Here is a 141,912-nt window from a genome sequence, read left to right as displayed (position 1 = left end):
GGACACTAGGAAGCCTCAGACCCAGAGCCGGCCCTCCCTGAGCCCTCCGGCAGCCAGGAGGTCACACCGAAACCACCAGCTGAACGGGGGAGCAAGAGGGCACTCGTGGCTTCAGAGCGAGGGCCGGCCCGTGTGGCTGGGGGTGGGGGGGGCGCTGTGATGCGCTCAGCCAGGCGTTTGTCCCGGAGGGCAGGACCCCGACCCTGCTGTGGCATCGTCCAGAATGAGCTATGTCACATAAACCCATCAGCTAGGTGAAGCACATGTCGTTGAGGACTTGTAAGCCACCTGTTATTATACACTCTGCTAAGCTGTCATTTTCATGATCTTTACCTTGGCCGCGTTTTTGTTCATGGATCTTGCTTCCAGTGTCGCGTCTCAACACCCGTCACCGGGGCGCCTGGGTGGCTTAGTCAGTTGAGCATCCGACTCCGGCTCAGGCCACGATCTCAAGTTCTTGAGTTGGAGCCCCACGTCAGGCTGTGTGCTGACAGCTCAGAGCCCGCTTCGGATCCTCTGTCTCCCTCTCTCTCTGCCCCTCCCCCACTTGTGCATGCTTCCCCCAATAAATAAATCTTTAAAAAAGAAAGAAAGAAAAATAAACACCCATCTCCGAACCCAAGATCATGAAGATTTCCCCCTGCATTTTCCTCCGGGAGTTTTATAGGTTAACATTGTGGTCTGTGATCCATTTTGAGTTAATTTTTGTGTGAGGCATATGGGTCTGACTTCCTATTTTGCATATGGACGTCCAAATGTCCCAGCACCATTTACGGAAAAGAATATCCTTTCTCTGTGCGATTACCTTCATCAAAAGTGAGTTTATATTTGCGTGGGTCTATTTCTGGGCTCTCTATTGTGTTCCACTGATCTGTGTGTCTGTCCTTTGTCAAAACCACACTGCCTTGATTGGTGTAGCTTTACAGTGAGTCCCGAAATGGGATAACGGGAGGCCTCGGACTTTGTTCTCTTTCAGAATAATTCTGGCTATTCTAGTTCCTCTGAAGAACTTTAGAACGAGCTTGTTGACGGCTACGAAAAGGCTTGTCAGCCTTTTGACTTGATTGCATGGGATCTGTAGATCACGTTGGAAAGACTTAAGCTCTCGTTTTGAAAATCCGTGTTTTTCTTTTTTCTTTTTAAAACTGTTCTCCTTAGGGGCGCCTGGGTGGCGCAGTCGGTTAAGCGTCCGACTTCAGCCAGGTCACGATCTCGCGGTCCGTGAGTTCGAGCCCCGCGTCGGGCTCTGGGCTGATGGCTCAGAGCCTGGAGCCTGTTTCCAATTCTGTGTCTCCCTCTCTCTCTCTGCCCCTCCCCGTTCATGCTCTGTCTCTCTCTGTCCCAAAAATAAATAAACGTTGAAAAAAAAAAAATTAAAAAAAAAAACAAAAACTGTTCTCCTTTAAAAAAAAAAAAAACAAAAAAAAACAACCTTTTCTTTGCCTTCCAGTTAGTTAACATAGTGCTAGATGAACCTCCGTTTATAAATTGGGCCCTAATCCTCAGGAGAGGCGTGCCCTGAGGGCACAGTAGGTTGGAGAAACCTCAGTGAACAGAGAAAAGGGGGAGGGTGGGTGCTGGAGAGGAGAAAGAGAGATGGAGGGGGGAGCCAAGGGTTTGGGGGTACATTGGAGACAGCGGAGAGAGGGAGGCTGACCTAGGGTCGGTGACTGGGGCCTGGGCCACACACACGCAGGTGCAGGTGTACTTGGGTCCCGTGTGGGGACGCGGGCCCCGGGGAGGGGGCGACGTCTAGGCATCTCTGAGAGGCAGGAGGCCACGCCAGCCCTGCGGGGACATGGTTGGGAGGCAGAGCAGATGGCCCCAGCATCGTTTGCAGCCGCCTCCTTCTCCCTTCCAGAAGGGAGAAGGCAGGAGCGCTTGGGCCGCCTTCCAGAGCCAGGCTTAGCCCGGGCCGGCGCCTGGCTCCATCCTGGTCTTGGGACAAGTTCTAACTCTCCCAGCCTCCCTGACCTTCCTTCCCTGGGGGCCTCGAAGATCGGCCTGAGCCATGAGGAAGGAAGGAACCTGTGCCGGTGGGAAGTAGGGCATCGTTTTAATGCTCTCCGGTGAAGTTATTTATTAAGGTGCAGAGCCCTTTCCAAGAATTCATTCTGAGCCAGAGAAATCTTCATTTGTCCCCCTCGGATCGAGAGCCCCATCTTTTGGAGACTTGATACATGGTGGCGTGAAACTCAAATCGTTTCTTTGGCCGGCCTCTTAGAACTTTCTGGATTGGTGTGTGTTTTTATGACCTGTCCGGTGTTGCTGTCTGCTCTGCTGGCGTCCCTCAGCGAAGACGCAGGGGACTGGGACGTCTGTAGGAAAGACAGCCTGCGAGGCAAGGTGCCCCGAGGTCATCGCTGTCAGCCCCCAGCCAAGTCTCAGGGCCATCTGAGCATTCCCGCGGCCTCTCAGCCTCTCCCCCGCCCCCATTCGATCCCTGACAGTCAGAAACGCAGAAATCAACCTGGCAAGGGCGTCATGGCATTTCTTCATTTCGTCCTTCCCTCCAGGAGGAAGGGGGGGGAGGCGGTGCTCCATGGCAGGATTGGAGGGAGGGCTTAAGCTTTATCATTAATTTTTAAGATCAGAGTCTAATTGCGACTTAATGACAAGAGGGAGGATGTTTATTATACCGTGGCACAATAAATATTTTCTACTGAGTTTTGAGGCCATTCGAGGGACTTGCTTTAAGGAAATTGAAAACCACGCAAGCCGCTCCGAGGGAGGCAAATCATTGCAGGCAGACACTGTTGCTAAGAGCGGCCCAGCTTTATCCTCCCCCTCCTCCTCCTCTCTCCCCTGGCTTTAAAAAACAGAAGCTTAAAAGCCTCCATTGTGTGCAGGGGAGAAATATGCTAATTTGAGGCCCGTTTCTCCTCCAGAGTCTTCTCTGGGCCTGTCATCGCTGCGATATGAATGATGATCAGGGGACAAAGGAGATGAATAGGACGGCAGCTCTGTTCCCCCCTCACCACCCCCCCCCACCGGACGCCCACCTCCACCCCGGGGCCGTGGGCTGCCCAGAGTTGAGTGGGTTCTCATGGCTTTGCTCTATCCTCCCCCAGGCGCTGCCTCCTGTCGTTGCTAGACAGCCCCCTTGTATAGGGCACTCAGGCCGCCCCCTTGCAGGAAGGCCGCGTGCTCCTTATTCAGTGCAGAGGGGTGGGGTTGTTATGCAAGGCACCCGCGCCCTGCCACCTCCTAGACAGGGCACAGGCGAGAAAAGAAGAAATCCGTGATCTGAAATGGCAAAAACTTTATTGAGCCAAGGCCATGACTAAACGGTGATCTAGATTCTTGTGCTTTCCACGCCAGCCTTATCAGGGTTTAATAGCAGTCAAGTCTTCAGCTTATGCCTTTGGCGCTCTCCTTGGATGCATCGCTGGATTTTTACGTGTTTAACTTTTACTTTCTGTGTGGCAAATCGAGCCAGGATTTCCGTACAGTGAGATGACAGTGTTGGATGTGGACTCCCACGCTCAACAATAGGAGAAATATGTTTTCCTTCCTGCTCTGGCTGGCTGGTTTTTATGCAGGGAAGCGCATTGATTTAATTCCTGTGGGCACGTTTGAGCTCGGTTAGTTTTTTAAATGCGCAAATTTTATAACTGAAGAATAACGTGTGCATTGCCAAAGAGCCATTAAGACCAGGAAAAGTGCTTCCAAATTGAAATTCCCCATGACTCATTGGAGTCAATTTGTAAATTTGTCAGGTATACTTGGAGTGTAGTCTATATAGCCCACGAAAGTGACTTTTATACCACCGTTTGAAGCTGGAAAATGAACGTTAATTGAAGTCTAGGTTTGTGTGGAGTGCTTAGTAGAGACTGATGGCGGTAGGTTTTAGGTGGGAAACAATAATAGGTCTTTATCGTACTGGTCTCTCATGTGCTTTTAAGAAACAATTAGACATTGCATCTTGGTTCGTCTTGATGACAAATTCCGAAAAAATAAAACTTGGTAAATCTTTGCCCTGTAAACATGAGACGTCCTTTTACACCCACAGAACTTGACTGGATAGAAACTCGAGTTAGAGCTCATTCATCTGCCTCTACAAAGTAGCTCACGTGCTGGACACACACAGGTTTTAAATGACAGGCTGTGTGGATTTGTTTCCTCCTTATTAAGGTCTGGGTCTTGTCCATTGGTGTGGTAAGCATGATTTCGGCTTTAAAGTCACAGCCTGCAAGCGGCGACCATTAATCTAGTTTTCTGATTGACATCAGCAGGCCGAGGATGTCACAGTGAAGAAGGGGACCCGCCACTTTTAGTGACGTAAAGTGCCAACTGGTAAGCGTAGCGAGCCCAAGACTCGTCTCGTGGAAACCCGGATCACAAAGCAGTGGTCCACCACGTGTTTTGTTCGTTCGTTGGTTTAACCTCGACAGGTGGCCCGAGATCAGCACTCAAGAGCCGCCTTACTCCGACTGGCATGTCACGTGTGTTTGAATTCACTTCGGTGTGCTTGTCCGCTGCCACTCTGTCCCTAGCTCCCCAAGCTGGAAGTGAATACGTAATCTTGTTGAGCATTTTTCACATCTAGCAGCGATCATCTCCTTACACGTTTCACCATAAAAAATGTAAAAGCTGAACGCAACTGGGAGTTAAGCAAACCCCAGCGAGCGAGTGGGACGTCTTGCCCCTGTTCTGAAAGCCGGTGATGCGCAAAACCCTCGTAGGGTTCTTGATGGTTCCGGCCGCCACTGATAATGGTGCCAACTTGGAGAAAGCCTTGTGTGTTATAATGGCTTTGAGAAACGCATGTGTGGACGACTAGCTTTTGTCGACATTCACGTAGCGTTAATACGTGATGTAGTAGCCGGGCACTGTTCTCACCGTGTTGCTATCTTCTCATTTCATCTTTCCGGTCACTTGAGGGTGTGTGGACTGAATATTATCGGGCTCTACAGGTGAGGATTGGAGACTTAGAGGAATCAAGGAACTCGCTTCCCAGGTGGACTTGGGCAAATGGTAAACTCCTAAGGGTCTGGGACTCATGAAGACACTGAAATTCCTTAAGACATCATTGGGTGCGAACTGCTGTTCCATGTCCATCAGGTACCTGTCCAGGTGGTGTTTCCGCCACGAAGACTTCCTTTCCACTCGCACCCTCCCCCCCTGCCCAGCCTTGATCTGCCATTTGCCTGTGAGTTCAACTTTCTCCATCCGTACCCCATACCCATCCGACCCCCCTCCCAATCCTCCCGTGGGGGTCGTGTGTGTTTCGAGGGGTGCTGAGCCCCAGGTCCCTCCTGCTGTCCGGTCAGCAACACTCCTAGCAGTTGCCCTGGGCCGGATGCTACACGGGCGCTGGGGGACAAATCGGACGTGGAACCTGTCGTGGACCGTCCATTCCGGTGAGGGAGATACCGTGTGATGGCAGCCGCCGTGACGGTGCCCCGACACCAGTGGGTGGGTCGGTATTCGCTAATCATGAGTGAGTGTGTCCTTCCCCAGATCCCCGCGGCTGCTTGCACACGGACCACCTCTGCCCTCGTGGCTTCGCTGTGCCCGGCCCAACCCTTGTTCCGGGGCTGGAGCCTGATCAATGTGTGTCAAGTGAACAAATGAGCTGTGAAGAGTTAAAAGGTTTAGCGCTGGTTTTCGGTGTTGCCGGCAGTGAATTACGAGTATTTAGAAAAGAAGGAATTGGCTTTGGTCACCTTCTGCATGCGTCCGACTGCAAGCCCTAGCATGACTTTAATGGAGAATTAATGAGGTATCTGGATTTTTTCTGAGGACGCGGCGAAGGAAATGCAGATGTTCTGGCTGAGGAGTCCAAACACTAAGATTTCAGGCAGAGCTTTCGATTCGAAGATTCGACTGCTTTTGATTCACGATAATAAAAATACTCATTTTTCGTGGCAAGAGTTGACACAGCGGACTAATTTCTGTCTTGACCCTGCTGAATGTATTACGACAGGTATAGCTTTGAAATGTGTCTCATTTCTTGTGAATATTGGCAAAAGAAATTACCAGCCATTAGTAGAAAATAATCCAGTAACTTTTAAAAAAGGAGTCAATATCCCACATAACTAATCTGACTGATCAGCTGTTGGGTGGGAATGTGACAAATTGCCTGTCCCTTTCACCCATGAAACTGTTCTGTGAGCCCCAGGAAAGGTTACACAGCAAATCCCTCCAGTAGGATTTTTGACATTTTAAACAAGCTAATGATCAGGGTGGCCAATTAGACATAAAAACGTTTAAATTTTCTAGATCCACATGAGGATCAGAGTGCTGTGTTCAACTGGTCCTTTCTCTGCCAACCCTCAGAAACAGGTGCTTCAAAAAGCAAAAAGGCTACAAACTCCCGTTTCGTTTTAGGATTTGAAGAATTGGCCTAAATCAAGAATTTGCTGGTTTTTCTCTGTTAGTGCAAAAATTAGGGAGCCTTTCTTCTTTGGTGATACAACCACAGCAGCGGCAGCTTGGATTCTTTTAATACTTTATCATTTTAAGTGCTTAGAGGCATTTCGCGTTCCCCCAAAGCAGCCGTTCTCAGCTGTGGAACGCATCGCCCTCACGCGCTAGGATTCCTGGTGCAAAGTTCCAGTTTGTCGCCAATAACAAAGCACGGAGGCGTGAGTAATTTCCTTTTTATTTTGATGAATGGATGCATCTCTTATCATACACTGCCTTGCCCTTTGATCTGCTTTCCCCAGTGGGCAGGAATGGGTGAGATCTCAGTTTGGGAGCCGGGAATTTCCCACAATCCCAGGTTCTCTCCTGAGAGCGGGTAGAGCAGGTGACCATTATCCATCCATTATCCTGTGGCCGCGGCTGGTTGACAAGCTCCATCCTGGAGCTTTATTGCCTTCTTGGTGGGGAGGGGGGGGTGGGGGAAGCGTTTTAAACCCCGCTCTGGTCTTGCTTATTAATCATAACAGCTACTTTTTATCGAGTGTCCCGGCTCTTGTGCAAAGCCCATGGCGTGCATTAGCTCGCTTAATCCAATGGCATGGTTTATCAGTGGCTTTTCATTAAAAAGATAAATTGATGTTAACAAGCATCGATTTCCAGAGATTTATGTTGTCGTTTCTGTTACACTGTCTTGGCCCAATACGATTTTGCTTTTAAAAGGTATTTTGTAAAATACATGACTCTCTTTGTGCAAAGATGTAATGTATATTTCAGGAAGAATTATCTCTGTCTAGGGCGTGCATTGCAGATCGGGCAGTTAGGCCTTATCCTAACAGAGTGTTTGCTTTGATAGCTGTGCATCAGGCAAAAACAGGAGCCTGTTTGGCTGTGAGTCAAGAGACCTGAATCTTGAGTCCTGTCTTTCCCAATTACAGACTAGAAAAGGAGAAAAGAGCTAGCCGGTTTTAAGATTTTCCTCCTGCTTTAGGATTCGGTGCGTGCGTGACATTTATTTTAAGCTGGACCAGAAAATCAGGGAAGCACTGAACAAAATTCTTCTCGTTGTGGCTTCTGTGAAGAACTTCTAGGTGGACTCCCGTGACGTCGTGTTAAATGCCCAGGTGGTAAAACGGAGGTAAAGGGGTTGCCCTCTGAGGGCGCTGGGTGACATTGCCACCTCTGTGGCATGGGGGGCCTAGTACTTGGTACCTTCCTCTCTGTATCGACACCCATCATTTGGTGCCCCCTTTGAAGTCACCTGAGCCCATTCTGATCCCACTCGAGTACATGATTAAGTGACCTCAAGTCGTTGGCTGATGGAGAACCTAGAAGGAACGCATTTTAATGAGCACCCGCATGTTGCCGACATCGCGACGCCATCTGAATCCCCCAAACGGGGGAAGGGTTTTATCACACGGCCTGCGGGGTCAGTGCAGACGATGGCACTCACTGATCCGGTGATCTTTAAAAAAAAAAAAAAAAGATTTGTTTTTAGCAATACGTCATGCCACTGCTGTAGAAATTATTCGCATAGAATGTAGGAGAAACCGTGCCTGCCTGCCTGCCCCGTGTAAAGTCACGGGTCCTGTGAGCGGGCACTTGTCCACCAGTGCGTGTCTCCACGGCTTCTGTGGAGTGTTGGAAGTGCTGGGTGTCCGCTCACAAGATAACGGGCTCTGGCAAACTGGTAGGTGACACAGGCAGGGCTGGCCGAACAGGCGGTGTTGAAGATGGAGAAGAGCTAGAATAAAATGGCTTCATAAAACGTTCATGCTCTCGGCATCTCTCTGGCTTCATTCACAGTGATTATCTCTGGCTTTCACGGTCCTGCCATACACTGTTGGGACCCAGAGACGCAATTTGACATTCTTGAACAAAATCGTCAGCTTTCGTATTTACCTAGTAGCTCGTTGGCCTCGTGACCTGTGTCCCGTGTCCATTCCTGAGGTCAAGAAACTATCCAGGGGCACCCGGGTGGCTCAGCCGGTTGGTCGAGCATCCGACTCTTGATTTAGGCTCAGGTCATGATCCCAGAGTCATGGCATCGAGTCCCGAGTCGGGCTCCTTGCTGAGCACGGAGCCTGCTTTAAGATTCTCTCTCTCCCCCTCTGTCCCTCTCCCAGGCTCGTGTGCGCGCGTGCTCTCCAAAGAAAAAAAAAACAAGACAGCTATACAGAGGTCATTTCTCAGATTTTGCCCTGTCTCTGGAGACGTACTGAATCTGTATATTCTCCAATATGAAGACACTGCGTGCGATTTAATGATGTCAACTATTAGTAGATTTCAATGCGATTGCTAAGATTCACTCTTCATTGGTGGCCCTCCTTACACACAAGGTTCTTTTACGTGTGGCCTGCTGGGGATGGTTATTTCCCGCCTCTTGTCCTGCCTCTGACAGATGAGGCGGCAGAGGCTCAGATGTGAGCGGACCGAGTCCCCATGATGGCAAGTGACGGGGCCAGTGCTTAGTGGTAAATGCGACACGCTTCCCTTGCACTGACTCTGAATCTCACTGAACTGAACGTGCCTTGTGGGCCTCGTGGAATTCTGTGCCTGATAAGGCCTCACGTGCAAAATACAGATTTAAAGATCACATGACTAGGAATTCGAAGACCGTGACATCAGAGCATGAAACCAAGCTTGAGGCTCTTCTCGAGGGCAGGGCTCTCTCTGCCTTTTTTCCTTTTCTCTTTCTTTTCCTTCCCTTCCCTTTTCCTTTTCCTTTTCCTTTTCCTTTTCCTTTCTTTTTCTTTCTTTCAATAAAAACCAGAGGCAAATCTAATTTGGTTCTGAGTACCCAGGTGTGGGCAACATCCTCCATCCAGATTGCAGAAATCAATTTTGACAATTCGTTAAAGAGGGCCCTTGGAGACACATCTTTTGTAATCTCATTGCCTTATTCATCTTAGCCCCAGGGAAAGATCTGGAAGGATGTAGAATCACCAGCTCTTCCTTACTCCCTCCGCCTCCTCCTTGGACCTGTCGGGTGGTGGTGGGAGCATAAGGACTTAAGAGAAATAATTGCGCTTCGCAAGTGTCACGTAGGAAGTACTGTTCTGAGGCCCTCTCTGTAGAACAGTCTGTTGGAGCCTGATGAAGGAAGTTCTCCGCGAGCCCATTTATCAGCTGGCACAGCCGAGGCTCAGGAAGGTCACGTGGCTTCACGAGGCTGGTAAATGGCAGAGCTGGGCAGCGAGGGGTGGTGGGCGAGGATACAGACATGGGCCCCCCACTCACTGGGGAGCTACGCCGCCCTGTGTTTCACCAGAGGTGCGGGAGGGGCAGGCGGGGAGCTCCGGACCACCGTGTTTGGGAGAATGTAGCTAGTCGCACAAGAGCCTTTCTGAGCAAGTCTGGATTCCCTGGGCTGAGCAGCTGATGGCCGCTGATCGCCTAGTCAGCCGGGCCCTTGTGGAACTTTGACGGTTGTCTCTGACGCCTCAGTTCCCACCTGTGGCATCCGGTGGCCTGAGTCAAGGGTCAGCCCGGCCTCCGACCGGTTGTGGGACCTCGGCCAAGTCCCTTTGGGCTGCCTCGGGTCTTGGTTTCTCCATCCACACCAGGGGGGTGGTTACGCCCACCTCTTGCCTCCGAAGGGAAGGCAGAGGTGAGAGAAGGTGGGTCGGAGTTCCCGTGGCCGTGTTGGTACGTGGGGCCCCTCGGGTCCCGAGTGCCGGCCTCTCTGCGCCCCTCCTCAGCTACCGTCCCATCTCGTGGGGATGCAGTGGGCCCTCAGGACGCCGCACCGTAGCCCGTGGAGACAGCTCCTGAAGGGACCCGGTCGTGTGTCCCCAGTAGCTGGCCCTTGGCGCTTTTTCGTCATGACCCGGTGATAGCTACGGAGGGGCTTGAACAAAGAATGGGAAAATACAACCGGCCCCCCGGATTGGTGATGCTCTCTGCTCAGACCAGTACGAAGTACGCGCTGTTGAGGATGGGCTTGGAGGGGTCCAGTTCCGCGAGGGGCCCGTGGGGAGAGTGTGTGCACCCGCCGGATCAATCGAGCGCCTTTATCAAGCGGCCTATTAGAAACCCGTCCATCTACCCGCCGACTGCATTTTAGGGGAAGGTGGTAGGGACTCTGCATCTAGGCGAGAACGAGGCCCCCTTCGCTCACCTGGACTTCTCAGAGTTGAAAAGGGTCCCATCGTCTTTATCCGCACCCTGCCAGGCTCGTCCCGTAACTCGGCCACTTCTGCGGTGAGAATTTTCCTAGCCCACGCGTCTCGTGAGTTGACCTTGCCTTTGAAAATGTCCGGCTTCCTGCTGCAAAACAGGCCGAAGAGAAGGAGACCGGCCTCCCGTGGGGTACCACACGGAGGGGTCGGGTCGGGCTGGGTCGGCACAGGCTGTCGTCTCCCAGCCGTGCGGGAGGCGGGTCGAGGCTGGGTGTGTCCCGTGTAGTGAGTTGCCGTGCGGGGACGCTTGCACTGTTGCTGAGATGGGGGCGGTTAGGTATGCGAAGCAGGGGGAAATGAGCACAGGTCAGCCAGGGAGGCCTCCCGGAGGAGGCGGCTGTGGGGCTGTGCCTGGCCAACCGAGGAGGAGCTGTCCCGAGGACCCGACGGGGATCCACCTCGCTGGGGTTTGGGAGGCCTGCCCTTGCTCATGTGAGCTGGCACGCGGGTGGGGGGTGAGATGATTGGGAGCCGTGGCGGGGGGGGGGGGGGGGAGATCACTGATGATGCGTCACTCTTAGGCAGGGATCTGAGCTCCCCGGGGAGGCGCTAATGAGTCAGGAAGCACGTCATCAGTGCATCAGCTGTGTGTGCCTTGTGTATATAGGAGGAAGGGGCAAACTGGCGTTTTTAATCAAAGCCCCCTTGTCATCTGGTCCTTGCTGCCACTCGGGCTTTAGGTGTGGCTCCATCGCGCGGGGGTCCGCTTCCCTCCAATGCGATGAGACTCACAGCAAGGGGACCGCCTCTCTGCCTCACGCCGCCTCCGCCCTCTGATCCCTCGGGGTTCCCTGGGGCCTCGGATCCCCTGAAGACTCAGCCCCGCTTGAGTCCCCAAGCAATCTGGGCTGAGGGCTAACTGCCTGAGACCGAGACGGTCCTACCTTCTGTTACGTCACCCCTAAAATGGGGCTGTTGTCACGTCCCTCTTAGGGCTGTGACTGGACTAAATCCAGTAATAAGTGTACCCTTCGCTGTTATGCACAGCTCCTTTTTTTTTTTTTTTTTAAAGAGCGAGAGAGAGAGTGAGTGGGGGAGGGACAGAGAGAGAGAGAGGGAGGGAGGGAGAGAGAATCCCAAGAAGGTTCTATGCTTTCAGAGCAGGGCCCGACACAGGTCTCAAACTCACAAACCGTGAGATCATGACCTGAGCTGAAATCGAGAGTCAGACGTTTAACCGACTGATCCGCCCCCCCATCCCCGCCACCTCTACCAAGTTGGAATTCCTTCCATCTTGGACAATCTTTTTCTTTTCCCTCCGTTTCCCGCTCCCTGACTCTCACTCCGAAGGCGAAGTGTCCCATCCTCGCGCCCACAGCTGCCCCTGCCTTTCCTGGGACCTCCAGTCCTCCGTGATCTGCCTCCGCGGACACCTGCAATCTTGTCGCCCCCCCCCCCCCCGCGGCCTTGTCTGCGCCAGACGTTTTGGGACTCGCCTCCCTACTGCGTTCCTTCCCCCTTAACCTGCCTGCATTTTTCTGCCACCTTCCCAGCACGATCAGACTCCCTTAGAAAGCAGACTGCCCTTGCTTCTCCTCTTGGCACCCCAGACCTTCGGTACCCCTCTCTAAGCTGGTTTCCGTTCTGATCGTCCTGTTGACGCTGGTAAGGAAACGGGCATTTTCCGTGTCAGCGCCCTTGGCCGCGTCTGCCCCTTCCCGCGGCCTTGACCGCGGACCACCTCTTCCGTCACAAACCTCCCTCCTTCTCTGTGACGGCGCCCTGCCCGGGATCTCCTCCAGCCTCTTCTGCGTCCCCTGGGAGTAGTGCTTCCCCCAGACCCCCACCCCCACCCCAAATTGGTAGGCCCCTCGGGACCATCTCCCAGTTATGTCCCCCCAGAAAAAGACCTTGAAGCCCTGACTTCTGGTACCTGAGAGTCGGCCCCGATTTGGAAAGAGGGTCTTTGTACATGGAATCGTGTCAAGATGCGGCCATGCTCGGTGAGGGTGGGCCCTAGTCCGGTGGGACAGGTGGCCTTACAAGAAGAGACGCACGCACACGGGGAAGGCCACATGACGACCAAGGCGGAGGTCCGAACGATGTGTCTGCCAAGAACCAGCAGCGGCAAGAAGAGGCCGGGACGCGTGCTCCCCTAAGAGGCTTCGGAGAGAGCGTGGCCCTACTGACGCTTTGATTTTGGCCTTCTAGCCTCCCGGGACCGTGAGGGAGTAATTCCTGTGGTCGAAAGCCCGCCACGTTGAGGCACTTGGACATAGCAGCCGTAGGAACCCAATACGGACCCTGACCTCCCCGTGCGTTCCCTTCCGCACTCACCGTCCTTCGAGGGGTCAGAGCTGAGCCTCGGGGTCAACGCTGAACCCCCTCTCCCCCGCCGTGATGCCCGCTTTCTCATTTCTGCCTCACCGGTTCCCCGGTCCGGCGTGGCCGCCCTGACCACATCCTGGGCATCCATCAAACGGATGGCATCCTTTTGTAGAATTTTCCTCAGCTGCCTCTGCTCGGTCGCCATCACCGTGGCGCACGTCGTGTGTGGCCCCGTGACCTACGGCGGCTGGCCCCGCGTCGGGATTACCCGGGGGGATTTTCAGGCTCTCGTGCCCACCGCACACGTGCTCTGACGGTCAGACCCGGGTCTGTGGGGGTGGGGCCCCCGCGCGGGTGTTTGCAGAGTTCCCCACGTGGTTCTGGTACGAAGCCCCTGGCCGACGGGACGTCACAACAGCCCAAGCAAGCGTAGGGAAGAAAAGGTGGACTCAAGGCGCCGGTTCTCAAGCGGGGGTGACTTTGCCCGCCAGCAGGTGGTTGGCGGCGTTGGCCAAACTCCCCGATCACTGCAATGGAGGCTCTGGCGGCTTTGCGAGGACACTGCCGGTCGTCACACAGCTGACGAGACGACACCGGGAAGGGATCGGGCTCACAGGGGCTCCTGGGTGCTCCCCCGGCGTCCCCGGTGTCCGCGTGCAAGAGAAACCCCAGTGAGGACGGCCTGTACTCATCGGAGCTTTGTCAGAGTATTGGGTGTGAGTCATCCAGTCTGACTTGTCACTGTAGCTCTTAGCTTTCCGGGGTGTCATGTCCTGTAAAGGAAAGGATGACGAGTATAGAGGAGGGACCGAGGAAATCAGGAAAGAGAAAAAGAATAAGAAATCCAAAGGCATTAAAAACCCACGCCGGATGTGAAATGAGAAATTTCATTCCGGTAAAGGCAGGCAGGAGCTTTGCCAAATGGATAAAGCTTAGGGAAGGTCCAGTTATGGAAAAGATCCAATTCTAAACCATCGAATTCTCCATTTCTGGCTGTCTCTTTCTAGTCGTTGTGGTGTTTAATTTATGCTACATTTTGAACCCAGCACAGAAGTACGATTGCTTCTTTACGTAAAAAGTATCTTGGGGCACCTGGCTGGCTCAGTTGGCTGAGCGTCTGACTCTTGATTTTAGCTCAGGTCGTGATCCCAGGGTCGTGAGATCAAGCTTCGTGTCGGGCTCCGCATTGAGCGTGTAGCCCGGTTAAGATTTTCTCTCTCTTCCTCTGTCTCTCTCCTTCCGTCTCGCTCCCCGGCTTGTGCTGTTTCTCTCTTAAACAAAGTATCTTTTCTGCTTTAAATGTAAGCTTTAAGAATTCTTGCAGTACTGGTAATCTTTTCCCTCCAGGCCTCTGATATCTGCTTCTAGGACACATCTTTAATTATATCATGGGGAATATAATGCGAAAATAGGGGTCACTTGACAAAAATTTCTTTAAAAACACAGTTTATTTCAAATTCATTCAGGCACACTAGAACGTCAAGTGGGGCTGTCTGTGGTTCTGGGGGTGCCACTCCGGGGACCGATTTCCTTTGCGGGGCACAGCAAGGATTATGCCTGGGCATGTGAAGGCCTTCTAGGCCCCGGAAACTGTAGAAAGTACAGGTCTCGGGGAAACTCACTGGCTGTGAGTTGCTTGCCTTGGTTGGAGGGGGTCAGCAGGAGGGCTTCCACAAGTGCTGTCTTAGTGACAAGAAGGGGCTGGGGGAGTCGGGGAGGCATGCCGGCTCATTGGAAAGGAGGGAGCATCCGTCACCGGGAGAAGAGAGATGATCTATAAAGAAACCCGTCAGTGACGAGAATGGAAAAAGAGGTAAGTGGAAAGGAAATGAAGGAGGTTCTGTCTTGGGTACTGAGAGGCTGGGCTTGGAAGGGGAAAAAACTGTGGGTTGAGATGTAAAAATTTCAGAGGAATTAGTAGCTGGAATAAATATGGAAACCTCCTTCTCGATGATTGAATGACTCCCAGCGAGGAGTCCTTCTGAAGAGAAGAAATCTGTAATGTGGTTTCAGAAAAGTGGAAAGAGTAGGCATGTGACACTTGTGACTTGATTGATAGCCTTGTGACTAGGGTGAGTGTCATTCCCGTGGGTTCATCCCATTCTTGATGAGTTCCCAGTTGACTGAACAGTCACGGTCACGTAACGTGGAACAGAGACTCGACGTCTGGCGTGCGATAGGTGCTTAATGGACCTTGGTTGAATGGACGAAGGAGTGAATGAACCCACGAGCCAGTCAGGTGACCAGGATGATGTCCATAGTGGCCTGTACAAGTCTCTCTCACTGTGGTCTTGTCACATTCATCTCTTTCATCAGTTATGTGGATCACGGGCATGTGAGACACGTAAGGCAAATTTAGCAGGAGACTGGGTAATTGTGATTTACTGGAAGACATACATATTCGGTCTTCATTTCTGGCACAGAGCTTCCAAAACCCTTGGAATTTCCTGTAACGGAGAGCCGTATAGGTGACTTTTTTGTTTTAGGTGAATGCGGTGACTTTTTGGAAGCTAAGGTTGGGGGCTGGTCACCAGCGGAGCCAACCAAGTGAGGAGAGGGTTGGAACTTTCAGTTCCAGCCTCGTCCCCACCCCCACCCCCATCCGTACCCCTGGCCAGTGATGTAATCATTGTGCCTCTGTAACGAAGCCTCCATAAAACCCCAGAAGGACTGGGTTCAGAGAGCTTCTGGGTGGGTGAGCACCTGCAGATTTGGGGACAGTCACGTGCTGGGAGAGGGCTCAGAAGCTGCGGTCCTTTCCCCATACCTTGTCCTGTGCGTCTTTTCATCCAGCTGTTGATTCATATCCTTTAATATCACTTACAGTAAACCTGTAATCTAATAGGCAAAACGTTCTTCTGCGTTCCGTAAGCTGGTCTAGGAAATTCGTCGAACCCGAGAAGGAAAGGGGGTCATTGGAACCTCTGGTCTATAGCTGGTCAGTCAGAGGCACAGGTGACCTGATGCCACGCCCTGGGCACACAGTGTCAGAAATGAGCTGACTCGTAAGACCTCCTGTTGGTGTCGGGGAGCTGCTTGCTGGTGTGAGGAACCCCACACGTACACACACGCAGCGGAACTGGCGGCCAGAGTCGTCAGTAACAAAATAAAGGCCGGGAAGATATTCCTGGAACGGATCGCAGACGAACAGTCAAAATTCTCTTGACGAGTGGGAAGCTGCCCCAAGACAGAGAGGCAGAGGGGGGTCCTATTCTGAGTGACGATGGTGGAGGCGCCCGAGGTGTCTTGCTCCCACACCATCCTTCACCCAGAACTCTTCTTGAGGGAGTTCCAGCGACGACTTGGTAGTAAAGGTTACTTTCCGCTTGTCAGCCCTCCCCCTCTTTGTTCCTTCTACCGTGTTGGACGACCCGCGACGCTCACGTTAGGCCCCCGTGGAGCGTCTTCTGCTCGAATTCTGCTTTGGCCTGGTTCCCCAGCTTTTCTCATTTTTCCTCCTTAGCCTTTTTCACCCTCCCCTTAAAGTTTTCCCTGTCCCTTTATTTTTAAGAGACTGCGCCCCTTAAAGTCTGATCTCAGAGTACGTCTGGTCTGTGTCCTCCCTGGCCCCTTGTTCACCATTCATTTACAGGTTGAGGGCCTCCTGCGTGCCGGGGACCGTTCTAGGAGCTGGTAGTACACAGCAGAGAGCAAAACAGACAACACTTGTCCGTGCGGGGCTTCTATGGTAGGGGGAAGACAGACAGTCCGCAGGGAAATGCCTGGATGGATTGGTGTTGGGTCATGAACATCTAACCCAGGTAAGGGGACTGGGCCCGTCAGGGTTACTCTCACAAGAAAGTCAGGGACAGTCCCCGAGAAGGTGGCATTTGAGCAGAGCTGTGGCCTTGTACTCCCAAGTCTCTGGTCAGCCCCTCTCCTTTGGAGCCATGTTTCCGGACAGCTCCCCCAGGGTGTCCCCGCGTACCCCAAACCATCCGGGCTCGTCTCCTTGCCAGACGTGTTCCTCCTCCTCGTTGGGTCCCCATTTTGGCTCATCCCGCGACCATCTCTTCGTTCACCCAGGCTGGAGACTGCACACTCCTCTTCTCCTTTTCCATCCCCGGGAGGCGTTAAGTATCCAGGGAGATGTCCTCAGGGTCCTCCCCTCCTCCCCTGGCCGTAGTTTGGACCCTCCGATCTCTTGCTGGGAGATTCCTCATTAGTTTGCCGGCCCCACCCTGCCCCTCTGTCTTTTACGTCATGGACCCCATGACCTTTGTAAAGCACGGATGACCTCTGTTTGCAAGCCTTCCCTCCCCACCTGCTGCCTCCAGGATTAGCAAGGTGGTCTGTTCAACCCCCCTGATCCCCAGCCCCGTCCCTTCCTCTCCCTCCCGCCCCTCACCACCCCCAACACACACACACACACACACACACACACACACACACACACACACATACACACACACACACACCCTGTGCTCTGGACCCTCAGTCAAAAAAATCAGCTCCCCCCCCCCCACATGGGCCATCCCTTTTCCTTTTTGTGTGCTTTCCAGGTTTTCCTGGGATGCCCTCCCCTTCCCTGTTCTACCTTCCCTTTCTCTACCCTGCCCTGCCCTTTCCCACTCTCCTTCCCTTCTCCACGCTTCCCTACCCTCCCCTACCTGGCACTTGCCATCCAAAGGGCAGGAGTAGCTCAGCTCCGCGCACAGCTTTCCCCAACTTCTCTTTCCCGCCTCTCATCTTCCGTGTTGTGATCCTGGAGGGCTTGCGGGGGATCGCCCGGTTACGAGGGTTCACTGTGGCCCCTTAGTCTGCGGGTTACCTGGAGACCGGCACCGTCTCCTGCAAAGTCTGTGCTCCCCGCAGGGGTGAGCGCGCAGAAGGTGCTCGCCGAACCGGCCACAATTGCCTCAGAAATGTTAGAAATGTATGCTCTTCTCTCTTGCTGTTGATCATTTTTCTATCCCGCTTTTTTCCAATTCAAATGGTTTTTCATAGACCTCAGTGAGATTTTGAGGCTTCATATAAAGTTACAAAGGTAACTTCTAGAATCGTCCTACGTCATCAGCCTGACGAAAAGGAAGCGGTGAAGTTGTGAATAAGGCAGAAATGGTGAATTTCTCATTTGCATATAGTTTTTCAAGGTGAAAGTAGATGGAGGTGTCAGCTGGAGAATTTGGGACTATTTTGTCCGATGGTTTTGTTTTCTAGGACTATGATACAGAACCAGAGTTGTACTTAAATTTAAAAAGTCTTCCGTATTTAATGCAGAGCATCTTCCATATTCTGCCTTCCTACTTTAACAACATTTGAAAATAATATTCTTTTTTTTTTATGTTTATTTTTGAGAGAGAGAGCACGTGCGAGTAGGGGAGGGCAGAGAGAGAGAGGAAGACACAGAATCCGAGGCAGGCTCCAGGCCCTGAGCTGTCAGCGCAGAGCCCGACGCGGGGCTCGAACCCACGAACCGCGCGATCACGACCTGAGCTGAAGTCAGACGCTCAACTGACTGAGCCACCCAGGTGTCCCTAAAAATAATATTCTTAAGTAATAGTCAAAAAAGTATTGTATTCTGCCAGTTCTCTAATTGAATGGTTTCACTAGATAATTTTTAAATAAAACCAATACCAGAGCTAATTACGATCGTCCGCTCTGGTGCTGAATTGAAATTTGTTCTGGTTTTCGTTCTCAAACTGCCAAGGGAGAACAGGCCTGTCACAAAAGTTTCCATCGTTTGGTCTGAGTGCACACAAGTAGTCTTTGCAAAAATGTTTAAGACTGTCCTGTTTGGACGTATCATCACGTTTTCCCACGGAGGCAGTTGCATCGCAAATGAATCTCTTTTTGAAGGTCGGAAATTGTAGGCTGCCTGCTTCTCACTTCTCTCGCCATGAGACAATAAAATTGTCTGGGGCCATAATTTAAAGGCATTGTTGATTGTGGGTGTGGACTTCTAGGAGGATGGTTAACAGTGAAAAATGAGAAGTAAAATTAAAAGAAAATGTTGGAACAGGCCAAACTGGTTTTCCACATCTTTTCTGGCTCACGGGGGGGGGGGGGGGGGGGGGGGGGGGGGGGCCAGGGGTATTGAATGTAGAAGGCTTTGGGGATTATCTAAAACTAAGGCATTGAAAGATCAGGGTGTGGGAGGATTTCCATTCAGGATCTTACACGTTTTTTTCTTACGTATTGAGCGACAAAGCATCAAACCTGGGAAGAGATTTATTTTTTTTCCGGAGACAATGGCCTCTGACTTGGCTTTAAGTTTGCTTCTAAGGCGGGTGCTCAACCCAACCAACTGGCAGGCTCTTCTCGGTCAGGGAAGCCTTCACCCTGTGGTTTTCAGTATTCATCCCTCTAGTTGACTTGAGCTTCTAGAAAGATCTTTAATAGAGACGGTGAACGTAAGTGGGTCAATCAAATGTTTAAATCATGGTACAGAAACCAGCGATGCTTGGAAACATACGGCTTATGACCGTGATAAAGGCTTTTATATGCTTGGATGGGCTGAGAACTGTGGTCCCATAGTATCTGGGTACGTAAGAAGGCTTGTGAAACCGGCAGTCAGTCATTATTGGCACAATAATAGCCTTTATGCCGAACATTTAGAATGCTCTTGAAAACACCCTTTTGACTTTGAGGGAGAGGTTCTAATGAATACAGCTCTATGTAGAAATAATCACGTCCAGTAAGAAAAACCATTGTATTTCCATTTTCATTCCAAGAAGCCACCAGAATGTCAGCCAGATAGGCTTGTAGCATGTTAGGCTTTTAAATATGGAGGGAAGGAAACCTTGTTATGAATTGGGCTTGAGCTAACGTGTCTCTTACTGCCTCGTATGTTAGTTACAGACAGAGAACAGATTAGAATTCTAATGCCAAATTGCATACAGCTATTGTCAAATCCACGTTTCTGGTTTTCTTCCCTCTGATGTATTTTTCTGTCTTTAATATATATATATATATATATATATATAAAATATATATATACTGTAATATATGTAATACGTAATTGTATCATATATTAATATTATTATATATATTTTGCAAATCTAGCTAGCTAGCTAGAGACTGCATGGAAGACAAATAGGAAAGAAAGCAAGTAAAATAGAGACCATGGGCAGTCCTCTGAGTGTATTCTGCCGGGGTCGGGGTAAATGAACTTGACTCAAACTGTGATGCCCCATAAAGGGCCCCCCCCCGCCCGCCCCCAGGAAGGACTTTGCGGTGGGAGGCCCGCGTTCTCCCAAGAGAGCACACGTCCCGACCCCGCTGAGTCACATGGTGGGAGGGGGCTCTCTCCCTTCTCCTCCGCATCTCGTCCTCTGATGTCACAAATGTGTTCTTCTGCCCTGGGAGAGCTGATTAGCATTCCGCGGGCGCAGTTGGCCGGCGGCTGGGGGGCGCGGGCGGGGGGGGGGGGGGTGGGGGGCGGGGGCGCGGCTGTCCCCCGGGAACCGCAGTGGGACGGGCCGGGGCGCGGGACGGCCGCGTTATAACTGGGATCCTCGCTGACGTGTGGCCGCCGGCTCCTTGGCAGCTGTGGCTCTGGACCAGTAGGCAGAGGGAAGCTGCCGCTGACGCGTCCGTTGCATCTTGGAAGGGACTGTAATCCACTGTAGTGAGAACAGAGCCTCTCAATCACGCGGTGTAAATAAGAGGCGGAGGGGGAGTCCAGGAGAAAAGGAAGAGGAGGGGAAGAGTGTGTGTCGGGGGAGCGGGGAAAAGCATTTTTGGTGGATGGTATGAAGCCAGCCATGGAAACTGCAGCCGAGGAAAATACTGAACAAAGCCAAGAGAGAAAAGGTACCCAGCGCTCCGACAATAGCCGGTTTCAAGCTTTTCACTGGGGGTGCTTGGAGAGGGGTAGCCCGGTTTTGGGTCTCTTGTACAATAGTTCCGAAACAATCCCTCTGGCATGGTCTTGCTTTCGGGTGGGTTTGTTTTTTGTTTTTTGGTTTTTTTTTGTCCTCCAGGCTGAGGTTAAATTCATAGAGCAGCCTTTCTTCTGCCCATTCGTGTTCCAGATCTTCCTGCCCCATATGGGATTTCCCAGAAGGATGTCCGCAGTTTGTCACCCTGGGTAGCTGGATGGGGGAAACGGTCTTTTTGTCTTTTTCATTAATCGAATGAGTCATAACTTAGGTCCCACGTTCTGCATGTAATAGTGCGGGGACACGAAACGCGTTGTTTTCTGCTCATGCCGAGGACGAACCGGAGGGGCACACGTACTAAATATGCTTGGGTTCCGCTGATGCCGTAGTGATTTGGGACATTTTCTGATGTTCTTATTGAATATGATTGTTCTTTCCTGACTGTGACACGTAATAACCCTTGACAGTTGGAGCTTCAGAGAGGAGACGTCAGCTCTGTCGCCTAGTGCTGATGGAAAGGGGCGGAGGGGAACCGGGAAAGGTCTTGTCCCCTTAAGGGGAATGTCATCACGATGTTGACACAGGGAAGGGCTTTTCGAGAGAAACAAGTGTTCTGCGGTAAGAAAATGGCAGAAAACAGGAGCTAAAATTAATCTGTCTTTTGCTAGATGGAAACTGATGTCAGGCGTGAGACCCCATGGCGTCAGCTCAGCCACCGTTAAATTACAATGCGGTGAGATGCGTTCACCTGTCTCCCTCACCCAAACTTACAGGCTCCCCTGAAGGATACCCCATTCTACACCTGCAGTGGCTCTCGTATCACCAGCCTTCACGCTCAGGTTATCTCCCGTGGCCCTGGGTCCACCGACACTCGCTAAGCAGTAGTGATTTTCCAGGGCGAGAGCACAACTCTGTTGTGCTTATGGGTATGTCGGTTGGACTCTCTGGCTGACAGCAGGCTTGGCTACAGGCTGCCTGTTTATAATTTCTATGGAACTGCTTCTATAGGTACCTTCTAAAGGGTACTTTAATAGACGACGTACCCTAAACGGAGCAGTTTCATTTTTGAAGTAAATTTCAAAGTTGGGATAAAATAGGCACCACGTGAAATGTGCCATTGCAGCCGTTCTTCACCGCGTCACTCAGTGGCATTAGGTACGGAGCATTTTGATTTTAAAATTGGTAGTGTGATTCAATCCCTGCATGAAACCTACCCGCCCTCACCAACAAAACAAACAAAAGCCGTGCCTGGTCTCGTATATATTTTTAATTTTATAGGAGGACCAAACAGCCATCAGAGAAGCTCTTGGGAGTATTTATGAAGCTTGAGGAATGGAGATAAAAGTTAAAGATTCATTTCCGTGACGACTGGAGATGAAGTTCAGGGGGGCATGATAACGTAACAGCGTTGTTGTGAGGAAGTCTCTCGGAGTTTATAGCAACGTTTCTCCGAGAATAGATGACTTCATCTAGTGCACGCTTTTTGTTCATACTGGGTTTGCCATATTGAGAAACCAGATTAACCATTGATAAGCCATTAATAAAACCATCACGGCCTCCGCAAAAACATACCTTTCTTTTTTTCTCCGCAAAAGCAAGCGAGGAGCGTACACCCAATACAAAATCCTTACTACACAACCGTGTTTCTCCCCCTCGTTGAGTCTTCATGGACTGGTGACACTTTACGTCAGTTACATACTATTTAATACCAAATCTGCAGGCTGCACTACATCGATTGACTGTATGTGAAAACTCGTTAGTTAGCTATGGTCTTAGAGACAAAACTAGAAGCAAAAGATAATTCCTGGAGGAACTCTAAAAATTGCCAAAATTGACAGACACTGGCTGCAGAGGCAGTTCACAAGTGCCAGGTTAACACGAGGTCTCGTCACACGTATAGTACGGGCTCGAGTGAGAATACCGGCCAGGTCAGGTGTTTGGCCAGCACCCCCGGGGGTTGTGATGGCTCTGTGACCCGCCATAAATGCTGATTTGGAGGATGGCTTAGCTACTGATCTTCGTGTAGACGAACAAGTTCATATGCCAGCTGCACCCAAGTCAAAACCCACACAAGTATCACCTTTGTCATTTTCCAGTTTGCTGGCCCATTGTCATTCTAGGTGCACGCGCGCGTACACACACACACACACACACACACACACACACACACACACGAAGTTGACAGAAATGTTTCTGCCCGCTTGTCACTCTAGTGTTCCTTCAGATTTAATTTGAAATTTATAAGACAAATGTTGACTTCCTTGAAATATACATGTAAAATTCTGAGATAATTGGAGAATGCATTATATAATTCTTGAGCTGGTGGATCTGGTTTTTTTGGGGGGGGGGGGTTCATTTAAGCCTTGCAGCAAGGGATTTAATTTACGAAATTTAATCCTATGTATTTTGTCACTCCCCACAGAGTTTTTCATGCACGTCTATTTCCCCCCGCACCCCCCCCCCGTTCCTTTTTTCCCGTTTGCTTTCAGTAGTTAGTGCTAGGGACCAGACCTGCCTCTTAACTTGGGGTGTTATTGCCCAATGGCTAGTACCCAGTAGCTTAGGCAGTCTTGCTTCGGAGAATTATTTGGATTATTATTAAGAATATAAATTAAACTTAGCTTTATAAATTGACCTCGCCTTTTTTAGCTGGCCTCCCTTCCTTCGGCAGGACAAAGGGAGCTGTGTCTTTAAATCAGAATGACCGTGTTCCAATTTTGAACAATAATCATCTAAATCCAAAAAAAAAAAAAAAAAGCATACATGTTTTTGAAACCGCCTTCTTGCTTTTGCCGCAGAACACTTCTGGGAGGTCAGACTTCCCAAGAGGTATTTAGTGATCTCCAGAAATTTTTCAGGAAAGCAAGCGGGTCTTGTCAGATGGACGTAAGGAATGCCAGGTTATTACGAATAACCGTTTTTACATTGGAAGCATTAAATTAAATCCAAGTATGAGGATTGAGTAAACAGAATCGCTGAAATGGAATAAGTAGAGGAAATGAATAAGACAGAATCAAAGGCACTAGATCATGGGCCTCAATAATGAAGACAGGGAGAGCTATGTTTCTATTTATTTCTGTGGAGTATTACTTGATATCAATTCATTTGTGAAGACCAGTGCATCTGGAATTGCTGGGAGCACTCAATCAAGGGGTAGAAAAACAATCGAATCAATTGCTGTATTGTGCAGAAAAAAAATCTGTGATGCAAATTCTTTTATTACATGTAGGAAATTGGAGTCTACTGAAACAATTAGAGTCGGGCTAGTTAAGCGCCGGGAATCACGGCTGAAATGATTTTGAGAGTCCCACACCTCAGACCACCTAGGAAGGAAAACGCAGCGAATCGGAAATGATGCGTAATTAACAATAAATTCTAGGACGTAAGCAGAGTGAGGCACGAATTCGAATTGCTGGCTTGTGTAGAAAATGAACACATCCATTTAAATGTTTTGATCGCATCGATGTAATGCCTTACGTGTCTCGGTTTGTTTTTTGTTGCTTTAATTTAAACGCGTACCCTTTGGGCCCTCTTCCTTTTTGTCTGGGAAGAGAAGCACTCTTATAGAATATATGGCCTGCGTGCTAAAGTCCCCGAGGGACACATTTGACACGTTACACTCTTCGTGGTGATCTATAAATGATTAGATTTTGAGGGTTTTTTTTTTCTTGACATTTAATTATATGAATATGGTACAGAGAAAGTTTTAGGTGCAGTTTTCCCCTTTTAAGAACCTGCCAAGGAGGACGTTTGAAGACAGGGTGTCTGGGGAGTAGGCTGTAGAGAAAAGCAGGCTTTATTATTATTATTATTTTTTTTTTTTTTTTAGACAACTTAAGGGCGGAGAAGATCTCAGCCATGTGGTGCATCTCCTACTTTTATATTGTCGTTTCCATGGGCATATTTTTCAAGCCTTGGCCTTGCTATTTCACCAGAAAAAGAATTCTGACCCATTTCTGGAAATTCCACATTTGCCTTCCTTGAAATTGAGTGGAAATCTTGCGGTTCAGGTTGTAATGTGACAAATTGCCCTTTCCTGTTACTTGAGACTACGAGTCAGTGTAGAGTAAATAATCCTGGTAAAGTGACTTGTTAGCAGTGATGCACCTGAGAACATCGCTGTGAGAAGGTAGCCAGCGAGCGTCCCCCACAGGAAATTTTCCCTTACTGGGACTGGTGCCGAATTAGATTGTTCCAGAGACACTCTCTTGCTTTTTTCTCCTTGGAACCAAACGTACAACCCCGTGAGATGGTTGGCCAGGAAGAGGGGTGGCTGCGGGACAGACGAAGAAGGTGACGCACACTGGCTTTTAAGCAACGGAGGCTGCAGTCTGTGCTTCACAAATGGACCTGGTGGTTCATTCATTTGTTGATTTACTCACTTAATAACATCCTCCTTTGAAACATCGGCTCGTCTTCTGTCCTCCCAGCTCACGTCATAGAAGGGTGCTAAGTCATCTTAGGGACCATTATGTGTCCTAGAGTCTTGGTTTTCATCATAATTTTGCCGATCGGTGCCAGATTAAATAGCAGGCAACAGTACCAGGGAGGAGAACTTTCATCCTTAGCCAGCCCAGTGACGTTTCTTTTCAAAAGAAAAAAAAAAGAAAGAAAAAGAAAAAGAAAGAAAGAAAACATATAAAGGGAAAATAAAGTCCTTTCCTCTTCTGGAGGCTGATTTGATTAATTGCATTAACTTCTTTCTGTATTCAAGCCTTACTGGCCATGTTCCATATCCGGGGTCAGCACGCTTCATCCATAAAGGTCCAGAGAGTAAATATTTTAGGCTCTGTAGGCCACACGGCCTCTGTGGTAGCTACTCACACCTACCACTGTAGCGTGAAACAGCCATGGATAGTAAACCAATAAATGTGGCTATGTTCCAATAAAACTTTATTTACAAAAACAGGTGGCTGTCGTTTGCTGACCTCCGCCATATTTTGTAGTGTGGTTGTAGCTTTCCTTGAATATTTTAAATAATACCTAAAAATGAAGGATGACAGAGCTTTCAAAGACCTTGCCTGGGGACTGTGGTCTTTCTAGGAAGCTCAGTCTTTGTCCCTTAGTTGCTTCCAGTGATAATTTCGTAGATGCTTAAAAAGGATACCAGTCTGCAGTTCAGTTATTCAGCCTTGTCGCATAAATCAATCACATTATCTAAGTACATTGGAAAAAAAAAAAAAAAAGAGCACAAGGCCTTGTTTTGTTTTCCTTTCCTCAATTGCCCATTGTTTGTTTCATACCCACCTTTGGTGACAACCAGCCACAGTTGTGACTATCGCCATCAGCCACAACCGCTCCCGTCAGCCCCAACTATACATTGTGTCTCAGATGTCACAGTCTTTCGTGTGCTTCTTCAACAATCTAGAGTGATCTCCTGCCCATCTCCATCTTCTACTCTCTAAGGGGAACGTTTGCAGCCTCCCCTCCGTAGGCCAGAAGCCAGGATCTCCCTGGCGTGTGGGTATATATTCCCAACTCTTGCCAATTGCCTGGCATCGACGGTGTTGTAATAGGCCATTCACGCAGAGGCTTCTCCTTGCGATCCCGTGACCCCCTTCCAAGGCCGGGGACCCTGTCCTTTTAAGCAAAAAAAAACGTATACCGTGCTCTTTGCAATTTTAGAACTAGTTTCATGTTAACTGCCGTTAAGTTTGGCTCACATGTACAAAAGAGACATGATTTTCTTTTCTTTCGTATCTAAAGATTTACTGTTGGAGAAAGGCCTTCCCAGAAGTATTGGAAAAAAGCCATCCACTTGCTGATCCTGTCTCCACATCTGCTGGAGCGGTAGTATTTTTATGCTGAATTCAGCGTGTCTGGCGTGGCCGCCATGTTTTTGCTCAGGAAACACAAACTTAGGGCACAGAGGTTCAGGGAATCGCATGGCCTGGCTTGGGTGAGGTCAGTGTGCTGGGCGGCCCGGAGGTCCATTTCTGGACCCACGGGGTCCCAGGGTGCTGCCTCGCTTTCAGCCAAATAACTCATTCATTTATTTGTAGGCGCCTACTGTGTGTTGGGCATGGAGAGAGAAATTTTTTTAGAGGACGACGAAGCATTTTTCCGGTCAAAAGTGATCCAACTACTTGGGATCGTCTTGCTTGAGGTCGATGCGAAGGGCTCACCGACACTTGACCTGCTTCTGGTTCTTTCCACCAGCCCCACTGGGTTTCTTTGCTCTTGGAGTATGTAGCACAACCCACATCTGAGCGGGAATCTCCTGAGCAGTAAGGCAAGAGTCTAAACCCAGGGAAAGGGGAGAGTTAAGTCCTTTTCAGAGCCCTGAAATCACATCAGGAGCTTGGGACCTGAGACGTTTCTCTCGGAGGCACAGAAGCACGGCTCACCTCCACGCGGACCTCAGAAAACCTCTTGTTGAGCTGACCACTGCCTCGGCAAGAGTAGAAGCTTGTAGCAAATGCAGAGGCCACGCAGCAGGGTAATCTGGCGGTTTCACACGCGTCCCCTCTCTAGTCCGATGGCCCGGGCTCATTCCCAGGCTCCTTCACCCCTGGCTGCCTGATCGTGGGCACGTGACTTCCCTTCTCCCCATTCTCGGTTTCTCCGTTTATAAAGACAGAGTAATAAGAGTACTGATTTCATAGGATGGCTGTGGCAGATAGCAGACCTTGGATTATTGAGGCAACAGGTGCAGCGTGCTTTACACGATGGCGGTGCATCACGAGCACCGCGCGTGCGAGCTGCCCTCCCCGTTATTGACAACACACACAGCGGCACGTAGTTTCATCGTGAGTTCTGATCTTGCCCTGGCACCATTTTCCCCCTAAAATGTCTTCAAATGTCTCTGAAAAGACAATTCTGCTTTACCTTGAAGCCACCTTTCTTTAAATTGTTTTTTTTTTTTTAATGTTTATTGAGAGAGCGCATAAGCAGGGGAGGGGCAGAGAGAGAGGGAGACAGAGGGTCCGAAGCAGGCTCTGTGCTGACAGCAGAGAGCCCCATGTGGGGCTCGAACTCACGAACCTTGAGATCATGACCAGAGCTGAAGTTGGACGCTCAACCGACTGAGCCACCGAGGCGCCTCCAAAAAGGCTTCCTTTAAAACACCACCTAGAAAAGCCTCCCCTTCCCAGTCGGAAAGAACCTTGAGAGTTTTCGGAGATCGTGCTGGGTGCAGCCGGGGTCTCGTCCAGGCTTTGTGAGGTGTTGAGCGCACCCGGTCGGGCTTGGTTGCCTCGTCACGTGGCCGTCTCCTCAGGCCTTACCCCCAGCGCTCGCAGGGGCCAAAGGGAGCATTATAACCTGATCTTCTGATGGAATAATTGCCCACGTCAACATCAGAATCATTTTTTATCCTTAACTATCTGTGGCACCCCACAGGGCGTAATCCCTCGAGAGGTTTTGTGGGATTCTCAGAAACCGGCCAGAGCTGTCCTCATGAGCTGTTAGGGGTTTCAAGGTTGTGATTCAACTGATAGTTGCCAGCAGCCTACTCTGTGTCAGGAATAGCGTCTGTCCAAAGTGAGCCTTTTGGGGGTGGGCGGCGGGGGGCGGGGGGGAGGGGGCAATGGCGACAGTAAGGGAGGAGAAAGGCAATTTTGCGGAGCTGTGCAAACTTCAAGAACGGAGGAGCCTCCCAACGGTCTCGATTCATCCTGCCCGGTTGATAAGACGGTACGGAAAGGTTGCATTTCAGTAGCTTTTTTTGAAAAGACGCCCCGTTTCCTTTTAACTCTATGGTGAAAGAATAAATGCTGATAAATAATCTTTGCCGGAGATAGAGACACTGACTCTTTGCCACCTGAAATTGGCAGTGAACAGCAGAGCTGAAATGGAAATTGGCAGGTACCACTGGATGTACCCAGGCTCAAAGAACCACCAGTATCATCCCGTGCCAACCCTGGGGGACAGGGCTAGCCCCTTGAGCAGTCCAGGTAAATACAGCCTCGGGGTGAATTCTAATAGCAAGTCAACTGTTACCCTTAATATTTGTGATGGCATTTTCAGTGTGGTGATATTTCATGTTGTGTTTGATGCGTTAATTTGTTCCCAGGGGCGCGGGTGGAATTGGCCCTTTAAAATTTTTGTCATCATCTTTTGTTTTTCTCTCCTCCTCTCCATTCCACCCCATCTTTTGCCTCTTTCTTCTCCCTCCTTCCCCTGTCCTTGCCCTCCCCTCCTCTTCTCAAAGGGAGCAGTGTGCAATGACATAAACTTTTGGGTTACCTCCGAAATTTCCAATGTCTGAACCCATAAGGTGCGGGGGGGGGGGGGTGGGGCGAAGTCTGTGGCACGTGTGTCCTCCGTGGCACCAAGACCGGGGCCGGGACGCTCCAGGAGCCTTGGCTCCAAGAGTACCATGAGGGTCCCCGGTGGGCCTCCTGGCCCCACTGCTTTGGAGCGCTCTGTCTGAACATCAGTCATTGTCTCTGACAAGGAAAAATCCAAGCCCGTGACACGAGGATCGGATAACTGTGTGCTCGATCCCATCAGGTAGGTCTGTTGGGTCTGGTTTCCCATTTCCTTGCTCTGAAGGAACGCTAGTCTTGCAGAACTGCAAGGTGCCAGGTTGGAGGGACACGTGGGGGTCCAGAAGCAGGGAGAGCAGTGAGCGGTGTGAACGCCCACCCTCCATGTTCCCAAAGTCTACACAGGTCTTATTAACCCAGCTCGGTCAGCTAAAACTCCAGTGACTTCAAGTTACTTAAGACGCGGATCAAAAGGGACCGTGGTGGATCAGATCAACCCGACAACAGTCCTCTTTGTCCTCCCAAGTCCTTGCACCGCATGTTTCTTCGGGAACCGGTCAGGAGCGACAGGGTGGGGTCTCCAACTGGAGAAGGAGCAGCCCTGACGTAGAGTGTAAGACACGCATTGAGTTACAGAGTCGTAACGCCTCTAGTTACTTGAATAGAACTTTTTCGTTTGAAACCTAAATTGTGGCTTCAGGTTAATTAACACAAAATCTGACGTTGGATTTAATTGTACATCTTGAATTACGCATTCCTTATTCTGACATGTGGCTGTCAGGCACCAGCTGTGTGTGTGTGTGTGTGTGTGTGTGTGTGTGTGTGTGTGTGCGCGCGCGCGCACGCATGAGCATGCGTGCACACTCGCAGTGCCAGTTAGGAAGAGCGGGCAAGAAGTCACGTCAGACGTTTGTTCTTCTAGATACTTTAAAGAATGGAGAGGGTTCTGGGATCTTGTTTTAAGAATTCCCGTTAGACGGTTTGTGAGATCGAGCCCCGTGTCTGGCTCTGCACTGACAGTGCAGAGCCTGCTTGGGATTCTCTGTCTCCCTCTCTCTCTGCGTGCCTGCCTCTCTCTCTCTCTCTCTCTCTCTCTCTCTCTCTCTCTCTCTGTCAAAATAAAGAAATATTTTAAAAAGTGCTGTCAGACATGATATATCCATAGCGGAATGCTACTCAGCAGTAAAATGGGATAAATGTTGATATACGACAACATGGATGAATCTCAGAAAACATGCTAAGTACAAGAACCCAGATGTAAGCGACCAACTCTTGTCTGATTCCATTTATGTTAAGTTTCCAGAATTGGCGAATGCAGAGAGACAGAAGGTGGGTTCGTGTTTGCCGGAGGCTGGAGGAGAGGGGGAGTGGGCAGCAGCTGAGGATTTGGGGAGTCACGGGAATGTTTTAAAGTTACGCTCTACTGATGGCTGTACAACTCTGTGAATTCACTCAGAGCCGTTGAATTGTGCACTTAAGACAGGCGACTTGTGTAGGTGAACTGTATCTATCTCAAACTCTTGTTAAAAAGCTACCCCCAACCCAGCACCATGAGATGCGCACAGGGCACGGGGCGGGGGGGGGGGGGGTGGGGGGGTATTTGGGCAGGTAACTGGGTGCACACCCCGTGTGCTGCACGCTGTTCCAGCCAGGCCTGGGCGCTCCCACAGGCCCAGCGCGCTCGTCTCCCTAGAGAGCCCAAGTCTGGCACGTGGTGCCTGTGAACAGTCGCTCGCCCGTTCAGGTCAGATTTGGTCACCAAGTTCAGATCGGAACAGGTCTTGTGGCCAGATGAGCCACACAAGAACCCCAAGTCCTTCACTTTCAGGGTTTGGGAGATTCTGGAACAGTACGATGAGACATGTCGAACTCTTGATAGTGTCCCATCGCTGGTGACACTTAACAGGTGAGAATTCCGTGAACAGGCAGGCTCTCGTCTAAGCAGGAGGAAACTGAACTCGGTGTAGAGAATCATCTTCCCAGACCCTGTGACGGCCTTTCCCCGCACGCAGTTTTCCCTTTTTGTGTACTGGCTAAAGTAATTGGAACAAATACGCCTCTGTGGCACCCACACCGGGCACCGTGCGTGGCCGGAGCCAGCCGCACAGACCTGACGCGGCAAGGTACGAAGAAGGCAGCTGGGGCCCCGGAGTGAGGGGACCGAGCCCAGCCACGTTAGCGCCTTCCCAGTTGCTTGGAGATTTCGTTGGCTCTTAAATCATCGCAGTTGCCATTCTGTACTTAGATCCCAAACCAGATGGTGTGAGGGAAAAAATAGAGAATTCCATATGGCTCTGGTGGGTTTTTTTTTTTTTTTCCAGAGTTCTCGTTTCTTTCCAGTGGGTGGGGGGGGGGGAGGTTTGAGAGAGGCTGAGCAGATCTTTGCCAAAGGAAGACGCCTCTCCCACCTACGCAGCTCTTAGAGCCGTGACCCCTCCCCCTCCTAACCCCAACTCGCTTATTCCCCTTTAGAAAAGTCCAAGTGGTTCCCCTTTGCTTTGCAAACCTTGATCCTTCGATGTTCCTCGTTTCTGGCGTAACTTCCCAGTAGAATTACATTTTGGGGACTTGGATGACTAACCTTTGCCATCGGTTTCTTTTTTCTTCTTTTTCATCTTGTAACTGCTTTGGCCAGGTGATATCCACACGTTCTCCAGGCCGATGGGAAATCCCAGGGTGGTGGCCGCGTGGACCATCCCCGGTGATGCTGCCCGGGGGCCTGGGCTGGTGGCAGTAGAAGGAATGCTCAGTGACGCGCCTGCCTTCGATGGAATGTCGTGCTTGACGTGTAGGGAATACTCGAGGCCGCCGTTGTCAGGTGTGCGATGGCAGGCTTCAGAGTGGGGTCTGAGAGGAGGGAAATCGTCTGCTAGAAAAGTGTGATCTGTGGACCCGCAGAATTGGCATCACCTGGTAGCTTATGACAAATGCAGTCACAGGCCCCAGTCTAAACCTGCCGGCTCACGATTTGCATTTCAACAAGACTTCCAGATGGTTCCAACACACATTAAGGTTGAGAAGCACTAATTTATTTTTTTTAATTGACTTCCTTTTAGATGTTTATTTTAAGAGAGAGAGAGCAAGCAAGCAAGCAGGGCAGGGGCAGAGAGAGGGGGAGAGAAAATCCCGAGCAGGCTGCACGCTGTCGGCGCAGAACCTGACGCGGGGGCTCGATCCCACGAACTACGGTTTCAGTCTACAGCGAGAGTCGGATGCTCGACCGACCGAGTCACCCGGGCGCCCCAAGAGAAGCAATAATTTAGAGGAAGGCTCAGGGTAAGAAGGGAGAACTGGGAAGGAATCGAAGTGATTTTATCCTCAAGAGATCTAGAAATCTCTCTCTGGAAAAGGCTGAGAATGGCTTCAGGGAGTCCTTCCCTCTGTGTTTATGGAGAGGTGGTCATTAAGGGACAGTGGCCTTTGATCTCTCACCCCTTTGTTGAAAATCTTGCTGAAGGAGAGTGGGGGAGGGGCAGGGAAAGCTGGAAAGGTTTGTTTCCTTGTGGCCAAGAGAGGGCGAGGAGAAGGTTACCGGGAGCTTGGGAGAAATTCTCAAATGTCCCTCCTCACCTTCTTGAATACAGTCCGGCGACTTGCAGGAGGCTGGTCCTTCACCGCTATCAGCAGGTGGACCAGGGATGACTCCTCAGCCTTCCGTCTGATAGCCGAGCAGCAGGACCGCCCCCTCTGCCCATCACCGCTTCCCTCTCTGCCTGGCTCCCTGCTCCAAACTGTTCTGATACTTGGTTTAAGACGGCCGGCCGTAGATCGTTCTGGAAGTGGAGAGAGAGAGCCCTCTCACATAGGAACTACTCACTCTGGAGGGTATGGGGAGAGCGGGGGGGGGGGGGGATGTGGGTGTTGCTCTGAGAGTCGAGCAGGAAGCCCACGTGCCGGGAAGTGCCATCGGGTGTGGGTCGCTGTGGGGTGTCGCTCTTTCCTAACCTGGGGCTGTCAGGCCGCCAAATGTGGGGTCTTCACTGAATACCCTTGAACCGTATTTCAAGGGGGGAAAAGAACCTTAATCTTTTTTGCGGACACCGTCGAGGCTCTGCAGTTGGGTGTCCCCTGTAACCCGCGGTGTGGTCGTGCTGCTTGTTGGACTCCGATGGCCGGGCCTCCCTGTTCGCGAGAGTCTGGTTGGAGAAGCCCTCTTCCTTCACATGGCCCAGTCCGAGGGCTTCCGGTAAGTCACGGTGTTTCTGCTTAAGCAGAGGCTAACAGTGGACGCAGCGTTAAGTGTATTACAGCTTAGGTTCTTGCTATAATTTTTTTTTCATGTTTATTTTTGAGAGAGCATGAGCAGGGGAGAGGCAGAGGGAGAGGGAGACACAGAATCCGAAGCAGGCTCCAGGCTCCGAGCTGTCGGCACAGAGCCCGACGCGGGGCTCGAACCCACGAACCGTGAGATCACGATCTGAGCTGAAGTCGGACGCCCAACCGACTGAGCCCCCCAGGCGCCCTTCACTTACTCCATTTTCAAACCACCTGCGTGCGTCTTCACCAAAAAAATGTGCCGTATACGGCAGTTAACGATTTTATGGCGTATTTACCAAAGACTATGATTATGTCAGCCAAATATATATAATTTCTTGTTCGTGACTGTTCGTTTTTTTGTCAGCTATGTTGTTAGCCTGTGATTAGCGCCTGATTATGTAACCGTGCTCAGGGGCGGCAAACGAACGGAGCCGAGACGCAAAGCAGATCGATCACTATTGAATGTTGGTCTGGGGCTTTCTGTCCGACACCTCTGGTTTTAGGGACACCGACGTGGATTACTCAAAGCAGTGATTCTCAGTCCTTTCGACACAGTGACATCTGGTCTCGGCTTCCTTATGACACCCCTCGTGTGCTGTGTTTTCTTTTGAGAGTTAACGAAACTGGATTGTGTCTTGAGACCCTTTGCCACCCGTAGAGCAAACGGGAGATACTGCGAAGTGGTTGGGACGGAGCTGAAGTTTGCTGCTGGAGACTCGAGGCTGCCCCCCCCCCCGCCCCCTAGGCTGTGTCCTTTCGGGCATCCCTTCTGCTCGCTCACAAATAAGCTACCCACACCCACGTGTTGCCACGTCTGTCAGAAGCTTATATAAAATGGCTTTTGTGCTAAACAGAAAGCTCTGGGTGTCAGAGAGTCATTTAGGTGGGATGAGGCTTTCTCTGAACATCATCATGCTTGCATTTTATCTGGAATCTTCTGTGGACAGTGCTTCCCTCCCACCCCCCACCCCCCAGGAATAACTCTCGTGGTAAAACGTCAGAACCAGCCACACCCGTTCACGTTCAGATTGTCCGTGGCTGCTTTTCTGCCACAACAACAGAATTGAGTGGTTGTAACCCCATGCCCCTGCACGGCCAGAAATATTTGCTGTCTGGCCCTTTACAGGGGGTGGGGAAATCCTGCCAACCCCTGACTTAAAGTACTTGCATTCTTAGCCCACGTTGCAAAGTTAATCTACTTAGGGGAGGCAGCACCCAAGTGATTTGCTAATCACTCCCTTTCCTGAGATCTTCAAACTCCCTCTCCTTCTTCTCTCCAGCCCCCAAAAGTCTTGCTCCCCGAGGGGATCCGCCGTTCACAGGCTTTAGGCTAAAGCCCAGCCCTGTTTCAGAGAGTACCATGGCTCTTTCTGGAAGCTCAGCCTCTCTGGTCTCTTTCAAGTCCTTCTCTGAGCTGTTTCCTTCTGCACCATCCCGAGATGCGTCCGTCTTGGGGTGCGTCCCGGGAAGTTGGTATGTTTTAATCATTGCCCTCTGCGGTTGGAGCGACACTGCTGTACTCACAGAGGGTCATAACCTTGGTGAGGAGAATAGCTCCTCGTTATACCACCTTTGGCAGAGGATCATTTCAGTTCAGAAAACACCTTTCTGAAGAAAATGGCAACTTGAAACCCAGAGGCAACTTGTATACGTGTTTACCATCAAGATGCCCCACACCAGATCACCACATCCTCAGCAGACGGTGCTACTGAATCTGACGTGAACGCCTCTTGACGTTTTTATGTCGTCATGGCATCTTTCTGTATTTACTAACATGTGAAAGGATTCTGCTGTAGAGCTGTGGCTGCGTCTTAGTTCTCTTCTGTTGCATGGCAAATTAGCCTTGAACTTAGCCGGTAGAAGCAACATATAGTCTCTCAGTTTCTGTAGCTCGAGAGTCTGGGCTTGGCTCAGCGGCCTCTGGGTCTCTAACGAGGCCGCCACGCAAGCGTTGGCCGGGGCCGCAGTCTCATGTGAAGGCCCGACTGTGGAAGAATCCACTTCCCAGCTTGCTGCTGTGCTCGTTGGCAGGACTCGGTCCCTCGTAGACAGTTGGCCCAACACCTCTCTTGATCCTTCGCCACGCGGGCGTTCCCGTGGCTCCTTCGTGACACGGCAGGCGGCTTCATTAGAGCAAGTGAGTGGAGGAGGGCGAAAGTGCTAGCAAGACAGAAGTTCTGGTCTTTGGAAACCTCATCAGGGAAGCAAGTCCCTAGGTCCCGCCCGCCCGCGGGGAGAGGGAATTACACAGGCGTGTGAAGATCAGGGATCTTTGGGCGTATCTTAGGAGGCCGCCTGCCACACGCCGTAAAAAGCACATCCTTCATCCCCTCTAGCTAGAGCAAGGTCTTCTCTCCTGATGGCAATTGCCCTTTCACTTGCCTGTCACCGAGTGGTGGTTGTGGCTCCTGCCTTTTGCTGCTAGTCCTTAGCTCCCCAAGAGGATTCACAGCCTTTTGAATTTTCTGGCATCTTTTGTAAAAAAATCAGACTTGAGAAGCAGGTCTTTTTACTGTTTCGAAGGTATAATTGACATGCGTAATAAAGTGCATACGTTTAAAGTGGCCTATTTGGTAAGTGTGACGTACGAATGTGCCAGTGAAACCAGCAGCACAAGGCAGATGATGACACATCCATGGATCTGCGGGGGTCCCGGGGTCCCTTCGTTAGCCCTCCACATAATGGCTGATTTGCTTTCCGTCTCTCCGGATTAGTTTGCGTTCTCGGGAATGGCCCTTATGACGATTTGTTCGCATAAATTCTTTCACTGTTTCTCACCAAGCCATTCCTGTAAAATGTGGTGTGATGTTGACTGTGTTAAGTAATAATTCAACTGAGTAAATTTTAAAGATCTAATTGGTTTTGTTAAATGATTCACGAATCCATTGGCGCATCCCATCTAGCAAGTAGAGGGGCTCTGAATATTTGTTCAAACTGGAAGGTTTCCACAGACAGAGGGTGGAGGGCAGGAAAGTTTTAGCCGAAGAGAAGCATTGTTCCAGTCAAGGCCCCTGTCCCTTAGGGGAGAAAAGCAAGGGGTCTTACCATGCGGAGGACCTCATCTTTCTTCAGGGGATGGAGAAGGCCCCTGTGGCAGGCTCTTTGGTGCGGGGCTGACTGAAAAAGTTCCAGACTGAGCGGTTAAGACTGCATTTCTGGGAGAGGTTGAAACAGCACTTAGGCTAGGTATTAAGCCCCTGGTTTGAGGACTTGGCCTAAGTGACGCCATTTGGGGCCTGGTGTTTCCTTATTAAAAGCTGCTTAATGGTTCCAATCCCTGTCCGGTTTTCATCCTTCCTGCCTCTGCTGAACACACGCTGTGCCCTCTGAATAAAGGCCTATCCTGCCCCCACCCACTGGGGGAGGGGCTGCTCTGCACCCCCTCCAGTCCTGCCTACACAGCCGGCCGGATGAATTTCTTACAAGCATCTCTTGGGCCGCGTCACTGGCCTGCTCCCAAATCTGCCTTCTGTCCCCGCTGCCTGCAAAGTGAGGCACACGAGGCCTGGGGGGCTGGCTGGGAGGCCTCCCGCAGGAGGGCCCCACCTCCCTTCCCGCCTTCTTCCCCGATGCTGCCGTGGTGTCCTCACATCCTGAGCTCTCCCACGCGCCCCTCGTCCCCTTGGGCCTGCTCTCCTCCCGACATGCTTGTCCACCTGTCCTAACCACGGGGTCTGCTTGTTCCTCAAGGCCTGTCTACACTTCTGCCGCCCCCCACCCCTCCCATTGCCCTTTCCTTATCTGTCCCTACCTCACTCCCGGTGTCCCTTCTTAAATGATTTCTCGTGTGTTTATGTCCCCCAGGCCACCCCTCCGCGGCCGCGCAGGGCTGGCCTAGTGCCTCTCACACAGCAGCGATCCGCCGGGAATGCACACATGCTCTCGCCCCGACAGTCCGGGAGGTCGACGGCTGCTATAGCTCACTGTTGTGGGGAGTTTTCCAGTTTCTTGAACGCTCTGCCGATCTCCCTGCTTTTCACATCTGTGTCATCTGAACTTAGAGCTCGCTTCCCCTACTCAGTGTCCACTTCCCCAGTGATGCCCCCCACACCTAGAAACTAGGCACAGAGCACACGCGCGATCTTTAGGAAAACCAGAGCCGGTTCCCGCGAGGGGCCAAGGAAGAGACCGGCAAGTGTCTGTTTCCTGACTTTGTTGATTCTTTTGCATCATTCAAAATAGTTTCAACATTCTTAGCATCGTACAGTCGGACTTTTATGTCGGTGACTCTAAGAAGGTCGAGAGAGAACGGGGCGGGGGGGGGGCGCAAATGGTCATTCGAGTGATTTGCCGTTTAGTGCTTTATCAGGAAGCCCCCCCTCCCGCACCCATTGACTTACACTGTTAAAAATAACAGACCCCAAAAAAGCTTTGGTGATGTGGGTTATGTCTCTAAATAGTTTCTGTATTAGAAATTATACCCCATTTATTATTAAACGGACATATTTATTTAAAATAACAATAACAAACCCAGGACGTGTTAACGTAAACAGTGTTTAGGAAAGAGACATACTTTTCAAAACAAAGTAAAATTTCAGGGAGAAGGGTCCTATTGTGTTAGATTTTTGCACATTTCCTTACTCTCTGCTCTCCGTCAGCCAGCTGCGTTTTCCTGTGTGTCGGCACTCATCCAGAGGCATCTTGGATAACTCGTTTTGGTTGAAAAACTTGGTTTCTTGCACATATAGTTGGAGAATGGAGGAATGTGTTAATGGCCTTTCCGTAATACACCAAAATCCAACCAGGGGGGCGGATTCCTAAAGAACGTTTGTAATGCGGACTCTGACGCCATACCTGTGACCTTTTTGTGTTCTGTTCCTTTAAAATCTGTGGCGCTCTCTTGCACTTCGATTGGCTCGGTATTCAGGTGATCGCGTAACGTTGCACATCGGTCCTGTGGAAAGCATTGGTTCTCTGAGTTGTGCGGGTCTTCCAACTACTGGCACGTTCCGTTGTGCCAGATCAAAAAAGTCTCATTTGTGAATACGGCCACCAAGTCCATCCAGAAGTCTTTGAAGTACTGGGAAGCTGGCACTTTGACTACGGCAGGTGCACGTTGCCCACATCGGTTGGCAACAAACGGATTCCGTCAACTGTTTCCTTTGACAGGACAGGCTAGTGCACTCGGATCTTTTTTTGAGACAATTTCTGCCAGACACCCAAGTCTTAGTAACTATGGTTTGCCAGTCACTAATTCAAGAAAAAGGGATGCTCAAAAAACAAAACAAAAAAAAAGGTGCTAGTTCAGCTCGCAACTCCATTCCACAAGAACTTTTCCTCAAGACAGCAGTCACACGTTGTGCTTTCTGCCCCTGCCCCCCAAAGTTGCATCGCACAGACCATTCAAAAGGTGTAAAAACACACCTTAGGGCTATTGATGAAAAGAGTTTTAACCTGGCAGACCCCCTGAGAGAGTCCCCGGGTCTCCCAGGGCCTTGGTCCCCGCCTACCCCCCCCCCAACCCCGGTTCCCCTTTACGCAGAATAGAATGACCTGGGGAGTGGGTGACAAATGCAGAAGGAAAGAAGGAACCGCCTCTCTCCCCAGACCTACAGGAATCTGCATTTTTAACGAGATCCCCAGGGAATTTCTAGGCACATTCAAGTTTGAGAGGCCCCGCTGTTTAACAGGGCTCTGCAAACTTTTCCCGTAAGGGGCCAGATGGTAAATATCTGTGGCAACAACTCAGCTCTGCCTTTGCAGCTTGAAAATAGCCACACACAGTCCGTCAACTGATGCATGTGGCTGTGTTCCCATCAAACTTTATTTATGCACACAGAAATTTGAATTTCATATACTTGCGTCGTGAAATAAAAAAATAATATGAGACAATGTGATTCTTTGACATCTAAAAAGTCATTTAGAAATGTGAAAAAAAAAAACATTATTAGTTCCCAGGCCACAGGAAGAGCAGTGTGGCCCATGGGCCATGGTTTGCTGCCTCTTTCCCTGTGACATTTATTCCTTAGCTTGGATGCTCATTGAAATCAGTTGAGGAGCTTTTGTGTGTGTGTCCTTAAAAAAGACAAAACCTCAGGGCCCCTGGGTGGCTCAGTCGGTTGAGGGTCCGACTTGGGCTCAGGTCATGATCTCACGGTTCGTGAGTTCGAGCCCTACGTCGGGCTCTGTGCTGACAGCTGGGAGCCTGGAGCCTGCTTCGGATTCTGTGTGTCCCTCTCTCTGCACCTCTCCTGCTTGCATTCTTTCTCTCTCCAAAAAAACAAAACAGAAAAAAAACCATAAAAAAATAAAAAGACAAAAACCTAGTTCCTGAGTCCCACCTTCAGAGATAATGATTTCATGGGTCGGTGGTGAAGTCTGGGCATCAGGGCTTTAAAATGCTCTTCAGACCATTCTAACTTGCAGCAACATTTGAGAACTTCTGCTCTATGTTTTTAAAACAAAGTTTAAGGCTTTAAAAAAAATTTTTTTTAATGATTTATTTTTGAGAGAGACAGAGCATGAGCAGGGGAGGGGGAGAAAGAGGGAGAGAAAGAATCCGAAGCAAGCTCTGAGTTGTCAGCACAGAGCCTGACGTGGGGCTCGAACCTGTGAACCGCGAGATCATGACCTGAGCCCAAGTCAGACCCCCAACCACTGGCTAAGCCACCCAGGGGCCCCCTAGACTTTTTTGTTTTTAATGGTAGAATCTGTCGTGGACCGCGACTGCTCTTGTAACCTTTGAGCCGGGTGGTCTCCCCCTTGGCGCTATTGACGTCTTAGGCCCATGCCCCGTCATCCTCTGTCGCGTGTCCGTGCGCACGTGTGCGGTGGGAGGGTGGCGCACTGCGACGTAGGGGTTCAGCATCGTTCCTGGCTCCTACCTACAACGTGTCAAAAGTGTACTCCGGGTTGCAATGACTGAAAACCTCTCCACCCCCTGCCATCAGGCCCCCGGAGGACAAAAGCGTCGCTACTGGAAAACCACCGATCTCAACAACGGATACTTTTTATTCCTGCGATCTTGATTTCCCCACCTTGGCCCTGGTGACATTTGGCACTACTGAGGACAACCAAAAATAGCTCCAGACGGTGCTGAATGTCCCCTGGGGGACACAGCCACCCCCTGTTGAGAACCGCTGCTCAGGCCATTTCAGAACGAGGGTGGCCTCTGTCTGCTGACATTCAGTGTTGTTTCTCTGAAGTAGGATTCTGTCTGCCTCCATTTTCCGGTTGCCTGTTGTTTCAAAGTTGCAAACCTTGGTTAATTCCTTCCATTTTTTGGCTCATTGGAAACCAGTAAAGTAGCAGGGAAGGCGGCGCTTAGAGGGCCTGGGGTGTGTGTGTGTGTGTGTGTGTGTGAGAGAGTCTGTGTTGCGCACGCGCTCGCTCTCGCGCGCGCTCTCTCTCTCACTCATTCCCTGGGGAAGAATCTGAGCCCTTGTTCCTGCCATCCCTCCTTCTGAGCCAGCATTAAATCTGCAGCCAGGATCACAGACGACTCGGGGCAAATCACTGGGCTCTTATGAACTCAGCCATGGCAACGGCCATCCGCAAGCCCGGGGACAAAACGTGTTTTATTCTGTTGTTCTGCACAAAAGGTTCTAGAGACGCTGGAGACAAAATGGCCATTGAGAGTCAGAGGCACTGATGCGTATTTTTTTTCCCCCTACTATGTGGTTTATATTTAAACTGTCTTAGGCTAATGCACACTGGAGTCTTTGTGTGAATCAAATTCTAAAAACCTCTTTGGCCAGAGCCTGGTTAAATGAAGGCTTCAGACGTTATTAACCTAACAGAGGTTTGGGGGGGGGGGGTTGGAGAGAGGCACCGACAATCACTAGTAAAATGTGCTAGAAACCCTAGCTTTGATTTTTTTGTTTTTGGTTTTGTTTTCTTCCCCCCCCCCCCTTTTTACATGAGCCGATCACAGTCATCACAAATGCTTTCCTTGTTTTTTCTGGTGTGCGTTGAACCCAACGTCATGGCCGGTTTGAAGCCTGGGAAAACTCAGTCCGTGCATTTACAGGAGCGTCCAAGAGAAGCAGGACGCTCCTTGGCGGCGCTCCGCGTCCTCTGATTCGGAGAAGGCGCTCCCGTTGTACTCTTTGGAAGGCCGGGCGCCGAACAACTTGGAACATTTTGTTTTGCTTCGTTGCAGACCCTGGAACTTGCGTTTGATTGGCAGGTGGCTAGAGTGTTCTGGCCGTGTCCGGTGGGCCGCCTCTTAGGGAGAAAACCCCCAACACGGACGGCGCACAAAAGCGGGACGCACCCCCCGCCCCCCCGGGATGGGGGAGATGGGACTGTTGGCAGAAGTGGGCTCCTCGGACTCGCCTGCGCACAGATCACCTGGGGGCTTGCTGATCCGGGGTGGGGGTGGGGTGAGAGACTGCGTTTCTCCCCGGCTCCCTGCTGGGGTTGACCTTGCCCATCCAAGGACCACGCTCTGCAAAGCGCAGGGTCTAAGTTGCTTTCAACCTATAAATGGGGCACTCGGGGGCTTTGGTTGGCCTCAGCAAGTTCTCGTTGCCATCCAACAGAAGCCGACGGCGTCCCTCTTTAGCTCCTTACAGACCCACGAATCCGATCGCCCACCAGAAAGCCTCTCTTGAGGTGACAGCCAGTCGTTTCAAACTCAGCATGCCTAAAACGGAACTCACGTGTGTTCGAAAAGCCTAGCCCCGTTCTGGTCACGCCTCGCTGGAGGAACAGCGAGGGTTTACGACCCCAACCTGTTCCCTGCGGATAAAAGTGCTCCGTGGCTTCCCCTGATTCGGAGCATCAAGTCCAGAGTCTTTAACGCAGCCTGGAAAGCCCCAAGGGGTCAAGCTCCGACAGACCCCTCCTGGCCTTCCTTCTGCTGCCCTCTCCGGACTCTGTTCTAGCTTCTGTCATCCCTGGGAAAGCGCCCTGCCCTTTTCCACCGTAGAGCTTTTGTTTGCCATCTGCCTGCTTCCCGGAGCCCCCCTCTGGCACCTATCCTTTCCCTTTACCAAATGAGTTCAAATCCACCCTTCGTATTTAGGCTCTGGAAGCCGTCGCTGCGCCCCACCCCAAGCCTCAGTACGTACCCCCCCCCCCCCGTCTGCTCTCGTAGGACTTCTGGGTAAACCATTGGGTGAATGTCGCTCTCCCCCCACCGCCCGTGAGCTCCGTTACAGGGTGTGTCGTGCCCATCTTAGCCCACCAGCCCCGCACTTGGGACATTGGAGACACCTGGGGAGCACTGAATATTCACTCGTGGAATGAGATGGACAAAGGAGTGGACGGGCCGCTCCCTCCTCCCAGTGCTGCCGTCCCCACCCGGAGCTCTTACTCTGCTTAACCGACAGCTTCGGTTAAACAAGGCCTTCGAGAGACCCCAGTAACGGAGATAAGAGCCAGGTTGTGGGGGAAGAGTTTCTCTTTTTGGAGCGAGCCCTGGTTCTTTGGTTCTGCTGAGCATTTATTTTACCAATTGACTCGTAAGCCTTGAAGACCATTGTTTCATATCTTTTGTCCAGTTTTTTAATTGTTTCAGGCAGGAGAATAAATCAGCTCCCCGTTAGGCCGTCTTGGCCAGAAGCCAGGAATCCTCTGGTGGAGGTGGGGAGACACAGTAAAGAGCTCGCGTGATTCTCGAGGGGTTCTCCGGTTGGAGCGTACGTGACGATACCCCCAAAAGGCTTGTTCAGCTCGGATCGCCGGGGCCACCCCCCGAGCTTCTGCTTCGGTGGCTCGGGGGTGAGTTGCAGGAGTTGGCATTTTCCAGTCTGCTGAGAGGTGATGCCGATGCCGCTGGTGCTGGGAGCACCCTCTCAGCCCCACTGCTCCCCGGGGCGGGTCGGCCGAGCCCTTCTGGAAATGGTTAGTGAATGTCGCAAGCTTTGTAAGCCGCGCGCTCCCTGTCCGGGCTCCTCAGCCGTGCCATGGTGGGGCAGCAGTAGCCGCAGTCTGTCAACGGATGGGTACGGCCGTGTTCAATAAAACTTTATTTACAAAAACACAGGCTGTCGTCTGCCGACCCCCGGTCGAGGAGAACGCTGAGCCTTGCCTCTGGGGGTTAGGACGGGGGGACTGGCACCTCCCTCCAGAGGGAAGGGAGAAGTCATTCTTTCCAGCACACCGCTAGTCCCTCGAGAGAGTCGGGTTGCTGAACTTCAAGATGGCAGCAACAGCATTAAAGCAAGCACGGGGCCCTGTGAGAGCACAGGTCGCATGCCTGTGAGGCTGGCCTGAGCACGTGTCGCCATCGTGACCGCCTCTGCCACAGCCATACCCGCCTGTGTTGCCGGTCGGAGATGCTGTTAACGTTTAGAAAACGTATTCAGGTCGGTCTTGGTTTCTCTGGGGTAAGTGTGTGGCACATGACCAGCCTGCCCGTGTTTGAAGATGCTAGCTTCTAGACTGACAGAGAAGGTACAGTGGAGGTGATCCATTTATAGAAGGTTGGATAGCCACCACACGTGCGAGTTTAGCGCGCAACTGACCAGCCAAGGGAGAATACACCCTTCGTCCAGCCGTGTTGTTTCCTGTAAATTCTTCCCGTGGCGGATTCCACAAGCTTCTACTCACATTGGCCAGCAGGGTCCCCGGGAGATTAGTCTGTGTGTGTGCAACCACGACGCCCAACGTGGTGACTGCTGTTCCAAAACTAGACCCACCGCACGGGGGTATCTGGAGTATACCTTTGGGAGTAATTGAAGAAATAAGTTGTTCAGGCAGCCTTTCTCGTCACGCTTAGCATATCAAGATGGAGCCGTAGTGCCACCGGGCCTGTCTGCAGAAAGCTGTGCCCGACCCCTCTCGGATAGGAATTCTGTCCCCTCCTGCTGTCCTCTCCCTGCTACCACCCCCCCCCCACCACCCCATGGCTCTCCAGCAGTCTCTGACTCGCCGTCGTCACGCTGCGCTATGATAATTGCGTTACTTGTGTGCCTGCAGCTTCATGTGGTCCCCTTGAAGGCAAGGGGGACGTGCTATTTTGTACCTGTACCCGGGCCTTCCCAAAGTACCGACTTCGTGAAATCCAAAGTAGAACTCAGAACCCAGCTCGCCTTACAGAGAACAGAATACGTGGCAAGGCAAAACGGGTCTTCCAAAGCCGTGCTTTGTGATGAGAGAACGTTCTGTGGCTGTTGAGCATGTGACACGTGGCTAGTACAACTGAGGAACTGGGGTTTGTTTTTTTTTCTTTTTCTTTTTTTGGCTACCGTGCTGGACAGCACAGTCCCAAGGCCACACAGCTGTGTCCGGTGAGGAGTGGACACCACTCGTTAGCCAGGGAAGCTGCCATCGATCTTGTTCATCACTCCCCGCAACGGGCTGAGGACGGGGGAGGTGGTGAGCGACAGCTATGACACACGGGTCTCCTTGCTCTTTACGTAACGGGCCACGAGGCTGAGGATCATAGTTTGTCTTGCTGGGCCGGGTCTGGAGACCGTTTGGACCTCCAGTTGCCGCCTTCTCCCCCCTCCTCCCCTCATTCCCCAGAAAGTTGTATGACCGACTAAGACGGAAGTCCGTTGCCCTTGCTTCCAAACCTCAAATGTCCAAAGCTCTCGAAGGTACCACCTTGCTAGTGAACTTGAACCGTATTGCGCGTTGGTCCCCATTGTACGTAGTCGCGCGATCCACTTCCGGGAGGTGGTTCTTCATCGCAACAGCCAGCCATCCTTTGAAATAAAAGACAGCACCCTTGCTTATGAAGCCCTGACCTTTCTTATTTTCCAGCAAACTGAGGAGAAATGTGGTAACGAGGGTTTATAGTCCCTTCTTGGGGTGGGCTTAGGCAAATGCTACTTTTTTTTTTAATGCGTATTTATCTCTTGAGAGAGAGAGCAAGGGGGGAAGGGGCAGAGAGAGGGGACAGAGGATCCCAAGTGGGCTCTGCGCTGACGGCACAGAGCCCGACGCGGGGCTGGAACTCACGAACCGCGAGATCATGACCGGAGCTGAAGTCGGACGCTTGACCGACTGAGCCACCCCGGCGCCCCAGGCAAATGCTACTCTTGAATGAGATGCCCTCCCCAATGGCAAAGTCCGTCTCCAGCGCTTTGTGCTGGGTCATTTCTTATCTACTATAAAGACCATTTCGGGGGGGCGGGAATACCTAGCTGGCTTAATGTGCTCACCTTGAAGCAGTGAACCGCTCTTGATTGCTATTAAACATCCTAATGCCGTCCGAGTTCGATCTCCCGGACAAGCCATTTACTTAAAACAGCGACGGGAGGTCAGGAGAGGTACCCCCATTACCCCGAGGCCAGCACTGCTTTAACCGAAACGTAAAGGTCTCCGAACTGAAAATGTCACCTGGCGCTGCCCCTTGGGAAGAGATTTCTGGACATCTCGAGTTGGTTTTTTTTGTTTTGTTGTTTTTTTAATGAAGAAAAATCTTCTCAAGATGAACCATGAATTGTGGCTCTTTCTCCTTCATTTCACTTCATGGATGCTCATTTTGTCTTTTCTGTTTTTCCCTCTGTTCCTTTTCCTTCAAGTACTTAAATGTCACCCACCAGTTCTGGAGCTTACTCTGCACCACCTGCACTGGGGAAGGAGGCAGGTGGAAGCCGGGGAGGGTGGGAGGAGGAATGAAGTCTTTGTATTCGAAAGCTGAGGGCATTCGAGAGTGACACAAACGAAACCTGAGCGGACCCACTCGCGTGGACGTGGGTGACTTTGTACTTGTAGGGCCCCCAAACCCCCATCGCCTTTCCACAATGACCACGTTGACCCTTTTCTGAACGCAGCAACAGTGTGATTTACTGTATCTGCTTCTTCTGGTCGCCCAGGAGGTCAAAGGCTGGGAGAAAGCCATTGGCTGCTACGGCAATAGAGGTACTCGAAACCCCCCGAGGTTGAGGTTGGGGGGGGGGTGTCACTATTGATTCTTCGTGAAACTCGAGCTTCACTGCCGTCCTCTCTTTCGACCTCCTCAGTGGAGTGCGTGCCCCTCAGCGTCCCTGGAGCAGCCGCCTGCCTGCCCTGTCTGCCCCAGGTCAACGAGGAAGGTCTAGAATCGGGAGTTACTCCAGAACGTTTGTCAGTTGGTCGCTCTGTGCTCACCCCGAGCAAATTAAGTTACGTTCCCTCTCGGAGCCCCAGGGTGCTCAGCACAGAGCGGGGCATGACCCCGCTGGCCCTTGGCCCGTTGAGCTATTAGGCACAGAGCATGCGAGGGGAGACGGGCACGGGAGCGCGTCTCTGCGGAGGTGCGGTAGCGATGAAGACCGAGGCGTCGTGCCGTAACCGCTGCGTTTTCTCTCCTTTGGGTCCAGGCTGCTTTGAATGCTGTATCAAGTGTCTGGGAGGAGTCCCCTACGCCTCTCTGGTGGCCACCATCCTCTGCTTCTCTGGGGTCGCCTTGTTCTGTGGCTGTGGGCACGTGGCCCTCGCAGGCACCGTGGCGATTCTCGAGCAACACTTCTCCACCAACACCAGCGACCATGCCTTGCTGAGTGAGGTGTAAGTACCCGCTTCCCCTTGGCGACGGATTTCAAATGCAACTACCCCGTGATGGTTTCGAAAAGACCAGGGAGCTCTCCTGGCAGGAAACGGATGCTTTCCTTCAAGCTTCCTTGCAGGCAGATGGAAAAAAAGCGCACGAGAGGAGGAAAAAAGGAAAGGGCCAAGTAGGCAGTGAGCGTTTGGCCCCAGGGGCATCTGGGGACTGCAAGGGGGACACACAGGACTCCACACACACACACACACACACACACACACACACACACACATATATATATATACAAGCCGTGCACGTGGTAGGGCTGTGGCAAGGTGGTCACGCCAGAGACCGTCTCCCTAGCTCCTAAGTAGCGATGCCGTCCGGGGTCCTTGCGGGAAAGGACCGTCCCCGAGTGCGAGGGACCCTGTTGACTTGCCCCAACTCTCAGCGTGCAGGGGCAGTGTTCTTCCTCCTCCAGGAGAACGAATCCCAGAGCATCCTCTGATGCAGAAAAGGGGACGTTTCAGGGCTTTAGCCCCAAGTCTCTGGCTGCCCATTCTGGAATTTTCAGTGGAGGCCCAGCAGCCTCCTGCAGAGACTCTCCTTTTCTCCATTTCCTTCAGTGCGGTCTTGCTCCTTCCTTGACTGCCAAAGTGTCACCGCACGTTTAGGCGTCTTGTGACCATAAGCAGCTTCTCTCCCAGCTGCAAAAGGCAGGAAGTTTTATTGAACAATAATGGAATGATGTTGGAAGAGTCCTTAGGGGATTTTCTTCTTTGTCTTTTGTTTTGTTCCGTGTTCGCAAATGACATCCACAGGAATGTGTGGGGGTGGGGGAGGTGGCAAGGACCCCCAGCCAGGACAAGGCGCTCCCTGAGTGTCAGCTGTGTGCAAGGAAGTCCAAGAAATACCTACCAAAACTGATTCCGGGAGCCGTATACCGATCTAACTAGCTAGTGATCCCAGTCGATGGCTCTTAAACTCCCAAGAAGCATCAGAAAACCCCCATGCCCACGCTTCCACGTGTGATTAGGAGATGAGTGCACAACTTCCTCCCTAAACAAGCCCCTGAGCGCTTCTCTAGGGGCTCGTGAGAGTAACGTTACGCACTAGGCCTGGTTGGGAGGTGTTTTGCTATGGCGGAAAGAACGTGCGGTCCTTAGAGCAGAGTTCAGAGACTGGCTCTGCCCCTCCCTGCGTGTCCTTGGATGAGTCACTTAACTTCGCAGTCGATGCCTGTGTGTCCTTATGCGCCCAATGAGGATTCTGATCCTCACGGCACAGGACTTGGGGCATATTAAAAGAAGACAGCTGGGTCTCTGCCCTTGACCAGGCAGACTTCTCCCTTGCCTGGAGAGGTTGTCCATCTGACCCTTGGGCCCACCTTGGGAGAGAGGCCCAGGTTGCTGTGGCGTGGGCAGGGAGGCCGGCCTGGAATGCCGCATGAGCCCACGGCAGCCATCGCTGGGATGGGAGGGCTCACGGGACCTGACCACCGTCATGGTCGCCCTCCGGTGGCGCAAACATCTTGCCCTCGCCCCGTGGTCCACTTCCCTTTTCTGGATCTCGCCTTCCTTTCCGCAGAATACAACTGGTGCAGTATGTCATCTACGGGATCGCGTCCTTCTTCTTCTTGTATGGGATCATTCTGCTGGCAGAAGGCTTCTACACCACCAGCGCCGTGAAGGAGCTGCACGGCGAATTTAAGACAACCGCCTGCGGCCGGTGCATCAGTGGGATGGTGAGTACGAGCCTCTGGTTATGTGACCCACAAGCAGGGCCACGCCCCTGTGCCTCCCTTTGTATTTGGTCAAAGCTATGAGCCGATGGCGGGTGGACGGAGCGTCCGCGACGCGGATGTTGTTCGTACATTCTAGAGTTGCAGAGATGGAACAATTTCCAACATCTCATTCTTGCTGATGATTAACGCCTGCTGCCGCAGCACCAAGCATTTCCCTTATGAATATACAGGCCGTCAGGGCCCTGATGGTTTTTTCAAATAGAAAGTTCTCGCTGTGAAAGGAGGGAACTGCCATGTTGTGTCCGCGCCCCCTTGCGTTTGTCTTGGAACACGGACTGTGGCCCTAAAGACCGTGTGCCTGGATAAACTGTCGCGATTCCTTGGAAGTCCCAGGCACTTCTCCTCCCAAGCACCTGGCGGGGTATTTGCTAGTCACAGGCTCTTGTCCTCAAGAAGCTCGCAGCAAACGCCAGCCCGTGGGGCCAATCTGGCCTGCCATCTGTTTTCGTGCAGCCCACGAGCTAAGAATGGCTATGTGTCCTTAACTTGGTGGGGAAAATTATCCATGGAAATGATGTCAGATTCACGTTTTGGTGAGCGTCGTATGATGGGCACCCGGCCACATCCACGCCGTCGGTGGCTGCTTTCACGCTCTCCCAGCAGATCTCAAGAGTTGAGACCGAGCCGGTACGTAGCCCTCGGGGCCTAAACTGTCCCCTGTCCGGCCTCTTGCCGGCGTTTGCCGACCTCTGGTCTGGAGGAGGACAGAGCTTAAGAGCTCGTTAAAAGACAGGCTTACAAAGGGCCGCGTCACCAAAGGAAACTCAGTGGTGGGCAGAGAGGCTGGGAAGGAAGAGGCACGTATGGAGTCGGATGTGGGGCACGTTGAGTTCGTAAATGGTGCGTTTACATCAAGCATCTCCCTGGAGTCTGGGCGCTGACGGAACTTTCTGGTCTCGCTGAAGAAAGGATGTACTGTCTGGCTTCAAATGCGGGGGGGGGGGCGCCCAGCAGTCAGAAAAACCCTCCTTCCTCCTCGGAGGACCACAGCTTGTAGCATATTTCCCCATGAGCAGGTGTGTGCCCCGTGGCACGGTGCAGAGGCCCCGTCTTACTCTGGGCGGCCATGGCCACTGCTCATCCCAGGAGCGACCTTGGTCCTAAGGAAACTACTGAGATGCACCGTCCCTGCTGCTTCCCTGTCTGGCCCTTGGTTCCTGGCAAGTTTCAGAGTCCTTTGCCAAACAGGCCGGGGACAGAAATCCAGACAGGAGCACAAGGCAGTGGGGCATCGATGCTGCCCGCACAGTAAGGGGGGGGGGGGCTCTGTGGCCGGCTCAGGTGGGGGGATTGGGAACCAGCAGGGGCAGGGCCGAGGCCCAGAAAAGAGCGGGGTGCTCCTGGGAGCCAGGAGTGTGCCCCGGCCGGACCAGAAGGGTCTAGTGAAGAAGGGAGGAAACGACAGCTGCAGGGGGACGGGACAGACCAGATCGGAAAGGCCCGGAGTGCCTGGCTACGAACAAAGGTGCCAAAGAGGGGCGGGGAGTGGGAGACTCCCACTCAGAAAGGAGAGCACGACGGATGGCAGGGAGGGAGAGCGAGAGGCCAGTGTGAGGCTGTGACAAGCGGCGGGGATCCCACCTAGGCTCCGGGGACGGGGGACGCATTCGGAGTGGGGGCAAGCCCAACGCTAGGGTTGGTGTGTGGGACTAAGCGTGACAGGAGGGGATGAGTGCCAGGTCTCTGGCCTGGCGGCCCGTCGAGGAGGCTGCTTGTTCTTTCGGTGTCAGACCGTTGCTGGTGTCCACGGGCAGTCACCTAACCTAGTGTGTCACCGAGGAACTTGGGCTGACGCTGACAGACTTGTGGCAGGCACGGACAAGGTGACACCGAGGTTTTAGGGGAAAAGATCCCTGGGGCACAGCCCGGTCTACTGGGAAGACCCAAGCGAAGGAGGCACCACTGCCAGGGAGGTAAGGAATGTCGTGGGGCTCAAGGAGGTGGCCAAGGAGAGCCCCCCCCCCCCCCGACAAGGGTGCAGCTTGTTAAAACCTCAGGTCCAACCTCCGAGTCACTCTCGCTATGCTCCTGTGCTCGGGGCCCATGGCCTATGGCAAGTGGCACCTGCGGCTGGTATCTCTTACCCAGTGAGCTCTGGAAGTTTCTGAGGGAGCCCCTCTGGTTCTGCCCGGGCCTGTGCTGCATCAGGACGACTGAGACCGGGCTGTCACTGTCACAGTCTCAGGGCCGGGCCGCCAGAGGCGATGCCAGTGTGGACACCGGTCCTGCGGGAGTCCGAGCCCTGTCTGTGCCCCTTGACTCTTTCCGAAGTCGGATGCTTAAGTGACTGAGCCACCCGGGCGCCCCTCAGGGTGGCTGTTTCACGTTAGGTTCACAGAACAAGGGCCTAAATGAGTTGTGGGGGTTTTATTTTATTTTTTTTAGAGAGCACAGAGCAGGAGGCCGAGGGGCGGAGGGGGAGAGAATCCCAAGCAGGCTCTACCCTCAGTGCAGAGCCCGATGGGCTCAATGTCACAACCCTGGGATCGTGACCTGAGCCACACTCAAGAGGAGGTTGCTCAACTGACTGAACCACGCCCGTGCCCTGAGAGTAAATGGATTTACAACTCACAGGGGAGGTTCTATCTCGGTAAACCTGTTATTTAAAAATAGTAATAGTAGGTGAGTGCTATACAAGTCAGGGGAATGGTTACTTTGGGGAAGGAAATGATTTTAGAAAAAAGACCGTCAGGAGCCTAGAGGAAAAAGCAACAGAAAGGTGGGGGACTTTGGTCAGCTGCCCCCTCACTTATATCCCTCAAGTTTCAGAAATAAAGGGGTGCAGTCTCTGCCGGGACCCAGGGCACATCTGGCTGATGGACACGTTGGGGACTGAGTGCTCCCAAAGTCCTTACATGGGGTGGCCCGTGGGCTCGGGGCTCGAACGCCTTGGCAGCCTATCGCAGACCAAGACCTCGGCCAGGGTCAACGGGCTGGAATCCCTGAAAGAGCTCAGATGATGGTTAGCACTCAAGTTTATTGAGGTATGTACCTTTTCCAGGCATCATGCTGCTGCACACTCCGCAGCCTACAGTGTGACTTTTATATACGCTGGGGAGCCAGAAAATTAATTTGACTCGCTTGATTGTGATGTTTGCTGGATGGTGGTGGTTGGGAGCGTAACCACAGGACCACGGGGGTCTGACTGTACATTCAAGCAGATCATGGAACGGCCCTGCCCTGGGGCATGTCAAGAAGTCGGCGGTGACAGGGAGGCCTGATGACAGCTGGGGCCAACATGGCGGGTGAGGGGTAGAAGCTCAATGTGCTCCACCCGCCTGGGCCTGCAAAGCTGCCCTTGGTTCCCTAGAAGGCCTGGGGCACTGAGAAAGCGACTCTGCCTGCTTCAGGCCGCCATGACGGGAACGGGCCGCGAGGGGGCGCTGGCCCCCGGGCCCAGGCCTACCTTTTGGAGTCCAGACCACAGCTGAAAGGTTAACCAAGCCGGGAACCCCCAGCCCTTTTACAAGTCTCTGTGGTGTTACTAGAAACAAAGTATTCTTGGGAAGGGTAAGAAAAGGAAGCCTAGTCGGGAGTAGCCCATCCGGGAGCACTGAAACTGCTGAAATCGGCTTCTTTGGATCTCTTTAGAAATGCAAATGTTCCTGACGGTAGAAACGCCCTTGAATAAGAGTGACTTATTTCTGCAGTTTCAGGGGCTTGGGACCAGCAGGAGCTGGCCCCCCAGGCTGATCGGGGCTCAGCCAGCTCTGTTCCTGCAGTATGCAAAGTCGAGGGAAGCTTCGGGTCTTCAGCATCGGCTTAAAAAAATAAAAGCCAAATTAGAATTCTAAACCGTTGCCCACGAGCTCCGTGGGTGCGCATTCTGAAAATATGAATACCGGGACATGACGTTTTTGGAACAGCCTTTCAAAGTTCTCTGAAAACTGGTAGTCAAGGCAGGTTAGGAAGGAAAGTAGAGGGAAATGAGAATTTTATCTTCTACTGTGCATGAAGTTTGTGTTCAAGGCTATTTTAAAGGTTCAAACACTTCACGCTTTTAGTGAATTCGCAGGATCTTGAACCTAGCACGCTTCCTTTTGAGAAAGGGCTTCCTGTAGCTGTAGCACTGGTGAGTGACTGCCCATATGTTGTGTGAAATAAAGGCAGTTTTTGAGAAACTGATAGCTTAGAATTCAGTGGCCTGCCCAAGCCTCCACCGCTCTCCCATGGTAAGTGTGGAACCGATACTTAGGGATGGCCTCGTACCTGGCGCTCGGATTGGCTCTGGAATCTCGGACAAGGGAGATCACCTCCTGGCGTCTCATGTCCTCGTTAGGGAAGCGAGGGCCCTGAACAGTCGTGGTGGCTTTGGGCAGTAACATTCTCCGTCCTCTAGCTCTGGAGAGCGTGCCCGCCCCAGCCCTCCTCCCCCCTCTCCCCCCCCCCCCCACTTTGCCTTGTCGTTCCGGGGGCCCAGGCGGTGCCCGGAATGCATCCACAGGTCCGGTATCCGGCCCCAACTACGTGAGCATTCCTCCCGGGGCCTGCACGCTGCCCGGGTCACTGATGATTCTTTCTCCTTCTCCTCGGTTCAGTTTGTTTTCCTCACCTACGTGCTGGGAGTGGCCTGGCTCGGCGTGTTTGGTTTCTCTGCGGTGCCCGTGTTTATGTTCTACAACATATGGTCAACTTGCGAAGTCATCAGGTCACCGCAGACCAACGGCACGGCTGGCGTGGAGCAGATCTGCGTGGATATCCGGCAATACGGTACTTCCTTCTAACGCCCAAGACGACCCTTTCTCCCCTTGGGCGTAGGCCTGGACCTTAATTGTTATAGGGCCGTCTTTTTAATCATCGTGATCGGTTTCATTTAGTCTTCTCCTCGTAGAACCTGTGCTCTGTTTTCTGGAGGGAAAGCTCACTTAGGCTCGTAGTTGTAGTTCAAATTTTGGTTATGTGGCGACAGAACCTTTTCCAACTGCTTTATAAAGGAGCTGTGTGTTATGATCAGAAAACACTCCTGGATCTCAAAAGGCTACAGACTTGTTTTTCAAGTTGTTTCCCGTTTTGTACCGCTCCCCTTTCCATCCAAAATATTGCATAGACACTGCAGTCCAATTAACTGCTGTGGCCCACTCTTCAGATCCGGTCTTCTAAAGACAACTAACCTTTATCTGTACTGGAAAACAACATAAAATCCAGACGTACTTTAAAGTCACCAGACTGAACTCTGTCAAAGCCGGTGGTTGGAAACCCCTTGAAGCCTATTTTCTAATGAATGGGATCCTCCCAGCAGGCAGCTAAGGCTGGGTCATTTTGCCAAGCCCCAGAAGGCGCCCTTGCCCCTCCTGTCAATGAAATTGAGAGGCGGCCTCCTAAGTAAGGAGTTTAATTAGTGCTTCTTAGCCGAGATGGTAGGAAATCCTGTTCTTGGCAGAAACCGCGAGATGGGGGGGAGAAAGAACTTTTCATTAAAACTGCGGTGAAGATTGCCGGGGAGAGAGGACCATTTCATTTGTGCTGCTTGTTTTTCCCATGGGGCCGGGCTTCAACATCTTTCCTTCCAACGTAACCAGAAGCTTGCCCAGCACTGCCCACTGCACTACTCTTTTCTCACAAAGACCAAGGTTCCACCACACTGGTCTTGCTGAGGGTTTGAAAACAGAGTGTAAAGAGGATTTGTAAATAGACGTCTATCATTGCCTTAGTAAATACTTTCCCTAAAACTTTTGGGCCCTCAGTGATCATATTTTTCAGTCTTCTGTATATGAAAGCACTGTGGAGACTTGTCTTTTCCCCTTCCCCTGAAGTATGAAGACTGATTCGTGGCCCATGGCAAGAAGGGAAGAAATAAGCAACTTTTTAAAAAATCCTTCCTTACTTCCTGGGAGAAGAAGAGTAACGTTCCTATTTAAAAGCATGTGCTTACTACGTGACAGCGAACAGAACAGTAACCCAAGGGGCCGTGGCATGGCGGGGAAGGGTCCAGGTTATAGTGAGAGGCACACAGTAATTGGTGTAGACTCCACGCGGTGTCCCTTTCTTAAATTTCCAATTGGATTTTCAATGCCACTGTAAAATGCAATTGTAAAAGACCTACAAAATCCAAATTACATAACAAATAACTGCCTTGAAACTCCGTGTACCGACTCTCCATTTCGGGACTTCAGTAACAAGTCCACGGACCAGGAAATGCTTCACGAGGGCGGCTGTCCTCCAGCTGTTTAACTAGAGTTCAGCCGTGGGTACTAGGGCAAACAGCTTTGGCCATCAGGTTTTACAGATACCGGCGCAACTAAACAAAGCGTAATTTGGAGGGAAAACCAATTCAGGCCTACTTGACTTTGCTCTGGTCCTCCTGTCCGAGGAGGACTTGCTATTGATTCTAAAAGGCCTGGTCTGCCGAGGGCAGACAGGGCAAGTGTCGATGAAGAACAGAGTGGATGATTGATTACCTTGTAACTGGAACCCAAGTGGTGAGGACCATCGAGAGCCCGGGGCACTGCCGTGTGTGCTGATAATGACGAATGTTGTGTTGGGATTCACTTCACAGGTATCATCCCTTGGAATGCTTTCCCAGGAAAAATCTGTGGCTCTGCCCTGGAGAACATCTGCAACACCAATGAGGTAAACCCTTCTCCGGCAGGGGGCCTAGAGCAGTCACCTGGCAAAGCAGGCTGAGGAAAGGGCTCTTGGCCGTAGACAAAGCAAGAGCCAGTGCAAATGCTAGGAAGGAGAGCTTTTTGTAGACGGCCTTGTACGTGATCACCAGCACTCGGCCATTTGTGACCTAGAAAACGCTAAGGATCCTCACCTGGCGGGCTGGACCGTGGGAAATGGACCGGGAGCTCTCTCTTTGGGCGAGAATTTGAATCCTGCACATCTGGAAATACATGCCACAGCCTTCTTTCACCTTCACTTGGTTTTTCAAAGTAGGACATTTATCACAGAACAAATGCAAATTAATTTCCACCGAAAAGATTCCCTCGAACGTGTATCTAAGCCCAATTTCTATCAATCTAGTCACAGTTCATCTCTCGTTCAGCCTTAACTGGCAGTAAATAAATCCTAACCCGCTTTGGTTTAAAAGCAGACCTCAGAATATTCTTTAGGCATCGGTTTATAACTGTCTATAAAAGAACATTCTTAAATGCACGAGTGGGAGCTTGCATATTTAAGAGACTCCTAGCATCAGCCCCTGCCTCCATCGTTAGCCAGTATGTAAGGTCCATACTGGCTCCGAGCAGGGGTTCTTAAACAGGGCTCCACAGGGCAGTCCCGGAGGGCAATTCCACTCCCGGTGGAGGCCCAGCTACTGAGGTTAGACTCCGACCCATGCACACTGGCACGGAGCCTGGCCGCTGCCCATCGAGGAGAACGAACGGGCAGAGGCCCCGTCCTTCCACATACAGTGCTCACACGGTGCCCTGTTCTTTTCTAGTTCTACGTGTCCTATCACCTGTTCATCGTGGCCTGCGCCGGAGCCGGTGCCACCGTCATCGCCCTGGTGAGTATCGGGCCCCAGGCTGGCCTAGTCTAGCTCCTGGCTTTCCCTTCTGGCAGACAACTCGGGGACGCAGCACTGCTGGAGGGTAGTGGAATTTGGATTCTGTGGGGACAAGACACCTGGGCTGGCCTAGCGCGTGCTTGCACGTGAGGCATTTACTGATTTCTTTGCCAGGAAAGGTTAATTTCCAGCCGGAAATGTGTATATATACACATAGATGCACGTACTGATGTTCTTGTCAAGTCTCCTTAAACACTGAGCCCCTGTTCTGCGGGGAGACCGGGGGTTCGCTTTTGGCCAGCTGATGAATACGTGACCTTGTTTTAGGAGTTTCTGTTTAAAGACAGTTATTTGGTATATACTGATTATCACTGAACCGCAGTACAACTCCTCCCTGACCGAAGCTCAGGTGGCACCTCGGGGCCCTCTTGCTGGCTCGAGACTTTCGAGAACACTTCATTCGGCACGACGGTTAGGAAACAGGTGCACAGCAAAATCACAAAAAGCCAAAAAAAACCCGGCACGAACTCGCCCGCAGAAAGGACACTCGTGTACGGTCCGAACCAGGAAAGCACACAGCGTGGTGCCTCGGTCGACGACAGTCGGGAGACCCCATCGTCACCCCGGTGCGGCCTGCCCACCGGTGCCTGTGAAAGTGCCCCGAGCAGTGATTTGGGGGGTTACAGAGTCACTTTAGCATGGGAGGAGAGTTGCAGATAGGGACCCTGCAAATCTTGTGAGGGCGCAAGCCTACTGCGTGTTTGCGTGTACGTACACACATCCGGGTGTAATGCCCGAGGGCCTGCTTTGTGATTTCAAGAAATCTAAGATGCGGGGAGCAGGAAGGAAACGTCACGTGCTCTTTAGAGCCCCTGAAAACTCAGAAGGGCCTGTTAAAATCACGCTGGCCACCTGTTCTCTTGCAGAGGCACAAAGAGGACTAAGTGGCGTGGAGGAGGCAGGGTGGGGGGAGACGAGGGGAAACAGGGCCTTTAGCTTCCAGCGGCAGGCTGCGGGCCCAGCCAAGTCTTCCTAATAAAGGTACTGAGGGCGGAGGTGAGGACCAGGGGTGCTTACGAGAAGTGGGGGGGGGGGGTGGCACGCAGGAAAAGCTGTGTGGTGACAAATGGGGGACAAAGAAAGCCCCGGGGCCGGAGCGGGCACCGGCCCTGACCACCTGTATCTCACTGTCCTGTTTGTTCTCTCCCACCAGCTGATCTACATGATGGCTACTACATATAACTATGCTGTTTTGAAGTTTAAGAGTCGGGAAGACTGCTGCACTAAATTCTAAATTGCCTAAGTCCAACAAGGAGCTTTAGACAGCTCTGCGCGGTAGCCTGAAAGATCACTGACCCCACCCCACCCCCCCCAGATGAAAGCAGAGTCAGATGCTACCGTTTTGCTACAGTCATTTGTACATAGCTTTAGTCGACTCACTTTGCCTTGTAGATTAATAACATGCCTCACCCTAAGTGAATTACAAAACCATGAGATCTGGCTTATTTCCACGGTGTGAAAAGGATTCAGTGATTTACTGGCATTGGGTGAGCATCCGGTAAAAAAAAAAAAGAATTTTCTTGACCTTTGAGGGGTATCTCTAAGTGAAGTATTAACACTCTGTAATACCTGCATTTTCCGTTATTTTTGCTTGCTTGATAACCAACAGGAGTGCTCCACAGGAGATGGAAGACAGATCCGTTCTGATCTGCGTTTTGTTGTGTTAGACTCTGGAAAAAAAAAAAAAAGACCTATTGTAAAGTTGATTACAAAATTTTTTGCTGATTCCCCGGTTCACTGCCCCATACGTGCCCCTCAAGTAAGTCAGCTAGAGGTTTCTACCGGGGGGGGGGGGAGGGTTCTTCTTTCCGCACACCACAGCCCTCCCTTGCAGAGGCACAGGATGGGTAACCTTGCCCCTGTGTTTTGGCGAGCAGTGACCGACTCCTCGTAGCCCGCTCTCAACCCGCACGTAAGATTTTAACGGCAAGAGCAATCGTGCCTGCCGTCGGAAAGCCTCCGCTACGTTGAACAGGAGAGAGGAGGAACTCGAGGTGTAGATTTTGCAGGGAAGACCAGGAAACTAGGTGGGAAAGAAGTGTTTGCTACATGAAGTGTCAAGGATGAGGATTCTTCCATTCTGTGACAGGCAGGAAGGGCCGTGACCCAACGGAAAAGGTAGCTCCCCGGCTCAAAACGTGTTAACACGGACCACATGCTTGTTTGCGTCTAGTTCCTAATTCTATTGGTTTTGACATTCGCGTAAGTTTTCCGTGTTACGTGTGTAGTTTCGCATCTACTCAAAATACACATCATTCACTTTTAGGCCTCTGGGGAACTGGTTTTTAGCCACCAACAAGCTAGAACCTTCTACTACACATTTCCAACTCCGCACACGCCGTGTTTCTGAACGTCTGCGCGAGTTTTTAAAATGACTCCCCCCCCCCCACGGTCCCACCACCACACACACACACCCCCCTCCTGCTTCCTGTTTGCTTTTTTCTTAACAGCAACTTGGGCCATGTTTTCCAGTTCATCACGTTGGTATACTAACTCTCCTTCCGCCTCTTACTCGTAAGCGTCCTCGGGGAGCTCGCTGCCGGGCTCCGACGGCTCTGCTCGCACAACGAGTATTAATGCAGAATAACCCTCTCCCTTTTTACAGTCGGGAGCGTCTAACCTGCCTCGCAGCTCGCTTTGCCTTCTGCCATGCTCACTAGCCATCATGCGCACCCTTCTCTTCCAGATCCACTTCCTCATGATACTGTCTTCTAACTGGGCTTACTTAAAGGACGCCAGCAAAATGCAGGCTTGCCAGGATATCAAAGCAAAGGAAGAGCAGGAGCTGCAGGATATCCAGTCTCGGTCCAAAGAACAACTCAATTCTTACACATAAACGTTTGCCAGAGCGTTACCGCCGCCGAAGTGACAGTTCTGACAAATCCACAGACAGCTGCTCTGCCGTCCAGATGTGTCCCCCCGCCCCCCCTTATCCCCCACCAAACTAATGTAGAGGTACAAACACTTCACTGTCTGTCTCGAGCTGCTGGGAGGGATTTCTAGGAACACCTGCCAGGAGGCCAGTCTTTTTCTTTAGCGCAGATACCGGAGGCTTCACGTTAGCCATTTTAAAAGGCAACACTTGGACAAAACGATGGCTCAGCTTTCTGAGATAGGTGGCCTGTTCCCACTTAGCCGTAGAGCAAGCCTCCCGCGAGAGAGGCGCCACGGGCATGTGGCATACTGCTGGAGCAGGACCGCCGATGGGCCGGCACGAAGCAGTGTGACCGTAAATTCACGTGTGCCCTCTGTCCGCGGGGTTTACCTGGGTAGGGAATAGAGTACCATTTCCGACAGCTGACATTTATTAAACTTGGGTTCCGAGATCATGTGAGTCTTAATGATTGAACTCTTTGTTTCAATTAGCTGCCGTCCCTACCCTTTAAGTCTAGGACCCGTTCCTCTCCCGATCCAGTCGGAAATCTATTTTTCAAGAATGCTGATAACTCTAATTCGGCTACACCTACCCTTGAGGAAGCTGGATTGTGGCCCATCGACAAGCTTTCCAAAGTCAATTCTATAATAGCTTTCCTCTAATCCAACGGCCCAGGTGGCGTCGTCGTTCCTGGGGAATAAATGTCAGCTCTGCCTTAATGAGTATCTGTTTTCAATTTCTAAGAACTTAATTTTACAACAGGAGACCCCCAAATCCCTCATCGCCCTTGGTTCCACAAATGTTTTTCTGAATTAAGAAGTGTTACCTTATTAAAATGACCACCGTTCTAAACCATTTTTACGTGGTCTCAATAGCAAGTTTACAGTTTCATACCAACTATCTAAAACCGAATTACAAATAGACCACAGACCTCCTACTTTTCTAGACTTGAATACTTCAGTAGTTTAAATTAGGGTTGGTATTTAGTTCCTTTTTTAAATCTAAATCATTCCTGGAATAATAAAAGTTTGATGTTCAGCAAAAAAAAAAAAAAAAAAAAAATCCACCTTGAGTTTAAGCCATTTTCAAAAGAAACTTGCCTTCTAAATCATTCTGTTCCAGAACATTAAGTGATTACAGGTATTGGGTATTAGTGATGGTAAACTTTGTGTTGCTCTTTATGAAATGATACATATAACCGTTGGGTGCATCCGTGCTTTTAAAAGGGGCTGCATAATATAGGATTAACTCTGTATATTCATGTTAAGAATTAACTTGTGGTTTGGCTGTTTCCTGGATTTTAAAACATACACGTGTGCAGAAATGTCTTAAGATGAAAGGAAGCATACCTTTGTCAAGATGCTATTAAAATTGAACATCAAGGATAAGATTTCATTTGGATTCTTTTTGTTGTTGTTGTTAATGCCTAAAAATGCCTATTTGGATCTTGACTTTTTTTTTCTTTAATTGGGAGAAGCTCTCTTCTATGTAGAACAGTTGTTCCAGAATAGCTAGTTTTGTTTTCCTGTTGCATGACAGACTTCAATATTTTTTTTTTTCCAGCAGTGGAGGTGCTGTTAGAGTCCAGTGTTCTAGAAGAGGCAGTGTCTAAAGCCTAATTTTACTTTTCTAATTCTGGTAGCTATTACCAAGAATTTTTGAAAGTTTTGTTTAAGTAGTCTAATATTTTTTATGTAAAGAGCATTAAATTTTGCTATGTATAAATTTTTGTAACCTAACAGTGAATCAATATTTTCTATCAGTGCCAAGGGCTTCCTGTAGTTCTATTCAAGTGTTACAATAAATATTTGTAGATAATAGTCAATACTTGTGTATGCTTATTTTAAATATCTATTTAGGTGGAAATAGTTGTGGATGTACTAAGAGTAATGCAATAAAAGTATAGCTTCACTCACTTGCCTTTTTACCATACATAAAATACTATCTTTCTGTGTCTGCAGTACGGTGTCATTTTTAAACAGTACGCATCATCGACATTTCACATGTGTACGGACATCACATTTCTACGAAAATGCTACCGACAGCTCTAGAGTTCTGTGAAGTACAGATACTTCAACAAACGAAAGCAATTATAGGTATGGGGTTAACACAAAGCTCAGGTTTGGGGAAAGTAAGAACAAGGACCATCCTTCCTAAGGGTCTGGGCACCCGTGGCTCCTGTACAAACCCAAAGTGTCACAGTCTACTGAAAGAAGATGTATGCGGGAATGGTAAAAGATCTCGATCCGACAGGTACTCTCGACAGCAGCAGAGCTTAGTGTGTTACTTGGGATTTTCATTTGACTCTCTGCTTCGACTACTTACCTGTTGGCACGAGTCTGCATTGGGATTTTCTTCACCTGACCTTTCTTTTTTTTTTAAACAATTTTTTTTTCAACGTTTATTTATTTTAGGGACAGAGAGACAGAGCATGAACGGGGGAGGGGCAGAGAGAGAGGGAGACACAGAATCGGAAGCAGGCTCCAGGCTCTGAGCCATCAGCCCAGAGCCTGACGCGGGGCTCGAACTCACGGACCGCGAGATCGTGACCTGGCTGAAGTCGGACGCTTAACCGACTGCGCCACCCAGGTGCCCCTTCACCTGACCTTTCTAAGCATCAGCTCTTGTGCCTTACTGAGACCTTGCCTTTCTAAATGAGGTGCCACCTCCGAATCATCACCCTTCCCCAGGCTCGGCAGGAGAACAATCAGGAGCCCAATGAGGATGCTCTTTGCCACACGCCCTAATACCTCCTGTTTCTGTGGCATTTTGTGCAATTGTTATAGGAGTCCCCTGAACAATTAGCTGTGTATAAATCCTGTCTAGATAAGATCGCATGCAATCTTTTAGTTCATGACAGTAATCCTACCACGAAGTATTGGAACCTCTAGAAGGCAGAGGAGCGATTTTTCATTTCTCTAGTTTTACCTTGTGAACTTGACTTTTTAAGAGATGAAAATAAAGCCACGAGTCCATTAAAGAATGATAACTGGGGTACCTTTAGCGTCCCACTCGATTTTGCCTCAGCTCCTGCTCTCACAGTTCATGAGTGAAGTCAGGTTTGGCAAAGTCCTTTTCCCCAACCGTGTCCTAGCCTTCCTCACTGTTTTGATAGGTGAACTTCACCTACCTGGGGAAGATGTGAACAGAGATGCATTCAGAGGTCCTTGTCCAGGGGGGAGCAGGGAAGCCTACAGGGGAGCTCCCACATCGCACGGCATGCATCCAAAGCCATCTGAAAAGATGCATTTCCTCTTTTGGGGCGTCTGGGTGGCTCGGTCGGTTAAGCGTCCAACATCAGCTCAGGTCATGACCTCACGGTTGGTGGGTTCGAGCCCTGTGTCGGGCTCTGTGCGGACAGCTCAGAGCCTGGAGCCTGCTTCGGATTCTGTCCCTCTTTCTGCCCTTCCCCTGCTCACACTCTCTCAGAAAATAAGTGTTAGGGGCGCCTGGGTGGCGCAGTCGGTTAAGCGTCCGACTTCAGCCAGGTCACGATCTCACGGTCCGTGAGTTCGAGCCCCGCGTCGGGCTCTGGGCTGACGGCTCAGAGCCTGGAGCCTGTTTCCGATTCTGTGTCTCCCTCTCTCTCTGCCCCTCCCCCGTTCATGCTCTGTCTCTCTCTGTCTCAAAAATAAATAAAACGTTAAAAAAAAAAAAAAAAAAAAAAATTTTAAAAAAAAAAAAAAAAAAAGAAAATAAGTGTTAAAAATGACCTTAAAGTGACTTACCTGAGGGTTCAAATTAAGTTCCATCGATGCTTGGAGAGGTCCAAACAACACACAAACTGAAAATTTCAACAAAGAGAACATATTAAAAAGTATCAAATCACACTGAACACGATAACTGAAAAATTCAGTACAGGGGTTCAACAGCAGACTAGATCAAACAGAAGAAAGGATCAACCAACTTGGAAGAGAGGCCAGTATAATTCCTCCTGTCAGAGAGCCAGGAAGCCTGAAGGGTTCCAAAAAATATTAATCTAAAGAAATGCACTCCGAGTCACATTACAATTGAAGTGTCAAAATTTAAGGACAGAGTCTTAAAGCAGAAAAAGAAAACCTTGTAACATACAGGGAAACCCCATAAGACTATCAGTGGGGTTTTCAGCAGAAATGTCGCAGGCCAGAAGGGAGAGGCATGATACATTCAAATTGGTGAAGAAAAAAATAACTACCAAGAACACTATACCTGCAATGTTGTCCTTCCGAACTGAAGGAGACACCAAGAGAGTACCAGACAAGCAAGGGTTCAAGGAGTTCAGCACCACTAGACCAGCCTTCCATGATAAAGGGAGTTCCTCAGGCTGAAATGAAAACAGGCTAATTAGCAACAGGAAAACCTATCAAACTATAAAACTCATCGGTAAAGGTAAACATACAGTTAAATTCAGAATAATGTATGAGGTTGGGTAAATCACAACTCTAGGATGAATATTAAGAGACAAAAGTATTAAGAATAACTATATGATAATTTGCTAATGAGTATTAAGAACCCAAAATGGGGGACAGGGCACCCGGCTTGCTCAGTCAGTAGAACATCTCTTGACCTCACGATTGTGAATTTGAGTCCCATATTGGACGTGGAGGCTACTTTAAAAAAAATGGCGGGGGGAGAGTATAAATGCAGAGCATTGGTCTACGTTCAAAGTTAAGTTGTTAGGAGCTTAAAAAGACTGTTAAACATATGTTTTATGTAAGCTCCTTGGTAACCACAAAGCAAAAACCTGTAGTAGATACACAGAAGATGAATCCTAAGCATACCACTACTCAAAATCATCAGGGGCGCCTGCGTGGCTCAGGCGGTTGGACATCCGACTTTGGCTCAGGTCATGATCTCACCATTTGTGAGGTTGCGCCCCATGCCGGGCACTGTGCTGACAGCTCAGAGCCTGGAGCCTGCTTCCGATTCTGTGTCTCCCTCTCTCTCTGCCCCTCCCCTGCTCATGCTCTGTGTCTCCTTCTCTCTCAGAAATAAACGTGTTTTAAAAATATAAACAGGGGCGCCTGGGTGGCGCAGTCGGTTAAGTGTCCGACTTCAGCCAGGTCACGATCTCGCGGTCCGTGAGTTCGAGCCCCGCGTCAGGCTCTGGGCTGATGGCTCAGAGCCTGGAGCCTGTTTCCGATTCTGTGTCTCCCTCTCTCTCTGCCCCTCCCCCGCTCATGCTCTGTCTCTCTCTGTCCCAAAAATAAATAAACGTTGAAAAAAAAAATTAAAAAAAAAAATAAAAATATAAACAGAAAACCACAAAACGGTGATGGGAATTTCATACCTATCAATAATTAAATGTAAATGGACTCAATTCTCCAATCAAGACAGAGTGGTCGAACAGACAAAAAAGCAAAAGCCATAGATATGCGGCCTACTTAACACTTTAGCTTTAAGGACACATTCCTGCAACAGTGCAGGAATGGAAAAAGGTATTCTATGCAAATAGCCCAAAGCAGGGGTAGCTGTACACGTATCAAAGTACACTGTAAGCCAAAAACTGTCACAGGAGACAAATTCGTCATGTAATCGTTAAAAAGTAAATTGATCCCAAAATAGAGCGTTTGTAAACATTGATACATTCAACGTCAGAGCACATAAACGTATCAAGCAAATATTAACAGAGCTCCAGGGAGAACTAGGCAGCGATACAGTCACAGCCGGGGACCTCAGTGCCCTGCTTTCAACAACGGAGAGATCATCCAGACAGAAAAGCAGTCAGGAGACACTGGACTTCTACAACACGCTGGACCAGATGGACTTCACAGACATTTACAGAACATTCCATCTGTTCATCTTAAAAATAAAACAGCACGTTATTTTACCAGCAAAATTAGTTTGTTCAGGAATAGCAGAAGAATTGCGATTTGGCACACCCAAACTACTGCGAACCATAGGCAGAGTCTGAAAAACAAAGGAGAGGAACATTACAGAGGGAAAAGGAGGTAGCGAGGAGGGGCCACTTTGAGCCACAGTCCCTCGGGGGAAAGCCAGAGTTCAGGACGGTGCCCGGTTTCGCACCTGCCAGGCGACTGGTGGGCAAGGAGAAAACCCTCCTCCCGCCGAGGCAGTAAAGGGAACTTGGGCCCACCCGGGAATACGAAGGAAGCTGTGATAGAACGTTCATGTGTGAGAGCGTCCCTCTAGGCCTTCCTGACTCCATTCTAATATAAAATTTTTTTTTTAATTTTTTTTTTCAACGTTTATTTATTTTTGGGACAGAGAGAGACAGAGCATGAACGGGGGAGGGGCAGAGAGAGAGGGAGACACAGAATCGGAAACAGGCTCCAGGCTCTGAGCCATCAGCCCAGAGCCTGACACGGGGCTCGAATTCCCAGACCGCGAGATCGTGACCTGGCTGAAGTCGGACACTTAACCGACTGCGCCACCCAGGCGCCCCCTGACTCCATTCTAAATCAAGTTTCCCTTTGGGGTGCCTGGGTGGCTCTGTCGGTTAAGCCTCCAATTTCAGCTCAGGTCATGATCTCAGTGGCTCCTGAGTTCAAGTCCCTGGTCGGCCTCTGTGCTGTCAGCTCAGAGCCTGGAGCCTGCTTTGGATTCTGGTCTCTCTGCCCCTACCCTGCTCGCGCACACTCTCTCTCGTAAATAAATACAAACACTAAAAAAAAAAAAAAAAAAAAAAAAAAAAAAAAAAAAAAAATCAAGATCTTTCTCCAAAAGCGTTAAGTGATCAAGAGTTGAGTTCTCTGTATTTAGTAATTTTTGTCCCTTGGGACCTTACCTGGTTATCCTGTCCCAAATCAGAGGGAAAGTGCAGAGCAGTTAGAAACCACTTAAGGTCACGTTTGAGTGACAAGGTTAGGAGTGAGAACGCTCAGGCATTGCCCATCCCAAGTCTCTATCTGGAGATTAGCTCGGAGCACTGAGCCCACATTACCTTACCGGGTGCATCATTTCTACAAAGGTTTGACAGGCCACGGGCACGAAACTTGAATGATATGGAGCAGAATTGAATGCAGGAGGGCAATTCCAAACTGGATTATGGTTCTCAACCCTGACCCTAGGCCTGGAGGTAGCCAGCTGAACGAAGGACCACGCTGGCTTTGCGCGATCCGATTTCTACCCCTCCAGAGGCATCAACCCCTGTGCGGCAGGCAGTATTTGCCACAAGCAGGTAACCGAGGCCTGTGCACCTGCCCCCACCTCCTTCAGCCCACGAGTCAAGTGGTCACTGTTGGGCGGCTCGCTGCTGTGGCCGCAGCGTGGACCAGCTCTCCCCGCGGAGGTCTACCTGCAGTCACATGCGCCGGCTCAGGTGGCCACGGAGGGTGGATGGGGAGGGACAACGGGAGGCCTGTGATTTATCGTGGATGGTGACAGGGACCGTGAAAGCTCCCAATCAGCGCGGCCCTCCAGCTGTGTGAGCATTGCTAGGCCCGTGGCAACGCCGTCCACTGCAGACGGGAGGGAGAGTGATGCGGATTACGGAGGTCCTCGTCTAGGGTCTGCCTACTGACACATCCTTTCGCTGGGATTCCCCGAGTGAGCTTTCCGAGCCGGGAATCAGAGGAACCGGCCTGACATTCTGGGAGGTGCCATCTCGTCCTGAAAGGGGCTCTTCTGAAAGCCTTGCAAGGAAGGAGGAGCCCATGTGCACCTCCCTCGCAGGGGAACAGATTGAATTTAGGCAAGGAAAACAAAGTGGGGGAAGGGCGGGGGGGGGGGCGCAAATGTCACACGATCGGCAAACGTGGAAGTGTTCGGCTGAACCGGTGTGGCCGTGGTTGGAGAAAGTTTGACACAAGGTATGAGAGCACCTAGCTGTAAACAGCCTCATCCGACAGGTAACCCCCATAGACCTGCAGGTACCGTCAACAGTGGCATCTGGGACTGAAGACACTCTGTGACAGGTAACACCAAGGGATCGCCAACATCATGAACCTATCGGAGTTTCGGGGCACATTCAACAGTCGGACAGGGAGGAATAAGAAGTGACAGCAAGAAAAAGGCGTACTGGCCTGGTCTAGTTGAAGTGGGGAACGAAGGCAAAGGAGAAAATTAAATTCCCTGATAACGTGCAGCCCGCTGACGGATCCTTGGGGCAGGCAGAGTGGGACACTCTCCTCCAGGAACCCTGTACGGTCTTTAGGTCATTGCCTTGCTAGAGGCCAAACGACCCGAAGCTTGACAGTAGCCATGCCTCCAGCATCCTGTAAGGCTTCTTTAGCATACGAAAATCCTTTTGGGGAGTGCCTGGGGGGCTCAGTCCGTGAGGCAGTCCAACTCTTGATTTCAGCTCTGGTCACGATCTCATGGTTTGGGAGTTCGAGGCCTGGTAGGGCTCCAGGCTAACAGCGCAGAGCTGGCTTGAGAATCTGTCTCTCTGCCCCTCCGGCACATGCTGTCTTTCTCTCTCCCCACCCCTCACCCCCCTCCCCCCATACACACTGCCACCCGCAACATAAACAAACTTAAAAACAAATCCTTTTGGAAACTTCCCTTGTCCTTACCTCCCCCTGCACCAAAGTATATGATCACTCACTCCTCTCAACCCCAGGGCAGCTCTTTCCACCCACGGGCCCTGCCCCTGGCTTTAATAAAACCACCCCTTTGTACCGAAAATGTCTCAAGAATTCCTTCTTGGCTATTGGTTCCCAAACCCCATTTTGAACCACATCATGGTCGCCTTGGGAGAGCAGTCTCATTCAGCTTCACGTGTTTCAGCTTCTGGGAATCTTTGCTTTCAGGTCACCGGATGGTGTGCGTCCACTCAGGGTTTGGCACCTTCTTCCATGCGATACGTGGATCCAAGCGTATGTTCCTCGAAGTTAGGCAGCACGAACATCCGTCCATAGTCCCTGATAGGGCCTTTCCTTGGGGTTGCAGAGTCTCTCTGGAGAGGTCTTTCCCAATACACGAAATCTCTGGGCTGCACGTTATGACGACGTGCACATCGTGCCAGGAGTACCCCGTGGAAGACTGTCCTACCAGAGTGGGATTATTCACAATGGGTTTGCTTGCGCTTTTGCAAAACTGAAGTATATCCCTTTTTATTAGCTGTGGATCAAAAGCAGCAGAGGCTAGGTGCATTGGATATCCTCACACAAAAAACAGATTCTCACTGAACTTCCAAAAATATACTGTCAGGAAAAATGAGAATATTTAATAAGAGTTTCAGAATTCTGGAGGGTTCATGTAGAGAAAAAAATATCTAAATGCTTCAGTCATTGTTACCAAATTGTTTTAAGTTATAGAGAGCTTAAAAGGAGACGGGGGGGGGGGGGAAGAAAGGTGAGGGGCCTTTACATCAGGAAGACAAAGCATTAAAGCCATCAGTTTTCATTAGTTTTAGAAATTCTTACCCAGCTCAGTGTCATGATCTTAAAGGAATCAAATCCCTGTATTCTAGAGCACCTGGCAAATTCCTTTCTCATGAACCTCCTTGAAGATGAAGCACTCCTGTAGAAACATTCGTTGTAAAAGCATCAGAACAAAACAGTAACCGTCAGTGACAACGGACTTGAAAACAGCCACAGTTAAAGATCTGATAAGAGTTCACACACACAGGGGCGCTTGGGGGCGCTCAGTCCCTTAAGTGTCAACTCTCGATTTCAGCTTAGGTCATGATCTCACTGTTTGTGGGTTTGGGCCCCATATTGTGCTCTGAACTAACCCTGCGGAGCCTGCTTGGGACTTTCCCTCTCCCTCTGCCCCCACTTATGTGGGTGCGCACACGCGCACGCTCTCTCGAAATAAACATTAAAAAAAAAAAAAGAGGGGCACCTGGGTGGCTCAGTTAGTTAAGCATCCGACTTTGGCTCAGGTCATGACCTCACGGTTCGTGAGTTGGGGTGCTGCATGGGGCTCACTGCTCTCAGCCCAGAGACCACTTTGGATACTCTGTCACTCTTGCACTGTGTCCTTCCTTCCCCTTCCCCCACTTTCTCTCTCAAACATCAATGTTAAAAAAATTTTTCTTAAAAAAAAAGTTCAGGGGCGCCTGGGTGGCGCAGTCGGTTGGGTATCCGACTTCAGCCAGGTCACGATCTCGCAGTCCGTGGGTTCGAGCCCCGCGTCGGGCTCTGGGCTGATGGCTCAGAGCCTGGAGCCTGTTTCTGATTCTGTGTCTCCCTCTCTCTCTGCCCCTCCCCCGTTCATGCTCTGTCTCTCTCTGTCCCAAAAATAAATAAAAAACGTTGAAAAAAAAATTAAAAAAAAAAAAAAAGTTCACACCTACACCTACAAAAAAAAAAGTGATGCAATTGGTAAGTAAATTTGGTTCACTTTGTGACATACATTTTAAAATTATGACTACTAACATTGTACCAGGATACAGAATTTTTTAAACTTCGTGTAATTTTTGGAACGCGTATATTCACACCTATACAAACGCAAAATAAAGAAGGCTTAATATTCCTGATTTGACAATGCTTCCCATGTAATTTAACATAACAAATACACCTAATTAGTAGAACATCTCTCTTTTTATAAAGAGAGAACGTTTTGAGATGTTCCAGGGACCCTCTAGAAATTCTTATTAGTTTGAGGTCAAAAAAACTTCGTTTCAAATTTTAGAGAAGTTTGACAAGAATACCGAAAGGTTTGTGATGAGGGAGCATAAGGCAGGCTGAGGGCCCAGCACAAGCTAGCCCCCCCTAGTCCCCTCCCCTCCCCGTGGGATGTGTGGGACACTCCTCAGACACTCCTGGCTGCCCTAGAACAGAGTACAGGACAGAAGACCAATGGTTAACTGAAAGAGATCACAGTCATACAGGACAACGTCTCCATCAGTTTACAAATGTCTTAGTAAATTACAAGAAAAAGGCAATCCTACCAATAGCCTGATCTCCAGAACCCTATAGACTCCGTTTCCCGGAGCCCCAACATCACCCTCCCCTCCATAGTGAGGTGGGGAACTAAGGCAAGAAGGGAATGGCAGGTAAAATTAAGTTTCGTTATAACCTGCAGCCCATTGGTACAGAGTAGAACATTTCTCCAGAAATCCCCTACTTTCCTAGTGTTAATGCCTTACTAGAGGGAAAACAACCTTAACTTGACAATGGCAAGGTCCCTGGCATCTTAAGAGTCCTCTTTAGCATATCAAAGTCCCTCTGGAGGTCTCCATTTTCTCTTTACCTCCCCCAACTCCACAGTATATAATCAGTCAGTCCTCACAACCCCAGGGCAGCTTTTTCTGCCCAGTGATCCTGTCCTCAGGCTTCAATAAAGTCACCTTTTCTGGGGCACCTGGGTGGCTCAGTCAGTTAAGCATCCAACTTCAGCTCAGGTCAGGATCTGCCGATTCATGGGTTCAAGCCCACATCGGGCTCTGTGCTGACAGCTCAGGGCCTGGGAACCTGCTTTGGATTCTGTTTCTCCCTCTCGCTCTCTTTCCAGCCCTCCCCTGCTCATGCTCGCTCGCTCGCGCTCTCTCTCTCAAAAATAATTAAGTGTTGAAAAAAAAATTGAATAAAATAAAATCACCTTTTTTGCACCAAAGACGTTGCAAGAATTCTTTCTTGGCCATTGGCTGTGAATCCCCACCACTCCAAAGCCCCATCATCTGCACACCGTTCAACTACAGTGGTTTTCTTCCTTCTTCCTTATTGTCTCCAACAGTTACACTTTACATCCATTTCGAATTCTTAACCCTTAGAATCCTTAATTCCCAGCAAAAACTAAAACGTAAGCAATTGTGGACTGAAATTTATGAATACATTTCATTATTTCGAGAAACCTGCTTTTCTCATAGAAAATTTTCTCAGCACATTTTACTAACAGACCCCAATATTTTGGGGGTCTTTGTAAGAAGAAGCCCTAAGTGGATAAATCTGTGTTCAGTAACTAATGTTTTAGTATTCTATCCTGCTTAAAAAATTATCCAGGTATTCAATGAAATTACATCATTTACATTAACCCAGTATATAGCAGGATTCTTGCGGGGGGGGGGGGGGGAGAGAGAGAGAGAGAGAGAGAGAGAGAGAGGGAGAGGGAGGGAGGGAGGGAGGGAGGGAGGGAGAGAGAGAGATGGGACGCCAAGGCTTTCTTTGCCCAGGAAGCAACTTTATTCGTCCTGCTGGTATGGGCTCAGTGGGTTTGTACCCGAAAAACTGAGCCCCGAGCCCAGCAGGGTGTAGCTTTTTGTGCCATTTCTACTTCTTTGTCTCCCATACATGGTGACACATATAGTCTGATTGGACACAGTCCACATTACAGAGTCGTCAGAGCTATGCATACGTGTATAGGAGTTGATTGGGCCACTTTGCCTTCCTTGTTCCGAGGGGGCCTTCGCCACGTTCCTTAGGGAGGGACCCCCTATTTTAGGTCCAAGAGCATCATCTTGGTTTAGAGGTTTATATCTCCACATCATGATCACATGCGTGACCACTTTCCTTTTGACCATTGCCTCAATGAGGCTAGAGACAGACCGTATAACCAGGAGAGTTAGGCAAGGTAGGATTAAGATAGCACCCAAAATCAAGAGATTAACACCTGTGAGGGTTTTGAATCCCCCCCCCCCCTCAAGAGTTGAAAACCATCCCCCAAATAACTCCCCGGGGTTTCAACTGTTCCAGGTCTGGACGGGGACATCGACAACCTTTCTCCTTCGATCTGTGATGTCCTCTAGGACTTTTCCCTCATCATCCATCTGTAGGCAGCAGTCGCTCCGGTTAAACTTTCCACAGACTCCTCCCTCAGAAGCAAGCAGGTAATCAATCTAAGGCCACGCGATTCTGATAGATGGCATTGCACGTTTGGGTTTGCTGCTTGGCTAGGAAGCTAAGAGCCCTGGCAGTTTCGTTGACGATAATTTCTACGACCGCTCGCAGTCTGATTCTGCGGTTTAGCATGTAAATGGGGGTGCGGCAGCCCCAGGCCCCGTCCTCTGCCCAGGCGGCAGGGCCATACTATTGGATTATACGCTCGGGAGGCCATTTATTATCTTTTTAATCGCCAATGTGTAAGGCACGCTGCTTGATTTGAGTCTCCCTGTCCCCATACACTTGGGCTCCCAAATGTTTCCCTCTGGCAAGTAGGAGCAGGAAGAAAGATGGACGATTAGTTTCTAGCACATATGACCCTGACCAGACTGAGGGGAGTGAGTACTACATGTCCTTCCACATATCCAGTCTAGTCCACCTGGGACCCGCCATCTGACGGCTGCGTTGACATTGTCTAGGCCTCTTGGAGAGGAGAGAAGTTAAACAAGGGGTGGGGATCTGGCTCAGGGTGATCTGGGGTCCCCCACCATTGGGTTTTCCGGGCAGTTGAGTTGTAAAATCTTTGGTCTAGGCGCGTTACCTTTTTAACAGAGACCACAATGAACTTTTTCCCCATTAGGCAAGACAGGTTTTTTTCCAGGAATTGAACTTTTGAGAAGCCAAGCCCTGATAGTAGGACTTGGGGCATTTTGTTTTACTCTGAGGGCTGTGGGAATCGCATTTTCTGGTCTCCTACAGCCATTGTTTCCCCGTGTTGGTACCAACGAAGTATCCTGTCCACAAAAGGAAGGGGAGCGTTCACAGAAAGTTCTCACCACATTTCCAGCCGGCCAGGGGGTACTCAGCCCGTCCTATGGCAAAGAGTAGAGCAAGAATCACCATCCCAGTGAGGAACAAGGGGTGATAGTGCATCACAGTAAGGAAACATACAGAAAATAAGGACAGTCGATTCGTTCTACCGGACCGCCGATTTCTCGAGCTTCTGCCGTGCGTGGATCAGCCGGCTTCCAGAGTGACCAGGGCAGGGCTGCCGTCTCCCGGAGCCTCTGGAGTGGCCGACTGCTGCTTCCGTGGGGCCAGCTCGCACGGCGTGGACGGATCAGGAACGCACTCCCAGTTTCGAGATGCCGGCTCCACTCTGCTGTGGTCAATCCAGGGACCCGCTTCGGCTACCTTTCCTGCGGGAGGGGCAGACGAAACGACAGTGAGCGGGTCCCTCTAGAGGGGGGTGGGGGGTTGGAAAGGAGGAGGACAGAAAAGGTGGCTCCCGGCACCAAGAAGGAAATGAACTGGCTTTTTAGTGACCTGAATTTTCCAGAGTTACCAGAGGCTCCGGGCTTCCAATAGACACTTGGTTCTGGGAGCCACCCCGAAGACCCCCAGGGCCCATCAGTCCCTTCCAGGAACACTGGCTATCTGAGCCTCGCATATAGAGGTCCGTGAGGGCATTCACACCTCCAGTGATAGTCTCTACACAAGGGGCATGGCTTGCAGGGCTCTGAGTTCTGTCGTCCCTTCGGAGGGCAGTCTAGTTTCCGGTGTCCTGACTGGCCACATAAGTGGCATTTGCGGCCAGGAGCTTGGGAAGTCTGATCTGACATAGTGCTTAAGGCCACGACTAAGGCCTCAGATTTTTTTAAGCCTCATTTCCTGTTTTTCCCTCTTGATCTCAGTTGTAATATACCCAAATGGTAGCTCGTAACAGCTCTTTTAGGGTTCCTTCCAGGACAACAGCCAATTTTTGCAGTGTCCTCTGAGTATCGGGGCCAACTGAGTGACAAATTTGTCCTTTAAAATCGTCTGTCTCACGGGTGTCAGGGGAGATAGCCATATATTTAATGAGAGTCTCCCTCAACCTTGCCAGGAAGACATTTGGGCTCTCATTCCGTGTTTATAAAAAAAAATAGTGGCTAATTTAGCATAAAGGGCTTAACCTTAGACCTCCTTAATTTCTCTAAAGCACATGCTGGGAAGTGGTGGCAATACCATTTCTTAATGGGATGGTCATAGTTCCAATTAGGATCTTGGGATGGAATCTGGGCCCCAGTAGGACACTGGAAGTTCCCTAATAGGACCCCCAACCCCATGATAATTAATGAGTTGTCTTGTTTTGTTTTTTTTTTCCCCCAGAGTTTATGGATCAAAATCATCCCAATTTTTCAGAATGCGTCCCAAAGGAGTATTGGCCTTGGCTGGGCAATTGCCCATCTATAGGAAAAAGGAGGAGGAGACTGTCCCTTATCTTCATTTTCCAGAGCTGGCCAGGAGAAACCTCATCTCCTGACCCCAAGAGTTGGCCAGGAGAAGCCTCATCTCCTGGCCCTGAATTTTGTCAGTCTAGAGAGATGCTGGGAGCAGTTGCTCCTAGCCAGGCTTGACCCTACCTCCAAGAGCTGATCCGGTCTTCCCTGATTTCTCCTATCCCTCTGTCTTCTGCCTACAGGACTTCGGGGGGTATCGATTGTGACCAGGGAAGACTTCCCTGGTTGTAGAAGGACGCGCTAATTTTGTTTTGGCCCAACAGTAATCCTCTTTACAAATATATTTTAGAAGGCTGGTGAAAACCATTTTTTTTTTAAGGATAAAATTGGCCATCAAGGGGGCCAAAAGGACCAAAGTCGAGGTCTATTCCCTTGCCTTTTTCAACAGTGCCCACATAAATATGTTCCAGCCATGTGGATATCCGTTTTAGAGTATCTAGGTGGCCACAAATTGGCATACACTGGGCTAAGAGTGGCAAAATGGCTCCTATGTAACCCAGGAAAAGCCTTTTATATATGGTAGTCACCTATCCCTCACACAGCACAGGCATCCATTCCCATGCTAAACAGAAAGAACACAAATGTGGAACATTTGGAGGCTGGCAGTGAGGACATCATCACCGTCTCCCCAGCCTTTGGATTAAAGGAGGGGCAATTTCAACCAAGGCCTCAGTTAACTCAAAAGGGTGTGCTGTCCTGCCCTTTTGGTTAAAATAATTTTTTTCCATCTTTTTGGGTAGACAAAAGGGGGGAAAAAAACTTTTTTTTTTTCCAAAAACATACCAACACTTCAAGAAACCTTTGCCTTTTTAACAAAGTAAAGCAGAATTTTAATCTCATACCAGTGTACTTTTAAAATCCATTCGTTTTAACCTTAGTCTGTACTGACCACATGTAAAATTTCTTTCCAAAGATTTCCCTTCACAAACCTTCTACAACTTGCCTTTGCTTTCAGATTTTGACCAAAGCCCTTTTTCTCCCAACAACCAGACTCATCTAGGACAAAATTACTTTCTTTTACTTTCAACAAAAATGTATTCCCATTCCTTATATCTGTCTTACATATCTCCCATTTTTCTACATAGTTACTTTCCTTATTTTTATCAGTCTTAATTATATTTGGCAGAATTTTAACTCTTAGAAACCTTCGTCTCCAGGGAAAACTAAGTAGTAACCAATTATGAATTATCTGTTACATCAGAAATCTTGAGATGGTCAACTTTTGAATCGTTAAGCATAAAGCATGTTTCTTAACAGATCCAAGTATCCTGAGTTTTTTGGGGGTTTTGTTTTCTTTTTTCAGCAACATGGGTTAGGTTTTAGAATACTTGTATATATTGATCAGGGTTGTCTGAAAATTTGCCCTGGTCCTTTTTATTTGCTGAAATGGAACCTTTAAGGGGCCAAATCCATCATGAGGCATTTCAGTCAATAGATACATTGGACGGGCCTTGATTTCAGGGGAAGTTTTTTTTTTTATCCCTGGTATTCCTGGATAAGGAGGGCATAAGGGTCTAATAGGTGGCTTTTCCTGAGGAGAGGCCTCAGGGGGTGAGTCTGCAAATACTTGCCTTTCTTGGCCCCTTTCAGGCAAAGAACACCTGCACTTAGGGAACTTCTGACCATCTACCCTGTCTCCTACGACACAGATCTAACTATAAGTACTGTACTGAACACCTCCCTCTGGAGGCCAGGACTCGCCATCCTCCAGGAGAGATTTCAGGAGCCTCTTAGCGTTGGCGGATTCAGTATCAAGCCCTGACCCGGATCACACTCCTGGGGAAGTCTAACGCCACCTTAAACTGTATGAGGTCGCCACGGAACCCTGGACCGGGACTCAATACTCGCTCTGGCCTTCGGTCGGTTGGAACCTTTCGGCTGTCCGTCTCACTCACACACAGTCACACAGCGACTCCACCCCGCCACCCAGCGCCTTCGAATTGAGGTTTCGGTTCCTTATCCCTTATGGACCTACTCGGGCAACTCTGGGAAGGGGGGATCAGGCTCTCCTTCTGCCTCTTAGGGGCAGGTCTGCAAAAACGAACCAGGCTCTTACCAGTCTGTTGGGCAGCAGTCACTGAGCCGGTTCCTGGGCCTCACGGGTTCCGCTGTGCTTCCGCACCGGGAGGGACCGGTCGCCTATGGATCAAGCGGTCCGCTGGCGCGAGGCGAGGTGTCGTCTCCCAGCGCTCCGAGGTTCACACTCCGGGGTGACAGAGGAGGGGGAAAGCATCGTCTTTGAATCCTGGAAGCGAGCCCCCAAGACATGTAGCAGGATTCTCGCACAGTGAGACCAAACACAGAGGCTCTTCTTCCCAGCAAGCAGCTTTATTCCTGCAGGCACGGGCTCAGCAGGCAAAGACCCCAAAAAGGCTGAGCCCCGAGCATGTCAGGGTGTAACCTTTTATGCAATTTCTACTTCTTTGTTTCCCATATACGGTGACACATAGTCCAACTGGACACAGTCCACGTTAGAGAGTCGTGTCAGAGCCAGCCATTCATGTATGGGAGTTAATTGGGCCACGTTGCCTTCCTTGTTCTGAGGAGGCCTTCGCCACGTTCCTTAGGGAGAGGGTCCACCTCTACCACAATACTGTCCCCGCCAATTATGTTCAAATTACACACAAAAAACTTCATGAGACATTGGACACCAGCACCCATCACCTCAGGTGAATTTTCTTACTGACAGACTTTGCAAGAGAGACAACATGTTTGCATTATAGTCAGTGTTGAGAAATCTGTTTTTTAAAAAGTTTTTGATGCTTATTTTTGAGAGACAGGGCATGAGTGGGGGAGGGGCAGAGAAAGAGAAGGAGACTTAGAATCCGAAGCAGGCTCCAGGCTCCGGGCTGTCAGCACAGAGCCCGACATGGGGCTCGAACCCACAAACCGCGAGATCATGACCTGAGCTGAAGTCAGATGCTTAACCGACTGAGCCACCTACATGCTCCTCAATGTTGAGAATTCTAAGGCATGTTAGTCTTAATTAAACCAACAAACTTCAATTAGCTTTTACTTATTGATTATCCCGGATCATGTGAACCCAGAAAACATTTGGGTTTACTTAATTTACATATGTTTTTTTTCTTTAAGCCGATTTAAATAGAGTTCTTTACAAATTGATTTTGGCAATACTATCTGTAGGTAGAAAAATAAAGACATCCACATACGTAAACAGAGATCGTAAGAGCTTTCGTTTAAAAAACATAAAAAACAAAAACCCTCACAAAAAACCTTAGCCACATTTCAAATACAAAACTCAAAAGTTTTCATTTTCTTTTAAACGCTTATTTGTTTTTCAAAGAGAGCAAGCATGAGAGGGGAAGGGGCAAAGAGAGAGAGGGAAACACAGAATTGGGAAGCAGGCTCCAGGCTCTGAACTGTCAGCATAGAGCCCGAGGTGAACCCATGAACCCTGAGATCATGACCAGAGCCCAAGTTGGATGCTTAACCAACTGAGCCACCCAGGTGCCCCTGAAAACTCAAAACAAGAGCTGGATTCAAACTGTATTTGTGGAAGATGGATTAAGTTAAGGTTACCTGCTCAGATGGCTAGTTTGTTTTGTGTTTTCACGACAAAATTTTTATTTGCGTGCTGTAAAGGATCCTTTGTAGGAATGTTTTTGAAATCATCTTGGCTTTTAGAAGCTTCTGCATACCAAACAATGTACTCCATTGTCTCTGAGAGGGTTGGGATCCTCTTTTAAGGTGCCCCTTCAGGTGGATTTATCTAAGTCAAAGTTTCCCCAGAATGGTTATTACAACTCCAAAGTATCCAAAAACTCGCCTATTTTTCCAGAAAGGCACAAGAGCCTGGTCCAAGGACTAGGTCGAACCTATCTTGCTTTTGGATTCCCTAAACTGTCTTAACTATGAGAGACCCTTTTCCCACAGCTGTTCTGAAACACCCAGAATCATGCGTTTCCCCCTTTTGATCACAACAGGTGACTCACCAAGAAGGTGCAGCAAACAGAAACAGGACAAACAAAAAGTGAAGAGTACTCCCCAGGAAGGGTGATGCCTTCCTAAAAACAAAAACAGATCCCAGCTAAAGTTGGAGCTGAACCAAAGAGAGGGAGCAGGAGTCTGAGAAGAGATCTGTCCAACCGCTAGGAAAAAGACGACTGGTAATCGGAGGGCACGAACGGCTCATGTGAGCATCGCACACAGTTCGGAGGGTCGTTGGTTCCTCAGGGCTTCATCTCCTTCACATCCCACTTCTGATCACCAGGTAATGTCAACCTTAAAAGAGCAAGTTGTTCTACCAGCGAAACGAGTTTATGCAAGAATAGCAGAGGGAATGCAATTCAGAACTTGCAAGCTATGGCTAACCACAGGCAGAGTCTGCAGAACAAGGGAGAGGAACATCACTTTAGAGAGAACAAGGAGGAAGTTGGGAGGGGCTCAAAATCCATTGGAGAAAAGCAAGAGTTTAGGGTGGTGATGGTTACTTACCAGCTGATTTGTGGCAGTTTCTTATTGGCTAGGCTGCTGCTGTTTAGACAATCTTCCTTCCTCCTATTGGAGCAATAAAGTGAACTATTTCTGGCACAGGAATGAAGTAGGCAGTGATGGAAAGTTCGTGTGTGTGAGAGCTCCTCCCTACAGGGCCTTCCAACTCCATTCTAAGTAAGGTTTCCCTTTATGGATTTTCACACAACCGACAGGAGAAAACACATTCTTCTCAAGCACACACACAACATTCTCCGGGATACATCATATGTTAGGCCACAAAACAAGTCAAAAAGTTTAAGGAGACTGAAATCATATCAAGCATCTTTTTCAACTACAATGGCATAAAATTAAAAAGCAATTACAAAAACAAAGCTGGAGGGTACCTGGGCACCTCAGGCAGCTGAGCGTCCAACTTCAGCTCAGGTCATGACCTCATGGTTTGTGGGTTCCAGCCCCGCGTCGGGCTCTGTGCTGATGGCTCAGAGCCTGGAGCCTGCTTCAGATTCTCTGTCTCCCTCTCTCTCTGACCCTCCCCCCTTACACTTTGTCTTTAAAACTGAAATAAACGTTAAAAATTTTTTTTCAAAAAGAATAAAGCTGGAAAACACACAAATACAGGGAGATTAAACAACATGTTTTTCAACAACAAATGGGTCAAAGAAGAAAAATCAAAAACAATCTTCAGATAAATGAAAAGGGAAACATAATGTATCAAAACTTCTGGGATCCAGCAAATACCGTTCCAAGAGGGAAGTTTATAGCAGTAAATGCCTACATTAAGAAACAACAAAGAGCTTAAATACAAAACCCGTTATTATATCTCAAGGAACTACAGAAAGAACTAAGCCCAAAAGTAGCTTAAGGAAGGAAATACAAAGATCAGAGCAGAAATAAATGAAATAGAGACTAGAGAGACCATAAAAAAGATCAATGAAACTAATAGCTAGGTATTTTGTAAAGATAAACAAAACCTTTAGCTAGATTAACCAAGGGGGGCGAAAAAGAGAGAGGACTTAAAATTATAAATGAAAGAAGAGACATTATTACTGATACCACACAAATACACAGGCTCCTAAAAGACCATTATGAACAACAATACCCACACAAACTGGAAAACCTAGCAGAAATGGATAACTTCCTACAAACCCACAACCTAACAAAACTGAACCATGAATAGAAAATCTGAAGACACCAATTACTAGTAAGGAGAGCAAATCAGAAATCAAAACTCTTCCCACAACAACAAAAAGTCCAGGACCAGATGATGATTCTACTAAAAAAAACAGAAGGGAACGCTTCCAAACTCATTTTACAAGTCCAGTATTAACCTGATATCAAAATTAGTTAAGGACATTATAAGAAAATGAAATTACAGGTCAACATCCCTGATGTTCATAGATGCAAAAATCCTCAACAAAATATTAGCACACTGAATTCAACAGTACATTAGAAGGATTACACACCATGATCAAGTGGGATTTATTCTGAGGATTCAAGGATGGCTCAACATCTGCAAGTCAATGTCATATAACATTAACAAAATGAAGGATAATAATCATTCAATCATTCCATTAGATGCAGAAAAAACATTTCACAAATTCAATATCCTGATAAAAACTCTCAACGGAGTATAGAGGGAACATGCCTCGATACAGTAAAGGCCATATGTAACAAGCCCACAGCTAATATACTCAACGGTGGAAAGCTGTAAGTTTTTTCTTGAAGATCAGTAACAACACAAGGATGCCCCAACTTTGCCACTTTCATTCAACACAATACTTGAAGACCAAGCCTGAGCAATTAGGCAAGGAAGAGAAGCCATCCAAATCAAAAAATGGTAGTAAAATGGTCTCTATCTACAGGCGACATAACATTATATATAAAAAAACCCTGAAGATTCCACTAGAAAACCACGTTAAAACCAAGACGTGAATTCAGTAAAGCTGCAGGATAGAAAACCAATATACAGAAACCAGTTGGGCTTCTATACACTAAAAATGAAGCCTCAGAAACAGAAATTAAGGGGGTGTCCTGGTGGCTTAGTCAGTTGAGCATCTGACTCTTGATTTCAGCTCAGGTCAGGATCCCAAGGTCGTGGGATCAAGCCCCACGTGGAGGACCTCAGTGTAGAGCCTGCTTAGGATTTTTTCTCTGCCCCATTTCCCCCGCTTCCACTCTCCAAAAAGAACATTTTTAAAAAATCATAAAATTTGTATGAAACAAAATAAAACCCTAAATAGCTTAAGCGATCTTAAGAACACATCTCAAAGTATCACACTTCCAAATTTCAAACTATAGTACAAGGCTTTAATAATCAAAACGGTATGGTATTGGCATAAAAACAGTCACCTAGACAGTGGAACAGGAGAGCGAGCCCAGAATAAACTCATTCATATACAGTCCATTATGACAAATGAGTCCAGAATATACAAGGATATATAAAAGAAAGGGGAAAGGGTAGTTTCTTTAGTAAGTGGTACTGGGAAAATTGGATAGGCACATGCGTAAGAATGAAACTGGACCCCTATCTTACACCATATGCAAAAAGCAACTCCAAATGGATTAAAGACTTGAGGGAAAAAAAAAAAGACCTGAATATAAGATCTGAAGACTACAAAATTCCTAGAAGAAAACACAGGGGGAAGACTCATCGACATCAGTCTTGGCAATTTTTTTTTTCCTTTTTGAATTTGACACAAAACTGAAAGGCAACAAAAGCAAAGATAAACACGTGAGACTACATCAAATTAGCAATCTTCCGCACAGCAAATGGCACCATCGACAAAGTGAAAATGGAGCCTAGGGAGTGGAACAAAGTGTTTGCAAACCAGGTATCTGGTTAAAAGGGTTAATAGCCAAAACATATCAAGAACTCCTATGACTCAAGAGCAGAAAACAATCCAAATAAAGAATGGGCAGAGGAACTGAACTTTTTAAAAAAGATTTTATTTATTTAAGTCATCTCTACATCCAATGTGGAGCTTGAACATACAACCCCGAGATCAGGTGTCTGGGGTTCCACAGACTAAGCCAGCCAGGCGCCCCTCAACAGTTTTCAAAAGACAGTATATGGATATATGAAAAGGTGATCAACGTCAATCGTCAAGGAAATGCAAATCAAAACCACAACGAGACATCACATCACACCGTTAGGATGGTAATCATGAAAAACACCAGCGGTAACAAGCGTTGGGGAAGATGTGGACAAGAGAACCCTCGTGCACTGCTGGAGGGAACGCAAACTGGGGCAGCCACCGTGGTTAACCGTAGGGAGGTTCACTCAAAAAAAGTAAAACACTAGAAGTATCCTATGATCCAGCAATGTCCCTTCTGGGTACTTGCCCAAAGGAAATGAAAACAGGTTTTTGGAGAGATATCTGGATTGCCATGTGCACGGCAATATTACAATAGTCAAGATATGGAAACTTAAGTGGCCCTCAAGGGGATGAATGAGTAAAGCTGATAAGGTATATCTATACACAAAGGAATGTTATTCAGCCATGAGAAAAAAAGGAGATCCTGCTTTTTGGCAACCACATGGATGGACTTCACTAAGGGAAACCTCAAAAAGGTTAACTCCTAGAAACAGACGAAAATGGTGGTTAGCAGGAACTGCGGAGAATGGAAAAGAGATGTTGGTCAGAGGGCACTCACTCCCAGTTATGAGAGGAGTCAATTCAGAAAATCCAACAGACAACAGAGTGATTATGGTCAATGATATCGTAACAGACTTGAAAGATGCTATGTTCTCACGGGTAAGTGGAAATTATGGGACATGATGCAGGTGTTTCCTAACTTTGTGCTGGTAATAATTTTGCAACATGTAAGCCTACCATGTCAACACCTTCTGTATATTTAAAAAAAGATTTTTAATTTAAATCCACGTTAGTTATCATAAAGTGTAATAATCACTTCAGGAATAGAATTTGGTGATTCATCACTTACTTGTAACACCCAGGGCTCATCCCAACAAGTGCCTTCTTTAATAAGGCCCCCTGCCCATTTAGCCCACTCCCGGACCCAACACCCCTCCAACAACCGTTTGTTCTCTGTATTTACGAGTCTCTTAGGGTTTGTCTCCCTGTTTTTATGTTATTTTTGCTTCCCTTCCCTTACATCCACCTATTTGTATCTTAAATTCCATCCGTGAAATCATAACGTATTTGTCTCATCTCTGACTTCTTTCATTTAGCCTAATACACTCTAGTTCCATCCACGTTGTTGCAAATGGCACGATTTCACTCTTTTTGATCATGGAGTAAGACTGCCTCGTGTACACCTATCTACCACATCTTTAACCATTTTGTCTGTCGATGGACATTTGGGCTCTTTCCATACTTTGGCTATCGTCAATAGCGCTGCTATCAACATTGGAGGGCACGTGCCCCTCTGAAAGAGCCTTCCTGAACACCTTCTATACCTTAAGATTCACAAGATGTCCTATGTTCATTTTATCTGGAAGCTGGAAGAAAAAAAAAAAAGACCCAGTGAGGTGGTGTTGAAAGAGAAGATGCCACGTTCTTGGTGGCACTAGGACTCCAGGCTTGATATGCTAAGTGTGATGAGGAAGGGGCCCGGACAACTCATTTCATTACTCCAAAATGTCCCCTTTGGTGCAAGATTCCTTAGACACCCAAACGGTAACAAACACCAGAAAAAAAATCTCCTTCCCCCCTCGGTCATGGAACTCGGTGACCTAGTAAGAATCCCTGGCAAAACCAGTTCAGCCCAGTCTGTATTTGTAAAGGGAAGTGGGTCTCTGGGACCTCACTGGAAAGGCAGACCGGACAAACCCACCCCACATCAGGAGCTGGGTGACCATCGGTTAGCATGTTAAGCCTCATGTCCCAGGGAAACTCTCTGGTCCAGGCAAACCGGGTGCTTGGTCACCCTCAGAGCTGTCCTAGGTATGCTTTTTGGTGACTATACTGGCAGTGTCATTCGAGAACTTCCAAGGCGGTTGCATACACCAGACGCTAGACTGTGGTGCCGGTGTGCACGAAGAAAGGGGAACGGCAGCACGCGAGCCTCTTCCTCCCCTTGGGGAAGTTTTGGGGTGCTGTATCAGTGGGCAGTTATCTCCTTTGTTCCCTGTGTGGTCCCTCAAGGTCACCCTGGAAAGGGCTCGCTACCAGACAAGCCGCTGTAAGCTGTGGGAGGTCTTCCACGGGAGCAGTTCCCCAACAGCCCAGCGTGGAGGCGGCACCTGTCTCCCACCGGGGCACACGTCCCGGCTCTGCAATTTGATGGCTAGGAGACCCTGGCCAAGTCACTAACCTCTGTGCCTCATGTTTCGTCATCTGTAAAATATGGATAGTCCCAGTACACGTTTCATATGGTGATACGAAGAATTGAGGTTATACATATCAAGGTTTTCAATTGTATCTGGTACACAAAGTGCTTGGCTAACGTCACCTTCTCGATCACCATCTAAGAAGGAGTCGTGTTTGTTCCTAAGAAAAAGATGTCAAAAGGCAAGACCGGAGGGGATACCGTACTCTTTCTAGAGCCTGGGATGGAAAGACCTGTGTCTATTTCCAGCGCCAGATCACAAGGAGAGCGTGGGGAAGATGGCCTCCTGTTTGGCAGGGGGTAGGCAGCCCAACTCTGGAGAGGAAAGCAACAGAGGAGACTTCCGAAACGTAGGTCCGGAACTTGGCCAGTAAGTTTTTCGAATACAGATCACGGAAGACAAAAATGGGGAGGTGAAAACAAACCTACCACCCCCAGCTCCTTCTAGCGTCAAACAAAGCCTAAAGAGGTATTGCCAGACTAGATGATTTTTCGTTTATAACCCAAATAAAATTATGAGAAACACAATCACATGGGATTTCACGTAAGATTTTTATTGAGGATTTTGGGTCGTGACAGAAAATCAACAGGCCTCAAGTCACATTACATGGGTAAGGCACTCAGCAGCAAACATGGTTACCAGAAGTCATCTGGCCCTTCGGGAGAAAAGCCTGTGAAACTAAATTAAGGAAAAATAAAATATTTTTATTAAATTTTTGTTAAATTTATTCAGGGATCTTTATCATGTTCTCATTCTTTCCCTGTGGGCTTTGTGCCCTTGCTTACTATTTATTTCAGAACCAATTTCACAAATTAAAAGATGCTGTATGTTTTTTTTTTTTTTTTGAAGTCCCTAAATTTTGACTGTTTCACTCATTTCTCACAGGCAGACTCAAACATCTGAACACTTCCCTTGGCTGACACAACCCACCACACGATGGTTTGTGCAGGCAACGTCACGTTGGGGGAACCATACCTTTCGTCTTTGTTGATAGATGGCACTGTTTCCACTTGGGAGCCTTCTCTGACCACCTTTGAACTCTGATACCAAGAGGGAAAAAGAATTTTGAAATTACACATGTAGGAATTTTATTCAATACTTTGATTTCTCTAACAACTCTGAGATAAAGGTCATTTAAGAAACTGAAAAAGAGGTGACTTCTAAACATCAAATTTAGTAGTTATATCAAAATAAACCACCTGCTACCCATTCTCAATACCCGGTGTTTGAGACTTAAGTATTTAGGTCTCAGAGAGCACTAATGCATTTTTTATTCATGAATACACCTTTCATTTTTTCTTTCTTGTTCTTAAGATAATGAGACACATGTCAACTTTTATCAAATTTGACACAGAGATCTCTTCCATCTTTACCCAAACAAAAGTGATGAAATTTGGCCAAGAGACTCAAGGCTCTATTTGAACTTTGCATCTTCTACGCCTCAACTTGTGGTCTCTTATGGAGAAGGCAGATTCTCGTCCTAAGGTCTTCAAACAAACCAAAGCATCCCCCGGCACCCCTTCCACAGACAGCCGGTCCAAAGCATTAGCACCTTATCTGCAGACTCCTGGTCTTGATTCTGCTGAAGAATTCTCATGTACTTCTCTAAAGGATTTTCACCACAGACAGGCTGGTCTCTCGTTTCTTCAACAGTCATTTCCATTTCTTTTTCCATTTCAATCATCCTCTGTGGAATACATTAGGCACCAGCATAGGAAACACAAATATATCACAACTTTTTAACGTTTAAAAATGCATAGTAATATAATCCTGATCCTGTAAGTACAACCTGCATGCCAAAGAACAATTTCCTTAACTGAAGTCATTGCCATGCAAGAGAAACCAAACAAGCCATCTCAATGAAGGAGGGGATTAATTCGCCTCACGTGTCCTGTGCTTTAGGCCAAATTAACCAGGAGTCCAAGAACATCCATATGGAAGATTTCAAGACGACTCAGCAAGCGTATGAAGTGACAAGAGTAATCCACATGCCTGGAACCACAATCAGGACCAAGAAGGCCAGAACAAACCCAGAGGAAGGATGAGGACAAGGGAGCCCCTGGAAGGCACCGGTGACCAGCAGTCACTTCCCCTGGGTTACTCTCATCCCACCTAGCTGACCTCGGAAGCTTTCTTTAAACCCCATTTAAAAAAGGCAAGATCTAGGGGCGCCTGGGTGGCTCGGTGGGTTAAAGCGTCTGACTCTTGGTTTTGGCTCAGGTCATGATCTCATGGGAGTTCAAGTCCCGCGGTGGGCTCTGTGCTGGCAGTGCAGAGCCTGCTTGGGCTTCTGGCTCTCTGCCCCTCCCCTGCTCATGTGCGTGTCCTCTCTCCCTCCCACCCTCTCTCACAAATCAACTTTATTTATGGCTTATTTCCAGGACCAGAGGAGAATGCATGTCAATGAGCTCGTAAAAGCTCCTCTTTGTTGTGAAACTCCTAAGGTCTATGTTATACACAACCTCTCTGTCTTTTAAAGGAAAGGAGAAGATTGGGACGTCTAAAGCAGGCTTTTAGTAATATTAAACCTACTAATACTAAGATTTGTATGGAACCATAAGAGACCCAATAGCCAAAAACAATCTTAAACAGCAAAGCCAGAGGTATCACAATCCCAGATTTCAAGATAGACTATGAAGCTGTAGTAATCCAAACGGTATGGCACTGGCACAGACTGACACACTGATTAATGGAACAGAATAGAAAGCCCGAAAATAAATGCACACTAATATGGTCAATTCATCTACAACAGAAGAGGCAAGAATATACAGTAGGGAAAAGACAGTCTCTTCAATAAATGGTGCTGGGGAAATTGGACCACATTATTATGTTTATTTTGAGGGGGGGCAGGCAGAGACAGAGTACGAGTGGGGGAGGGGCAGAGAGAGAGAGAGACACACACACACACACAGAATCTGTAACAGGCTCCAGGCTCTGAGCTGTCAGCACAGAGCTCGGTGTGGGGCTTGAACCCTGAGCGTGAGATCATGACCTGAGTCGAAGTCGGATGCTCAACCGACTGAGCCACCCAGGTGCGCCTGGACCACATTCTTAAAAACAAGCTCAAAAAGATTCAAGACATCAATGTGAGAACTGAAACCATAAAACTCCTAGAAGAAAGCATAGGTAGTCATCAGACACTGGCCTTTGACATTTTTCTAGATAGATCTCCTGAGGCAAGGGAAACAAAAGCAACAATAAACCACTGGGGCTACATCAAGATACAACCTTCAGCACAGCAAAGGAAACCATCAACAAAATGAAACAACAACCTACTGAATGAGAGACCATTTTTGTAAGTGATATATCCAATGAAAGGTTATCCAAAATATATGAAGAACTTACACAATACCAAAAAAAGAAAAAAACAAAACCCCAAACAATCCAATCAAAAATGGGCAGAAGACCTGAATAAACCTTTTTCCAAATACATTCAGATGATCAGCAGAGACATGAAAATATGCTCAACATCAATCATCAGGAAAATGCAAATCAAAGCAACGAGATAGGACGTCACACCCATCAGAATGGCCAAAATTGAAAAGGCAAGAAACAACCAACCCACACTGGCGAGGATGTGGAGGAGTCGTCACTGGTGCAGCCACTCTGAGGAACAGAATGAAGGTTTCTCAAAAGATCGAGAATACCATTACCACATGATCCAGTGAATCCGTAACCGGGTCTTTATACAAAAAAGCCCCAAAACGTTCATTTGATAAGATATATGCACGTCTCTGTTTACAGCAACTTGATTTACCATGGCCAAGATATGGAAGCAACTGACCGTCCATCCAAAAACGAATGGATAAAAGAAATGTAGTATATACATACAACGGAGTATTAGTCATAGAAAGGAGATCTTGGCATTTGCGACAATAGATGGACCTAGAGGGTAGGACGCTAAGTGAAGTCAGAGAAAGACAGATACCCCATGATTTCACTTATATGTGCAATCTAAAAAACAAACCAAAAACACCCAGGCTCAAATACAGAAAACTGGTGCTTGCCAGCAGGATAGGTGGGTGGCGGATGGGTGAAATAAAGGGCGTTGAGAGGTACAAACGTCCAGTTATGTTACAGAGACGTCAAGTACTGCATAGAGAACACAGTCCGTAATACTGCAAGAATGTTGTATGGTAAAAAACCAAAACCAGACAAAGTTGCCCGCCACTCCTAGGACTTTGGGACACAGCAAGGACCTCCCTCCCTGAGAGCAAGGGACTCAGGAAGGGCACCGTGCCAACGCCGGTAGAGAGAATTGGGTTGCACCGATCGTTACCCGCTCTTGATCCAGCTTCTCTAGTTCTCTTCGTTCCCTTTCTAAAGCTTCTTGCAGTTCACTCTTCCTTATTTCTTCTCTTTGCTTTTGTTCTGTCATGTGCTGTTCCCATATTTTTTCTTCTTCCTTCTGTTCTCCCATTGGTTTCTGATCTAGACCTAATGGGACAGAAAATAAAGAGCAAGTCATTTCCAGCATCAGATTTTTCAGATGTAAGCAGGGGCCCTCCCCAAGACTCAGGAAGAATCTGCCGGGTTCTCAGAGGGCTCTTGGCCTGTTCCATCTGTGAGCCCCCAAACCCACTCCGAGCACCACGCCCCGCCTTTACTTGGCTGAGATACAGATAAGCCACCCTGACCACGATGACTTTAGCTGCCTCCCATGCCCCCCCATCACATCTTCTCCCCGTCTTTGCCCACCTCCTCACTGCTTCCCCAGGCAAGCCCTACTTTTCCACTTCTGCCTCTGGTTAGGAGCCTCCCCCCATCTCTAGGATTCAGACTTAACCGTTCGTCCCTATTCATTTACACAGCCCCCACCCCCCCCCTTTTTTTTTTTTTTAAGTATACTTATTTGAGAGACAGAACGCAAACGTGTGTGTGCACAAGTGGGGAAGGGTCAGAGAGAAGGGGAGAGACAGAATCCCAAGCAGGCTCTGTGCAGTTAGGACAGAGCCCCACGTGGGCTCAAACCCACACAGGAGATCATGACCAGAGCGGAAACCCAGAGTCGGATACTTACCTGATTGAGCCCCGCCACCCCACCCCCTGGCGCCCAGACACAGCCCTCTTGTAACTCCCCGCCTTGCTCCCGTGCAGGGGTGCTGCAGTCTCTCCTGCACCCCCCATGGGACACCACCACACCCTCCCCCTGGTCTAGCCAAGTAGCTGCCGCCGCCCACCTCCGCCAGGCTGATCCCCCACCTTTCCCACACCTCCCTCTCCGGTCCCGACCTCTCTCCGTGTTTGCTCACACCCATGTTTCTACCGGGCTCCCTGCCATCAACACAGGAGATCCTGCAGCCCTGGCTTCCTAGCTGAACTCCTCATCCTTGTCCCTGGAGTCATGCTCTTGCCACGCCACGTCCACTCGGTCACCAGGGCTTACACTTTCCTCTTCCTCCTCCTGCTGCAGTTCAGGTCCTCATCACCGTTCACCCGGGTGGCCGAAATCACTTGGTCAAGGGTCTCCGTGACCAAGGTCTCTCCAGGCAGCCCGCCTTCACCTGCGTGAGCACCAGTCACTTCCGGATGTGCTGTGCACACGCTCCGCTCCGGTGGAATCCAAACCCGTGGCGGTCGAGTGCCCAACTGCCTTTTCCCTTCCTGCCTGACCTCCTGGATCACCTGAACGTTCACGTCCGAAACCTCCCGTCTAGGCGCTGGCACGCACACGGGTGCCCGAGTACAGCGCCGTCTGCCCTGCTACCCGCTCGCACGTCCTCCTCAAGCAGATGTGCTCCCTTCCCCCAAGCCCCACCCAGGATGCCAGCCCTCACCTGAATGCCACATCTTCTGTGAGCTCCTCATTCCTACAGTGACAAGTGGCCACTCCAGCACCATATTCACACAGTACCTTGTACCTGCCTTGTCAAAACCCGTAAGCACCTGTCTCCCTACTTCTGTCCCTTCTGGCCAAGGTCCGGGTTTGAATCGCCTGTTCTCTAGGCTGACAACACACGTCCCCGCGCCTCACGTGTTTAACTTGATCTCAGTTCCACAGAGGACTACGCTGACCTCTCTCCTCCAGCTCTGGTCCAGAACCTCAGCTTTCCCAGCAAGGCTAACACACAGACAAGCACAGATTCACAACGGGACTTCCAGCCTCATGGCTATGCTCTAGTCACCAACCAAAAGTTAGCGTCTCCCACAGGAGAGCGGCAGCACAGTCTCCACTTGATCCTGGTCATGAAATTCAAACCCTAGAGGCGGCCACTGGCCACTTGCATAGGCAGAAACGCAGCCTCCTCGCTGGAGGCACGTCACTCGTACGGAGCAGCGACCTCAGGGCGAGGATGTCGTTTGGGGGAAGATTTCAAGAGACAATGAAGAAAGGGCTCCTTCGCTGCGAGGTGTACTTGGTGGCTCCAGAGTGGCAGAGGGAAACCTCTTCGGATGGAAGAGCGAAGAAAAGCACGGTTTCCACTGGCACAAAGATAGCAAGTTTTAGGCTTTACCTCCCTTGGCGCCCAGACCAAGACGTGAAACAACAGATCTGAGAGTTCCTCAACGATCAGAATGTAACCCCACCGTTTAATAGTAATTTAAGAAGCCGTTTATTATAACGTACTGTACTTGTCAGAAACAGAAGGCCTGTCAACTCAGTTCGTGTCCCTTATTCTACTGCATTATTTCTATTCCCTATTCACTCCAGTGTCTGCCCATCAGAGCTGCTCTAGGGCACCACTGCCCCCATCAGCTGTCCTATCGGATGCCATCAGCCATGGCCTGCTGACTGTCCTGCTAGAAGCTGCATGAAGCAGGGGCAGCTTCCAGAAAAGCATCCAATATGCAAAAGGCTCTTGATGGAGTCTGAGTGAGCACTTTCCAGAAATGACTTGCTCTGGAATCAGCAAAAACCAACCCTCTTGCTCCTTTCAGTGATTCCTCATATTCCCAACTGCGCCTGAAACCAACAAACCGGTTTCAAGAAGCATCCCATGGGTTTTAGGGATGATGCTCTGCCGATGTTTGGGAAGGACCTACAGGTGGTTTTACTTGAGGCATTTCCTTTCACCTCGGAGGCTAAAACACTCTGGTTCAAGGAGAAAAGGACATGCCTGTTGGCTGAGCCCTGGGGCAGAGCTCAAATGTCTCCACTGGGGAGGGAAGCAGGCGGTCTGGAGAAGGGAAGAGGAAAGACCAGGTGGGCCAGGCCAGACAAGTCTGACACCCAGTTCTCCTCCAATGTCATCAGCTTCCCTGAAGACTGAAGTAGATCAACGTTAAAAAAAGAAAAACCTTTATTTTGAGAGAGAGAGTGAGGTGAGGGACGATGCAGGGGGACCAGAGAATGCCAAGCAGGCTCCAGTTTTCAGAGCAGAGCCCGATGCAGAGCTGGAACCCACAAAGCGTGACATCATGACCCGGGTGGGAATCAAGAGTCAGACGCTCAACCTACTGAGACCACCCCCCCCAGGCGCCCCGGGAAGGTTTTTCTTATCCGACTTTAATGCATGGAAGAAGCAAATAACTAGAAAACGAAGTCGTATTAACTATCACTAATTCGTTAACTTATTTTGTGGGTTCAAACAAAGCAAAACTTACCGGGGTGGCAACAAGCAAGAGGTCCGGCAGACACCGCGGCGGCGGCAGCACCCACGTGAGGCACGTCGCCAGCAGGATGGAGGCCGTCCACCTCAAACTGCCTCGGCGTGCTCCCTGCATCTGCAAGAGGTGCGAACGTGAGTCCTCAGGAACCACAGCGAGGGAAGGGCGTGCGGCGCGGTGGGGGGACCGCTCGCTCCCAAGCATCAAGTCTCGGCCAGAGCAGCCGGGCCAGCTCTAGAGTCTGCATCACAGCCGCCCGTCTGCCCGCGTTCACGTCTGCAAGTGTTCTTTAGCTTTGAGAATTACATTCATTCACACGATCAAATCAGTCACCCAACAGGAAAATCAGCGGGGTCCCAGAACTCACCTGGTTGCTGCTAATCGTTTGAACTGTAATTAAAATCATGATTTAACGAGCCTAACAAGGGGGAGTCACAGGGATTTTGAAAAGTTTACTAAGCGATTTAAATGTTCAAAATATTCTACCTTTCACACTTAGCGATGAAGCTCACGAAACACGATGACAGCTTATATACAAAGCGGGGCCATGGCCAGGATACCATTTCTAGACTCTTTAAGCTTGTAGTATTTTACCTCTATTCTTTAATTAAACAACGGGCTTTCTAAATCTGAGGCAGTCAATGGAATCAGTGTAATTCAAACAAAACTAACTTAGCATGCTCGTGTTCCATAAAAGGAGAAACAAAAAAAATCATTTTAAATCTGAGGCAATCCCAAAAGTGGTAAACTGAATTGAGGATTCAATTAGAGGCTTAGCGCCCACTCCGAAATGGTGAACTATCCAGAAACATTTAATGAACAGAACTCCGAACCCCCCACCCCCCGAAAATCTTTGTGATTTAAAAATGAGGCAGTATGTTAATATCTGTGGTTTTACCACAAAAATCAAAATGTCCTAATCTGTAACAGCTTTGCTTTTTATGACCGTGGTTATGTTTCACCAGAACTAAGCTTTCTACATTCTTAACTTCTAAAAACCAGGACTCCTATTTGAACTTACATTCAAAAGATAATCCAAATTCCTCATTGTCCTTAAAAGGTAGCTTGTCTGGATCTGAAAGTTCTCCTTGTTCTTCAAGTTCTGTCTGTCTTTGATGAAGACTAGATTGGAAGAATAAAATTCAAGGATGTCACGTTGAAGGAATATAAAACCCCAGAGCACAGGATGACGCAAACTCTTTGGGACTCAAACTGTTGCAGAAAAGCAGTTTTCCCTAGACTCACAGACAACAAGGGCTACACTGCAGTGGGCACCCCCCACGCACTGGCTGGGAGAGAAGTGCTACCCTCATCACCATGCTGTTCCCGGGAGCAGTTTATTTCTTAAAGAACCCGAAAGTGTTTTGAAAACAGTTGTGCACACTGCCAGCACGTGCCGGCCGAGAGTGCTACACTCCAAGCCCCCCGTAAACTAAAAAGCCCTCCCTCAGCACACGTGTCTCGTCTTTCTTTTTGGCTTTATTACAAGAGTGATCTAAAAAAACCATTAACACGATTTAGGATAATAGGCCCACGTGGCAATTTTCAACTCTGTACAGTAAAATGGAATCCACATGCAGAAGCCCAGAATGAAGGAGTCAGCATCTCCTGCCATGGGGACTAGGCATCAACAGGGGTCCCACAGGAGACCCGAATCCCAGACTGAGCCACCCACCCCTGTGCTCCTGAACACACCCACCCACGCCTGCTTAAGCAGTCGTACCCCAGGACCCACTACCAATTGAGGGTTTACTTCCATTATATGCAAATTGGAACTTAAGATCAGGAACAAGCCAAGGAGGTCCACTCTTCCCACTTTGACTCAACATAGTACCAGAAGTCCTAGCCACAGCAATCAGATTAGAAAAGGCATCCATGGGGCACCTGGGGGGCTCAATCGGTTAAGCAGCTGACTTTGGCTCAGGTCATGAGCTCATGGTTCGTGAGTTCAGGCCCCGCGTCGGGCTCTGTGCTGACAGCTCAGAGCCTGGAGCCAGCTTCAGATTCTGTGTCTGTCTCTCTCTCTCTCTCTGTCCCTCCCCGACTTGTGCACATGCTCTCTCTTTCTCTGTCTCTCTCAAAAACAAACAAAACAAAGGCATCCACATTGGAAAGGAAGAAGTCAACGGTCACTCTCTGCAGACAACATGATCCTATCCATAGAAAACCCTAGAGACTCCACCAAAAAACTATTGGAATAAATGGATTCAGTGAAGTTGCAGGATAGAAAAATACCCAGAAATCAGTTGCATTTATGTACGCTATTAATGAAGTAGTACAAAAACATAAGTAACTCCATTTACGATTGCACCAAAAATAATAAAATACCTAGAAATAAATCTAACCAAGGAGCTGAAAGACCTGTACTTGGAAAACTATACAACACTGATAAAAGAAACTGAAGAGGACACCAACAGAAAGCCAGTCCATGCTCATGGATTGTGAGAAGTAACGTTGTTCAAATGTCCCTGCTACCCCAAGCAATCTACAGATTCAATGCAATCCCTATCGAAATACAAACAGCATTTTAAAAATAATCTTATAATGTTTATTTTTGAGAGAATGAGAGAGAATCCAAAGCAGGCTCCGGGCTCTGAACTGTGTACACAAAGCCCGACATGCGGCTGCAACCCACAAACTGTGAGATCATGACACAAGCCAAAGTCGGATGCTCAACCGACTGAGTCCCCTAGGTGCCCCCCCGAACAGCATCTTTAATAGAACTCGAATACTAAGATTTGTATGGAACCACAGAAGACCCCAAAGGGCCAAAGCAATCTTGAGAAAAAAGATCAAAGCTGGAGGGATCACAATCCCAGATTTCAAGATATGCTGGAAAGCTATAGTAATCAAAACCATATGGCACTGACAGAAATAGACACACACATCCATCAAACAGAATAGAAAGCCCAAAAAGAAATTCAAGTTAATATGGCCCATTAATCTGACATATGAGGCAACAATATACAATGGGGAAAGACAGCCTCTTCAGTAAATGATGCTGGGAAAACCGGACAGCTACATGCAAAACAAAGAAACTGGACCACTTTCTTATACCCAACACAAAAATCAACTCAAAAGAAGCTAAGGACCTAAACCTCAGACCTGAATCCATAGAAATCCTCAAAGCGAGCACAGGCAGGAGTTTCTGTGACAGCAGCCTTTGCAACATTTTTCTAGGTAGGTCTCTTGAGGCAAGAGAACAAAAATAAACCACTGGGACTACATCAAAATAAAAAGCTTCTCCACAGCTTAAAAAAAAAAGCCATCACCAAACAAAAGGCATCCTACCGAATGGGAGAAGAGATTTGTAAATGATAAATCCAATGATGTCCAAAACACGTAGGGGCACCTGGCTGGCTCAGTCTGTTAAGTGTCAGACTCTTGCTTTTGGCTCAGGTCATGATGTCACAGTCGTGAGATCAAGCTCTGTGTAGGGCTCTGTGCTGGCACGGAACCCGCTTAAGATTCTCTCTCCCTCTTCCTCTGCCCCTCTCCTACACTCTCAAAAAAGAAAACTAAAATATGTAAAGCACTTATACAACTCAACACCAATAATCCAAATAATCTCACAAAAAAGGCCAGACTACCTGAAGGGGCAGCTCCCAAAGACGACACACAGATGGCAAAAAGACACAGGAAAAGATGCCCAACATCACTCATCATCAGGAAAACGCAAATTAAAACTACAAGGAGAGGGGCGCCTGGGTGGCTCAGTCGGTTAAGCGTCCGACTTCGGCTCAGGTCATGATCTCACGGTCTGTGAGTTCGAGCCCCGCGTCAGGCTCTGTGCTGACAGCTCAGAGCCCAGAGCCTGTTTCAGATTCTGTGTCTCCCTCTCTCTCTGCCCCTCCCCTGTTCACGCTCTGTCTCTCTCGGTCTCAAAAATAAATAAACGTTAAAACTACAAGGAGAGATCAGGTGACATGTGTCAGAATGGCTAGAATCAAAACGCCAAGTACCACCAAGTGTTGGTGAGGGTGTAGAGACAAAGGAACCCTCCAGCACTGTTGATGGGAAAGCCAAGTGGTGCAGCGACTGAAAAACGATACGGAGCTTCCTCAAACGATTAAAAATACAATTACCGGATCATCTAGGAATTCCACTCTTGGGTATTTATGCAAAGACAACAAATACTAATTTGCAGACATCTATGCACCCCTCTATTTACAGCAGCATTACTTACAATAGCCAAGATCAGAAGCAACCCGAGTATCTACTGACTGAAGAATGGATAAAGAAACGTGGGTGTGTAAGCATGTATACACGCACCTATACCTAGCGGGATATTAGCCATAATAAAGGATGCGATTTTTGCCATTTGCAACAACGCGCATGGACCTAGAGGGCATGATGCTAAATGAAATAAGTCGGACTGAGAAAGACAAATACCCTATGATTTCACTTCTATGTGGCATCTCAAGAATAAGTGAATAAGAAAGAGTAAGACCTCTAAATACAGAAAACAAACTGACAGTTGGGAGAGGGAGTGGAGGGGTGGGCAGAAGGGTGAAGGTGGGTGGGAGGTAAAGGCTTCCACTTAGGAAACGAGGAAGCCACGGGTATGAAAGGTACAGCACAGGGAATTCGCTCAAGGGGAGTCTAACAATACTGCATAGCAGCTACACTCGTGGGGAGCACAGCATAACGTCCAGAGTCCAATCACTATCCTGTACACCTGAAACGAATCCAACATCGTGAGTCAACTATACTCGGGTCCAAAAAAAAAATTGTAACGTTGTTTATATTTTAAATGCCAAAATATTTTTGAGTGACTAACAATGTGTGAAAATGTTTTCAACTTTTTTTTATATTTTTTAGAGAGACAGAGACACAGAATGAGCAGGGGAGGGGCAGAGAGAGCAGGAGACCCAGAATCCGAAGCAGGCTCCAGGCTCCCAAGCTGTCAGCACAGAGCCCGACACGAGGCTCAAACTCAAACCGTGAGATCATGACCTGAGCCGAAGGCAGACACTTAACCGACTGAGCCCTCCAGGGGACCCAAAAATTGTTTTCAACTGCATTTGTTTTTGCATGTTTTGTACATTGGTTTTATCTTTGTAAACTGAGTCTGCTCTTGCAACTATGAAGATGTTTATTGACCCCATCGTCTCTATTCTACACGCCAAGCTTGGCAAACCAGTAGAAATTACTTACTTGCTAAAAGGAGTTATTTTCTCCAAGCAGGTTATTTAGAGGATTCTCAAAGATCATACGTCATCTTACAATCTGATTACAAACTCTGTACTGCCACGTGGTCTTTCATATCCCCCAAACCCCCCAAAAAGTCCAGCGTGAGACCGGTGAGGCTACCCAGAGTGGGTGTGGCCGAGGGGAAGGCGGGGTTACCTGGCCTGCTCCGGACGGCTGGGCAGCAGGTGGAGGGAAGGGCTGTGCCCGGACTCAGAGGGTGATGGCTGGGGCGTTGTCTCAGGACCAGGACTGCAGCCAGCAGCACCGGATCTGTCCCCACCTAAGGGGCAGAAAGCTTGACCATTACAAATTGCAAGGAGAAGGTAGCAACGTCGTTTCTGAACAGTTCTGTTACCTTCAAAAAGCTAACACTACCCTTGCAAACAGTTGGGTAGGACACATAGATGATCTACCAAACTGATGATTCAAGCACCTAAATACAACTACAGCAGTGACAAACATGCAACTCACCAGAGGTAAAGGGAAAGCCACCGGTCACTCAGCAAGGTCTGCACGCCGAGGAAAATGCTGAAATGGGACACTACCCCACTACCTCCCTCGGCATCCCCGCCCCGTGTGGGAGACGCCACCGTCAGCCAGACAAGGCAGGTTGAGACTGAGGACACGACTGCTGGAGCTCGGGCTCTGCCAGGCTCAGCCCCTGCTCCTTCCTGCCGTCCCGGGCTGCACTCTCACTCGGTTCAGAGGCCCTCTGAGCACCAGAAGCTTCCAAATGCAGAGCACCCCGCAACCCTCTTGGCAGCTCACCTTCCAGATACACTTTAGCAAGGAGGCTCCTTTTGGCCTTGGGCAGGGGAGTGGAGGAGAGGCGTCTGGAGGGCGTGCCCTTGCACGGCCGCGCCTCAGAAGCGGAAGCGCTGCTCCCGTCCTCCTCGGGTGTGCCTGCCAGAGGCTGCTCAGGGACAGCTGCGTCCTCTGTGGAAGTACGTCTTCCAGGGAAACCGGAAGTGGCCTTTTTGGGTGTTCCTGTCGCATGCAGGGGTGGCGGGCTCTTGGCTGAAGACCTTCCCGTGGGGCGTGGATGAACTCTTGGATGGTAAGTTTGGAAAGCTTTCTCCAAACGTTCGGCCTCTTGCTCTAGCTCTTTCACCCTTGCCTTGGTCTTGGCTACAAACTCCAGGTCAGAATCGGGGGAACTACTCCCGGTGCTCGCACTTGGGTCACTTGCGATCCTTGACAGAAGCATGCCTGCCATCAGCCTTTCCAATCCGAAAGCATCTTTCAAGAAATCCCCGTTCAGGTCACCATTGTGAGGTACCACCACGTTGCCACCCATTAATCCACTGATGGGCCGATCGCGCAGAGAATTCTTTGGGTTGCGGTACACCTCGTTCTCTAGGGCTATGGGTTACAAAACGACAGTGTGAGAAAGGATGGGAAAAGGTGGAGGATAGAGTTAAAAGAGATCAAGAGCATTATTTTGCAAAAATCAAAGTATTCAGGACAAACTCGCACATTCAACACTTTCTGAAGCTGCAATCATGATCAACATTTATCAATAGAGTGCATGGACCAGCTATGGCTTCACAGGCCTGCTTTCTTCACGCAGAGGGGGGAGGGGGAGGGAGAAGGGGGGGGGAGATACAGAATCCTAAGCAGGCTCCAGGCTGAGCTGTCGGCACAGAGCCTGACATGGGGCTCAATCCCACAACCGCAAGGTCATGACCTGAGCTGAAGTCGGACGCTTAACTGACTAAGCCACCCGGGTGCCCCAAGACAAGAGTTTTACTTCTAAGGTGACACATTTCTATAGCTTTTCCCTACTGTGAGAATTACAACTTCACTGAATCATCATCATTACGTGTTCACAAGCATCAGAAGCTGCTCACATTCTCTCTCCCACGTGTGCACCCACATACCCACCCACACACAAGTTAAAGAGGTGTCTAACCCGTCTGGGTTTGTGTCAGTTGCAATTTCAAATCGGCCACCTGTCTCGTTAACCTCTTTACGGAATCTTCGTAATCGAGGATCTGGGCCTTCAGCTGTGCAGAACGTTCGATCTGCCAAGATTTAGACGAGGAAAAGAAATCAATGTAAAACCAATCACACAGCATACTTCCAAAGGCACAATTCTCTCATCGGGCTGATTTTCTTTGTCGATTTGGCCAATTCTCAGCAGCCAGACACCCATCACCCCTGGGGTCCAGATGAAACAAGAGAACCCACTAGCAAGTTCCACAGCTCCTTTTTCACTCCTCTCGAACAACAGCTACTCCAGCACAAGAGGCAGACGTCAGAAAGAGCATCGATACTGTTGCATCACGGCGGGGGGAATCAGCTACTTTTACCAGGGAGCCCCAATAGGGATTGGAAAACCGCGTGTTTAGGGGGTTTACTTTCCTCTCGGTTTTATTACTATGGGGAACCTAAGGTCACACAACAGCTTGAGAGTCTTCTCCAAGGACAAAGAACACTGGGGGAGTAATCAGCAGACTGGGGGCTCATTTCTGATGCCACCGGCTGACTGGTGCCGGTGTGGCGCACACCGAGTCCCCAGGCCCACAGAGCGGCCCGCCCAGATGCCTGGGTGAGCCAGGCAGTACTCACTTCACTTTGCAGCTGCTTCTGCAGGTTCTGCCTGTGGATCTCGAACTCCTTATGCTCACACACGATAGCGTTCTCTGCTTTCTTTAGTTCTTTCTGAAAAGCCACCAGCTCTGGAGAAGGCTGAGCCAGGTCTGTGAAGGTAAAAAAAAAGCCTGCTTGTCACCAGCCTCACGTTTTCTCGTTTCACCTAACAAAAGCAGCTCAAGAGGCTTTACGTTGTTCTTCCCTTTGTACATGATAGTAAGGAGACTAAGCGCCATCTTGACTCACCAACTTCCTAACCAAAGAATTACTTTAAAAAAAGCTTATTTAAGTTTATTTTGAGAGAGAGAGAGGCCGAGCACGCGTACGCACGCAAGCACTGAGGGACAGAGACAGGGAGAAAGAAAGAATCCCCAATAGGCTCCGCACTGACAGTGCGGTGCAGGGCCTCCAACTCATGAACTGCAAGATCATGACCTGAGCCGAAATCAAGAGTTAGTCACTTAACCGACTGAGCCACCCAGACACCCCAAGAGAATTTAATGCACATGACTGCATACTTTACAGCTCTCCGGGATTGTACTCCCAGTAAAAGAATTCTTTCAAATCCAGAAATTAACATGAAAGCCCACCAATCTGCCCTAGTACGCACAGAAGGCACAGGAAGAACCTGTCAGAACCTGCCAATGACTGCCCTGACATCCAGTCCGACCTGGGCATCTGTCAGTGGCACTTAGGGTCCAGGCAGAAAGCAGATGGTATCCCCAGTTCGGGTCACCAGAAGATCCTTCAATAAAGGGACTCACATCGGGTAGCCACGAAGGACAGTGTAGTTCCCCAGGCTACCGGGGCCCTGTTGTCAACGCTCCTAGGGCCTGGAGGGTCAGGAGGGGAGGAATTCCCAGACCCGGAGACCGTGAGCAGGTACAGAGCCCTGAGAAGCCAAGGCCTGGTCTCCTGCCTGGCTGAGGCCCAGGGCCCGCCCCGGCCTACCGCACGGGAGGAGACGCGGAAGGGATCACAGCCACCTCGACCTCACTCTTTTCCCTCCCTCCAAGCACAGGAGTGTATCCCCACTGGCCAAACCCAACCAGCATTCAGAGGGAAGGGGAGCTGAGGGCCACCCAGAGAGGCATATTTATACAGTTGGAAACTTGTTAGTGATGCAATTTCGTGGCAGCGAGTGAAAAGAATGTACCTTCAATCCACGAAATTTGAGAAAATCTTCTCAACTGAAGCCTCCCTTACAGGACAGAGCAGTTTCGGAATACCGAGCCAGTGTCAATCACAAAGACACGCCAATCCGGACAAGACTTACGGTTTAGAAGACGCAAGTTCTCACTTCTGGTCTCTTCCAGCTGTTGTTTAAGTAATTTATTTTGCGCCTGAAGCTCCTGTTTCCCTTGTTTCAGTAGCGAATAGTCACTCATTTCTTTCACCTTTTCTCTCAGCAGGTGGTTTTGCTTGCTTATCGCCAAAGACTGGGTTCTGACCGACTCTAACTCAAGCTGGAATCGAAACAGCAACACCTGTGTGTGAACAGTGGGTGGCTACAGTCCCGCCTAAGTCCAGGCTGCCAAGCTGCCTGAGGCTGGGCGCCACGATTTAATGAAGGTCATGTGACCCAAGTCTGTTTCTCTGCAAGGAGACCCGAACCACAGCAGAAGTCCTCTCCTCCAGAGGCAACTAAGGGCCCCCCAAATCAACCCCAGATTGCAGCAAGGCATTTCTTAAGTATCAAAGGGGGAGATCTCACTAACGCGCTGTGGGGTGCTTTCCTCTTAGTAGTACAATACAGCTCAAGTGTGGTTACAGAAGCCTACAGAGTTCTCTAATACACAAGTCCTTACAAACTATGTTCTCTGTCTAAAGTGCTACAAAACAGGCTACAAAAATAGGTTCTGTGCCTAACATTTTATGTACCTCAAGTTCCACCTCTGTCCTTCACATAGCACAGAAGTTTTTATTTTTTTTGAGAGAGGCAGAAAAAGAGAGCGAGAGAGGGAGACACAGAATCCAAAGCAGACTCCAGGCTCCAAGCTGTCAGCACACAGCCAGACGCAGGACTCGAACCCATGAACTGTGAGATCACGACCTGAGCCGAGGTTGGACGCTTTAAACGACTGAGCCACCCAGGTGCCCCGCAAACACACAGCTTAATCCAAGTGAAGTAACAGTGGCATGTGAAAAGCACATCTCATCGGGTTTTAAGCTGGGAGATCCTGACATCCTGACAGGAAGTTTTCCTGCCCTTGATGGGAAGGGAGAAGAGGCTGAGGTAGAAGCTAGTGCATACAAGCCGCGTACGACATGCAAAACTCAGCTCCCCGAACTCCCTCCACAACCACGCATGGTGGGATCATCCCAGAGTTTACACAGGAGGAGTCGGAGGTCATAGAGCTTGCCCCAAGGCACACAAGCAGAAAGGGAGAGACACAGGATTCAGGCAGGGATCTAGGCCCCAAAGGACATCCTCTTGCTGTGCTTCCCCAGGAGACTAAGATGGAAACAAGTCCCAACGCGTCAAGAGGACAACGTAAGATAAATCACGTAGGACTAAAGCTCTAGGTTCATATATTGCCTCATGTCGATTTCAAAACACAAGACTTCATTACCTCGAGCTCTTTGACACGTTTTACAGAATGACCAAATTCTTCCTTTTTCGCATTAATAGCTGTGAGCTCCTCTTGCAAATGTATAGCTTTTTCTGAAAGAAAAGAGCCAACCAATTAACATCATTAAGTTTTCCTAGTGAATACAAGTCGTTTAATAACTTATGGCCACTATGTCACACCTAATGACCATTATTTCATTATCTGAATAGCAGATGTCAAGGTCAAAACAAATCAGCAGCCAAGTAAGAAACAAGCCCCATTACTCAACATGTGACGGCAAGTAACTCTAACGGTCGAATACGCGGCAAGCCTAGTCCTGCTGCACAAAAGTCACCACTTACACCATCGGCTCTGAGCACAGGGCCCGCGCGCCGTCAGGTCAGAACTTCCTTAAAGACAGATTTGTCTGCTGGGATTCTGTATTTATGATTTTGTCATTTTCACTTCATCTAACACGGTCTATAGAGATGGAACATCAAAACCCTGACTTGCCGAACGCGTGACAGCACGGGTACATAGAATTATCAGCCTCCACACGCTAGCCGCGAGCAGATGTACACGGGGTGACCTGACCGGTCAGCATCAAGTGCTTAGCCCTGGTTTACTCCCAAGAGTCCATTTGAAATCGCCACTAGAAGTTTAACTTCTTTTCATCGACAAATTCCCAGAAATATATTAAGATATCAAGTATCCCAAAGACTAAAAAATTATCCAGCTTTCCTACTCTTGGGCTAATGTATTCAAGAATTTAAGGGATTATAGGTCAAGTAGGGGCGCCTGGGTCACTCAGTTGGTTAAGCATCCGACTCTTGGTTTTGGGTCAGATCGTCACCTCACAGTTCCAGGAGTTTGATCCCCGTATCAGGCTCTGCACTGATAGTGTGGAGCCTACTTGGGGTTCCTTTCTCTGTCAAATTAAAAAAAAAAAAAAAACTTACCAAGAAAAGATTCTATGTCACGTGAAAATATCATGAAGCATACGAATACATTAGAAGTAGAAGAAATAAACTAGATCACAGGGACAGAGAAGTTACAATTTTCCGGAAGTAAAAATTGTAGTGTCTCGTGGTTAAGAGTAGTATTTACCCGATGGCAAAAAGTCGCTGCCACTTTCTTGATAGTCACATCTATCAAAATACACTGAAAGAAAGTTGGATAAAATCCTGCTGGTGAATCACTAACCTTTGCGAATATACGAAAGGTTAAACGTGAAGATTCACAAAAATGTATTAAAAAACCAATTTTGTAAGATTAATAAAAACCATGTACTTTTTGCAGTAACACCAGGTGTAAACGATAGGTTTTTTAGAATACAGAACAGGCACTCGCAAGCTAACAGCCTCTGTCACAGTGAACACAGCTCGTCCCCAGAGTCACCTTTATTCTTCCTTTCATCTTCTATCAGCCTGTGAGTTCTAGAGATATAGTTGTCCTGGAGTTCAAGTTGATACCTGCAGGCCAGAAAAACTAAAATGAGCTTGTCACTCTCCTGGATGGACTATCAATACCCGAGCTTATCTATGGGACCGGGGCACCGAAAGTGACCACGTGCAAACCTCAGACTCTCTCAAGAAGAGAGCCAAGGATCTGAATTCCAAACGTGAAAGGTCTGGAGAACTCTGTTGTGATCCTGTAAATTCGGTCCCCAAACTCAATCACACAAAACAAAGGGTCCTGTTGTTGCGAGGTCACCAAGCACAATCATCTCTCCCTTGGTCTCGACTGACACCAAGAAGTCAATTAAGTTAAACTTCTGGTGTGCGTGACAGGCCCTAAATCCCAAACGATAACCAAGTCGGTCACTTGCAATTCACCTGTCCCGTCTCTCTTCCCTCAGAGAGGAACTTTTGCCCTTAGGGGCTGAGCACAGTCCTGATGGCCGACCGCCAACAGCATGAGATCTGAATTAGAAACACCCAAAGGCTCAGATTACGGGGTTTCAGCCACCTCCACCAGCTGTTGCCAACTGACTTTGCGGTTCAGAGGTCAGAGAAAGCAGAGAGGCACTCCCATGATGTCCTCCCAAATTCAACACTGGCTGAAACCATAGGACACCCGAGGCCTCCAAGGACACACCAAGACAAACGATACCCAACAGTTCTCTGTATCCATGGCTATGCTGAATTCACATATACGTGTTTCATTTATTCTGCATTTAATGACTAGAGCTACTTCAGTGTTCACTAGTAGGTTAGAGGAGTGGACATAAAATATGTACCTAAAATCCATTGTTTCAAAAGTCATACAATGAAAATGGTGTTTAAGTTTTATTTTTAATTAGAGAGACAGAGACAGACAGAATCCCTAACAGGCTCCACACTGTCTGCGCAGAGCCCAACGCAGTGCTCAAACTCACCAACCATGAGATCATGAACTGAGCCGAAGTCAGACGCTTAACCGACTGAGCCACCCAGACGCCCCCTACTTATCTTTAACAGCAGTTTTTAAAAACAACCTCCAGGGGAGCCTGGGTGGCTCAGTTGATTGAGCATCTGACTTTGGCTCCGGTCACGGTCTCATGGTTCATGAGTTTGAGCCCCGTGTCAGGCTCTGTGCTGACAGCTCAGAGCCTGGAGCCTGCTTCAGATTCTGGGTCTGTCTCCATCTCTCTCTCTCTCTCTGCCCCTCCCCTGCTCGCCCTCATTCTCTCAAAAGTAAAATAGCCTCCAGAAACCTTTGCAGGTATGATGTAATGGCACAATGACAAATTAAGAGCAAGGCAATAAAAATGAGGTCAATTACTAATAAATACCCTGAGAAGCCGAGTTGAATCCTCTCTTCACTACACATGCATTTACTCACTATTAACTGAGCACTTATTAATTTCAATGTTATGACTTTTTAGCTGTGCAAACTGAGCAAGTCATAAAGTGCCCTAACAACTTAAAACAAACCACAGGCACTCAGGAAGTGTCAGAGAAGCTATGAGGAAGAATGAGAGATGCCTGGGTGGCTCAGTGTGTTGAGTGTCCAACTTTGGCTTAGATTGAAACCACTCCTTGTGGTTCAGGAGTTTGAGCCCTGTGTTGGGCTCTGAGCTGACAGTTCAGAGCCTGGAGCCTGCTTTGGATTCTGGGTCCCCCTCTCTCTGCCGCTCCTCCTGCTTGCACTCTGTCTTGCTCTCTCAAAAACAAATGTTAAAAACAATTTTTTTTTTTTTTTTTGGTCAAATGAGCAGAGCATGCTATTCTCTATCTTTTTAAACCCATCTTAAATGCTCACAGGAAAGGCTGGACTACCAATGACAACACAGATGTTTTTCAACCCTCAATTTTGCCATCAACCATCGGCTCTATCTACTTCATCAGTGAGGCCATGTTTCCAGCAACTTAATTCAGACACAGGATTTCTTTAACAAGGCCAAGCAATTACTTGAGCAGCTCATTCTTGAGCTTCTGGTCATAGGTCTCCTCAATATTCTGGACATTCAGCTCCCGTTTCCTAAGTGCGTTGGTTGCTCTTTTATTTTTTTCTTCTTGTAGCCGCTGAGCCCTACAATTAGCCAAAGAGAAAGAAAGCAGGTAAGAAAACCCCAACAGCGGAAGTAACACGTTTAGAGGGAAAGAGACACCTTGTGTTTTTAGCTCCAGAGTAAAACCTTCACAAGGCTTCCCTGCTGGGAAGTGAACTGAAAGAGCCAGAAGTCCCTCTACTTTACCAACTTTAGCTCATCAGCTAGCAGATGGCACCTGGCTAAGGGGAGTGTCAATGTGTCGTGACCAAAGTGGTTTCTTACTTTTCTACACTTACAGGAGAAAACCCACACTCAAAAAGGGGGTACAGAGGATCAAGGGCCACAATCAACGGAGGGGTCAAAAAAGGATGCTTTTAGTTACAAAGCCACAAAGCCAAGTTTAGTGTACCTTAAGTGTTTGTTTCTTCTAGAATATTATTTCTAACTGTGAGACTTAACTGATTGTCCCGTAACAATTAGAGGTACAAGATTCGTTTTTGGCATTCAATCATCTATTGACTGAAGAGGCCGAAAACAGAAGATGGGTCCATCAGAACCTCCAAATTCGAAGAATGGAGTGCTTTTCGTGGGGAGACCTTCAAACACCTACAAAACCAATTCCAGAGCCAGGAATCAGGTTCACAGGCACTTAGACCAAACCACAGGGATGGGAGGGCTCCCGGCCAAGCATAAAGGCTTGGTGTTAGAGCTCCCTCTGCTGCCCCATCCGTAAAGCAAAGGACGAGTAAATCCATTCACTTCACTTAATGTGCTTACAAGAGAGAAGCAGGGCAAACAGAAGTTCAAGAAGTGGTTACATAATCATGATTACACAATCCAGAATCTGCCCAAACTTTGTCCCTTTTCTTTTCTCTCACATTAGCAAACTGCCACTTGAGAGTTTCCAAACAGGGTAAGGTAGGACGAAATCAAATGAACAGAACCTACGTAAATGAAAAACATTAATAAAGACAAAGACAAACCTCTTAAATAAAATAGGGTTCCTGGAATATTTCGAGTTTCAAGACGCCAAATGGGAAAGAAAGCTTAATTCCACCAACTACAGACTGGGGAGCTTGCTCTTAATCCCAGCTGAGATTTGGAGGAGGATACAGATGTGAGTACTTAGGGAAAGGAACACACACACCAAGAGAAATGGTTTCACCCAGGGGTGCCTGGGTGGCTCAGCGTGTGGCTAAGCGTCCGACTTTGGCTCAGGTCCTAACCATGCGGTTCAGGAGTTCAAGCCCCTGGTCAGGCTCTGTGCTGACAGCCAAGAGCCTGGAGCCTGCTTCAGATTCTGTCTCCCTCTCTCTCTCTGCCCCTCCACAATTGGTACTAAGAAAAAAAAAAAACACACAAAAAAACAAACAAACAACCACCAGTAGTTTCTTCGCCCAGTAAGAGTTGAGTCAGAGCCACCGTCTTCCCCCTCCCCCGACAGCAGCAGTGCAGGAGAGGGCAGCAGGTCCGGGTATCTGGAATTGTTACTTTGCACACATGCAGCTACTGGATGTGAATGACTGGATGTAAGTGAGAAACATGGCATTTGTTCAAGCATTATCAGCTTCTTCAAGTCACGTGTCTGGTCATACTGTAGCCCGATGATGGCATCTCACTCTGCTTTTCATTCTAATGTGTACTAGTTCATAAGTGAAACGCTAGTCTTTCTCTTCATTTGTGCCTTTTAAAGCTAGGTGGGATCCCCTTTACAAGTGAACACTCTATTTGGCAGTTAACATCTGACTATTAAGACGTGTATTTAGTTCTTTTGAATCGTCATTCTGAATATCCCAAACGAACACACGTTACTCACAATTCAAAAGCTTCCATTCTTTGTTTCAGCTCTGCTTCTCTGCCTCTTAGCATGTCTATATCTTTGAGGAGAAGTTGTCTCTGAGCATAAATCTCCTTGGTTTCAATCTGTGTACAGAAGCATTAGTTTTCAGCAAGCAAGCTAAAGAAGATATAACAGATCCGAATATAGTGCTTCCTCGATTCCAGAGAACTACGGATACTTAGGGTTACAATTTCACTTTCAAGAGGTTCCAATTCAGCATACTCTTTTTGCCCATTTAGCCACCCAAACATGCATTCCCTCCTTCAATGACTGTTTGGCTCCATTAGCATATATTCCTAACATCTCTGCTCTGTTTAATCTACCTAACGGACATCCCCCAGACACTTAACATTTCGACAAGTGCGTCAGCAAGAAAAGGACACGAAATGTGCATGTAGCAATAAAACTTCCAGAGAATAGAATGCCCCTGGTTCTGTCGTCTCAAAGTTTCAGTTCATAGGTCATTCTGACTCGGTTAACAAGGTGGATGAACGGGCCACACTTCCATTTGTGTGTTCGCTGAGCAAGGCTTCACGGAGTACCTGGCATGTGTCTAACAGCACACTCAGAACTAGAGAAAGACGAACAGGCAGAGTTCCCATCTTTCCAAAATTCAGTGTAGTCAGGGAAAGCGAAATTACACACTAGGATGTGATGACTTTTATAACTAAAATACTTCAGGACTGTGGCAGGAACAGGACCCTGAGTGAGTCAGTCAGGGAAGTCATTACAAGGAAGGGACACAGAAGCTGGATTTGAAGGCCAAGAGGGTTTCATCGGGGGCACAAGAAGGGCATTGCAGGTAGTGGAATAAAGCCAGGATGCTTGGCATGAGGATGGCCATCTTGTCCAGAGCCTTAAGAGAATCCGCGAACTCAATGAATATTCTGGTCTGGTAACTGATCTGAACTAGCCAGTCACCCGTCTTGAGGATGCAGTTGTTAACGTAAACATCCAATCGTCTCAAAGACAGTGGCTCCAACATTGATTTTTTTCTAAGAGCCCCATCACCAGAAACGGTACACGAAATCATAGGACATGACTGGGTCTTTCTGAGCAGTTGTAATCAAGGGTGGGCGCTGGGAGGGAGCCCTCCAACTTTCGAGGTCTCCACATAGCAGCGGTTCTGGCTGGACACAGCAAACAGTGTCCCGAATCCAGGCTCGTCTAAGACGGCAGCCCCTTGGGAAAGGAACCAGTTTTTCCTCCAAGAGTGGACCCCATCCCTCCTGCCACTCCTCGCCCTTTCCACTTCCTGTCCAGTCACTTTCCAGGAGAAATCGAATGGCCACCTTTCACAATCCTAGACTCCGCAATTCCAGGGACCCTCAACCCCTGTGACCCAAGGGCAGCATACTGCATTTTGTTTCTAGTCTTCACGCGACATCTCAACCCGCAGCCCTGTCCTATGGGCCCACGCTTACTCTTCCATCCATCAGTGTCCCGACATCTTGTCCTGGATGCCTCCAAGAACACCACACAGCCCTGTTTCCCCCCACCAACCCCCTGGGGTAGTAGCCGCCCACCATCCCCTCCGGCCCCTTTCACCACCCCCACCGAACCCCAATGTCCTCAAGAGGCTGCCCTTCTCAAGCCAAGTAAACTCAGCTCCGTCAGGTCCACTGCCCAAGCGCCTCGATCTTCCCGCCCTCGCTAACCTGACTGTACCACACCAACTGCCTACAAGCACCTGGTTCGATCCACTTCGGCTGCGGGATGCCCGTGTCACGGCCAGGGCCTCCACACAGCTCCGCCAGTCCGGCCTGCTTCGGAGGGCTGTTCGGCCCCCACCCCCACGCAGCCATTCCACACCGATCCTCTCCTTGAGGCTGCCCCCCGACCCTCCCATCTGCCCGAGAGGAGGGAGCGTATTCAGCGGGGAGTTTTGCCTGCTCCCAACATGGAAGCTAGCACCCGCAGTCCCTTCCTCCCAGCGCTGTAGGGGGAGGAAGTCTCCATAACCTTTTCAAGGCCAGTCCTACCACTTGTGCTCTTGACCTCCATCCCTCATACACCTGTAGGGCTTGATCTTGGCTAACCGTCACAACCCACTCTAGGGCCTGAAGCCCATCTACAAACAGCCACAGGAAATAGACACCTGGCAAAGAATTGTAAAATCTTACCTCTTGGTGCTTCTGAATTCTCTCAAAAGCCAACTTCTCCCGAGAAATAAGGGCATCAGATTTTGCTCGACAAGCTCTCTCCAATTCGTTCCGGAACTCAGCCAATTCCCTCTCAGACTTTCTTTTCTCTTCCATCTTAACTTTTGCTACTTCAGTATCTTTAAAATACTTTAACTGCCAATCGATCACCAATTATTGTAAATACCAAAACTATACTAAGAAAATAACTTCTCTCTTCAGGGTTAGGTTTAACACTAATGCTCTAATATACTTAGTTTAACTTATTTTTACTTTCATCTCATTCATTATACGTGTAGGATTCACTCAAAAGGCATAAAAAATGACATCAGTTGGAAAGAAAAATCATGCGTAACAGTGTATCACATTTGTTAATAAAAATTCTCTATTCCCCCCCCCCCCCATACCCAAGATGAAGACATCAAAGGACACCTGGGTGGCTCAGTTGGTGACACGTCTGACTTCCTGATTTCGGCTCAGTTCATGATCTCATGGTTCTTGAGCTCGAGCCCTGAGTCAGGTTCTATGCTGACAGCATGGAGCCTGCTAAGGATTCTCTCTCACCTTCTCTCAGCCCCTCCCCTGCTTACATTTGCTCTTAAATTTTTTTTTTTTAAAGACATTCAAGACAAGCACAGCAACAAGATACAGCTCACCTTTTGACACATTTCTGCCCGAAGCTGCTGTTCTATTTCTCTTTTATATTCATTTAACTTTACTTCTAAGGATTCTAACTTTGGACGCTGAGGGTAAGCACCTGCAAACTGATCATCAATAAGCTGAAGCTTCTCCACTGTTAAAACAACAACATAGGAAATTAGCATAGGGAACTGCCGTCAGTTGAGCAAGAGGCTGGAGCTCTGTTCAAAAGCCCAGAGTATACTTAGGGGCAACGGGAAGGATGTCTGCAATTTACTTTGAAACCCCACAAAATTAAGATGGATTAATGGATGGGTCGGATAAGCGATCAGGCAAGGAGGATACAAATTTACCGGGTAAGTCTAGGTATACAAGTGTTCACTGTACAACCGTTTCCACCATTCCTTACATCGGAAATTCTCACCATCCAATGTGAGGGGGAAAGAAAGCCAAAAGTGCAACCTAAGTCAAAAAACACTGGCATCTCTTCCCAGTCCCTAAGTGCCAAGGCAGAGAGTGCTTTTATTGGACTGTGGTTAAAGTCGACTGACACGTTCAAAACACGGACCTTAAAATAAATCAAAGATTACGTATTTTGACTCCTCTGCTTTGCAGAGGAGGAAGGAGATGCCCGTGCAGTTTAAGTGAGTCCCATAGGGCTAAGCAACTGTGTAAGGGCAGCACTGGGGCTGCAAGCTCGTCTGTTGCTGGGCTGTCGTTCTAGTGCTCTCTCCAGTAGACCCACAGCCCCCACAACAGCTGCAGGCCAGCGTCAACCGACCACAAACCCAGACTTGCAGGATGAGCTCGATCGTGGAGAACACCACCCGCCAAAAAGGATGCACCAGACAAGGCGGCTGACACAAGTAGTTTGAAGAGATTGGCAGCGTCCATCTTTTTAGAGAACTTTCAACAGGTTTTCCATTTACTTTTCTGGGTTTTCCAAATGCTTTACAATTGTGTCGTCCAATACAGGGCTCTCTAGCCACACGTGGCCACGGAGTACATGAAGTGGGACAAGTTCAAATTGAGAGGTGCTTTAAGTGTAAAGGACACACCAGGTTTCAAGGATGGAGTATGGAAATTTTATATAGAATAATCTCATTAACGTTTTCTGGATCAATTACATGTTGGAATCTTTTGGACATACCGGGTTAAATAAATTATATTAAAATAAATTCACCTGTTCCCCCCCATGGCTACTAGAAAATTAACAGTTACACATGTGGCTATTATTGGACAGTACTTCTCTAGAATAAGCATGTACCATGCTCCCAATGGAATAAAACCTAGGCCAAAATGAAGGCCTCATCATATAGCTTATGTTTTACTAGTAACAGACTTCTCTTTTTACTGGTTAGAAGTATTATTCTCCTTAAGACTCAGGAGGTGCCAAGAAACTGATTAATCATGTAATTTTAGAAAAATTTGGACTCTAGGGGTGCCTGGGTGGCTCAGTTGGTTAAGCGTCCAACTTCGGCTCAGGTCATGATCTCCCGGTTTAGGAGTTTGATCCCCGCGTCATCATGCTCTGTGCAGATAGCTCCAAGCCTGGGGCCTGCTTCAGATTCTGTGTCTCCCTTCCTCTGCCTATCTCCTGCTCATGCTCCCTCCCCCTCTCTCTCAAAAATAAGTTTTTAAAAATTAAAAAAAGAAAAAAAAATTCAGATTCTACTATCCGTTCTGACCCAGAAGGAACGTTTCCAAGTTGTGCTTCCTCTGGGGACCCCGATTTCCTCAGCTCTAAACCAAAGTGATATGCCACTGACTTCTCTAGTTTTCTCCACAAGGCACGCAGTCAAGGATTTCCTTAGTGGCCATAAATTCAAGTTAGAGGAAACCTAGAGAAGAACCTCCCAGTTAATGAGAGGTTGAACCCAACACACAGAGAAGCACGTGGGCCTTCAGAGAGGGGAGGGTGGCGCGGGCGAGCAGTCCTGGCCGCCTCCCGCGAGGCTTCCAGAGAAAGCAGGCACCTGTGCCCCCTGCGGCTTGCACCCCTCCCAGTCAAGGAACAGACCCATAGTACAGCACATCAGGTCCTTTCCTTCACTTGAGGAGAAAACAAACATTAAAATTCTGAAGGAGAGCCAGTTACCAAGTGAGTCTTGGCCAGGCAATGTGGAACTTGTCTGAGTTCCCACATCACAGCTCGCTCTGGACTGATGATACTCTGCCACTTCTTTTAAAAACTCCATGAGAAAACCTACAAGACACAAAGCGCATAATACAGTTTCGGCGTGTAACTTTTTCCATTCAACCATTGCATCAACCCTGTTTCTAAGATCTTGGCTTTTAAACATTATCCTTTCTTACATTCTAGATCTTCTAAGAATAATTTCTAAGGAAAGGCCTTTGCAAACATGACACACAACCTAGAAGCAATAACGAGCAGTATCAATCTCACAACATAAGAATTAGAAACCTAGATGGCACGAAATCAAGTCAAAAGACAAGTGATACACTGCAACAAAGTACTCGCAAGGATGTGGAGACAGGAGTAATTTTCATAATATCAAAGAGCTGTTACAAGTCAAAACAATGGATAAATTAGACAAGACATGGGCCAAGTTTATACAAGAAAAGTCAGATAAACAGGATATAAACCAACAAACATTGCACTGCTGGTGGGAATGCACACTGGTGCAGCTGCTCTGGAGGACAGTGTGGAGGTTCCTCAAGAAACTAAAAATTAAACTACCCCATGACCCAGCAATTCCAATACTAGGTATTTATCCAAAGGACACAAAAATGCTGATTCATAGGGGCACACGCACCCCGATGTTTACAGCAGCACTATCACCAACAGCCCAATTATGTAAAGAGCCCAAAGGTCCATCAACTGACAAAGAAGGTGGGGTATGTGTGTGTGTGTAGTATTACACACAATGGAATATTACTTGGTGATCAAACAAGAATCAAATATTTCCGTTTCCAACAACGTGAATGAAACTAGAGTGTATTATGGAAAGAGCCTAAATGTCCATCCACTGATGAATGGACAAAGAGGTTGTGGTTTGTATGTACAATAGAATACTACTTGGAAATGACAAAGAATGAAATCTGGCCTTTTGTAGCAACGTGGATGGAACTGGAGTGTTATGCTATGTGAAATAAGTCATACAGAGAAAGACAGAGACTGTATGTTTTCACTCTCATGTGGATCCTGAGAAACTTGACAGAAGACCATGGGGGAGGGGAAGGAAAAAAAAAAAGTTAGGGAGGGAGCCAAATCATAAGAGACTGAGAAACTGAGAATAAAGTGAGGGGTGGGAGGGAGGGGAAAGTGGGTGATGGGCATTGAGGAGGGCACCTGTTGGGATGAGCACTGGGTGTTGTATGGAAACCAATTTGACAATAAATTTCATATCAAAAAAATAAAAAAACTAGAGTGTATTATGCTAAGCAAAATAATCAGTCAGAGAAAGACCAATACATTATCTCACACACATGGAATTTAAGAAACAACACATGAACAAAGGGGAAGGGAAGGAGAAAGAAAATAAAAACACAAGGAGGCAAACCATCAGAGTGTTGGTTTTTTTTTTTTTTTTTTAAGTTTCTTTGGAGAGACCAAGTGCAAGTGGTGGCACAGAGACAGTGAGAGAGAACTTCCAGCAGGCCCCACACTGTCAGTGCAGACCCAGATGCAGGGCTCGAACTCACAAACCTAAGATTATGACTGGAGCTAAAACTAAGAGTCAGATGCTTAACCAACTGAGAGCCACCCAGGTGCCCCAAGATTTTTTTTTTTAATGTCTGTTTTTGAGAAAGAGAAACATGGCACAAGTGAGGTGAGGGGCAAAGAGAGGAAGTCAGAATCCCAAACAGGTTCTGCGCCATCAGCACAGAGCCCAATGCGGGGCTTGATCTCAGGACAGTGAGATCCTGACCTCAGCTAAAACCCAGAGTTGGACACTTAACCGAATGAGCCACCTAAGCACCCCACCATAAGAGATTCTTCAAGACAGAACAGAGGGTGGCTGGAGGGGAGGTGGGTGGGGAGATGGGCTAAATGAGCGATGGGCATGAAGGAGGACACTTGTTGGGATGAGCACTAGGTGTTGCATGTAAGTGATGCATCACTGGGTTCTACTCCTGAAATCAGTATTACACTCTCAGTTAATGAACTTCAATTCAAATAAAGTTAAAAAAAATAATAAAGGTCATAGATAAAAAACAGCTAACCTCATAATGTATGTAAACAACTGAGCGCTTCTAAGATCAGGAAAAACAAGGATGTCCTCTCTCACCACTTTGATTCAACATAGTACTCAAAGTCCTTGCCACAGCCATTGGACAAAAAAACATCCAAATTGGTAAGAAGTAAAACTGTCATTATTTGCAGATGTCATGATAGTATACACAGAAAACTTCAAAGACTCCACCAAAAGACACTAGCACCGATAAATGAATTCAGTGATGTCACAGGATACCAAGTTAATATACAGAAATCTGTTGCACCTCTATACAGTAATAATCAAGTGGCAAAAAAAAATGCCATTTACCACTGCACCAAAAAAAAAAATCATACACACACACACACTCCTGTAAGTAAACCAAACCAAGGAGCTGAAAGACCTACACTATGAAAACCCTAAAACACGGATGAAAGAATCGAAGATGACACCAACAGAAAATATTCTGTGCTCAGGGACTCAGAGAACCAGTGTTGTTAACATGTCAATGTTACCCAAAGCAATTTACAGACGCCATGCAATCTCGGTCAAAATACCAACAGCATTTTTCACAGAACTAGACTACCACTAAAATTCGTATGGAACCAGGAAAGACTCCTGAAGAGCCAAAACAACCTTGAGGTAAAAGAACAAAGCTGGAGATATCACAATTCCTGATTGCAAGATGTACCCCAAAGCTGTCGTAATCAAAACAGTAACGCAGTGGCACAAGAGGCACGTAGATGAACAGAGAGCCCAGAAATAAACCCACGCATGTATGGTCAATTAATCTACAACAAAGGAGGCAAGAGTATACACCAGGGGGATAAAGCAGTCTCTTCAGCAAATGGTGTTGGGGAAACTGGATGGCTACATGCAAAACAATAAAAGTGGACCACTTTTCTTACACCACACATAAAAATAAGCTCAAAATGAATTAAAGTCCTAAATGTGAGAGCTGAAATCACAAAATTCCTAGAAAACATAGGCAGTAAGATCTTTGACATCAACTGTAGATATGTGTTTTTCTAGATAGTTCTTGCTTCCTTCGCCTGAAGAGACCTATCGGGACTATAAAATAGCGAGCTTTGGCACAGCAAAGAAAACCATCAACAAAACCAAAAGCAACCTACTGAATGGCAGAAGATATTTGTAAATGATCTATCCAGTAAGGAGTTAATATCCAAGATATATAAAGGACTTCTACAATCCAACACAAAAACCAATCAACAAACGAGTCAAGGACCTGAATACACACTTTTCCAAAGATATTCAGATGGCCAACAGACTCACGAAAAAAAGGCTCAACATCACTCACCATTAGGGAAATGCAAATCAAAACCACAGTGAGAGATCACCTCACACCTATCAGAACAGCTAAAACCAAAAAACACAAGAAACTAATGCTGGTGAGGATGTGGAGAAAAAGGAGTCCTCTTGCACTGCTGGTGGGAATGCAAACTGGTGCAGCCACTGTGGAAAACAGTATGGAGGTTCCTCAAAAAGTTAAAAATAGGAGTGCCTGGGTGGCTCAGTTAAAGAACGTCTGACTCCATCTCAGCTCAGGTCATGATCTCATAGTTGTGAGATCGAGCCTCCTGTTGGGCTCCACACTGGGTGTGGAGCCTACTTGGGATTCTCTCTCCCCCTGTTCCTCCCCTGCTCACATGCATGTGCTCTACCCAAAGAAAAAAAAAAAAGTTAAAAATAGAATTACCATATGTTCCAGTAATTCCACTACTGGGTATTTGTGCAAAGAAAACGAACACTAACTTGAAATGACATATGCATCCCTAGGTTTACAGCAGCATTGTTTACAATGGATAGATGTGGTATGTAAGTGTGTGCGCACACACGGGGACACGGGGACACACGGACGGACACGGACACACACACAGTGGAATTATCACTCAGCCATAAGAACAAAACTGGGGTGCCTGGGTGGCTCCGTCGGTTAAGCGTCCAACTTTGGCTTAGGTAATGATGGGTCTGTAGCCTCACGTCAGGCTCTGTGCTGACAGCTCGGGGCCTGGAGCCTGCTTCAGATTCTGTGTGTCCCTCTCTCTCTGCCCCTCCCCCGCTCACGCTCAGTGTGTCTGTCGCTCTCGAAAATACACATTAAATGAAAAATTAGGAGCTTTAGGATCTTCCAACAGTCGAAAGGACTCAGCTTCTGCATGAACAAAGGTAAAGGCCTCCCACCTCCCTTTTCCCCAAGATTCCCAAGTCTGGTTTTCACTTCCTCTCATTAGACATACACTTGCAATTCGTCTCTGGCTCATCCGCTCATCCTCTCTTGCCCGTTTCTTTTCCCCCCAGTCAGCCCGTTGTCTCCTCACACCTTCCTGCTACTCTTATGCTCAGGCATGCCTGCTCTGCCTCTGGAGACACGGTAGACATGCCGCAGGAACGTTCTCGGAGATGCTGCAGTAGGGTCATCTTTCCAGAGGTGCTCCTCCCCCTCGCTCACGGTAACGGTCATCACCGTTTCCCAGGTCTGCAGGGCTTCTCATGGGTCCTAACTGGTTCCACTTCCCCTCTCCCCTCCCTGTATGCATACCCCTCTGAGAAGGATTGCTCTGGTCTCCCATTTATTCAACTGTTCTAGCTTTGGCCCTTAGGAGCTCCTTCACAGTGCCTTTTTCCCCCCCCCTTATTAAGCATTTCCCTATGTCTAGCATTAGACAACACTCCGGGCTCCTCTTGTGCCTTCTCTGCCCCAGTCCTAGAATCAGTCATCGCTCCGGGGAGCCCTGGTTCCTATGATGGAATGGTCTTCGAAACCCAATCTTAGTGTTCCAAACCGGGCACCAGGTGTGCACACAGTTACTAGGGTGTCCTTGCTTCTAGGCCCTCTCAGCCTGCACAAGGAAAGTGGAGTGTTTTACGGACCCATGCAGATACATTGATCTATAGAGATCCTCTGCAGATGTATGAAGCTAAACCTGAGCTCACAGTGAGGGGTCTAACAAACCCACTATCGCACACATCATTCTAGCCTCCTCCCCTTACCCAACTGTAAAATCACACTCTAACAGGGAGAAACTTGGCTCTCGCCCTCTACTATCCATTGCGTTAGTTGTCCAAATCCAGCATCCATGTACAATGGTTTCAGAGCAGTTAACCAGTACCCCCAGGAGCCAGCTATCACTCCACATCCAGGGCCTATATACAGTTTCATTTGCCTTTAGTCATAAAATCTTCATTTCCAATGTTGATGAGCTCAGCATCGTTTCTTCTCCTGGGGGGGGGCAGGGGGACGGGGGTTAGGACAGACCATTTTGTCACTGTCTGCAATCCATCCTGGGGCACCTGACCTCCTAAAATTGCATACATTAAGCTTCACCCTTTGTGCTAGGAGGTTCTACAGGCTCTGACCACTATAGTGCTATATAGATCCTACCACGGTCATAGGAAACACACTCGCTTAAGAAATTCCCTGTGCTTCACCTATTCAACCTTCCACACCCCCATTCCGCCAAATTCCTGGCAACCACCGATCCACTCAGCAGCTCTACACTTTTGCCTTTTTCAGAAAATCATATATGAAATCACGCAATATGTACCCTTTACGGACCGGCCCCTTTCCCTAACAAAATGCATTTAAAGGTAGTTTGTTTTTGCATGGATTAACAGTGCAAAATACCGTCATCAAAATACTCATTAGTATTCCCTTGTCTGGATGCACCTCAGTTTCTTTATCCACCCCTCTTAGTGACATTGTGACTGCTCCCCATTTCTGGCCATCACTATCAAGTACCACAAACATTCCTATTCGGGGATCTACGTGGACCTAAGTTTTCAAGTCAGTTGGGTAAATACCTAGGAGCATCACTGTTGGATGGGAAGAGTATGCTTAGCTTTGTGAGAAAACACCCATCTGTCACAGTGGTTATACCATTTCTTAAGATCCCTTCAGGCCCCAAGTTTCCTTCCCACAGAGTTAAGCTACAGATACCCACTATATACCTGAGGCCCGTGCTATCCAGTATGACCACTATTCACGTGTGGCTACTGCAATTTAACAGTTCGTTAGCCACGCTAGCCACGTTTCAACCCTTCAACAGCCACACATGGCTAGCTCTATCAGATGCACAGGGATAGCCATGCGCTACCGTATGAGATGGCACAGGGATAGCCATTCCCTTGACTACAGAAAATTTACATGGAACAGTACTGCCTCGGCATATAGAATACAGGATCACTTACCCATACTCAACTTCAGTATGGATGCCCTACTTCGCAGGCACTCTAGGAGGTCTTGTGATCTGATTCACTCATCCTCTGCTGACATCACTCCCAAGAGACTAGGCAATTCAGTCACAGACTAATAGTTGGCAGAAGGTAAATACTCAAGTGTTTGCCGAATGCGAAGTTTGAAAAGAACACCCGACTGGGGATGATAGCAATGCCAGCGACAGACAAAACCCAGGGGCACACCAACACGAAAGGGCCGTTACATAACGTTACAGGTTATTCAAAAGACCTAAAGAATATGTATTACAGGCAAGTTACCAGCTGAAGTTCATGCTACGAAGTCCGTAGGCAAGTCCAGCCCACAGTCTGTACCCGTGGCAGTTATAGAATGGCCTCTAGGATGGTTCTTATCAAGGCCAAAATTAAAGCAGTTTACCAGGCCCATATCAACACTTAATAAGAAATATTTATGTAACACTTACTACTAACCAGTTATTTCATTCTTTAAGCAATTAATAATTTTTAAGTTGTACTTTATAGACATGTACTTTATCGAGGAGGAGATCTAGGATACAAAGATACCTAGAGCCTTAACACTGTCTGGGTGCGGGGCAATGTTCCCAACAGTGGGTATGTTTACAAAAAGTACCTTTCAGATCATTTGTGGGGCTGTATCAACTACTGTCTACAGTGGGTTTTTTGTGTGCGAGTATCTAAGAGCAATTAAGAGGACTGAAATTTGGAGAAGTGATGTACATTGGTCAAATTAGATCAATCATTTTATTTATTTTTTTTTTAAAAGCTAGGGTATTGGAGCACCTGGCTGGCTCAGATGGTGGGAGAGTGCCACTCCCACTGTCAGGGTTTTAAGTTCGAGCCCCATGTTAGGGGAAGAGATTACTTAAAAAAAAAAAAAATCTGTAAAAAAAAAAAAACAAAAAAAAAAATAAGGTATTGTCACAGCATGGAAAATCAAATTCCAATTCAATTCCCTACTCTTACCCCTCAAGATTACTTTCAGAGTTTTACAGGATAAAGTACATGACAAAAATGTTGCTATTTTCTACATATATGAAGGCTCCTACCTTTTTTGTTTTTGTTATCAAATCCTGACATCTGTTGAAAGAAAATATTTTACCTTTATTCAACTTTTCAGTTACAATTAACAGACCAAGGCAGATTATAACAACTAAACAATCCTACCAGTGATTTGTAGAGACCGGATTCAGGGTTGATTTTGAGGAGTTCTAATAGATCTTGCATAGTAAATACCTTAAGGAAAAAAAAATTGAGTAGACATTTTACACTGATGTTTAAGCGATAAATTAGGATGTTCCTAAAGTTTAAGAATCACACTAACAATGTAAAACTGAAGCGCTTTCTTATACTATTGATAACATATTCAAGTCACGAGGATAAAATATTTTTCCCCATCACAGAATTAACCTCCAAATACTTCACAAAGATAATGGGTCTAACAAATGGTTAATGCCTTACAGATTACACTCAAATATCTGATGAACCAACGAATACATGTGTGAATCCCAGGGTCTTTCAATGGTAATCAAATTTTTAAAATACTACTGGTTCAAAATACCAAGTTTTACCGTCTTTACAACCATGACTGACAAAAGCCTATCTAAAATAGTTTTAAACATTTTGGGTGGCTATTCTTAATCTGTATTTCTACTACAACACGCATCATGTACTAGGACTTCCCTCGGAACACTGACAGGGTTTTCCTTTCACGAAAATATTCTGCACAGCATTTTATAGTAAACACCTTTAAGTATATGAGCAGGTTAACTATTGCCGGAACAGCTATGTAACTGCCTATTACTCATGCAACATGCCCAACTGGGTCGTGTAATTAGAAACTTCAGGGCACCTGGCTGGCTCAGTCGGTAGAACACGTGACTCTTGTTCTCGGGGTCTTGAGTTCAAGCCCCACGTTAGGCACAGAGCTTCCTTTAAACAAACAACAGGGGCTCCTGAGTGGCTCGGTCTGTTAAGCATCTGACTTCGGCTCAGGTCATAAGGTCACAGTGCCTGGGTTCGAGCCCCATGTCAGGCTTTGCGCTGACAGCCCGGAGCGTGCTAGGGATTCTCGATCTTCCTCTGTCCCTCCCCAGCTTGTGTGTGCACGCGCGCTCTCTCATGCTCTCAGATATAAACTTTAAAAAGTAATAAAAAAACAAAAAAGCTTAAAGATTGAGGGACCCAAAAAGAACTCCTAATGTTAATAAAATTTGGTCGTTAATAAAGCATATTAAGATTCTCAAATACTAACACTGTTCTTATTTTGTTAAAACCTCTTAATAGGAAGCTTTTGGACAATTATCGACAAGATCAGGAGTGAAAACACAGAGACAACACCAACCGTTAAACTATGGACTTCAGTGAAGATGTGACCATGTAGGTCCCACTGTGGAAATGTATCTAATTATGTTGCTAGTAGGGCAGGCTGTGCACGAGTGGGAGCAAGGAGCACATGGGGTACCTTCCTTTCTGCTCAATTTTGCTCTGAACCTCAACTGCTCTAAAAAAAAATTAAGTCTATTAAAAAAAATAGGCAGTTTGCTGTATCAACCCTTAAAATCAAGCAGGGCTAGATTTCTCTACCATTCCCATTGAACAGAAAGTCATCAGGAAAGTGGTAAAAACAGGTGTTTTAGTATTTGAGCATGCCACACATTTTTATAAATGATTGTACCCTTCACTTCTCTAGTGTAATCCCAAAGAATCTAAGTATCTGAAGAGACTTAGTAAAAAGAGCATGTTTTAGAGATCTAGATTTACTGCCCAGCATCATTATTTACAAATCATATGACCTTGAACAAACTACTTCACCTCTCCAGAGGCTGGTTCCTCCTCCACAATGCAGAGGATACCTGTGGTGTCGCCACGACGGTGACAAGCTTCCAACCATCAACACAAATGGCAACTCTGCGTCTTAGACTACACAGATCGGGAGACCAATTCTAGCTCCAAAACTTAGTGACTGCGCATCATGATTTTACCCAAGACTAACGGAGCTTCCATGGAATTGGTAACGATATACCATCAAGTTTAGTACTCCTTTGCTCCTTTACAGAATGTAGGACGGGAACTCAAAGATGAGGGAGAAATGGACGTAGCTAGCCAAGGAACACTCGGCTATTACGCAGCACTATTACCTAGAAAGAAGCTATTAACAGAAAATTCAAAAACAGAAGACTCAACACTTTACCTTTTCTTTGGCCACACCAGTTTCCGGAAAAAAAACAGAAAGCGAATACTCATAGCCACATCTCTTCAAGTGATCTGCCACCAGAGAGTTAGAGGTGCCTATCAGGAGGGCACTCCCTTCCACTGGAACGGACTGGGACTGCACCTCTCCGTTCACGACAGGGTGCATCAATTCGTGAATCAGCTGCTTCCGGAGTTGTGTCTAGCTCAAACAACCAAAACCAAACAGGAGGGAAAACGTTTTGAGCAGAATCGCTCAACCGGAGTTATACAGGATTGACCCATGCATTAGAGTCCTCATTTCCAGTATGGTTCTAGGTCCAGGACCCAAAGTCAGGAGCCTTCCCCTGTACATGGTCTTACCCTGTGACACAAGTAGCCCACGGGGTTCTGAAAAAGAAACTTGTTTCACAACTTCTGAGCTCAACTGGTGGTCAGCCAAACGCAGGCAGATTCTAACTTCACTTCCCCAGGAGCCCATCTCAGCATTTTTTAAATCAGGCTATCAAGTAGAGGAGACAATTCTGCCCATTTCTCACCTCTGTGGACTGTTGGAACGTACGAAAATATCAGGCATATTGGTTAGTTAAAATAAAGTTGAGTTCCCATAAGGGAAATCACATATGCAAGTGAAATGAGTCAACCCCAAAACTTACTAAGATGTACTTTCGCATCGAGTATTTACATCTCAAGACACTCAAGTACAGGAATCTTCACTTTGTAAGTGAGAAAATTAGGGTTCAAAAGTAGGTCAGTTTCTCAAGGTTTTAACACTAACGTTATTCATTTGGGCTTTAACAAAATTCCCTAAGTTACTCAGACTACTGGTATTTGTTCTCCTGTTTTGCATATCATCTGGAAACCTACAATTGGACTGAGCTTAAGAGTATGCTGCCGGCGGGGGGAGGGGGGGGGATGGGCTAAATGGGTAAGGGGCACTGAGCAATCTACTCCTATAATCATTATTGCACTATATGCTAACTAATTTGGATGTAAATTTTAAAAAATAATTTAAAATTACAAAAAAAAAAAGTACGCTGCCTAGGGGGGGCGCCTGGTAGCTCAGTCGGTTAAGCGTCCGACTTCAGCTCAGGTCATGATCTCACGGTTCCTGAGTTCCAGCCCCGTGTCGGGCTCTGTGCTGACAGCTCAGAGCCTGAAGCCTGCTTCGGATTCTGTGTCTCCCTCTCTCTGCCCCTCCCCCACTCACGCTCTGTGGCTCTCAAAAATAAACATTACAAAAAGATAGTAAAAAAAAAAACAAAGTATGCCACCTAGACTTGTGGGATTCAGCAGTAAATATTCTCTATCAATTCATATTAATAGAATCCAAGAAACCAATTGAGTTCTTGTACCTTTTATCCTTCAGCTCAAGGGTAGAACGGTAGGTCATTACCAGTACAGAACAGGACTTAGTACACATCTCAAGTCCCGCAGTAAAACAAGACATTTTTACTCAGAGTACACATGCCCTGCTTCATCTAGTGTAGTAACAGAAATAGAACGAGAAATTATAGCATCCTCCACCAGTAAAATTTAAAGGTGATTTAATGAGATTTATAACATACTGAGTAACCTATTTAGACCCAGCTTCATTAATATAATGATTTAGGGGGTCTTGCACACAAGTACTAAAATAGGATAAAATTTAGAGGAGGAATAGAAGCAGAAAGTAAAACTAAGGTGGGTGGGGGGAGAAGAGGGCATTACAGATGAATCCCCAATTCAACAAACACAAAAAGCACGCCAACCAGCCCTTGCTGGAAGGAAGTGCAAAACTGGCCGGGAGCTCTCCAGCAGCCAATGAGAAGAGGGAAATCCATTCAGAATTAATGTTCCTACAACAGAAGTAAGTACAATTATTGTGGGTGAGGAAGAGTAGGGACTTGTGGATCCTCAGTATATCTGCCTCACAAGTTAACAGTAGACTCAAAGTAAGGAACAAGAGTTGATAAAGCCCATTTAAGAGATCCAACTTTGTACTTCACCGCAAATACAAATTCTTTTCAAATACCCAAAGGGAATGTGAATTAGGCCACTAAAAAATTCAGTGGGTTTTAAGAATTAAAACTCAGGCCACAGTCATTGAATGCAGAAAATAAAAATGACCTTAGACTTAGGAGGTAAAAATCTGTCTTGCCATTGGTTAGGCTGGAGTAATAGAACCTGACAGCCAGCTGCAAAAAAACAAACAGTAGGTCTCCAGCAGATACACTCCATTTGTAAAGTGAGCAAGGCTAGCATAATCCTGATACCAAACCCAAACCGGGACAGCTTAAAAAGGTTCAGGACAGATTAGTATCAGTTGTGACTCCAGATCTGAAATAAAACACCCTCAAATCAAATCCAGAAGTAGCGTTAAGAGAAAATATGGCTTGGCCAGGAATCCAAGGACCATGCCACATTAGAAAGCGTATTAATGCATCATATGGGACAATTCCAAGTGGGTTAAAGATTTAACGGTTTAAAAAAAAAAGGGGGCTCTTTAAAAACTTAAGAGGTGAATATCCATTTTAGTGGAGAAGAACTGAGAATAATCAGCAAAAAAATAACAGATCTGGCCATATGAAAAATATAACATCAGGATTTTTAGAACCAAGTTAAAATTGAACACCGTGATAATGTACTGCTGCAAAACTGGAACACAGGTTAAGTTTCTATTAAAAGAAAACACCTCAGGGGGGATGGGCAAGGAACAGAAGTTGCCAATCCACAAAAAAACATGAATATCCAGAAAATATGTGCAACCTCAATAATCAAAGGAATATTAAAATAAGGGTTTTCTGGGGCACCTGGGTGGCTGCGGTGGTTGGGCATCCAACTTTGATTCAAGTCATGATCGCACCATTCCCAGGTTTGAGCCCCAAGTCAGGCTCTGTGCTGAAGGCTCAGAGCCTGGAACCGATTTTAGATTTTGTCTCTGTCTGCCCCTCGCCCGCTCAAAAATAAGCATTAAAGAAGATTTTTAAAATAAGGGTTTTCCAATGTTTAAAAAAAAGTCATTGTAGCATTCAAGAAATAAGCATTACCAAGTTGCTGGTGAAATATATACGATTACTACCTTTCTAGAAAAAGACTCATACCAGGAACCTTAAAACTGCTCATCCTTTTGAGTCAGTAATGCCACTTAACCTATCCTAGACCAAAAAAAGACAATTGAAGGAATGTGTACACCTGGGTAGAAGGTACATCTTCAACAGGGGCCTGCTACATAAATTACCCACACATTCAGACAGGCCTGTTATCATTGAAAATGAGGATTTCAAGGAACTTTCGAGGACACAGGAAAATGTTCACCACATAACATTAAAAAGGAGGGGTGCCTGGCAGGCTCAGAGGGTGGGACTCCGAGTCTCTGGTTTGTGGGTTCGAGCCCTGCATTGGGTATAGAGATTACTTAAAAATAAAATCTTTAAAAAACAAAACCACAATTAGTGTATGACAGATGACGTTCCTCCATGTTTTTTCTCTCTCAGTTGAATCTAAAGGTTGAGGTTACCAAAACAATGAGGGAGAAAGATTTTTTAAGAAGCTCACTTTTCCCTAGTTTGACTTTTTGAATATAAAATATACTTTTGAAATGTATACAATGAAAACACGTGAGCCAATCCTACTCCTTGCTGTTCATACAATGTGTACTAATATTTGCCGCCCAAATACTAATACATTTCAATCCACCTTAAGGGAAGAAATTTCTCATTCCCTAAATTATTCTATGGTAAGCAGTACAATGTTTCCTGTAGAATGCCAATATCCCTCGTTCAAAAGGGAGTACTATTACAAAACCACTTAGTCATTCAGGACTTGCAAGCTAGATTTATAAACCAAGTCCAACTTTACCAAAATGTGTTCCTTTGATAGTTACCTGCCACTACCTTAATGTCAGTGCGGTAAATCTATTATTTGAATAAGCCCTTTTAAGACGGCTCAAACTCTACACCATCTTCAAGACTTCTGTTCCAGAACAATGAGTTTTGCAGGAACGTACAAAGGTAACTCACCAATACAACCTATGTCCTATTTTTAAAGCCCAAAACCTGGATAGGTTTCAATGGGGACTACCTGTTACAGATTACACTCGTCAAAGTTATGTGACAGGCCCAAAACAGATACCTTGAGCGTGTCCAGTATACCCCGATCCTTAAACGTCTGGTATAGCTTTTTTCGCAGTTCATCTTGACTCAACACGTCAGATGTGGAGGGCATGGCGAACTGGAAGAAAGAATGGTTACGGGTTACCCGGCGGGAGGAGGAACCATGAATTTCTGACGACAGACCAGTGGCCTCCGGGGAAACCCTAAGAGGCCAAGCGGGGAGAAGGAGGAGGGAAAAAGCTATAAAGAAAGCAAACAAGAGGCCACGTCTCCCCTGGTCCCCGAGGAGGAGGCCAGTGTAGGTACCTGAGACATCAGGCGCCGGCTTCGCCGCGAAGCCCCCTCCAGCCCGGGCTGCCTCGGCCCAAGTTGACAGCCAGCCCCAGCTGCAGGCTCAGGACGAGGCGAATCCCTGCCTTCTGAGCCCATGCTCTGCCTGGGTGCGGGGGAAAAAGGAAGGCAGTCGGGAACGACAAAACCGTTCAACGGTTTAATCGGCCTCCCGCTCTGAACCAGGAACTCTGGCAAACACGCACTTCCTTTCCCCCGAGGTTCTCACGGGTGGGCGGGGCCGCGGTTCACGCGCGGCTTTCCCACGCAGCTGGAGGGCGGGGACCGGTAGTGAGGCAACAAGAGAAAACAAAGTACGACTAGGGTTCGCCCGACTCAGCGCTGATCCCGCCCCTCCCCGACGCTGCCAAGCCCAACGGCCGTTGCCTGGAGGACCACGGCGCACGCGCGTTGCCGCGCGGTCCCCTGACCGGAAGTCCCTCCCACTTCTCGTGAGCCCTCAACCGCGCAGTCTCGCGAGCATTGCCCAGGGAGTTCCCATAGAGGCTGCCGAGCGCGGGTCTGCGGCGGGAGCGGAGTGGCGGTTTCCGTCGTCAGCTTCTCCCAGCAGGTAGGGAATGGAGTAAGTAGGGGGCGGGAGCTCCCAAGGACGTTTCGGGGCCCGCGTGACGCGGGTCTTGGCCTGGTCCCCCCACCCCGCCCGCGGGCAGCCGGGCCGGATCTGGTCGGCCCCGGGGCGGCTGAGCTTATCACAGGCCGCCCGGCCAGGGCACATCGCGTTTCGGCCTGCAGGCGTCGGCCAGCTCAGGAGCTTGGCTCCATCTTGCCTTTTTGTAGGTCATTCAGCTAATCGGATTTGGTTTTGTTTACGAGGGTACTGTTGTCGTTTGGAGCTGGAAAATTCATCGTGGGCCCTGTCCTGTGAGAGGAAGGGTTTAGTCCTCTCAAAGGCAGCCTGGTAGTTCTATTTTAATTGTTGGAAAGTGCTCAGTAACATTGACCCAAAGGAGTTTCCACTTGGCCTCAAAGGAGCAGCCCAAGACTCGGCCTCCGGCGCGATTTGAAAGATCTGTTTAGTCCAGAGTTAAGTACGTGGCCCTCTCGTAGCGTACTGCCCTTTCCCAAACCCCCAGAAGATGTGGATCATTGATCACAGCTAGCTTTGGTGCTAGAACTTTGTCTCCATGTTAAGTCAGCACCAGGTCCCGGCAGTCACTACTGGTTAATGAGAACCGCACCAGCAGGGGCCAATTTGCCATCCCTAGTCAAATCTTTGCTTTGAGATGGCATCTATTCTATTTGATGGTAAGATCCTGCTCTTTCTCACTCTCCACCCCCAGAAAGGTCTTCCCCTACCCCCCTCAGCTTAGACATCCTCTGTTCCTGCACTAGCTCCTTCCAGAGCATTCCTTCCAACCCAGTTCAAAGTTTTTAGAGAAAGACTGCACTAGTGGGGAGGAGCTGAGAGAGGGAGACAAAAATTCCAAGCAGGCTCCGCACGGTCAGCAGAGCCCGATCCCATGAAACCATGGGATTGTGATCTGAGCCAAAGTCAAGAGTCAGAGGCTTAACCGATTGAGCCACCCGGCAGCCTCTTTAAAAAAAAAAAAAAAAAAAAATCATGCTTTGGGGGGCGCCCAAGTGGCTCAGTCAGTTAAGCTAATGACTCTTGATTTAGGTGCAGCTCATCATCCCAAGGCCGTGAGCTCTAGCCCCATGCCGGAGGTCGGGCTTTGCACAGGGTGTGGAGCTTGCCTAACGTTTTCTCTGTGCCCTTCCCCTGCGTGCAGGCACATTCTAGAGAGGGAGAGACACACACACACGAAAAATGGTTGAAAATCATGCTGATTCAGCAGACCTGCATCTTGTTACTTCTGTACCAGGTGACCTTTCTTCCCTTTTCCTGATGGTAGTGTAAGGTGACTTTTGTTTTTCTAACCGGACACATTCCCATTCGTTTTGTGCTTTTGCCCTTCTGATGCCAGCCTCACAGATTTGTGGTCTCATTTTTATATTAAAAAAGGGCTGGGGCCCCCGGGTGGCTCAGTCGGTTGTGTGTCCGACTTTGGCTCAGGTCATGATCTCATGGTCCGTGGGTTTGAGCCCCACATCGGGCTCTGTGCAAACAGCCCAGAGCCTGCTTAGGATTTGGTCTCCCGCTCTCTGCCCCTCCCCCCCACTCATGCGGTCTCTCAAAAAAATGAACGTTAAAAAAAGAAAAGTTAAAAAGAAAGGCGGGGGGGGGGGCACTAAGGTTTAGATAACCTGTACGCCTAGCTTGGGACTTGAACTCACAACCTTGAGATGAAGAGTCGCTCGCTCCTCCAGCCGAGCCAGCCAGGCACCCCATCATCGCCCTAGTTCTTTTATCACGTAGACACCCTCTCTCCGTTCAAGGTAGTGCAGAGCTTTTTGTTATCACTACATTAATTTTAGTTGTCCGTCTCCGGAGCAGCTCAGGTCAGCATAGCCATCAGTGACGGCTGCTGTTCGCACCCCGGGGAGAGTCCAGTCTCTGGTCATGGAGGGTTTCTTCACGAGCGCCTCAACCTCAGCTTCATACAAAGGTGCAGTTATTTCATCACAGACTTCTGTTAGGCCTCTAGGACCAGGAGGGCCTCAGCACTAGAGCATTCAGAAGATTCTTTGCTGCATCGAGGCTAGTTAATCCCGGCCTGCCTCTCGTTCTCGTGTTTTCAGCTTTGCCCGACCGCTCGCAGCTGTTGTCCCTACCCGCGCAGTTCCCCCCTGCAGGCGTGGAGCCCTTCCTACGTGCCGGGCTCCCCTGCAGGCGTGAGGGATGGGTGCTGGGAGACAGACACAGCCTCTGTTCTCTACGTCATCGTCCCCCAGCTGCCTAAGTAGCTTCCCCTTGCCGCACCCCAGCCCCTCATTCCCCTCCCTTGGGCCTTTCCCACAGTGCTTTGAAAGCTTCCTCCCGTGGTAAGCGAACTCCCTCCGTCCTCAGTCTCCCTATAGAACGCACCTACCTTCTGCTAGCACTTCGAGTATTTCCTTTTTTTCACTCCTGTAGGCTTTTCAGCCTTGACGTCTGTTTTCTGCTCCTGAACAAATCCTCCCCAGTTGAGCGGTTTCACCAATGTGAATTTATTCTTCCAGTTCCGTAGCAGCCTACAAGTCCAGCACGGGCCTCCCCGGGCTGGAATCCGGGTACCCGCAGGGCTGTGCTCCCCTCTGGAGCAGGAAGCGTGGCTCTCTTTGTGCTTTCCAACTTCTCGAGGCCGCGCGCGTTCCTTGGCTCCTGGCTCTTTCTTCTACCTTCAGCCCCGCCAGCGTGGCGTCTTCGTGACCCTCCTTCTGACTTTTTGCGTGGGCCTCTCTCTTCCACCTTTAAAGAGCATTGTAATTATATTGGGCCCACCTGGCTCGTCCAGGCTCCTTTCCCGATCTTGAAGTCAGCTGACGAGCGCCCTCAGTTCCACCTGCAGCTTTCATTCCCCTCTGCCCGTACATTAGCACTCGCAGGTTTTCGAGATTAGGATGTGGACACCGAGGGGCGTGCTGTTCTGCCTGCCACCACATGTTTAGAAGCGATGTGTTCGTTTCATCCCTCTTTTTTTCCCTTTCCTATTTCCTTTCTTGGCGAATAGACTCATCTTGATATTCTGCTTGATCATCTCAGTCAGGCATTTGGGAACATCCTTGGTTCTTGCCGCTTCCTCAGTTCCCCAGTTTAATCCGTTGCCAAGTTCCGTGTAGCCATTTCCTCCACACCCCGAGACCTAGTCGTCCTTGGAGATGCTTGAAGGGCCCCTGTTTTGGGTGATGGGAAAATCGAGCAGACACACACACACACACACACACACACACACACACACACACACGGCAGTTGCTTTATTTGTATTACATACTGTAGCTCTAAGTAATACTTGCTTTGCGGATGGAGGGAAGGTTGAAGAGGTTGCAAAGCTTTAAATTTTTTTTTTTCAACGTTTTTTATTTATTTTTGGGACAGAGAGAGACAGAGCATGAACGGGGGAGGGGCAGAGAGAGAGAGGGAGACACAGAATCGGAAACAGGCTCCAGGCTCCGAGCCGTCAGCCCAGAGCCTGACGCGGGGCTCGAACTCACGGACCGTGAGATCGTGACCTGGCTGAAGTCGGACGCTCAACCGACTGCGCCACCCAGGCGCCCCGGAGGTTGCAAAGCTTTAAAAACGTTTCAAATCACTGTTCTAGAGCTGCACCGTCCAATACAGAAGCCACTAACCACATGTGGCCTTTTAAATTAATGAAAATTAAGTGAAGTTCCAGATTCAGTCTTGCAGACACAGTAGCCACCAGCGGCTACCACATCGGACGGTGCAGACATAAAACATCCACCCTGCCGCCGCCTCCCCCCCCCCCCCCGAAACTTGAGCGTATCAGCACAGAATTCTAAAGTGCGTCTCCCTTTTGCCTACCACCTGGGCATAATAAGCCTCAAATATTAAAGGAGTAACCTTCCAGTTTTTCCCATAGAATCCGGTAGTTACAGTACTCCTTCAGCTGCTGTGAAATTCTTGGCAGTTCAAGTTCTGCCCAGCGGGACGGTTTGCGACATAACCTTTATGTGGTTATGGTTCCTTCGGTCCCCTTTCTGTTTATCCTCACCCTGTACTGACACTCTGCAGGTATAGGAATGAGGCTTAGCTTCCTTCTACGTGTATAGTGTGCTGCTGCTGCTTAAGTGTTCGTACCGAACGAATTAAGCCCTTCCCTTGGCACACTCTAGCCGTGAAACCTATTGCAATTAATGAGATCATTGTCGACTTTGTTGACATTTCCAGCTCCCATCCCCCTTCCCCTTGAGAATTTCTTTCTTTTGAGAATCACTGCTGATTCTCCTGGTTCTGCGTAGCTTTTATAGCATTCCTGCTTGTGTTTGTTACTCAGTTTTACTGTTTGGGCCTTTTTCTCATCTTCCCCCTCAGACTTTTCTGTAAAGGGTCGGATGGTCTCTGTCGGAGCTGCCCCACTCTGCCATTCTGTTGTCGGGCAAAGGCAGCCTTAGACCGTAATGAAAGGGTGGACAAGGCCAGATTTGGCCTGCGGGCTGTGGTGGGCCAACACCTGCCCCAAATAACGTTTGAAGTCCTCTTGGCCTCATCGTGCCCAAAGAACGTCCCATCTGCCTTGTCTTCCAGTCATGGGCCTTCCAAGTCCAGAGGTAAAAGTGCCAGCTGTCCCTCGATTTCCTTAACAAAGGTTGTGCTGGTTAGGAAATACGTTTCAGGTGTTCTGATGTTCTCTGTGAATGAGCAGAAGTCCCAGTGTGGCTCGATGAGCCCTGGGCTCTGACATGTGTCACCGTACACTCCGTGAGACTGTATACTCTCAGGTAACCAGACTGCTGCCCCGTGTGGAGGCCGTAAGGGTCCACACACCTCCATGTGCGTACGCTCCTCCATGCTGTTCTAGATCGCATTTGCCGAGCACCTCCCGTGAGCCAGATGTTGTTGTGCCTGGTGCTTCGCACCCCTGATGTTGGGGTGGTGAGTTCAAGCCCTAGGTTGGGTATAGAGATTACTTAAAAATAAAATTTAAAAAAAAAAAAAAAAACAAAGGAAGACACAGTTTTATATTCTAGAAAAGATGGAAGAAATCATAATCCAAAAAGAAAGACATCTGAGGCATTAAGAAGTCTTAGAACTAGGATTAACAGGTTTGCTGAAGAAATAAAATGAAGACAAAGTCAGGGGGGAAGCAGTCGCAGGGGAGGATCCGTGCTTCTGTGGCTTTTAGCATCATCAAAATCTGCACGGACAGACAGATGGGCGGAAGGATTTCTGTATGTATTTTTAGCACAGGGTCTCTGGAATCAGACAAAGCTAGGTTCAGGTCTCGCTCTGCCACTTACTGATGATGTGACCACAGGCACGGACCTTAACCTCCCAATGTCCGTTTCCTCCTGGTGGAAGAAACAGAACGATGATGGATCCCTTAGAGGGACCTTGAGGATTACACAGCATCGGGAGTTGCACGCTCCGGGGACTGAGCCAGCCGGGGGCCCCATGTCTTCCTTTCTTAGGAATATTGCTGGAGGAGGAGGCATATCCTAGGCTCCTGTACTTGCAGAGACTTAGATTTGTATTATACATACTTCAGGTAGGAAGAGGACAAAATCACCCTTCATTCGTTTTTCCCATTGTTAGTGCTAATAATGCTAACTGGTCCAGTCCGAGTTTGGCCCAGCTTACTCTGAATATTCTAAACTCTCAGGTCATGAGGATGTTGTTGTTATGATTTTGTATCAGAGGTCTTCCAGGTTCCCTATGAAAACTCAAGTACTGGATTCTACAGGACATATCCCAGGCATGTAATCTGTATAGTCCAAAAGCCAAATGTCTATGGCAGTAGAGTGGAAAGCACGACAAGCTTTGTGGTCCCTGCTACAATGTCAAGTTTAAGGAAAAAATTGAATTCTAGACTTCTTGTTAAACCTTTTTGGTTTTCAGTATGGAGTACTAAAAGTGTGTGTTATTTTCATTTAATTAGGAGCTATATTGAAGACAATGTCTGGAAGCTTCTACTTTGTAATTGTTGGCCACCATGATAATCCAGTTTTTGAAATGGAGTTTTTGCCAGCTGGAAAAGCAGAATCCAAAGTGCGTAAGGAAACATAAACAATTTCGTAAGCGCGATTTATGCTGTTGCAATTATAAGGGTGTGGTGTGATTTTACAGCCGGGGGAGGTCTGGACCGGGGAGGTAGCTGGAATCCACCACGGTTACATGAGGCTTGCTCCCCAGTCCCACAGGGTGATAGAAGCCAGTGAGGGACCGTCCTCTGAGTGGTCGACTCACCCTTACATTCCGCACACGCTTGGCACAGACGAGCAGGAGGCCCTGGGTCTCTTCTCTGACACGTGCTTCCCCGTGCCCCCCGTTCTGAAAAGCTGCTCCGTGAGCGCGTAGAAACACACTTCCAGCTGCTGTGGGGCTGGAGGAACAGTTGCTACTGACCGGAAATGCCACGGAAGCGCATTCTGCCCAAGTGACATTTCCATCAGGACCTACGCGGCAGGTCCATTTACACCTGGGAGGGTTGAAGGACCCTTGCCTCCGTGTCCCCCCGCTGCCCCTGAGACTGGCGCGGTTTGCAGGGACCTTCTGCACCACCCACTGACTGGGTGCCCACATGCCGTCCTCCCCGGCGATGCCACCCAACTTCCTTGTTGCCGTTCAGAGTAAACGTAGGGTCTGCAGAATCCCTGGGGGCCTCCCATCTCTCTGTACTCGTCTGTGTTGCTGATGAACTGCCGGCAGGTTATGCTGTGTCTCTCCCAGCTTCCAGAATAAGCTTTCACGTCCTTCAAGACAAGAATTGAGTTTTGAAATGAATCGTAACGCATAATGTCCAGCGTATGATGCTTTTCAGCTACTTAAATCTTGCCACTCAAATGCGTAGGAATTTGTGTTCTCTGTCAGGTGCTTTGTCGCCCCAGTATTTTCCCACATCCACGTGAGCGCGCGGCTCATTACGACTCTGTGTCGGGGTGTCTCCGCACAACGGTTGCCGTGTGGCACAGGGCTGCTTACGTGGTTTCTGGGGCACGTAAAAACACTTTGTGGCGTGACTTGACCTTAGCCCTTCTGTTACCACTCACCTTCTTAAGGCAGTTCTGCGTTTTTCTTCTGACCTCGTGACTGGTCATCCACGCAAAGTGAGGGAAGCACGGCGGTAAGCCGGACACCAAATAATCTCTTTCTCTAAGGAGTAAATTCGCTTCGCCACGGTGATGTGCGCGAGGTAAACCTGCCTGGCTGCGCGGGGGATCCCGAGGCAACTGGCGGCCCTCCCCCAGCCCGGTCCAGGAACCGCGTCCTCAGCAAGCAGGTCATATTAAGGTGCCTCTCCCAGGGCCCACCCGACCGAGCACCGCGGACCGGGCGGCCTAGAGTAACCGAAGCTCGTGGCCTCACGGGTCCGAGCACGAGGCGGGGGCAGGGCCAGCCCCCTCCGAACGTGCCAGGGAAGGCCTGTTCCAGGCCCCCCTCCTAGCTTCCGTAGCCCCTGGGCTTGTGGTGGCAGAACTCCGGTCTTTGCGCGGCCTGCTCCCCACGCGCGCGTCTGTCTCTAAACCGCCTGTTTTAGAAAGGCACCAGGGATCCCGGGTTAGGGGCTGTCGTGCCCTAGCATGCCGACCACGTCTGCAGTGACCCTCTTTCCAAATAAGGCCACGTTCTGAGGTACTAGGGACGGGGGGTAGGACTTCGGCATAAGAATTCAGTTCAGCCCATAAGAAGTGTGCTTTGAAAAATCTATCTGGAAATAGAGAATTCCACGGGAGTAAGACCATTCCAGGTTGAGAATTCCCGCTCCGCACTGTGGTGGGACAGTCCCGCCTCTCCCAGTGAAGCCCACGTGAAGGACGCTCCGCTCTGACGGGACCGTGTCCTGCCGCTGAGACAGGTGCCGGCTCACAGCCGAGGCGGAGCGTGGCCTCCTGCCGCTCCCGGGTCCCCTGTCACGTGAGCTCCGTCTGCCTGAAAGAGGCCTGTGCCAGGCCTTCGAGAGCGCCACCTCAGCTGTCTCGTGTCCCCCGCTCACCCTGTGTCCCCGCCCCCCGCTGACCCTGAGACCCAAGCCAAGGTCACCTCTAGTTCTCCACCTCCTCGGCTCCAGCCTACCTAAACTGCCCTCCTTTATCCATAACCACTCACGTATTTTTTCGCGTCTTCCTCTAAAAAGATGTGAATGTCTTTTTTCTTTTTTTTTTTAACCTCCTCTTTCTTCACATGCTTCAGTGGTTACTGAATTTGGTAACTTCCTTCTTGCAGAATTAGAAAAATAATCTGTATAATTTGTTGAGCACGTTCCATTTATTAGTGGGTTGGCTGTTCCTACTTGTTGACTTTTAGCTACCAAATTAAAAAGCAGACTGTGAGATGAAAATACTTAAGATCTTTTGTAAGTCCCATGACAGTAATAAATGAAGTAAAAGCAGAAAATGCTCCCCCACCCCCGAAAACTGCGTAGAATTTACAGAATGAGATGGTGGCGTTCTCGATGCTGTCTGCAAATATTAATCTGCTGCTACTCACACTGTCGTCTAGGATGATCATCGTCACCTGAACCAGTTCATAGCTCATGCTGCTCTCGACCTCGTGGACGAGAACATGTGGCTGTCGAACAACATGTACTTGAAAACCGTGGACAAGTTCAATGAGTGGTTTGTTTCAGCGTTTGTCACTGCAGGTCATATCCTTACCTTTGTAACGAAGGTCTCCAAAGGTTGGGGTAACGAACTAGAACAACGTGGGACCTCGATGCCAGACTACGAGTCTGGGGACTTCAGAGTGTCGGGTAGAAATTGCCATTTGGGGGGGGGGCTACTTTTATTTTTTTTAACAGGAAAAAACCCCACATTTGTTTAACGGATAATTTTAAAACCAAGTCTCCTATAAAACTAAGGTTAATCTGAAAGATACGGTTGATTTTACTTTATTTTATAGTTATTTTCTAACTTTAAAAATTATGTTTTCTTTAAGATAAAACCTAACTTCAGACCCAGTTTACGTATTTTGCTTTTCCGTCACAGATTAATACAGTGCATGTGACTAATTGGAAGGGTATCCTATCACCTGAGTACTTTTCATTTTTCACTTCTAAGATTATGCCTTAATTATTTTACATATGAGATTCATTATGCTTCATGACATAAGGCAAGAAGATGGAATAAAGAACTTCTTTACCGATGTCTACGATTTATACATAAAGGTATGGTGTGTTCTGTTTTCAAATCCGATTGTAGAAAGGGATTGCAACTGTGACCGGAAACTGGCCCGTGGCAGCAACTCCCTTATATACGGTGGTTTCCAGCTCAGACTAGCTCTGCCCCCGTCAGAAGTAGCCCTTGGTAACTCCCCCGTCGGGCATGTCTTCCCCGCCAGGCTAACGTGTACTTAGGACAGAACTCGTGCTGGTTATTTTTAAATTGGTTTCAGTTTCCCCCTTTTGGCACATAGTTTTGATTTTATCAGGGAATCCTAAAAAGAGAAGGAAGCAGGCTACATGCATAAGGGAAATTGCTTCATAATTTTAATCTAAAATGTTCTCCATCTGCTTTACAAGTAAGTTACAACGCAGTGACTATAGATCATAAACTGGTGGGAAGTTTACCAAACAGTCACTCAAGGAGAATGATGCCACTCGCCTATCTTGAAGCTTAATTAGAAAAAATAAAATATTACTAGGACGTCGGTGGTTAAACTGCACTGCCAGAAGTATGTTCTTAGTAATTTAAGTGTTCTGTACTTCGACAGGATTTTTTTTTTGCATATCAGCACAGTTAATATTCCTAGTGAGAAGTAGCAGATAAGAATCTTTAGCCCTCTTACAAAGATGGACAACGTCAAGTGACTTAAGCTGTAAAAACTGGTTAACTCCTTTTCCTTATTAGTGATTCCATTTAACAATTTTCTCCCATATATTATGATATAGTCATTACACTGTTTGAGAAACTGATCACTTAGCCATGTGTTAAAGGACAGTATTGAAAACCAGATTGTTGGGGCGCCTGGGTGGCGCAGTCGGTTAAGCGTCCGACTTCAGCCAGGTCACGATCTCGCGGTCTGTGAGTTCGAGCCCCGCGTCAGGCTCTGGGCTGATGGCTCGGAGCCTGGAGCCTGTTTCCGATTCTGTGTCTCCCTCTTTCTCTGCCCCTCCCCCGTTCATGCTCTGTCTCTCTCTGTCCCAAAAATAAATAAACGTTGAAAAAAAAAAAAAAAAAAAAAAAAAAAAGAAAACCAGATTGTTAAAGAAATTATGTAAGAGTAACCTAATAGCAATGTGGTATAACTTCTTTTCTTTAACTATGAGCATATGGTAGATTTTTAGTTTCATGTAGCCAAAGGGCCTTACTGATTAATCCATATATTTATAACGAATGTGAGAAGATTAGTATTTCAGACGCAGGGTGAATCCTGAAAGTTTGTTTAGCTTCTATGGGCAACACTTATCCTACCACCATTAGTTTGCCATAAGTACTTCTCAAAACTAAAACCCCAAGGCAAAAATTTCCCCAAGGGGGCGTTACTGTTAACAATGGAACATTTTCGTGCAACTTGAAAACATGATCTTCAGACTTTTGTTTTGGATGTCTTTGATGATTTTATTTAAAACGTTAAAATAATTTCCTTCTAGAGATCTGTGATTTGTCAGCCTTTTTACTTTGACAAGCTCACTAATGCCTTCGTCTTTCCTAGTTCGCAATGAATCCATTTTATGAACCCAATTCTCCTATTCGATCGAGCGCATTTGACAGAAAAGTTCAGTTTCTTGGGAAGAAACACCTTTTAAGTTGAATGCAGAACAATTTGGAAATAAACAACGTCACTACAATGGGGTATTCTCAGGAATGTGTACATTGTAAGTAACTTGAGTAAATAGCCTGGAAAAGTTTTACCTGTGGTCTAAATTTATCTAAACCTAATGAAAATCCTTATATATTTCAAGACAGTGCATTCAGTTTCTTAACGATTGTCAATAGATCGATATTTGCTTGTGAACAGTGTTATTTATAAACTCTTTATAACCTTGAAAATGTCTTTATTCTAAAAATTAAGAATAAGCTTTTGACTTGACTCATTCAGATAGCTCGATCTTCATGTCGCGATCCAGAACCAAATGTCATTGTCAGGATTTGGTAGACAGATTTAAAGCTAAGTTTCTGCAGTAGGGAATGAAGCTGACGGCACGCACATGGGCCTCGATACGTGTAGAGACGTTGTTACGAAACCACACAGGCGGCATACGTAGCGCTGCCCGGAAGCGGAGCGGTTTTCACGGTGCCAGATGCCACACGCCTGCCTCGGTCAAAGACCGGGGATAGTGATTGTGCTATAAATCTAGAATCCTGGGTCCAGGTCTGTAAAATGGGAGGCCGGGACCAAAGTAACAGGTTATGTTCTCATACTGCCTTTCCCTCAGACAGTAAACTAAAGATTAAGTGAACAGGTGGATAGTTCGATTAGTAAAAAAGTGTATCTGTCAGATTGTTAACAAAGAAACGTTTATATTGCGTTAACGTTGGCATTCTTTGCTTTTTGGGCTGTACGCCAAGGGGGAGGGGAGAGCTCTGCTGTGATAAGTGGGATCTTACTGTAAACTGGTAAATGTCCACTTAAATACAAGTACTGTGACCACATCTGTTCCGTGCAGATGGCGAGCACTGGCAGAATTGTGTTCCATCCCGAGTAACTTGGGCAAGTAGTTCTGTTTGGTCTCATACCCTTGTGTGAGGCTGGTGCCGTAATTGCTTGCCCCATCTGTCTCTCTGGTTTCTTCAATAAAGGTGTTTGTCCGAGAGCGTGGAGTCTCGTAAGCGCCGCTCACCCGCCACTGCTGCTGTTGTGGCCCTCTTTCCCCCAGTGAAGGTCTGCAAACCGGATCTTAACCCATTTTGCAGAGTTCGGAGCGCCTCGGACTAGGTGCCGGAGGGGAGCTGTGGGAGCGGGGGGGCCCCGCCGACCGGCTGCCGGACGGAGCCCGTGGGGACCTGCTGCGCCCTTAATTAGCCCGGAGCTCGCGGGGAGGGGAGCGGCGCCTTGGCCGCAGGGGGTCGCGGGGCACCCCGCACACAGGGTCCTTCCCTCCAGGCTGTGAGGCGGGGCTGGGGACAAGGAGCAGGAGCCCCGTGGGAGCGGGTTACCGTAGTCCAGTGTGTCAGCCTGTGCGCGTGACTGCCTTTGAAGGGGAGGGGACGTGGGCCGCGAACGCGCGGAGAGAAGCAGCGCCGGGACCGGGGCAGGGGCAGGGGCAGGGGCAGGGGCAGGCCATCTGACAGGGGAGCCGGCAGCGCTTAGGTGTGGTGGGAGGGGAGGTCACACTGAAGGCTCGGGAACACAACAGCAACGGGTGACGTGAGTGGCGCCCTACCGAGCAGAGGAGGTCAGCACTAGACCTGTCGCGTGTGTGAGCGCTCCCAGGGCGACCCGAAGGGAGCCCGCAAGTCTGCCGTCCGGCCGTCCTTCCCCGGGCCCGCGGACGTGCGCTTCCACTTGGGCTCGGCGGCCCTTCCCGCTTGCCGGCCGCGGCGGGGACTTCTCCGCGTCCCCTGACGGTACAAGGGCCGCTTTCCTCCCCGCGCTCACTGCCCACAAGCCACTGGTATTGTGAGAGACGTGGCGTCGCGGGGTCACAATCCTGAAGGGGAAGCGTACACGCGTTTTCACAGAAATGTCAAACTCAAGGTTTTCTCAAGAGGAGGACCATCTAGGGGCGCCTGGGGGGCGCTCGGTAGGTTAAGCGTCCGACTCGATTTCGGCTCGGGTCATGATCTCACGGGTTCACGAGTTCGAGCCCCACATCGGGGCCCCGTGCTGCCCGTGCAGAGCCTGCTTGGGATTCTCTGCCCCTCCCCTGCTCCCTCGCTCACATTAATTTAAAAAAATGAACATCTATTATATTTTAACTTCAACTAGGGAAGTTTTCACAAGGCGGTGACAAAAACGTTACCCCATCGATGCAATCGCACGTGTCCAGCCTCCACACTGCACACTGCGTTTGCTACACCGGCTTCAAACGTCCATTTGCCCATTCTCCAGGTTCCGTTTCGCCCTCTAGCGATGACCGGCCTCAAAGACGTCCCACCAGAAGACACAGAAGAGCGGGTGCCCGCCCCCGTGTGGCGAGCAGCTGCACTGCAGCGCCCCCCTCCCCCGCCCCCACCGGGGCCCCCTTCCCCGGACCGGCCGCGTGCACAGTCCCTCCCTGCCGCCCGCTTGGGGGCTCCGCAGCTGCTTCCACCAGTCCGGCCGCCAGGCCGTCTCGCCTGCCCCGCCGGGGTCACCCGCTGCTTTGTTCCCCGACTCTCGTTTCAGTATTTCTCGTCTTTGTTTAAGCAACACCATTCAATCAAAGGACCTTTTCCTTCCTTCAAACGAATCAGATCTGCAGCTACCTTTTGCTCCTTGCTAAAGAGCTTTACCATCAGCTCCTTCTATTTCTGTTTGAAGACTGAAGACATCGGGTCAGGTTTAGTTCCTCCTTAGTTGTCACATGTCAGTACTGTGCTAGGTCAGGCAGCCCCCGGATCCCTTTAAGTCACGGTGTTAAACTGAATTCCTCTCCCTTCCCACCCGCCAGTCTTCACACGCGTGAAGATCTGTTCCCTGGCCCATTTTTTGCTTCCCAGCTCTAGACCCCTTGACCAACTAATCCCCGAATATTCTGCTGAAAAAAGGTTATAGAAAAGCTGTAGTTTTTTAAAAACCTCTACAAGTATCAAAACCATACACCATGTAAATACCTACACACATATATATGTATTATGGGCTGAACTGTGTCCCCCTCAAAATTCGTATGTTGCAGCCTCAGTCCCTCAGAAGGAGACCGTATTTGGAAACGGGGCCCTGTAAGAGGCGATCAAGTTAAAATGAGCCCGTTAGGGTGGGCCCTAAATCCAATCTGACTGGTGTCCTTGTAAGAGGAGGAAACTTGCACAGAGACACATGGGGGGTGTGGGGGGAAAGAGTACTGCACACAGGGTAAGGTTATCTGCAAGCCACGGAGACACTAGGAGAAACTAAACCTACCAACACCTTGATCATGGACTTGTAGCCCCCAGAACTGTGAGAAAAATTCCCACTGTTTAGGTCACCCAGAATGCATTTCGTTATGGCAGCCCCAGCAAACGAATAACAATATGCTTTCCTCACATACTAAATAGCTTGATACCCAAGAAACTGACACGTGCCACCTCCAAGGACAGGAACTGGGTGGCAAGGTTAGAGATCTCTGTCCCTTATGCCTTGTGATTTTGAAACCCTTATGCCTTATGATTCTGAAACATGTGACTCATCTATTCAAAAAATGAACAAGGGGTGCCTGGCGGGCTCAGTCGGTAGAGCATGCGACTCTTGATCTTCGGGTTATAAGTTCAAGCCCCACATTGGGAGTAGAGACTACTTAAAAATAAAATCTTTTAAAAAAGGAACAAAAAACTTACTCCTAATACCCAATGTTGAACAAGTGATATTGATACTAGGTATCAATAGAGAATGGTTTCTGTACAGCTGATAAATGAGGTGGGTTGTAGTATAATGGAAATATATCCACATATACTGAGAGAAAACAGCAAATCAAGACAGTGGGTACACTTTTAACTGAAAAAAAAAAGCAAATCCCCCAGAGAAAAAACAAAAGGAAGAATGTATCATAGGCACTAATTTATTAATGATGGATTCCTTAGTTTTTTAATGGAGGGTTAGTTTTGGGAGGGGAGAATGTTTTTTAAGAGTTTTTTTTTTTTTTTTAATGTTTATTTTTTGAGACAGAATGGGAGCAAGGGAGGGACAGAGAGGGAGACACAGAATCCGAAGCAGGCTTCAGGCTGTGAGCTGTCAGCACAGAGCCCAACGTGGGGTTCAAACTCATGAACCAGGAGTTCGTGACCTGAGCCCAAATCAGGGCGCTTAACCAACTAGGCCACCCGACTAGGCCACCCAGGCACCCGGGGCGGCGGGGGGAGGGAATGCATTTTTTATAGATTAAAAAAAAACTACAACTCTGTCTAACCTGAGAACATTATCCCCCCAAACTCAACGTGTTAAAATGTTTTGCTTAGAGCCAATTTGTTAGGAAATTAGACTTTCAAAAGCTTAGCTTACTGAATGATGATGGTAACGCTTTTTCAGTGGCTCCCAATGAGTAGCGCACGACAGCCCTGCCCAGGCAGGTCCCCTGATGACCCCCAGCAGGTGGAGTTGGCCTCCGGAGGACGGCAGAGGCACAAACGGCGCAGCATATGAACTTTATCCACGGAAGACTGCGAGCCGCTCGATCAGTAAGTCCGAGGATGAAAATATCTTGAGAGCAAATCCCTACACAACGTTCAATGATGGAGAAGGCACTAAATACGTGACCAAACAAAAGATGTCTTCATTTACCCTCACACAAAGGACAAACAAGCCTTAGGATTTCCTCCAAGAGTGACAAAGTGCGCTTCTGTGTTGGGGTGGGGTTGGGGGCACACATGTGGCACGCAAATGACGAGTGGTTGGTTACCAGTGAGCCCGACTGTGATGTGGAGAAGCAACATGTGAAACACTTAACCATTACTGCGCTAGATGTGAACTGACTTGGATTTAAATAAAATTTAAAAAATAATAAAAATATGAACACCTCAGTGATTTTAAAGAGAATGAAGAAGTCATGAAATAACTGCAACACAAATGCATTTGATTTTCATCTTTAATACTGAACATTATTGCTTTAGGGAATATTTCTCCCTCGACCAGGAATTGACTGCTAATTACATAAAATATACACATAAAAAAGTAGTTCTCCATTTTCCCAGGGGAAAAAAAAAAACACCAGTAACTTCTAGAATATTCAAGTGTTTTAAAGTCTTGATCATCTCATTTATTAGCTCTGTAACTTACGTATTTAAATTAAACGTTATTAGACAACCATTACCAATTACAAGTGTAAGGTGCCACTACTGAGTAAATTGATTCTTCCAGGAGTGGATGGATCGATCCCTCCTCCCACCCACTAATGAGGCAGCAACATGGTTAGTTTAATTTTGTAAGTGGATGGTCCGTTGCTGCAAACGCTAATTCTCGTCCCCAGCCCGTGTTTTCGTGTACGTGCGGGAGTTGG

General features: G+C 48.5%; 4 protein-coding genes across 16 annotated transcripts in view; 2 read left to right on the top strand and 2 right to left on the bottom strand.

Moving 5' to 3' along the window:
* The first annotated feature begins 20,509 nt into the window (after positions 1-20,509).
* GPM6B (glycoprotein M6B) lies at positions 20,510-59,719 on the top strand. 3 transcript variants are annotated; one of them, XM_047075911.1, is made up of 8 exons: positions 20,510-20,570; positions 28,414-28,533; positions 46,305-46,491; positions 48,056-48,212; positions 52,811-52,982; positions 54,769-54,842; positions 55,657-55,722; positions 58,469-59,719. In XM_047075911.1, exons 1-8 carry the CDS (start codon positions 20,510-20,512, stop codon positions 58,616-58,618), a joined length of 987 nt encoding a protein of 328 aa, XP_046931867.1. In that variant the 3' UTR covers positions 58,619-59,719. The 3 variants fall into 3 exon arrangements, with proteins under 3 accessions (XP_046931867.1, XP_046931868.1, XP_046931869.1); XM_047075912.1 differs by lacking the exon at positions 58,469-59,719 and adding an exon at positions 56,936-57,531; XM_047075913.1 differs by lacking the exons at positions 28,414-28,533; positions 58,469-59,719 and adding an exon at positions 56,936-57,531.
* A 24,147-nt stretch (positions 59,720-83,866) lies between these two features.
* OFD1 (OFD1 centriole and centriolar satellite protein) lies at positions 83,867-125,541 on the bottom strand. Of its 6 annotated transcripts, XM_047075906.1 has the most exons (23): positions 125,321-125,539; positions 125,034-125,132; positions 120,922-121,122; positions 118,896-118,964; positions 118,778-118,808; positions 111,416-111,523; positions 109,335-109,471; positions 108,661-108,834; positions 106,514-106,620; positions 104,616-104,735; positions 102,621-102,694; positions 101,244-101,335; positions 99,947-100,136; positions 98,647-98,777; positions 97,988-98,099; positions 96,844-97,437; positions 96,232-96,355; positions 91,904-92,004; positions 90,880-90,999; positions 87,614-87,771; positions 84,887-85,021; positions 84,310-84,374; positions 83,867-84,012 (listed from the first exon to the last, which is right to left on the bottom strand). In XM_047075906.1, exons 1-23 carry the CDS (start codon positions 125,441-125,443, stop codon positions 83,970-83,972), a joined length of 3,108 nt encoding a protein of 1,035 aa, XP_046931862.1. In that variant the 5' UTR covers positions 125,444-125,539; the 3' UTR covers positions 83,867-83,969. The 6 variants fall into 6 exon arrangements, with proteins under 6 accessions (XP_046931862.1, XP_046931861.1, XP_046931863.1 ...); XM_047075905.1 differs by having other exon boundaries at positions 83,867-84,374; positions 125,321-125,540; XM_047075907.1 differs by lacking the exon at positions 104,616-104,735 and having other exon boundaries at positions 83,867-84,374; positions 125,321-125,541.
* A 290-nt stretch (positions 125,542-125,831) lies between these two features.
* On the top strand, positions 125,832-137,616 carry TRAPPC2 (trafficking protein particle complex subunit 2). Its single transcript, XM_047075904.1, has 5 exons — positions 125,832-125,915; positions 131,803-131,912; positions 134,364-134,508; positions 134,942-135,027; positions 136,515-137,616. Exons 2-5 carry the CDS (start codon positions 131,820-131,822, stop codon positions 136,611-136,613), a joined length of 423 nt encoding a protein of 140 aa, XP_046931860.1. The 5' UTR covers positions 125,832-125,915; positions 131,803-131,819; the 3' UTR covers positions 136,614-137,616.
* A 3,867-nt stretch (positions 137,617-141,483) lies between these two features.
* The window catches only part of RAB9A (RAB9A, member RAS oncogene family), a 22,529-nt gene continuing 22,100 nt past the window's right edge, over positions 141,484-141,912 (bottom strand). For all 6 annotated transcript variants that reach the window (XM_047075900.1, XM_047075902.1, XM_047075899.1 and 3 more), the window contains one exon: positions 141,484-141,912. This exon is cut by the window's right edge and continues 666 nt beyond it. The gene's annotated coding sequence lies outside the window, so the exon portion shown is untranslated.

This window comes from Lynx rufus, unplaced genomic scaffold (assembly GCF_022079265.1).
Source record: "Lynx rufus isolate CCGP_SWC_20201006 ecotype Redwood Valley unplaced genomic scaffold, mLynRuf1.p SCAF_14, whole genome shotgun sequence".
Taxonomy (NCBI): domain Eukaryota; kingdom Metazoa; phylum Chordata; class Mammalia; order Carnivora; family Felidae; genus Lynx; species Lynx rufus.
This window is presented reverse-complemented; position numbering and strand designations above follow the sequence as displayed.

Coding starts and splice junctions, on each gene's coding strand:
- GPM6B (XM_047075911.1), top strand. CDS start 20,510: ATGAAGCCAGCCATGGAAACTGCAGCCGAGGAAAATACTGAACAAAGC. Junction 28,534..46,304: donor TAGCCCCTTGAGCAGTCCAG/GTAAATACAGCC, acceptor CTTTGGGTCCAG/GCTGCTTTGAATGCTGTATC. Junction 52,983..54,768: donor CGTGGATATCCGGCAATACG/GTACTTCCTTCT, acceptor TTCACTTCACAG/GTATCATCCCTTGGAATGCT.
- TRAPPC2 (XM_047075904.1), top strand. CDS start 131,820: ATGTCTGGAAGCTTCTACTTTGTAATTGTTGGCCACCATGATAATCCA. Junction 131,913..134,363: donor CTGGAAAAGCAGAATCCAAA/GTGCGTAAGGAA, acceptor ACTGTCGTCTAG/GATGATCATCGTCACCTGAA. Junction 134,509..134,941: donor AGCGTTTGTCACTGCAGGTC/ATATCCTTACCT, acceptor TAATTATTTTAC/ATATGAGATTCATTATGCTT.
- OFD1 (XM_047075905.1), bottom strand. CDS start 125,443: ATGGGCTCAGAAGGCAGGGATTCGCCTCGTCCTGAGCCTGCAGCTGGG. Junction 118,809..118,895: donor CCGGTCTCTACAAATCACTG/GTAGGATTGTTT, acceptor TTCTTTCAACAG/ATGTCAGGATTTGATAACAA. Junction 102,695..104,615: donor CTCAAGAATGAGCTGCTCAA/GTAATTGCTTGG, acceptor TCTGGCCTGCAG/GTATCAACTTGAACTCCAGG.